We start from the raw sequence: 103,847 nt of genomic DNA on the forward strand, positions 1-103,847 counted from the left end.
ATTTGATTAATGTAAGCCCCTGTCCCAAGCTCATTAGCATTAAGGCGATATAAGACACGTATCCATAGCTCAAATAGTTGCATAGCATGAGCTCTATATAAAACCCCTGTCCATAGCTTAAACAGTTGCATAGCATAAGAACAATGTAAGACATGTATCCATAGCTTAAACAGTTGAATAGCATGAGAGCAATACATGTATACGACTCGTGTCCATAGCTCAAACAGTTACACAGCATGCGATTAATGCATTATAAGACGATTGTAACTAGCTCAAACTTACAAACGGCCGTTAATCACGGGCGCTACCTCTTTTTTGCGATGCCTTGATAAATGAGCAAATACTAATATCGGGCGCTAAGGACCGGATGTTTTGAAATTTCAAAATTTGAAATGGTGAGTAGGTTTTATATGGTGTTTTTTCACCATAATTCGCATTATTTGAAGAAAAAAAAATCGGGCAATATAGTGCGATTCAGCGACGGTTTATTAATCCACACATGTACAAAAACATATAATAACAGCCCATTTGAAAACGTGATGATCTTTATAAGTTGTGGCATGGTGATGTCTTTAAAATAAAATCGATGTATTTTGCCTGTGACGAGGAAATCAACAATTGCTTTGAACACGTATAAGCTTTTCCATGCACAGAAATATTGGCTTCTTGTCGATCTAATAGATAATTTTGACATTTTCCAAAAGAGATGGAACCAATGTCAAGGAGGTGGCGCTAATGACAGGAGGTGGCAAAAATGCCCATTTTCAGCTAGTTTAATTTTCCATGCCGACCATACACTTTTTGTGTCGTATTCCAGAGTGAGTGTTCGGTCATTTTTTTTTAATTCGGTCATTATGAAATATGATCAAAAATTAAAGTCTACATACTTATGAAGAGACATGTGTAGCAACGAGATTTGGAAGATTTCTGTTATTCAATATTATCCCTTTGCATGCTGGGAAATTTGTCGTCTGCTAAAATGTCGTCTGCTAAATTTAAAAAATTAGCACGTTCTCCGATTTTTTTTCAAAGAATACTATCAGAATAGCAAACAGTTTGGATCCTGATGAGACGCCACGTTCTGTGGCGTCTCATCTGGATCCAAACTGTTTGCACAGGCCTTCAAAATTCGGTTCCCGCACTGAAAGGGTTATACAAAACTGGAAAGAAGCTTGGTATAATAAACAAAAGGTAACGATTAAATCCGACGCTTTCCTAATTGTAACAGATGTCAGTAGGACAAAAAAACAGATGTTAGCCTATTTGAGATCCATTGACTTTTGCCTTTCAGTGAATTAAGCAATTGGAATAGGAGACAAAACTTATCGTTTCAAGCAGAAGTAATATCTTTTAATAACTTCGTGAATTTTGTTACTGTATTTACGCATTTTTGTACGAAAGTAGTTTGAGAATGTTGACAATTTAGTTATTGGATTTATTGAATATAACATACTTTGAATTTGTTTCGTGCGACGTGTTTTTTTTTGAGGTCATTGACTTTTTAATTGAATATGTTACTTATATATTTACATACTTACATCTTGTTCGTTTTAAAAAATGTTTATATGTTCTGTATAGATAAGGGTTTAAGTATTTACGTTGAAAACAAAAAAAAATTAAAAAGGAACAAGTGATAATTCATATATCGTGCATTGGAAAAAATACAAAATTACCTTTAAGATCTGCAAAAGCCAATATGTTTGTGCATGCAAGAACTAACTACCGGTAGTATGTGTTGAACGCAATCGTTTGATGTCGTTCGCGAATTAATCGGTTTGAACTTTGCTTGTCAAACAGGTAAAGGTCATCGACTTGCTTTCAAAAACTCCATCATGTCATACTTATAAATGTCCTCATGTTTCCAAATTGCTGTGCTTGTATGTCTATGTGCATTTGTGGATGAATGTATCTTCGCTGAATCGCACTCCATTGTCCGATTATTACAATATTGCGAAATATGTTGGAAAAATATATAAAATCTTCTGACCCGGAAGAATTATCCGTGAAATTTCAAATCATCCGGTCCTTAGCGCCAACTCAGAAGTAGAATTTGCTCATTAATTATGCATCGCAAAAAAGAGGTGGCGCACGTGATTTACGGTCAGTGGCTTTTCCGCTTTATTTGCTTCAGTATTTTAATGTACGTATATGTTTCGCCAAGATAGACTAAAACACGTGCGTTCGTTTCTCACACATGTAGTCATATACTTGGATTCTGTATGTCGGAAAAAAACAAGAAACATTTGCTTTCTTATATACCGTAAAATGCCTACAACATAGTACATACTCAGTAAGAATCTCGTGTTGAAAACAGATAGGTTGGCTAGTGGTTCAGGTTTTCGAGGTTTTTGAGACTGCTCAATTATTTTCGATTATCTCTGTCTTTGTTACGAAAAAATAACAAAATAAAGTGGCTGAAAGAGCAACATTACATCAGATATATTCCCTTGGTTTTAGTACATTATCCATTGTTATCAAAGAAATAAATGGTGTTTTTATGGTCACGAGCGAATTAAAATTAATAATTTACAGAAACCATGAAACTTAATTGCTATGTGATGCTTTTCCCACCATGTGTTTACAATATAAAATGGTTATTTCGCTGGAATAATAACTTCATGACGTCATTGCACAATACAAAATATTGATAATTTTCACTGTTATGTTTCATTTTTGAAACAGTGAATTGCCCTCTTATCCACGGGAATGCATTATATAAAGAATGACTATGTGAATAAACAAAATAAGGTGTATGTACAGTGCATGACAGCTTTATCCAAGCAAGGCTGATTGCTATGTTTATACAGGTCTGTACCACGCGGTTTATCTCGAAAATCAGGTATGATAATTCTGTAATAAGGATACACCCTCAATTCAAATAAATTTGAAAATGAAGGAAAAATTTACATTAAAACGAATCGCCAATGAAAAATGAAATCAAAATAAAAACTGTATGACAAATTTAAAGCGAGTATACACTATCTTATAACTCTTTTTTCAAAACAGATGATGTATCAAAAACTAAATAAAGGTTCAGAATAAGTAGTATCAAAGAAAAAAAGACATAATAGTTTTATTTTGTTGCAAATAATTATTTCTAAACAGAAGAAAACCTTATGTGCGTAAGACATGTACTCTGTTTGGAAATCCCCATTAGTTTGTGCAAATTTGTTCATACGACATATAATTAAAGACACATTATTGTTCCTAGAACAAATATGAGTAAACATGTTGTTATCGACAGTATCTTGCTCGTTATATATTTCACTGAGGTAAACACTATTTGATTTATGGTACCATATTAATTTTAACCCATTAACGCCTAGCGTCTAGAAAAAAAGGCCTTAGCAAACATCGTAGACCCAGATGAGACGCCGCATGATGCGGCGTCTCATCATGGTCTGCAATGTTTGATTAAAGGAATTTCTGTAATAGACATTTCTAATTTTAGAAATAAATTGATCCAATTTAGAAGGATGGGATAGTCCACTAGGCATAAATGGGTTAAGATTGTAAATGAATTTTATTTCTGCGGTCATTTTAACATATTGGTTTAAGATTGTGGGAATAAAAAAAAAGTAAATACAAACGCGTCGCTAATCTATTTCACTGGCGCTGTGTAGAGGTTAACCTAACCGATGAACCCCGCAGTTCAGATGTTTAAAAGTCAATCTAACCGATCATTTGATATGTATTCAATAAAAAGCTTATTAAAAGGATAATTATTATCAATTACCGCAAATTATCATATTTTGCCAACCAGAAATGAGATCCACGTATAGTCAGCATAATCGATGTATTTAGCATATTCATTATCCCAGCAGGTGCTTTTATAAATCGAATACAATTCGGACATATATAAAATGTAAACAGAATATCGATAACCTTTTGAGAATATTCTATTGATGTTAAATACATATAAGCGAAATGACATAATTAACCTCGATTTTTTATGATTGCCCACCGCACGATTGGTCGTGGATGTATTAATCGTTATGCTGCGATCCCACTTTCATCACGATTTGGCGCCATGACAGAAATCTTATTAACTTATCATGGCGATGGTATCAAAACGTATCGGGTATTATCAGGTCTTGAAAATTCAATTGTGTAAACGTGAAAATCGGAGAAACATCTGAAAGAATAAAAAAATAGGATTAATAGGATCAACTGCGATCAATTGTTTATGAGGGATCATCGTATTAAATCGTATTAAATCGCTGTGTGTCGTAACGAAAGGCCGCTACGATCTGTTGCGATCTTCAGAATAATGAAGCCGGTAGTTAATCGGACTGTATTTTTATATAACGAGCCCAGTTGGTGCTCCCGCTGTGACTAAAATCAATTAAATTATTAAAGATAGCCCAACCATTAACGTATCGTATCGTAACAAAACGAATTAATTATTGATAGACTTACAGTAAGCTATCAACTCGTACAAGAACTTATCCTATCGTACCGATCGTGTCGATTCGAGACTCAATTGGGGAATAATTCGAACAACTCGCGTTCAACGGTAAGTTTTAGAATCTTAACTGGATATCACACATTGTCCGATAATTATTTTCAAATCTACAAAATATTTTGATCGACAGAGAAGCAGCGTATCATAAGGTACGGACCCGCATGATATCGTATCTGAGCATGTCATCTGAATCCGCACGTTTCATTAAGTTTTATATCATGTCTTTGCTAGCAATTGATAAGATAGTTTTAAACATGTTCAAAAGTAACGATTGGTCTCCATTGTCATATACTCGATCGCTTGCAGATCCTCGGATCTTATCAGATCTTGTGGTCAGTAGAGGCAACCATGTCATTCGTGGACCATTGTTTACGATTCAAAACGTTCTAAGAATAACACGATTAACTGCGATCAACGGTCAATCGGTTTCATAAAATTAAATCGTTTCATATGCACAATTTATCGCAGATGATCGTTTCATATGATCAATGATAAATACGATAGGACGATTGGAAGATTAAAGATCTTGTAAAATTTGGAGGATCATCATAATAATCTTGCATACTATTAGACGGATTTCACAAATTACATTTTTTCACCAAGATAGTGTACATCGCGTGCAAAAGAAGTCAAATGCTGACATTGGGACATGTCTATATGGTATAATTAAAGCATGTGTTGTTTAAAGGTTTACTGATTCATTATATTACTTTAATACTTTATAGTTTTTATAAATGATTTTAACAATTCTAAAAAAAAAAATTAAAGGTGCCTTTTCACAGATTTTGGCATGTATTGAAATTTGTCATTAAATGCTTTATTTTGATAAATGTTACCATTGGATCTAAAAAGCTCCAGTGAAAAATGAAGAATAAAATTAAAAAAGAAAAAAAAGTAAACCTCAACAGTGCTTGAACCAGTGACCCCTCTAGACCTAGAGTCAAAAGCCTTACGCTTAGACCACTCGGCCATCCGTCCTCTTACTACGTTGGTTGTATTTTATACTTGATATAAGCAATTGTTTTAGCTTCACAAAATATAACGACAACAACAGAACTCTCCAAATCATTCAATCGTTTTGCGTTGCAACGCTTTATAATTTTCAGGTTTTTAAATCGTCAAAAGATGCATATACTGGCTATTTTAGAGCATGGTAAATGTTCCGTATTGCTGTTTCCTCACAAATATCATCACAAATATCATAACTAAAACGAAAATTTGCGAATTTGAAACATATTTTTTTTCAAATTTGTCAGTTAACCAAAACGCGAAAAAGCCCCTTTAATCTCGGCGTTAAAATGAATTCTCAAAAAGACATTTCATAATAATGTTGACCACAGTGGTTTCGCTATAGGTGCCATGTTTGTCCCGAAGCACTCGTCTTACCGGATTCACTGCTGCGGAACGATAAAGGAGTGGCGAATCTACATCCGGTCTTGGTATGGAACCATTCACTTCCAGGCTTGGCGAGAAAACACTTCTCTTGTCGGAAACATGCTCCTTCTCGGCGAGAATACGTTCTACTACAATTTCGGTATATGCGTAATTTTCACATTTCTAATTTAATCATGTGTGTAGCTAATACGCATTTTTTTCGTTATGATTGTTTTTGCATGTTTAGTATTTTGTTTTTTTACATTCAATTATTTCAACACCGTTAATATTTTGCATTACATGGGGTAGTAACGTTTGTTATTAGTATGGTATTTGGCATACACTTTTTGGTTTTATTTTACATACACAGTATTTCATTATCTTAGTGTTTAGCTCTCCTTTGGAAGAAGATGGCATATAGCAGCAACACTGTCCATCTATGTGTCCGTCAAAAAAATTCTGTCTCAGCCATAACTTTGCTTTATATTAATGGATTTTTAAAAACAATTGTAAACCACCGAAATACGCGGTGCCGTGTTGAACCTCTCTCCTCTCCCTGCATCAATGCCATACACAGAAGTCAAGTGTAAAATCTGGCAATAAAACAGCTTAAAGGGATCTTTTCACGCTTTGGTAAATTGACAAAATTGAAACAAGAAATATCTTTAAAAAAGATATACGGCGTCGATTGTGGTCGATGTTTATGAACGATCAAAAGTTATCTCTATGAGATAAAAAGTAGCGGATGCCTTTTTTCTGCGCAGTTGTTAGCTACATCATAAGCAAATCAATTACGGGGTGAAAAGCTGGCTTATTCAGCTTACGCCGAAAAATGGCAAGGTTTGTGTTAAAGAAATTATTGAGAGCTTTCATCCTTAATATTTACCAGAAAGTGCTTTAAAAATGTTATAAACGGGATTATCCGGAAATGAATATAAACTTTAAAAGTAGCAAGCATGCAGTAATAGATTCGGGTTGAAACGGATGTATTGGGGAATCGTTCGAGTCGGGATTTTACTACCTCTGCGGGAAAGACTTAACACTTAGGAAGGGGTTTATTCCGCCTGTCTGAAAACACGAAGGGGGTTTATTCCGCCTGTCTGAAAACTCGAAGGGGGTTTGTTCCGCCTATGCCGGTACACTTCTTTACTGTAAATCCGAAATATACTCCCGTAAGTTGGTGTTAACGCGTTTTTAATACAAAACACACTTCCGAATGTTCTATTTTGTGTTGACTCTTTTTCTCAATAAAAAGGGCGCAAAAATTATGCAGCATATAAAGCGTGGGTGTATTGAGCGCTGTAACAAGCACACAACTAGTCAGGGGATTGATGCATGTTCGGAGGGAATATTTCATCAAGTCTATAAATAGTCACTTATGCCGAAATTTATTTGATACAAAAGAAACAAGAAATATCTTTAAAAAAGATATACGGCGTCGATTGTGGTCGATGTTTATGAACGATCAAAAGTTATCTCTATGAGATAAAAAGTAGCGGATGCCTTTTTTCTGCGCAGTTGTTAGCTACATCATAAGCAAATCAATTACGGGGTGTTGCGCCAGATTTCGTGGCTTATTTTGCTTTATGTGATATTATTACTCAGATATCTATATTTACAGAATAGAAAAACACAAGAAACATGAAAATAAACGAGTGCATATAGGTCAGCCGGCAATACTCGAATCTTATTTAATTGCATAATTATAGTATAGCGAATTATTGTGGTCATGCTTAATAAACTGGTCTAAATGGATAAATATTTCTAATTAATTTTATCAAAATTGGTCCTTATCATGCAAATTTTGAAACCATATTAAAAATCGATGATTGACATACCACAATAATATCGCCGAATATCTTTATTTAGTATCTTTCTGATCAAAACAGACTTCAAGTGCACAAAGTTTACGAGACGGCGTTTATATAAAGATTTCTGCAACTGACCGCAAACTGACCTTGATACCTTGCGGATTGGAATGCAATGCATTACAGTCACTACGTTATTGTCAGTAAGACACAATGATCGCAACCCCTTTTGCGAACTCCGGTGATGAACTGTATATAAACTCTGACTTTCACAAAATGAACGCGTATTGACCCGAAACCTCGCGGGTTGAAATGCAATGCAAGTAAGTACTAAATATGACAACATAGCCTTTAGTTAAACGCTTTTGCGCTGGTAATTCTCTGAAAATAAAAGGTGAACGCACAAACTGTATTTATGTCGAAAATTGATTGTAAAACTGTTCTATCTATTGGGCCTTTTCATTAGAGATAAAATTGTTTCATGCAGTAAAACAGTGTTACAAAGACGCGGATATGTTTCCAATGTTCTGGTGTTATACTCAAATCAGCCAATGGAATAAATGAAGTGTATTCATTCGTACCTAGCCGCGGGAAATTTTATTTGAGTATTATTGGACACTTACAAAGGTCAAGTCAGGGTGAAAAGCTGGCTTATTCAGCTTACGCCGAAAAAGTTGTTTCAGATCCGTAAGTTTTCGTTTTAGTTATGATATTTGTGAGGAAACAGTAATACTGAACATTAACCATGCTCTAATATAGCCATTATATGCATCTTTTGACGATTTTAAAGCCTAAAAATTATAAAGCGTTGCAACGCGAAACGATTGAATAATTTGGAGAGTTCTGTTTTTGTCGTTAAATTTTGTGAAACTACGAAGATTGCTTATATAAGGTATAAAATACGTCACGAATGTGTACTCGGCGGAATAGCTCAGTAGGCTAAAGAGTTTTTACTTCAGGACTCTGGCAGGACTCCAGGGGTCACTGGTTCGAAACCTGCTCCGGGCAATGTTCCTTTCCTTTTTTTAATTTTTTTCTTGATTTTTTACTGGAGCTTTTATGATCCAATGTTTACATTTATCAATATATAGCATTTAATGAATAAGTTAAAAAAATGCCAAAATCTGTGAAAAGGCCCCTTTAAATATTCCTATCGTCTCAGACATAATTTACCATATGAGCCTTGTTCTGAGAAAACTGGGCTTAATGCATGTGCGTAAAGTGTCATCCCAGATTAACCTGTGCAGTCCACACAGGCGAATCAGGGACGACACTTTCCGCCTAAATTGGATTTTTGCTAAGAAGAGAATTCATTTAAACGAAAAATGTCATACAAGCGGAAAGTGTCGTCCCTGATTAGTCCGTGCGAACTGCACAGGCTAATCTGAGACGACACTTTATGCACATGCCTTATGCCCAGTTTTCTCAGAACACGACTCAATTGATTGATTGTGGATGGTTTAAGTTGGCACAAATGGCAACCATCGTACGACGAAGTGTCGCGATTTAACTTAAAGTGCAAGGTCATACACAGAAGGTTATATTTAGCCATGAAACAGCCTGAAAAATTACTTTCACAGCAATACATTTGTAGTTATTAAATAATTTTTATAAGAACTGTGTGCACATGTTAACCATCATAAATCGAACGACGTGACGGGTATAACACCCTTCTCCTCAAATCATATCTCAAGGTCACGCGTAAAGGTCAAATTGTCTCCAGAATAATTTGTATTAGTATATATTTATGTATTTGAAATTACTTGGCAGACATATACATCATCTCTACATGACGACGGGTCACGTGTTACACTACATCGAAGGCCGAAGTCATACTTAGGGGTCAAAGGTCGAGTTTGGAAACATTTGGATACAAAAATGGAATGTTGGGATTTCTGTGTTAAATTACCGCATATCTTGTTTATATACAATGTTGTATTGACATTCATATTATTTTATATCAATGCGATGTTTTTGGTATCTTTAGCATTTTGCATCGGTGATATGTGTAAGTGGTGTGCAACGTGTTGTGTTTTGACATGGTTTTATTTACACTTTTGTACTAGAATTTGGCGTGGGTAGTGTTTGTTAAGAGTTGTATTATGGCTTGCTTTGTATGTCACATGCTTTGTATTTCCACGTGTATTGTGTTTATATGAGCTGTATTATAAATCAGAAAATTGTGGTTTTGGAAATGTAGTATTTTCTTGTAAAAATAATAGTATTGACATGCATATTGCTTTGCATTATTCACGGTGATCGGGCGAATACCACAACTTTTCCGCTCACCGTCGAAATTTTATACTTCTGACAAGAGCACCGTATTCTTCTGTCAAAAACATGGCCGCAAACTTTTTGGCGAGTCCAGAAATGAAAGAAAAAAAACGAGAAAAGAAGGTAAGTTAATAATAAAACGATATTCCATCGAACGAAGTATATACTTAACATCTATAATTGCCGTTTACCGCATCAAAATTGAGTCGCTATTAACTTCAAAATAGTGAAAACAATTTGAGCATGTCGTGAAAGAAGTGACTTTCATGACGCGAAAAATCGTATTTTTTGCAGATTTTAAACATGTTAAATGAAAGATTTTTTTATTCAATAGTATTGTATGGTAGAAGATTCAATTTACAACACATTAATGCATGCTTTATTGAATATAACTGTGATTTTTACATTTACACGCGTTAGCAAGTATGCACCGCTCAACACTGACATTATAGAAATATGAACACCGCTCAACAATGTCCGTAAAAGCACCGCATCTTTATGATTTTTTGGCACCGCTTTATTCTGATATTTTTTTCTTTCAGAATGAAGAGACGTAAACAAGTGTACAAACGGTTTCAAAGCAATATTACAATATACTTTGAAAATATTTGGTTTTCAATTGTTTTTTTTTAATACTTGACGGAAATAACTATATATGATTCGCACCCTTTACATCTCGTTAAAACGGACCGCGCTGTAATGTCTTATCTATGGAGACATGCACTCACAGGCTTCTATAGACAGTCTCAAAAAAGTTTGTTTTTTTATAATTGTACCCCTTTTGTTTCTGATATAAGTAGTCGAGAGCATCTTTGGTATATATCTTTGGTTTTGGCCACATACACCAAATTCATATTTCAGTAAATTTAACCAATGCAACATCACTTTGTACACTCTATACATAACTAAATTTATTATTTCCTTCGGTTAGTTTTACACCAACATTTGCTTATACCTTTCCATAATCGTAGCTGGCGATCTTTTTACGGGTTATGAATCTGAAATCAATAAATAATAATTATCAATAATGATTGTATTTTAACAACACTATAGATAAATTGAAACATGAGACTTAAACATGTGCCCCCGCGTACTGAAAAGCAAGACAATCGATCCCGGTGAACGGTTTTTGGTGCAAGCATGCCATCATTTTCAAGATGAATTCTGGGATATGTAACTTTGATAAATGAAAGATTATCGTAAATAAATTCAGCTCACGATGGCTCGTTCTAGCTTAACATTTAAAACCATGTGCAGAAGTTAGCGGTGCCACGAATTTCAGTGACACGGAATATAAATACGGTGTTTATAATCAGTGTTGCGCGGTGCTTCGATATTTATGTAAGTGATGCATGTTTTCACCAAAAAATAAGGCCTTTAACAGATATTAAAGCAAACAGGCTCGTATGGCATGTTCTTTTTATATATACAATGATTTAAGTCTGTCACATCAGGTCTGACACATCGACAATCATCTGATTATTACATTTTTCTCACAAGTACGAATGGTGTCGAGCGCGACACGACTTTTGTAAACTCTATTTCAAACTCATGCTTAATATTTCATGACTGGTAAACTTTTAAATAGAGGACATCTTGGTTCAGAAATTCGATGGAGTGCTTAGCAAGTGGCAATAATTTTGCAGAGTCTTATAATAAAACATTTTGTCACCCACTTACCTGATATTGCTTCGTCCGCCATGATTCTTTTCGTCGGAAGGATACGGTGCTCTTGTCAAAAGTATAAAATGTTGACGGTGAGCGGAATAGTTGTGGTAATCGCCTTATCACCGTGTTATTGGCATGTGTAGTATTTTGACATCAGCGTTATTTTCAATGAGACATTTTATTTATTTTTGGAAAAGTGATTTTGTCATGCGTTGTAGTATGCATTCAGCATTCGCATTATTATCATTATTATAAATTATTTTGCTTTGGACAGTATTTTACATGCACAATGATTTAGTGATTTTGTATATAATATAGTGTATAAAAAATAATTTATATTGCAGACAGAATAGATGCGAGCGAGAGTTCAATCGTGAATGTCGCAAACCGTATTGCTGTTAAAGAAGGAGACTATATAGGATGGTACGCTACTTTTAGTTGTGTTGGATGCTTAACCCAGATAAATGAACTCGTTGACCGAGCGCCCTTTTGTTATACATCGATTATGGGGGATTTGAGGGATCATCGAGTTCATGATTCCTGTTTAATGATTCAAGTCATAGTATGAATACAACTTCAAGGTATCCGGGCAAATCCTTACCAAACCTTAAGCTAAACCGTTAAATTTGATTGTGGCGGGCGAAAGATTAACCACAATTGTACTTCCCTGTAAAAAAGCTCATACGTTTATTTGGAATAGAGACAAAGCTCAACCGTCTATATTTTGGAACCAGGACAAAAGATCAACATGACGAAAACTCATTCGTTAATTCTTTGCGTTTACAATAAGCGTCTGAGTTTTTGTCCAGTGTAGTACATTTATGTTAGATCTCGTTGTCCATTGTAGTACATTTATGTTAGATCTCGTTTGCCGCTTCCATCAAATTTAACGTGGGAAGTCTGGTTGGGCTTTGATCCTACATTCTGACTTCTAGGTACATGCCCAGCTACGAGATCATTCCATACGAGGATCAGGGGACCGGAAATGACGTAATTTGGTACCAGCCGCCCACAGCGCCGATTGTCGGGGACAACTTCGACTTTACGGTGGCTCTCACGTATTCTAACAGGGACTACGCAATCGGGGCGATTCTCGAAAAGAGTAGGAACTTGATCAAATGTTGTATAATATATAAATATTCATAAAAATAAATATTAATTGAAAATATTTTCATTTTTACTCGTCCGTAAAAATATAACACAGACAGTGCCTATAGTCTCTAACGTTGAATCGCAAATTATGCATCATTATTAAACTTTTAATACACTATTTCTTTTTCTAATATACATGTATATACATTCTCGGCGAAAACATTAACTCATTTGTGCCTAGTGGACTCTCCCATCCTTCTAAATTGGATCTATTTATTTCCAAAATTAGGGATGTCTAGTATATTTATTTTTATATTTAGAATATTTCTTACGGAAATTCCTTTAAGCAAACAGCGTAGACCCAGATGAGACGCCGCATCATCATGCGGCGTCTCATCTGGGTCTACGCTGTTTGCCAAGGCCTTTTTTCTAGACGCTAGGCAAAAATGGGTTAACAACAACAAAAGTGTGAATGGTTTCAGGCGTATCGCCCTACTTTACTAACGCCGTCACCACAGCGTCAATAAGCGTCGGTGCGGTCATTGGAACTACCGTGTACACAGTGTCGTACACCGATCACGACGTTCATGACATCAGCACTCTCTCCGTTACCATGGATACAAATGCTTTCTTCAACTTCGAAATACCAGGTTTGTAGTGTATACTTGTTAATAATCTCTAGCACTGTACAACTTCTAATATCGAATGGCAAGTTTGTACCATAAGACAATCTGCATAAGTCTATTGAACATACAAGTTTCAGCCAGATCGTTCTTTATTAACCGTCTTATAGCCATTACATGGAAGACACAATTATATTGTTAATTGAATACATGTTATTGACTATAATTGTTATTATTTATTAATCAATAATCACATATTTTAAACGGCGTTATTTTCCAGAGGTACCCCCGTATATCTCTATCGAAACTTAGCTGGAGTACTATATATATATTTCAGAATTTTTCAGAATTATTTATAATGCATTTATGAAGCTTTCTCTCATATCCGTTCAAGCGATCAAGGTTCGGTCCGCTCTCGAGGTCGGGAGCCAGACGCTGCGGTTCACGGTGACGGACAGATGCGGCGCTTCCGGTCAAATGGACGTAATCATCACTGTGGAGCCTCTGGTATACACTATGAACATAGTTATCAAGCACAAACATAAGTATACAACTTTAAGCTGCTTAATTATGGCGTTTGTTGTTAAATTAATGCTTTTACACAAAAGTATTGCATGCATTTAAATTATACAACAGATTACGTGTACAAATCGGACATGTTATTCGGTAAAACTCGCCCAGACATGTCATGATCATGCCAAAGGGAGATCAACTTGATTGTATATAGGTTCTAAACAATATTGGATCCGAAATTGTCGGTTTAATCTTTCCCATTCAAAAACCAAGGGAAAATAGCTTATGCAACCATCATTACACCACAACAGCCTTCGAGTAACAGTTCATGTTTTATGCTGTTTGCTGCACAAACGTATCTTAAGGTTGGACATGAAATCTTTGCAAATATAAAATATTTTTTAAAAAAGGTCGATCATTTCATTGGGGTTTTATAAGTGTCACAAACAGGACCAAACGCGAATATGAGAGGTAAAGGATTAAATTATAATATTCATAGGATTTAATGTGCATCTTCAGCCCGTAGCGATCACCAGTCTGCCTACAACGGAGAGTGTCGGCGAGGCGGCGTCGGTAGAGACGCTGGTCCACACCCTGACGTTCAATCGCGCCGGAACATACACCTGCACTTTAGACGCGTATTCACCAACAAGGCCAGAGGGGAACCCTTTTCTTGCGCGCGACACCGGAAGTGGAGGTCTGACAATGTATTTCATGACTACGTTTTAGATTAAAGACAAAAAAACAACAATATTATTGTAACTGAATAGTTGAAAGAAAACGATGTGAATGATCATCTGAGAATATGCATTCACTTTGAAGAAGACTCAGATCAAAGAATAGTCTTAAATTTGTAAAGTAAGAACTTAAATAGTGAGTCCAACATAGCGATTTCCACCTGTAACCACAACATTATTTATATAGAATAATGTATTTATGATAAAGGTAACCTTCTTTGTATATTAGGCGAAATATGAATGATTTTTATGGATGTAAGTGTTTGTATAAAAAATAATGTGACAATGTTTGTTGAATGCAGACCCTGGTTTGTTACTTTGAAGAGCGGTCGCAGTTCAAGAATGTTTAGTATTTTAGTGAACGTATTATATATGCCAAGCAAGACACAATGTCGTTATACGTTAGTATACGTACCCGATACATGAACAAATTGTATTGAGTTTGCAACATGTACATCACAACAGTAGTCTTTGATTGTTTCAATTAAAATTGGAAAAAAATAGTTTAAAACGCGCACAAGGTCACTCCGTATCATGTTTCTGGAATGTTAAAGATATCCACTGTTCAAGGCACTGGGTTACAATGTGGTAAATGACCATCCAAATTTGAAAACAAATGCATAAATTCAGTTTTAACAAGCGAATAACACTCCCGGGTATGAAACATGTAAATAATATTGGTTTATTAATGGATAATCAGCATTTTGAACACGGTACGTGTTGTAAAGTTTATAAGTCTCTAAGCCAAAGTGGTAGCGCAGAAACTTTTGCTTCCAGAGGTCCCGTACTGGACACACCCGGATGGCATTTTTTTTCCAAACATCGTTTGCTGCTGTCGTTAGAAACGACTTTTCAAAACATTAAAGATTTTTTAGAAAATATATTTGTTAACATTATTAATGCAAAAATCTGTAATCAAACCCCTTTGGTTGCTAAATGGGTTTATATAATTTAAGTTCTAAACGTTTATACGCAATTTTAAATATTCACATATGATGCCAGTTTCGCTCGTTTTCTTACAGATATCGGAATCTACCTCAAGGCAGCGGCAAACGTCAAATTCCTCGTGACAACTAGTTACAATGTGACGGTCACGTGCACTGAGGCGAGCACCGCACGTGACACGAGCTACCTCATCATAGAAATCGACCAGAATACGGCACCCGTATTCACCAATTTCCAGTGTAAGACGGATTAGAAGATTAAGTTAAACCTAAGTGAGTTTACGTCATTGCTTTAATTTCATTATTAAACACCACTGCGTCCGTTTTTTGGGAAGAACCCGTACTTAAAATACTAATGTATATAAAATTATCTATTCATTTATGCTTTATAGTAAATCAAAACAAACATACCTTACTTTTATTTGCAGCCTCTGTGACATTCAGTGCTAATACTGCATTAAATACCGCCGTGTACACCGCCACTATCACTAACAACCTACCGGTTGTAGTAGCCTTGACCTGTGACCCTTCTCCCTGCCCTTTCAACGTTGACAACAGTAAGTTGGATTGTGCTGTTTTCATGTCAATGCATTTATATGAAATGTTATCTTCTTACAGTTAATATTGTGTTATTATTGCATACATTTTTACGCTCATTTAAAAAGGGGACGTATTATAAAACCACCTTCGGCTTTAGTATTTGTTTTGTTGTTAGCGAGCTATTGCTTGCACACAATCGTATATTCGGAAACAAGATTGATTGTAAATTTGAATATTTAATCCCTTTTTAAATATTTGCAATGCAGTTTTAACTCCTCGTGTATTAAACTTCGTATAACTTTGATACAGTTAAGAAGACCGCTATTCAATGAATATTTATAGGTGGTAAGGTGACGGTTGCGGCCGATCTGCAGTCAAATGGGGTCTCGCTGTACACGTGGAGCCTAGAAGCAGACGACACATACAACACGGTGGTGTCGCAAAACATCTCAGTTATAATAACAGGTATGATTTTGTTACACTTTGTATATAGCCCTCTGTAGACATCAATTCTTCACGTGGTTGATTCATATGAGTAAAACATGTATAGGTCTCCCTCAAGGTCCTCCTTTCTTTTTGTGAAGTCGCTGGTACGATTTAAACTTTCATGGATGCGTTCTAAAGGTCTTTCTGAAAGGGAACAAATATTGGTTCTACCAACCATGTAAACAAAACGTAATTGTATTCCAATTTATTTTACACATTCTTTGATTGTGTTCACGTTTATATAGATATCAACGTGGCTCCAACAATAACCAATCTCAATGACGTCGCCACTGTCCTTGAAAACCAACCAATCGGAACGTCCGTATACCACGTGTCCTACTCTGACGTCAATGGGGACACGCCCACTTTCTCAGCCTCATTTACACCGGCTGCATGCGCATCCATGTACAATATTGGAACGTCCGGTAAAGAGTTGTTGAGTATTCGTTTCAATCGAATAAGCGAACAGCGATCGATGATTGGATTATTATTAGATGACACTACAGTAAATGTATGCTTTCAAAACAGTATATATTATTTTTAACTGTGTTGTTTATGCGGTTCACTGCACAAAGGTAATAGTACAAAGAGCTTCATGGAAAAGAAACACTTTGATGAAGTTTATCCACTTTCAAAAATGTAATGCTTACAACTGCATTGCTAACTACAAACAAATGAGCATGTTACTTCTGATATTCCCAATGCAATTGAAATGTACTTTTTATTGTATTTGTATTGTTATGGCTGTAATGACATTTTAGATGGAATCGTGTCAACGCGTGTTGCGTTAGATTTCGAATCAGATCCGTCCTGTTCAATGGTTGTTGACGTATTCGATGGTAGAGCGACGTCATCACCCGGAACGCTTACGATCAACGTTGCCGACGTGGACGAGACGCCTGTGTGGTTGCAGGCGGGATATACGTACAGCACTCCTGAAGTACCGGTAATTTTTTTTTTATGAAAACTTGTAAATGTTTGATGAAATCGACTTTTGTTAGCTCCGTAGGTTTAAACACGTTGTTCTGTTTTCCTAAGGTTTTTTGTCTAAAGTGTATTGATAAGACTTCGCAACCACGTGAATTGAAATATAAACTGTACATTTCTCGACTAAATTCTTCATTCACAAGTCAACCTTGTGCGAAAGCAGACTATGTAAAAAGAAGTCTACTTATATTAGATCATGTTAAATGAAAATGTACGAATTATGATAAATTTACCATCACAGAGCGGCACCGCACTGGCGGTAGCGGGAATTTCAGCCACAGACCCTGAAGGCGCCGCAATTTCTTACTCAATCGGCTGCGGCAGTGACTCCGGTTACCTGACCGTGGACCCTACTTCCGGTGCTGTAACCATGACAGCGGCCTTTGATCTTGAGGTGTCCGCAGTCAACACTCACACGCTCGCGTGCACGTTAACGGCAGCGGACGCTACCGGGCAATCTTCAGGCGTACCTTTTAACGTCATCATTACGGATGCGAATGATAAACTGCCTGTTTTTAATTCAGCGTCATATCCGTTGTATTTTACAGCAGGTAATTGATTTCCATCTGATTTTAGTAAATATTACTTTTTAAAGAATACAGACGATCCGATACTACCAAAAACGGTCTGTCGCAGGTTATCACATGTGTGTGTATGCTTAAAGATATTGAATGGAACGCATTTAGCTTCATTTTGCATGTATCTTCTGCTGGCATCTCGTACACAAATTGATAATCGTCCTTACAATCAATGCTTTTAGATAAGATCACCACTTTGACGTGTTTCTGCTATAAAAAAGGTCTGTATATAAAACATATGTACGTGTTTTCTTTAGGCACTTCCGGTACATCAGTACTAGGATGTGTGAGTGCCACCGACGCCGACAGGACTTCACCAAATAACGTCCTCAGTTACGCCATATCACCGACCACGCAGTTCAATACTGGCGGAGACGGCTGCATTTTTAACACGGTGACAACATTAAGTGACAATTTTGAGTCTTAAAGAAGGATGCTTTAGTTTGTTATCAGTCAATTAAAAAGTACGCGTGGCAAGTTAATTAAATAAAAATGATCAGTCGAAATGCGTTAATGGGAACAATACTAGCTGACGTTTTAAGATAAAGCATAATACATGAAGGGTTGTGCAGATCAAGATGAATACGAGATTTACATGATGCTGTTTCTTGTTCATCTTAGTTTGAAGAGGTTATCAATTCATGCTTTTATCTTTTAATTACATTTGATTGGAGGCAAATAAGTTTTAAGTTTAGGCAATTTTGCTGTTGTTTGCAGGCTGACCTGAGCGGTGCGGCAGTAGGCGCCACCTTCAGCCTTACAATGACTGCGACCGATGGCGGCACTCCCCCGCTCTCTGACACAGCCGTAGTCATGGTAATCGTGGTCTCCACCACCACCACTACGACTACAACTACGGCGGCGACAACGGCCGCAGCGGCATCAACCGGAAGTGAGGAGTCGACGGGTTTCCTGTCTAGCACGGAGAGCATCGTCTTTTTCGTGCTGGCGTGCGTGATATCTGCAATGCTTGCAGCCGTTCTCGGGTTTCTTGTTTGGAAGTTCTGCTGTCGGAATGCGTACACGTAAGAGTTTTCTTAAGTGCAATCGCATTGAACCTCGCTCTATCAAAATGGGGTTTAATGCGTGTGCGTAAGTTATCGTCCAAGATAAGCCTAAGCATTACGCACAGGCCAATCAGGGACGAAATGTTCTGCCTTTACTAGATATAAGATATAAACAATTTTATTTACCATAAAAAATCTATAAAAGCGGGAAGTGTCGTCCCTGATTAACCCGTGCGGACTGCACAGGCTAAACTGAGACGACACTTCACGCACATGCATTCAACCCATTTTACCGAACGAAGCGCAAATATAATATTTGCATTACCATTCTGTACCATACCCATGATTACACATATTCTAATATAAGGAATCTCTTAGACCTACTCGAGTTTGATTGATCTGATTGATTAGTTTTTTAACCCATTTATGCCTAGTGGACTCTCCCAGCCTTCTAAATTGGTTCAATTTATTTTCAAAATTAGGGATGTCTAGTATATTTATTTCTATATTTAGAACAATTCTTACAGAAATTCCTTTAAGCAAACAGCGGAGACCTAGATGAGACGCCGCATCATGCGGCGTCTCATCTGGGTTTACGCTGTTTGCAATGTCCTTTTTTCGGGACGCTAGGCATAAATGGGTTAATCACGGCATAGTTTGAATCCACTCCCTTCCAGGAACGGTGCAACAAAAGTGGCACCCAACCAAGGTACCAACCAATCCAACAAATATGAAGGTATATTTCATTCTTCATTTAGCTTAGAGCTTTCTCTATTTCTTTACATTTTGTTTACTATTATGTTTTGAAACTGGTTTTTGTTTTGAAGATATGCAAATACTTCGCATTTTAATTTAGCTTAGAGTTTCCTTTATTTCTTTAAATTTTGTTTACTTCTATGTTTTGAAACTAAACCATTTTATTTGCTTCAGATCTATAATACACATGTATATGCAATAGTGTAATTTTTTCCTTGTGTTTTTATTCCATATTAGCTAGTTATTTTAAATATTTTTTTAGATGTGTTCTTTCTAAATGTTTCATGTTAACAACCAGTGCTTTCTTTAGTTAATGTATCGTTTATTCATTGATATTTTACAAGCACACAACATCCCTTTCTAGTATGTCGGGTATATACACCGTGTAGGCCGATATTGAATGCTATGTTTAACATGGAAATCATGACTATTTCCTCGTCATCCAGTTATAATCCAAATCGATATTAAAATTAACATTAAAAACATTTCATACATGACTATACCACATGAGTTTATCTGTATATGAGTCGTGCTCTGTGGGATTAAATAGGTTTAATGCATGTGCGTAAAGTTTCGTTCCAAATTAGTCTGTGCAGTCCGCACAGGCTAATAAGGGACAACGCTTTCCGCTTGTATGATATTTTCTGTTTTAAGAAAGTCTCTTCTTAGCAAAAATCCAATTTAGGCGGACAGTTTTGTTTCTGATTAGCCTGTGCGGACTGCACAGGCTAATCTGTGACGACACTGTACGCACATTCATTACACTTTTCATAGACCACGGCCCCATATAAAGGCAAGTTAATATGGATGTCTGGGGTCCAAAAATTACAAATAGTGTATGTAAAAGACATTTTAGATGAATGAAGTTAATTAAGGACTCATGACAACCACTGATTGGATAGACCACCAAAAGTGGCTAGGCAATAATAATTATATTGAAAAATTTGATTGAGATACTCTGTAAAGTAAGGAACATACGACAATCGAAGCGGTGAAAATGCATAGTTAGCATTATGTAAGATTTATAACTGAGCGAATCGTAGTTTGACTTGTTGACAATACAACTTGGCCAATTCATAACCAGTAAGTCTTGGAAAGTTCAGAATAAAATAACATACGAAACGAGCGGACGATAACTGTCGTATTTCTTTGTTGCTCATTCGATTTGGCACAGATTTTAAAAAACTATCGTCGAATTAGGTGAAGATGGTAAAAATAATGTTGGACTGAAAATTAATGCGGTCGCCGACAGACTGAGCATTGGGGTATAATAAGTAGCAATCCAAATGTACACAATGCAAATGAGTCGATTTAATAAATCCCCGCCGAATGAAAAGGTGGGCGCCATTCCGTTCGAGCGTGCTTAAGTGCTTCTGTCCGTTCGTGCGTGCGACATGAAGTGCTCAAGTTCATTCGTGCATGCATGCTTAAGTGCTCCTGTTCGTTCGTGTGTGCATGCTTAAGTACTTCTGTCCGTTCGTGCGTACTTAAGTGCTCCTGTTCATTCGTGCGTGTATGCTTTAAGTTCTCCTGTTCGTTCGTGCGTGCATGCATAAGTGCTCCTGTTCGTTCGTGTGTGCATGCTTAAGTGCCCCTTTTCGTTCGTGTGTGCATTCATAAGTGCTCCTCTTCGTTCATGTTTGCATGCTTAAGTGCTCATCTTCGTTCGTGCGTGCATGCTTAAGTGCTCCTCTTCGTTAGTGTGTGCATGCTTAAGTGCTCCTCTTCGTTCGTGTGTGCATGCTTAAGTGCTCCTTTTCGTTCGCGCGTGCATTCTTAAGTGCTCCTGTTCGTTCGTACGTGCATGCTTAAGTGCTCCTGTTAATTAGTGTGTGCATGCTTTAGTGCTCCTGTTCGTACGTGCGCGCATGCTTTAGTGCTCCTGTTCATTCGTGCGCGCATGCTTAAGTGCTCCTGTTCGTTCGTGCGTGCGTGCTCCTTTCAGTCACACTCTTCAGTGCGCAACTCCTCCTGCATGTTGTGTCCGATTTTCGTCTCACTATTACAGAATTATTATCTGCATGTGTTTTCTAAGAAGTCATTGCCTTTTGTAAAAAAAAAATGCATGAAAACATATGCGCAACTCCTTTAGTTTGCTCCGATTTTGCCAAACTTTTCAATAATAAGTCTTTGACCTACTCCCCATATTGTCAAGGTGTCGCATTGCCTTATTGGGTTATTTATCAGGAGCTCGTGCCCTTTGTTTAAATTACATACAAAAGCTTCTGTATGCCACTTTTTATACGTTTTGCGTGAGATTCTCGACATATTTTTGATCTGCAATTTCTACATCACATACTGTCAATTTCTTTTTTTCACACTATATTCTTCCGCCAACAATGCAGCCGATGCGGAGGGTACACCCTCTGTGACAGCTTGCACCCCTGGCAAGCTTCTTATTTCTTTCAACGTACATATTCTGTTTCCGTTTTCACCGTTTCACCTTTTGTTTTTACTTTTCACGCGTTAGAAGCATACAAGCAAACCGAGCGATCACGTCACCCGCCGATGGTATTGAAGAGACAAGACTCCGCAGATTTAACCAAAGTTGTTGTTCAAGAGAGTCCACCCTCTGTTCGCATGCGTAGCGATCACTACGTCATGACACCTAGATGGCAAAAACTTTAACTATTAATTATAAATGACCTATATTTGTTGTCTGCATGGGCGATGTCCTTGCACCTTTTTGCACGTTGTTTCTAGATTGTATCTTAATTTAGTTTTTTTCCTTTAAGATATCAGCAAACTAACTTTTTGTAGTATTTTGATAATACTGCTTAGTATTTTTTTACTTTTATTAACTAACAGCATGTTTTTTTAACATTTAAACAAACTTTCCATGGTGTGTATTTCAATTATGTCTTATTTTGACAAGCCCCCCTACCCTAACACACACATCCCGTGTATTGTGTCACTGAGGACTGCTCCCATTGTGAAGCGGCCTAAAAATAATACACAAATGAAACAGTTGAATAAAGTCTCCTACAGGGAAAATATTCTATAAACTCGCCATTAAACATCTCTTTAATTTAAGTCGTACTTTTAAAAACGTTATATTGAATGAAAAATGTTTGGAAGTGTTGGCATATATTGCTGTTGACAGTCATTGTTCCATTTTATGGTCCACTTTATGTAGAGTATTCAAGGAAGCCATATCCGAAAGCCGAACCGGCTTTAAGACCTCCCCCCGAAATGTTGAAATTATACGAAATGCATGAAGCGAGTCTTCAAGTTCCTATACATCCGGGCGTTTCGCAATATTCCACGCGCCAAAACCCACTCGACAAGATAACCGATCGACCAGACTCCAGTGAAAGCGGCATAAGTGTTTCGTCTGCAACGACTAAGGAGAAATCCGAAAAAACGAACGAGAAATCCGCCCTGGGGTCCGTGCTGCGGACCGCGAGGTTGACCAACGGACTGGAATCGCCGCGGACACCCAGACACGTCTCTGTGCATGGTATCGAGTGACCAGACTGACGTGTATTGGACGCAGTTTTGTGTTGACAGTTCGTAGTGGAAATTATGTCTTATGTTTTATTATAAATTTTGTATTTCATTTACTAAGAATAATTCATACGTGTATTTAAGTTTTTAACTGTCTTGTTTTTATTTTCTATTTATCCAAGAACCTTTACGTAGACCTATTTCGACGTTGAGTTATTTTTCGAATACTTGTTTAAATTATTATTGTTCAGAATTGCTCTTCTAATTTAAAATTCGAAGCGCGGAACGACAATAAAAACACTGTCCACCTTGTTTCAAACATTGAATACTCGAGCTGCATCGCAAACAATATCCAGTTTTTAATGGCATTGCTCTGTGACAGTAACAGCACTTGTATGAATGTTTTAAATGTATAACGTTGCTTTACCAGATAGACTACCTCAGCTTGCTTTTCAGGTAAAACATACAAATGTACATACATGGCATTTGTCGTGTACGGGCTACGCCCATATTTCTTGCTGATTTTAAGATGTTAACAAAAAACAAACAATACATATTATATTTGTGATAGATGTTAGGCAAAACTTATTATAAATGAATGTTCAAGTAAAATTAGCTTTGCATTTCTTGGTCCAAAGCTCTGAACGATGTATTTGCTTACATCAATCTATCAAAGACCTATAGATCTTTGAATCTATTGACGAGTCTTTTTATTTCTATTTCTGTTCTGATGTGTTTGAACACAATCTGACATCCAATATGACAATAGTATGTGAATACACGTACAGATTAAATGTAACAAAACGTATTCTTTAATTTGTCAATACTCCCAACATCATAGCTGCATGGATCAGCAACTATGGATCTTACATTATATAGAGCTAGATATGACTGCATTTGTTACGGATTAAACCATTTTTAAGGAATATATCTCACCAATGGTAGTCTGTTCACAGCAACCATTTAAATTTGTACTTAAAATCATTTGCAAGATTGCAACAACAAGTGTTAAAATTAATTGATATTGGAATGCGATAATGATAATGTCAGAAAGGAATAAAATCAACAAATCTACTACAGTTTTATCGTTGTTTATCAAAAAAAGACAGAGGATCTACACAGTGGCGTTTTAAAGTACCGATCGTGTTGATACAAATGTAAATGTTATACAAAAAGACATATAAAATGTTAGACACATTCATTAAATGATCATGTTACTCGAAAAGACATATGAAATAAATAAATGCAAAGAAATATATTTCGGAAAATTGAGTGTTCTGAGTGGTCAATGTACATAGTGTAAGAACAAAATCAAATAAGTTGGGCCCCTGGTGTGAAAATGTCAGTAGTCAAAGGATGAGCAAACACTTAATAGAATTTCTTAATAACATTTCTTTTTTACCTCAGGTAAGTTTCAAAGTTTCCCTTGATGTATTTTCCTGGGGTTGCTTCTTTAATTTGGCATTGGATTCTGAATTGTAACCTTGGCATTGGACCTGATGATCTGGTTGTTGAGTGTAATACTAATCTGACATATCATACTTTATTAATTTATTTCAAGTTATACCAAAACCCATCAATGCTGAACAAATTTTTCCTCTAGACAAAGTGTTGATAATGGATTCTTAAATCTGACCTTTGATCTTTTATTGTGACCTTGACTCAGAACATACAACCTGATTCTCATGTGTGACAAGCGGTTTCACCATGCTGATTCCTTTCCAAAGTTATTTGAAAATCTCTCAATGCTTAACAAAGCTAAACAACAGACAAATTGTTCGGGACTGATTTTCTAAATCTGACTTTTGACCTTGTACTGTGACCTTTCACCTTGGACCTTGTTCTTGTGAGCAACACTGATACCTTTATTAGTTATTAGAAAATCATTCCATTCTGGGGAAAAAAGTTAAATTTATAGAAACACAAAAAGTCATAAGTTAAAAGATCAATGAAAAAATATTTTTGTAGAAATGTACATGTACCTTCGAATAATTTACTTGTGTCTGTCACTTTGAATAAGTCTTTCCAATTGATATCAGTCTTATAACCCTCAATATTTAAGATGAAATGAGATTATGCACTAACACGCATTTAGCAAATAATGGGTTTCCTTTAATGACTGCATAGACTTTACAAGATATGCCAGTGGTAATGTACCTAACACTACAACTATACCTGTCAGTAGAAGTTCAGATCATAAATAGAGATTTGACCGATGGTATGTAAAATCTATCTGTAATAATAGTTTTCTATTTATACTCATAGAAAATGATATATAATTAGTTGAGCATAAATATCAGATTTCAAACCATTTTCTTTATCTATAATCATCGATCAACAATTTAAGCAGTGAACACTATTGTATGGAATAGAATAACACTATTATATGGAATAGAATAAAATAAATGGCTAGTAAACATTTTTTTAAAGAAAACAAATGAGTCGCGTTCTGAGAAAACTGGGCATAATGCTTGTGCGTAAAGTGTTGTCCCAGATTAGCCTGTGCAGTCCGCACAGGCTAATCAGGGACAACACTTTCTGCCTTAACTGGATTTTCGTGTAGAAGATACTTCCTTTAAATGAAAAATACCATAAAAGCTGAAAGTGTCGTCCCTGATTAGCCTAGGCGGACTGCACAGGCTAATCTTGGATTACAATTTACGCACATGCATTAAGCCCAGTTTTCTCAGAACGTGACTCAAATGTGCATGTTTTATGTAGCTACACTAAAATCTAACACTCAGAAAAAAGTAAACAGTTTATCACACACACACACATTTTTGATCACACACAACTGACGGATTATAATTGTAAATACTTTAGTAACAGATTTGCACACATGCTCTTCAAACAAGACTAGTCACTGAGATAGCCACCAGAAAAATCTTACTTTTACAATTAAACAAAACCTAATACTACATGCATATTCAGCAAAAGGAAACAGACAACATGATTAACCTAGGACTGTATGCAGCTCTTATTACACACGGTCAATCTAGGGCAGTATAAATCGGTCAATCTATGACAGTATAAATCGGTCAATCTAGAAAGTATACATGGGTCAATCTATGACAGTATACATAATATTAACACGAGGTTAACTTAGGCCAGTATTTGTTGCTATTTCACAGAGTTTACCTAAGAGTGTATTTAGTGCTTTTGGACTGTATTCAGTGCTATTTGACTGTTTTCAGTACTATTGGACTGTTTTCAGTACTATTGGATTAACCTAGAAATGTATTCAGTGCGATTGGACTCTATTGAGTACTGTTAGATTGCATGCATTCAGTTCTATTAACACTTAGTAAACCCAGGACTGCATTTAGTACTATTGGGTTGACCTAGGACTGTATTCAAGTCTATTTGGTTGACCTAGGACTGTATTCAGTACTATTGGATTTACCAAGGACTGTATTCAATACCATTTGGTTGACCTATTACTGTATTCAGTACTATTGGGTTAACCTAGGATTGTATTCAGTACTATTGGGTTTACCTAGGATTGTATTCAGTACTATTGGGTTTACCTAGAACTGTATTCAGTACTATTTGGTTGACCTAGGACTGTTTTCAGTACTATTGGGTTTACCTAGGACTGTATTTAGTACTATTGGGTTGACCTAGGACTGTATTAAGTTCTATTTGGTTGACATAAGACTGTATGCAGTTCTATTTGGTTGACCTAGTACTGTATTCAGTACTATTTGGTTGACCTATGACTGTATTCAGAACTATTTTGCTGACCTAGGACTGTATTCAGGTCTATTTTGTTGACCTAGGACTGTATTCAGTGCTCTTTATTCAGTGTGAACCCAGGATTGTATTCAGTGCTATTGGGTTAACAAAGGACTGTATTAAGTGATTTTGGACTGTATTCAGTGCTACTGGTTAACATAGGACTGTATTCAGTGCTACTGGGCTAACCTTGGACTGTATTTAATAGTATTGGGTTAACATAGAACTGTATTCAGTACAATTGGGCTAACCTGGGACTGTATTTAGTGCTATTGGCTTGACCTGGGACTGTATTCAGTACTATTGGGTTGACCTTGGACTGTATTCGGTTCTGTTTTTTCAGAATGAATACTGGACTGTATTCAGTGCTGTTGGGTTAACACAGGACTGTATTCAGTGATTTTGTACTGTATTCAGTATAAATCAACGACTTAATCCAGTGCTACTATTTTACCTTAAGACTGTATTCAGTGCTCTTGGACTGTATTCCTTGCAACTGGGTTAACATTGGACTGTATGCAGTGCTATAGGCTTAACCTAGGTCTGTATTCAGTGCTATTTGATTAACCTAAGACTGTATTCAATTATATTTGGTTGACCTAGGACTGTATTCAGTCCTATTTGGTTGACATAGGACTGTATTCAGTACTATTTGGTTGACCTAGGACTGTATTCAGTACTATTGGGTTAACCTAGGACTGTATTCAGTGCTATTCACTTACCCATCTATAGTCTTAGGAAAACAGAATGGACTTAGATCCAATGTCAAGCATTTTATAAAAACATGGGACATAAACATGTGTAACAGCTCACAGTAAAGAAATGTCAGTTGAAACAGAAAGCATAATCATTTAACATTTAATCCTTATAAGCATTTTTCATTCTTAGTCTTAAGTGAAAAAGAAATTTGGTTAATTTGGATCCAGTTTGGAAATACCATGAAGCACATAACAATGTTTGCTTACTGTGACTTATAGAGTGAATGGACATTAGAGTTAACCAGTGGAAAAATCACAGTGCTGAACTGCATCCCTAATGACTTGACCATTATTCAGACTCACAAAAAGAAATAGACCACAGACTCAACCAATTGGGAAACACTGCAAAGCTAAACAAGGCAAACAACCAGTTGCCGAAAAAGTATCTGTCCACAAGAGTAAGCAGGACACCGTGACTGAGGTTGCTCCACGCGTTACCAAGGAGACCCAGTGAACCGCCCTCATTCTTGTCACCAAGGGAACGAATCACTGTGGCAATGTAGAGGATGCTGAAGGGAGAGATTAGCAGAAGAAGGAGCTTCTGGCCCCACTGGGATACTCTGAAAAAGTTAAAGAAATGAGCCTTGTGCACAAAGTGTTATCCCAGATTAGCCTGTGCAGTCCACACAGGCTTATTAGGGATGACAGTTTTCGCCAAGACTTGATTTTTGTTAAAAAGAGACTTCCGTTAAACGAACAAATACAATAAAAGTGGAAAGTGTCCTCCCTTAATATCCTGTGCGGACTGCACAGGCTAATCTGGGACAACACTTTATGCACATGCATTACACTCACGTCTCTCAAAGCTGGGCTCAAATAGATGTGGGGGGTTACTGCAGATACTAGTGAATAGTATTCTTGGACTTTAAAGGGGCCTTTTCATGTTTGGGTAAATTGACAAAATTGAAATAAGTTGTTTCAGAATCGCAAATTTTCGTTTTAGTTATGATATTTGTGAAGAAACAGTAATACTGAACATTTACCATGCACTGAAATAGCCAGTATATGCATCTTTTGACGATTTAAAAACCTGAAAATCATAAAGCGTTGCAACACAAAACAAATTAATTATTTGGTGAGTTCTGTTGTTGTCGTTATATTTGTTTTTTGAAACTACAAGGATTGTTTATATAAAGTATAAAATAAATCTCAAATTGTATGCCGAAGGATGGCCGAGTGGTCTAAGTGGTAGACTTTTTACTCCAGGAATCCAGGGGTCAGTGGTTCAAGCCCTGCTGAGGGTTACCTTTTTTTCTCTTTTTTATTTAAATTTATTCTTGATTTTTCACTGGAGCTTTTGATATTCAATGTTTACATTTATCATTATAAAGCATTAAATGACAAACTTCAAAACATGCCAAAATCTGTGAAAAGGCCCCTTTAATGAAAAATATAAATTATTTTAACTATTTAGCTGTGAAATGAAGTTTGACATTCTTACATAATTGTTTCAATAAGTTTCTACAGTTTAACTCTTTCTAAATGTAAATAAACAGTGGAAAAAGCTTTCAATTAAAGAAATGGATTTGGTAGATTAGAATTTATATGCCCGTGTGATCATAGAACTTAATATTTGTATAAAACCTAGACAAACAGTTCCTTTTCAAAAAAGGTTTTGGACCAAACACAGACAAAAACAAACAAGAACATGTTTGTAAACCATGAATGCCCTTCCCCAACTAAAATTAATTGTAAATGGTTTAAATACCCTACATGTAGACTTCATCATACGATCAAAATCATTATAAAGGTAAACAAGGATATCAGTAAAACTGATGGATGCTCCCCAATCATGCTTTGTCGATAAATGGATTAATTGTGAAGAAAAAAGTATGACCTTGAGAATATCTATTATTAGCATCGGTGACCTTGACCCCAGTGACCTCAAACCTCATCAAAAGAGGTCCATGCAAGGTACCTAAAAGCCAAATATGTAAGAGATCGTTTAAATATTGAAGGCGCTATGAGAAACTGTAAGAAAAGTGTGATGGAAAAAATCTATTATTAGCCTCAGTGACCTTTACCGCAGTGACCTAAATCCTCATCAAAAGGTAGATGTTCATGCAAGGTACCTTCATGCCAAACATGTAAGAGATCGGTAAAATATTGAAGGCACTATGAGAAACTGTAAAAAAAGTGCGGTGGAAAAAATCTATTATTAGCCTTGGTGACCTTGACCACAGTATCCCTCAAACCTCATCAAAAGGTAGAGGTCCACGCTAGGTACCTTCAAGCAAAATATGTAAGAAATCGGTAAAATATTGAAGGCGCTGTGAGAAACTGTAATAGAAAAGGGACGGAAAAAATCTATTATTAGCCTCACCTGACCTTGACCTCAAACTCATCAAATATATCATTGAGACCAATCTTCTGACCAAATTTCATGAAGATTGGACAATAAATTTGACCTCTAGAGTGTTTCATAGTAAAAACACTCTTTAAAGAGTGTTTTTACTATGAAATATGTATATCTTTATCCCTACTGGATATAACTCTAGAGTGTTAACAAGGTTTTACTAAAGCCATATATACATGTAGCCATATAAGGAAAAATGCCCCGCCCCCTGGTGGCCATGTTTATAAAGCAACCGAAACCATTTTCAAACTCATCCAAGATACATGTATCATTGAGACATATCTTCTGACAAAGTTTCATGAAGATCGGAAAATAAATGTGGCCTCTAGAGTGTTAACAAGGTTTTACTATAGCCGTATAAGGAAAAATGCCCCGCCCCCTGGCAGCCATGTTTTTCAACCAACCGGCATCATTTTTGAACTCGTCTAAGATATTATCGGGATGAATCTTCTGACCAAGTTTAATGAAGATCGGACAGTAAATGTGGCCTCTAAAGTGTTAACAAGATTTTACTATAGCGATGTAAGGAAAAATGACCCGCCCCTTGGAAGCCATGTTTTTTAAGCAAACATAATTATTTTCAAACTCATCCAAGATATCATTGAGACCAATCTTCTGCCCAAATTTCATGAAGATGGACAATAAATGTGGCCTCTAGAGTGTTAACAAGGTTTTACTATAGCCATATATAGCCATGTAAGGAAAAATGCCCCGCCCCCTGGTGGCCATGTTTTTAAAGCGACCAGAACCATTTTCGAACTCATTTGAGATATAATTGGGACAAATATTCTGACCAAGTTTCAGGATGATCAGAAAATAAATGTGACCTCTAGAGTGTTAACAAGGTTTTACTATAGCCATATAAGGAAAATAGCCCCGCCCCCGTGGTGGCCATGTTTTTCAACCAACCGGCCTTATTTTGAAATCCTCCAAGATATCATTGGGATGAATCTTCTAACCGAGTTTCATGAAGATCGGACTATAAATGTGGCCTCTAGAGTGTTAACAAGATTTTACTATAGCCATATATAGCCATATAAGGAAAAATGCCCCGCCCCTTGGCAGCCATGTTTTTCAAGCAAATGTAACCATTTTCAAAGTCATCCAAGATATCAATAAGACAAATCTTCTGACCAAATTTTATGAAGATTGAGCAATAAATGTGGCCTCTAGAGTGTTAACAAGGTTTTACAATAGCCATATAAGGAAAAATGCCACGCCCCCGCGGTGGCCATGTTTTTCAACCAACCGGCATCATTTTGAAATCCTCCAAGATATCATTGGGATGAATCTTCTAACCGAGTTTCATGAAGATCGGACTATAAATGTGGCCTCTAGAGTGTTAATAAGATTTTACTATAGCCATATATAGTCATATAAGGAAAAATGCCCCGCCCCTTGGCAGCCATGTTTTTCAAGCAAAGGTTACCATTTTTGAACTCATTCAAGATATCATTGGGACAAATCTTCTGAGCAAGTTTCATGAAGATCTGAAAATAAATGTGGCCTCTAGAGTGTTAACAAGGTTTTACTATAGCCATATAAGGAAATATAGAGAAAACTGCCCCGCCCCCTGGCGGCCATGTTTTTTCACCGATCTGGACCATTTTCGAACTCGTCCGAGATATCAATGAAACCAATGTTTTGACAAAGTTTCATGATGATTGGGCTAAAATTGTGTTTCGAATTCAGTTGAGGTATTAATGGGACAAATATTCTGACCAAGTTTCATGAAGATCAGACAATAAATGTGGCCTCTAGAGTGTTCACAAGGCAAAATGTTGACGCCCCACTACGGACAACGGACAAAAGGCGATCACAAAAGCTCACCATGAGCAAGTTGTGCTCAGGTGAGCTAAAAAGTGACGGAAAAAATATAATATTAGCCTCTGTGACCTTGACTGCAATGACCTCAAACCTCATGAAAAGGTAGAGGTCCATGGAAGGTACCTACATGCCAAATATGAAAGAGATCGGTGAAATATTGAAGGTGCTATGAGAAACTGTAACAAAAGTGTGAGAAACTGTAAGAAAAGTGTGAAGGAAAAAATATTTTATTAGACTCAATGACCTTGACTTTGACCCCAGTGACCTCAATCTTCATCAACAGGTAGAGTTCCATGCAAGGTACATACATGCTAAATATGTAAGAGATCGGTAAAATATTGAAGGCGCTCCTATGAAAAACTGTAACAAAAAAAGGTGACGGAAGTTAAGACAAACTGGCAACTATATGCTCCCCATATATATATATACTAGTATATATATATGGGGAGCATAAAAACCAGAGCTGTGGCGTAGTGGATATGGTGTTCCCCTTACAAGGTCACCTGTTTTGATTCCTAATGTAGGAGCGTTCTTTAAATCTCCCTCAAAGACACCCATTACTGGTTCTTCCTGGAAAAGGACTCAAGAGTGTTTTAATAATCCTTCTGCGTTTCGAGCATTTGATGATAAATAATTAGGTCTAAATTGGTAAAAAAAATAATTTATAGCTGCTAGTACCATAATATATCTCATAATTATGGAATTCAGTGTCCAATGTTCAGAAAAATTATCAAAACAGGAAGCCCCCTTATAAAGGGATGTTTTATGGATACATTGTACTAACAGTGGTCAAAATATATGTCCACCTATTTAATTTAAAATTACAAGCCACCTTTGACCTGCTGTCCTGAAAATCAAAGGCTTTTTTCCATACTGAACAATTAAAGTGATATTATGCGCATTTTTCACTGTCAAATTGAGCTGGAAAGAATTAACAGGTCAAAAGAGTTAGTTAAAATCAGGTATCTGACCAATTATCTGCAACTCATATTGTTACGTTCACATGATTGTACAGTCCTCTAAGCCGAGCGGAACTGTCTTTTTATTAGGATCAGAGTTAGTGTTCGTGTGTCATATGAACAAATCTGCACTAAAACTAAATTTAGATTCACATCGTACATCGAATCATTTCTGTTGTCAGTACGGTTGATATTGAAATGCATTCTTTTTCTCTTTCCGGGATATTGTTTTAGTATGTTGATGCTGCATTAACAAATATAAGTGTATATCAAGTAAAACCACCAAAATAAACAACAATTGTGATAGATTACTATAAACATAGCATATACTGTAAGTTACGCATAATATCACTTTAACCATCATACCAATCTGCATGATCGTAGGTCAAATGTTCTTAAGATTTTGTATGAATAACAAAATGGTCTACAGACTGACCAACCATCCAAAAAAAGCAACAGATAGGTGCAAAGCAAGGAGGGGGGGGGGGGGGGGGGTCAGAAAATTTTACCACGGTAACGTGCTTCAAGGCAACGTAGGAGCCTAAAACCATGGCAACTTATAAAGAAAATGTAAAGCAAATACAACTGTGTCCTTCTCATTCCTCCCTTTGATATTTACCTGGACTTGGATGGATGCACAAGGACTGAGACTGGTACGAATAAGACAGCGAGGAAGTATGCCAGGGAGATGTTCATAAGGGCAAGACCAAATAACATGAGGGACTGGAATATCAGAGTCAACGCCTTTAACAGCCTCCAGTCAAAATTCAGCCGCTTTTCTTCAGAGGTTCGCCTGCAGAGAACAATAAGCATTGGGCTATTGGTTCAAATATAAAAGCAAATGTGCAAAATTATTTTAAATAAAAATGAATGTGAACTTTTTAATATTTCGCACCTTAAAAAGGGGGATAGCTCCTATGTCTTCGTAGTCACATATGCTGTTAAGCTTCTTAGGTGTTAAAGGGATAAATGTCTAGAAATAAATGACCATGTGTGGAGCCTTCTCAGTAAGCTATGACTTACACACAGGTAGATTGAAAACCAAACATGTGTACATTTGAAAGTGCCTGAGTTGACATAAGATGGAATAATTAAAACTCACAAAAACACAAAGTGTTAATAAAAACAAAAAACAGTGTACCTTGCAATCATTTTAGGAAACATTAATGACGCAGTAAAGAGGGCAATAAAGCCATAAAAGATTCCGTCCTCTACGTTCATTTTGAATGGCACTGCCACACTGGACAGCAACTCTGGGCCTGTATAGCACAGCACTGACATGATCACACTGCTCAGCACCAATGGCAGAATGGATAACACACCCGATGGTTGGTCATCATGCTGTAAACAGAGTACTTAATGTGTAAAGCACATGAATTGGTCTTGAATCGCATTTATATGTTTTAATATATGTAAACAGACTTCTAACCATTTATAATACGTTTATTGGTCAAGCATGTTTGAAAATATGTATACAGACTTCTTACTGTATAAAATACATGAATGGGTCGAGCATTGTGAATGTTTTTTTAACAGTGTGTATACTGTCAGTTAAGGATGACAAGCGTGTATCTTAGATGCATTAAAAGGCCAGATACTTCCTTGTGTGGGTAATGACAGTTGGTGATATGTGAAAACAGCATGTCAATTTGTGTTGAATCCATGTTCACTGGGGCTCACGTCCATTTCATAAACTTATTTTCAGTTGACCCAATTATACAAATGAAGTATTAAACAAGAAATGTTTAACAGGTATCCTCTTACTGTTTAAGACTTTATAAATATTAATTTCTTCCCAAAAGCTAACAGGCCAATTTGAATGACTGTAGTTCAAAGCCTTCTCTAGGTATACTGCAGAAACAAAAATTTTGTTAAAAGCACCGGCGACATTGAAGTTTGACCTGCTGAATTCAAAGTTGTTCATGTTAAAACACCCTGTGACCTTGATCTTTTACCTGTCTCAAAGTTGCTAGGCATCTTCCTTTCCCTTCCAAGTTCTCAGCTAACAAATTTAGACTCGGCTTACAAATTATGACTCGGCTAACAAATTAGGACTCGGCTAACGAAATGAAGACTCAGATAAAAAATTTAGACTCAGCTTACCAATTTACACAATCACAGATTAAACTATAATCTAGATAACTAACTAGTAAAAGCTTAAATAATTCAGGCCCGGTGACCTTGACCTAGCTCCTCTTGATGTTTAAATAATTAGGAACCTTCCTTTCCACTCAAGAAACCATCATGCAAGTTTGGATGATTATTTGTAAAAGTGTTCTCCATATATCGCCCCGAAATTGATTTCATGTTAAATGACTGTGACCTTGACCTTTAATCTCTTGTCCTTATAATCCTCAAACCTCTTCCATTCCTTCCAAGCAACAAGCACACCAACTTGAATAATCATAGATCAAAAGAGAAAAAGATATCGTTCTATCGGTCTATGAAACAACTTACCATCATACTGACCGACCAACATAAAGGTGCAAGCATAAACTCTTTTCTTAAAATTGTGGGCCTATCCAGAAAGTACAAATAAAAAAATCAGTTTGTGGGAAGTTTACTCAAAACAAACTTATCTACATATGTACAATTTACCATATGTCTGTTCAGACACCTAACATGACGTAACATGCCTCACCATCAACCAGTTGTATATTTCTTTGTATTGTGTTATATGTGGAATGATGGGCATATTGCCTTTTTTTCTGAATAAAGCTGGGAGGGGGGTATCTATGTTGCAAGATATATTGTTACTTTTTTATACAAATAAAAACAATTGATTCACTGACATATTTTAAGATTTACATGTAGTTAGATTCAAAAGTTTAGGGCCACAAACTTTAAATTCATTGAAGACAAGTATAACAATAATAGAGCTGTCGTACATACATCATCAATATCAGTATCCTCTTCAACAACGTCATGGAGGGATTTTGTATCCAGTTTTTCCCCAGTTTTTTCCTGTGTTGCAGCCGTGGTCTCAGTGACGTTCTTATCACTGCCCGCCTTTCCCTGCCCCACAGCAATGTCGGTATCGGTGTCTGGCTTGCTTGCATCAGCACTTAGCTTCACCCACAATGCAATAGCTTTCATCAGGGTCAAGGTCAATGATCACATTAAAGAATTTGTAATATTAAGTATGTATCTGTCTCATTTTTTTGATATATCAATATTACTGATAGTATTGACAATTGTTTGTGCATTACCTTAAATTCAAGATTAAACATGCAAATTAGTTAAATTGATATACCCCACCAAAAATACATTTTGTGACATACGGACATCACCAATGCTATATCCCTTCGCCTTTGATGAGGTTTAAAAAAAACTGTAATAAAAACTTACACTTCCATTTTGAAATAAGCATAACTATAATACAAAATGTATCATTTCTGATAAAATGGCCACTTATTTTCTGAAAGGAATATTCTTACTGTATACAAATTATTCATGTAATTGTTTCAATACTGTACTATTTAAACATTTAATTATATAGGATTTACTTTAAATTTATTACTCTAAAGTTTTTGAATACTTTAAAATAATAGTTGTATATTGCATCCATATTTACAGGTCAAACTTATTTTAGATAAGAAATATTGCAAATAATTATTCGTTGTGTCAGTATTAACAAGGCAAAATGTTGACCTCACACCTATTTCGTAAAAGGATAATGAAAATAATTATTTTTTAAATTGTCTGTATTAACAGGACAAAATATTCAGCTCAAACTTATTTTGTGAAAGGATATTTTAAATAGACATGAGCAGACTTTTATATTTTCATATTTACAGGGAAAAAATTGCCCTTCTTTTAATTGCATGAAAGGATATTTTTATTAGACATGAGCAGCATATAATGGCAAATGGGATCATGTAGAGCCCAATGGACACATAGCGCTCTGTTCCTGGTAGCAGGTAGAAGAAGAACGACTGGTGGAACCGCTCCAGGAGGTTGTTCAGGCTGCGGAATATCCCTTCAACAACTCTGAAATGGAAAATAAAACACATATGTGCCACAGATAAATTGTTTTTATGAGGGTGAATACTCGAACATTTCCGAAATCAATGCCGCACAAAAATGGATGTGGTGTCCTCCTAGCAACTGGTCACAGGTTTAATCCCCATTGTGGAAGTGTTCTTTAGATCTCGCCCAAAGAATCCAAGTACAAGTTTTACCCAGGAAACAGACTCAAGAGCATTTCAATAAGCCTTCCGCTTTTGATGCAATAGAGATAAAGTAAATAGGTTTATACTAATTAAATAAAGAAATGCCAACCTGCCGACAGTGTCCAAGGAGAACCGTCCGGTCTTCTTCTTGCACACAGCTTCCAGTGTAACAGCCTCGATGTGGTAGCGATGGAAGAGGCCGTGGTTGCCAGAGGGGGAACCGGATGCCTGGGCCCACATCATCCTCACCATGGTGCCGGCAGACTGCAGGTAGCCTTGAGGGGTCTCTGCCTCCATGTCTGAGACATCCGCCTAACAGGAAACAAAATCTGGGGTGCAATATAAGAACCGCCACAGGGCAAGAAAATACCCTACCCCCCTTACACCCATCAACCAAACTCTTCATTAGTGTATAGATTTGTTAAAACAATGGGGCCATAGGTCCAAAGACACTAACCTGAAACCCAACGGAACTAGACAATTCTGAAAGGTGTGAGCTGATTCATGAAGATTGGACCAAAAAAGTGAAAGCCATATAAGGCAAACTGCCCCTCCCCCTGTTTTCCAACAACCCAGAAGAATTTTCTACCTCAACCAAGAAGTCATTACAACAAGTGTTCTGACTAAGCTTCATATAAATTGCACAAAAAATGTGATTTTAGAAAGTTACCAAGGTTTCACTACAGCCATAACAGGAAAACTGTCCCACTGTCTGGCAGCAATGTATTTCAACAAACCATAACCATTTTCTAACTCAGCTGAGCTATCATAAGATCAAATGTTCTGACCAAGTTTCATACAGATTGGAATATGAATGTGACATCTAGAGTGTTAACAAGGTTTTACTATCGCCAAAAAAGTAAAAATGCCCCCCCCAAACCGCCATGTTTTTCAACAGACTGGAACCATTTTCAAACTCATTCAAGATAACATTCAAACATATGGTCTGACTAAGTTTCAAGAAGGTTGGACAATAAATGTTTCTACTTGAGTGTTAACAAGGTTTTACTATAGACTGTATCGACAATGTTCTTGCGCCAGCGAACAGGTAAACATGAGAGACGCAACTCTCCAATACACTACATTACTAGTGGTTTACAACTGTTGAATGGGGTTAAGAAGTATTCTCAACAATTGGCCATGCTTATCAGCAACGGTAATAAATAATCACTTAACACCACATAATCACACATGCATGAAAAATTTACCATCTGCAGGTCAATAACTTGTTTATAGACTATAGTTTTATCCTAAGAATATAATTTAATAAACGTTAAAAGCCCTTTCTAAACATTTATTGATTCTTAGTTTTAATACTATCTTTTCTTGTAATTTACAAAATTTAATAATTGTTCTTGTTATTAACATAATCTTGTAATTTGCATAATTTAATAAATCCTAAGAATATAATTTTATCAATGTTAAAAGCATGGTTTAAGCATGTATTGATTCTCCATTTTAATAGTATCTTTTCTTGTAATTCACATTATCTTGTAAACTTAAATAATTTAATAAATGTTATTGTAATTTACATAATTTAATAACTGTTAAAAGCCTTCATCCTAAGAATATAATTTAATAACTGTTAAAAGCCCTGTTTAAGCATTGATTGATTCTTAGTTTTAATATTATCTTTTCTTGTAATTTTCATAGCATATATATGTTCTGAACATAATAACGGCAGTATGCTACATAGGTGTTTTTATGCATAAATTTGAACTTTAGATAAAGAAATAATTAATAACATGGAAACATTTTCATCAAATCCTGAAGCTTTGCAATTATAAAACAACAATAAAACACCATAAGTACAGAGGAATGTATACAAGTCAGTGATAAACTGATATGTACGCTGGCTGGGAAAATCTTTTGTTTACCTGTTTCAATTCACTGGCAGTATCTTGTCGATACAGTGTATAGCCATATAAGGAAAACTGCGCTGCCCCCTGGTGGCCATGTTTTTTAACCAACTGGAACCATTTTCCAACTAGTCCAAGATATCATTGAGACAATTGTTCTGACCAAGTTTCATTTAGTTTGGAAAATAAATGTGGCCTCTAAAGTGTTAACAAGGTGAATGATGACGACACACAACAGACAAAGCATGACCAACAAAAGTTGATCACAAAATCTCACCATAAGCACAATATGCTCAGGTGAGCTAATTAGTTTAAAAATGAAAGGGAGGAAATCAGCTGAAAGGAGAAATTATACCCCTGACCCCTGGTTTGCTTACAACTGAGTCCTGTTCTGGAAAAACTGGGCTTCTTGTATGTGTGAAAAGTGTCATCCCAGATAAGCCTGTGCAGTCTTCACAGGCTATTCTAGGACAACACTTTCCGCCTAGACTTGATTTTTTTTACAGTGGAAACCCTCTAAACCGGATCCTCTTCATACCGGAATCCTCTCTAAACCGGTCAAATTGTCCGGTCCCATTTTTTTCCCTATAATACCATGCGTAAAATATCTCCTGGAGACCGGAATCCCCTCAATTCCGAATACCGGTCATTCTTTAGATCAAAATTGGGTCATTCCATACGTAATTGTACCCCTCTAAACCCCTCAGGTCCGGTTTATCGCACCTCAGACCTAGTGTCAAAAAGTTGTGAATAGTGGATCAAAGATGCGTGAAATTAATAAAGGTGGTCGAAAATTTGTAAACTGTAATAATCGCAAACCAATTTAAAGATACTTATCCTGTGATGTATATATTGATCAAAGATATACTGATTATAATTACTGATAACAAACATAGAGTTCTTTAGTGTTTTGTTGTTGATGTAGGAAGACATGTTAAATTTAAATAATCTTAATGCTATTATATTTTGTGTAGTTTATTACAAATTCTAATTTAGTGTCATATAAAATGGTGATTTGCAGAGTTCTTGAAGCAGTTGCATTTAGATATTCATTTAAATTTTCAAATTGGTAATTAAGATAACTAAGACTAACAAGAGCACCGCCTTGCGGGTGCAGACCGCTCATCTATTTTCTTTTTAAAGGTGAAGGGACTATCATTTTCAATCACAAAGGAGGGAGGGGTGGATAGAAGAGGGGTGCATTGTGTGGGGGTGTGGACATTTATTACATTATCTTCCAAAAATGCGAAAAAAAGGAAAAAAAAATCGGGGAGGGGGGGGGGGGGGGGTGGGGGGGGTGGGTGGGGGGGGGGGGTGGGGATTCTTGGGTGCGATGGTTGGACGGTATTTCAAACATAAAATAATAAAAATAAATATTTGTGTTTTGTAACCGTTTCAAAAAACATAAATTGGGGGGGGGGGGGGGGGGGGTGAGGTGGGGGGGGGGTATAGTGTGAGGGTGTGGTGGTAATTTGTGATCTTAAAAAAAAAAAAAAAAAAAAATTTAGGGGGGGGGGGGGGGATTCGGGTGGGGGGTGGGGGGAGGGGGGGTGGGGGGAGGGGGGGTGGGGGGTTGTTTCTTGGGTGCAATGGTTTGGACGGTATTTCAAACATAAAATAATCAAAATAATAGTTTAGTTTTTTAACCGTAAAAAAAAAATGGGGGGGGGGGAGGGGGGGGCACGGGCGATGGTTTGGGTGGAGTCTATTATGGTATGTCAGGTAAGAGTAGTTTTGTCAAAGTATCAATCAAATCTAATCATAAACAAAGAAGTTATGGCAATTTTAGCAAAATTTAATAATTTGACCTTGAGAGTCAAGGTCATTCAAAGGTCAAGGTAAAATTCAACTTGCCAGGTACAGTAACCTCATGATAGCATGAAAGTATTTGAAGTTTGAAAGCAATAGCCTTGATACTTAAGAAGTAAAGTGGATCGAAACACAAAATTTAACCATATATTCAAAGTTACTAAGTCAAAAAAGGGCCATAATTCCGTAAAAATGACATCCAGAGTTATGCAACTTGTCCTTTTACTGTACCCTTATGATAGTTTGCGAGTGTTCCAAGTATGAAAGCAATATCTATAATACTTTAGGGGTAAAGTGGACCAAAACACAAAACTTAACCAAACTTTCAATTTTCTAAGTATAAAGGGCCCATAATTCCGTCCAAATGCCAGTCAGAGTTACATAACTTTGCCTGCACAGTCCCCTTACGATAGTTAATAATGGTTGCAAGTATGAAAGCAATAGCTTTGATACTGTAGGAATAAAGTGGACCTAAACACAAAACATAACCAAATTTTCAATTTTCTAAGTATAAAAAGGGCACATAATTCTGTCAAAATGCCAGTCAGAGTTACATTACTTTGCCTGCACAGGCCCATTATGATAGTTAGTAAGTGTTTCAAGTATGAAAGCAATAGCTTTGATACTTAAGGAATAAAATGGACCTAAACACAAAACTTAACCAAAATTTTCAATTTTTTAAGTATAAAAAGGGCACATAATTCTGTCAAAATGCATGCCAGAGTTATCTAACTTTGCCTGCCCAGTCCCCTCATGATAGTAAGTAAGTGTACCAAGTTTGAATGCAATAGCATTGATACTTTCTGAAAAAAGTGGACCTAAACGCAAAACTTAACCAAAATTGTCAATTTTCTAAGTATAAAAAGGGCACATAATTCAGTCAAAATGCACGCCAGAGTTATCTAACTTTGCCTGTCCAGTCCCCTCATGATAGTAAGTAAGTGTACCAAGTTTGAATGCAATAGCATTGATACTTTCTGAGAAAAGTGGACCTAAACGCAAAACTTAACCGGACGCCGACGCCGACGCCGACGCCAAGGTGATGACAATAGCTCATAATTTTTTTTCAAAAAATAGATGAGCTAAAAATGACCGAACCTCCTTCTAAGCGAAGGCGCGTGGAATTGTCTCTGGAAGACAAAATCAAATTGATAAAAGAGTCAGAGATGTTCCCTAAACTTACACTCAAGATTCTGTCAGAGAAATATAGGCAGGAAAGTCGACGATCGGGGATATCGTGCGAAAAAAAGTCTGCGTACATATCTCATTGGGAAAACAACTCTTCACCAAACAAAAGTCGGTTTAACAATGAAATGAAATTAAAAAACATCAATGAACTTGTATGGGACTGGTTCTGTATTGTAAGGGCTAAGTCATTGCCGATCTCTGGTCCGATCATACAGGAAAAGGCACGGAGCTTTGCTAAGGAACTAGGAATTAGTGACTTTAAAGCTTCTTATGGGTGGCTGTGTCGTTGGAAAATGTTTTTCAGTATAAAAAGGAACTAAATTCACCTAAAAAATGCATACATGTATAAAATTGTTTGTTTTTCATAGTGCACTGTTTGTTTTATGTTGTGAATGATATTGCTTTCGAATCAATAGATTAAGTGACATGTGTTGTTCTTATGTGATGCAGTTTCAATAAATGTATATATAAATAAACTATTAAATTTTGCTCAAAGTTTTTTTTTCCACATCAGCTATGTAATTGAGCTTCTGAAAGTAAACTAGACAATGTCCCCTCTAAACCGGAATCATCTCTAAACGGGAATTTCCTCTTGGTCCTGGGGATGTCCGGTTTAGAGGGGTTCCACTGTATAAGAAACTTTTTTTAACGAAAAATTCCATACATTGCTGATAAAGCCTGTGTTTACAACACAAGCTAATCTTGGATGACACTTTATGCACATGTATAAAGCCCAAATTTCACAAAACATGGCTGAATTAAGATTTAAGTTTTCATCATAAACATGACTTATATCCTAGAACCACCTTGTCAGCTATGTTCCATGACAAATTACTCAGGAGTCTGTGGATCACTAAGGAAGGAGAGTGCTTTGCTTACTCAGGAGTCTGCGGATCACTAAGGAAGAAGAGTGCTTTGCACATCTACACTTCATGGGGTTGACATATTTGACGTTGCAATTTAACAAATTGAGAAATGTGAAAGTTCAATCCAGTTTCATATTTACATAAATTCATATGTTCACTCAAGTTTATGTTTAATTGTTTTAAAACAAACAGAAATTACTGTAGCTTTGTTAGCATTTTTCACCATGTCAACTTTTCTAAATTGTTTATTCATTGAAAATCTGAATGATTTGCACAAAAAAAGTTGGTTTGGCTGCTAAGTTGTCTACAGAAAATGTTAAGAGACAATGCCACCACTAAACACCCACCCATTAAATACAACAGGGGCATTTAATTCTATAAATGTTTACATGTAAGCATTGACTACTTTTACTACAATTAATACAGTATTTTGCAGGATCGTACAGGAATTCAAAAATTGAATAATTAACAAGGGCTGTTTGTAAAACATGCATGCCCCCCATATGGGCTCTCCGTTGTAGTGAGAGCCATTGTGTGAATATGTTTTTTGTCACTGTGACCTTGACCTTTGACCTAGTGACCTGAAAATCAATAGGGGTCATCTGCCAGTCATGATCAATGTACCTATGAAGTTTCATGATCCTAGCCAAAATATTCTTGAGTTATCATCCGGACACCATTTTACTATTTCGGGTAACCGTGACCTTTGACCTAGTGACCTAAAAATCAATAGGGGTCATCTGCGAGTCATGATCATTCTACCTTTCAAGTTTCATGATCCTAGGAATAAGCGTTCTTCAGTTATCATCCGGAAACCATTTTACTAATTCGGGTCATCGTGACCTTGACCTTTGACCTAGTGACCTGAACATCAATAGGGGTCATCTGCGAGTCATGATCAATCTACCTATCAAGTTTCATGATCCTAGGCCTAAGCCTTCTTGAGTTATCATACGGAAACCATTTTACTATTTAGGGTCACTGTGACCTTGACCTTTGACCTAGTGACCTCAAAATCAATAGGGGTCATCTGCGAGTCCTGATCAATCTACCTATCAAGTTTCATGATCCTAGGCCTAAGCGTTCTTGAGTTATCATCCGGAAACCATTTTACTATTTAGGGTCACTGTGACCTTGACCTTTGACCTAGTGACCTGAAAATCAATAGGGGTCATCTGCGAGTCATGATCAATCTACCTATCAAGTTTCATGATCCTAGGCCTAAGCCTTCTTGAGTTATCATCCGGAAACCATTTTACTATTTCAGATCACCGTTACCTTGACCTTTGACCTAGTGACCTCAAAATCAATAGGGGTCATCTGCAAGACATGATCAATGTACCTATGAAGTTTCATGATCCTAGGCCCAAGCGTTCTTGAGTTATCGTCTGACAACCACCTGGTGGACGGACCGACCGACCGACAGACCGACATGAGCAAAGCAATATACCCCCTCTTCTTCGAAGGGGGGCATAAATATCACTAATGCAGACTTGTCAAGAGTTATATTGATACAGTGATTAAAATCTTGATCAATTTACCCTGCAAAATGCACTATATATGGAAAGTATTACAGTTTACCTTGTTGTGTAGTTTGACTTGCAGCCCATGCCGGTTACACAGCCTAACCACAAGGTTGACAAGGTCAAGGTTGGGCAGCTGGCCGTTCAGGCCCTCCATCTTGATGTTCATGAATTGGATATTACTGTCGGGTATCTCCAGATTCAGGGCCGCCTGTATCTGACCACTTCGAGCTGGCAACTCATCTGGCCTGATGTCTGTACATTCAACAAATGAACCTCAATCTGGGAAAATGGGGCTTAATGCATGACTGTACAAGTGTCGTATCTGATTAGCCTGTGCAGTCCGTAGAAGCTATCTTGAACAACACTTTCTGCCCAAAGAGGATTTTCGCCAAGAAGAGCTTTCCTTTATATGAAACCAATACTTTAAAGCTGAAAGTGTAGTCCCTGATGTGAAGACTGCACAGGCTAATCTGACAACATTTTTGGCACATGCATTAAGCCCCGTTTTGGAAAGCAATGCTAAAAAAGATGCATTGCAATAAATGGAGCCATGCTCTGTGAATAAGGTGTTTAATGCATGTGGGTAAAGTGATTGTCTCAGATTAGCCTGTGTAGTCCACACAGGCTAACTGGGGACGACACTTTCTGGTTTTATGATATTTTTAGTTTCAAGAAAGTCTCTTCTTAGCAATAATCAAGTTGAGGAAAAAAGTGTCGTCCTTGATAAGCCTGTGCGAGGCTAATCTGGGACGACAATTTACGCACATGCATTAAACCCCTTTATCACAGAGCACTGCCCAATGGGAAAACCTGTCATAATGTATCTACGTTAGGTCTCGTGCACTATCAGAGTGCATCTGTTTACAGAGACGTCCCAGAGCAGCAAAAATACATGGAAAAAGTCATGTTGGATTAGATTATAGCGATTACACAGGCTGATGAAGTTCATTGCATTTCCCAGATATACATTTAACATAAATTACTATACTCTTTTAGGTGAATTAACATTCAAAAACTCATATATAGCAAAACTTCATGTCTCTATAACAAAAACATATTGCACTTCTTTCTCTTGATTAAATTACTATTAATCAGTTTGTATCCCTCAGTGGTCTAGTATTGCCTATTTCTAAAGAGTCCCTTTTTATGCTCCCGGCAAATTTTTGTGGAGCATATAGTTGCCAGTTTGTCCTTACTTCCTTCCGTCACACTTTTGTTACAGTTCCTCATAGCCCCTTCAATATATGACAGATACCTTACATATTTGGCACGTAGGGTACCTTGCATGGACCTCTACCTTTTGATGAGGTTTGAGGTTACTGGGGCCAAGGTCAAGGTCACAGAGGCTAATAATAGATTTTCTCAATGTCACACTTTGGTTACAGTTTTTCATAGTGCCTTCAATATTTTACCGATCTCTTACATATTTGGCATGTAGGTACCTTGCATGGACCTCTACCTTTTGATGAGGTTTGAGGTCACTGGGGTCAAGGTCACTGAGGCTAATAATAGATTTTCTCAATGTCACACTTTGGTTACAGTTTCTCAAAGCGCCTTCAATATTTTACTGATCTCTAACATATTTAGCATGTAGGTACCTTGCATGGACCTCTACCTATTGATGAGGTTTGAGGTCACTGGGGTCAAGGTCAAGGTCACCAGTGATTTTTTTTTGCTTCTATTTGTTACAGCCTAGTGCCATTTGAATTGGGAAAATTAGCGTGATAAACCATGAAATTGGGAAAATAAGGGCTATAAACCATGAAATTGGGAAAATTAGCGAGATAAACCATGAAATTGTGAAAATTAGTGCGATAAACCATGAAATTGGGAAAAATAGCGCGATAAACCATGAAATTGGGAAAAATAGCACAATAAAACCATAAAATTGGGAAAAATTAAGCATTATAAATATGATTATAAGCAACAGAATTAAAACTGTTCTTAAGTGTATGTTCAGGGTTTTTTCTAGCCATTTTGGGAATAGGAGTCTGGCAAAATTGGGATTGTTTTAATTGATAAAAGTGGCAATTTTGGGGGGAATTATTGATCAACAAAAAGGACTAAATTAAAGTTATACATTTTGCAGGATGTTTAAATAAAAAGTTGAGATATAGAGTTAAGAAATCATAAGAGACTTCTTTCTTTAAAAAAAAAAAGTGTTTTTTTTTTGAAAATTGGTCTTTTTGGGGGAAATTTTGGTCAGCTTTGGGGGAAAAAACGTTGATTTTTGCAACTGGGAAGCAGCCAAAAATTGGCGGTAATTTTTAGCAAAAAAATCACTGGTCACTGTGGCATATAATAGATTTTCTCAAGGTCACACTTTGGTTACAGTTTCTCATAGTGAACATAAGGGGAGTACCTATAGTTTTCAACGATTCTTGTTTCTTCTGGTTTAAAAGTGATTTAGCAATCAAACCCATGCTTTTTGTGATTATTTCCAGTACGCTCTGTATGTCTGCAATATTTTTCTGCATTTACTTGGGGATTTTGTTCATTGATGATGATTGCTTGAGATGCATTTAATGCATTTATTTAAGTACGTGGCTTTTGTCGAATTTCACTTAAAAAATTCTGCTTTCTGAGGGTGCTTGCCTTTGGGCCAATTTTGGTATAACAAATGCTTTGAAAGATGCCAGTTTTATAATTAGACCCATGGGAAAAGGAATTAGTGTATTCCAACCACTTTATCTAAAATTTTATGGAATGCGTTGTCATGTGAAAGTTCCTGACAACTTAAAGATTTCAACTTTTAACCATACAATATTAAATTTCATACAGTGACTACATGACACATTTCCAGTATCCTCCTAGCAAACAATACACCATGAGGATTTTGATGTCCCATTGCAGGCGTCCAGTTGCATGGCTTTTTTCTTATCTTAAGCAGGGTCAAAATTAAGCCCCATTCTGCTAAGATAATTCTTTTAAAAAGATAACTTTGCCCTAAACTTTTAGTAACCATTAAAATTCCTTCCTTATTTTAAGTGTTGTTAATACATTTTACTGGTCAATTTTTTTCTCAAAATGGAACACAAATCACACAAAAAGCCCTGTGATTACACATACACTGTGAATGCACATGGTGGTAGCCATCCAGCCAAGCTTGCATGCCTAACTCCTCTCTGTCAGTTGCCAGGAATATGATGTCCTTGCTCCAATATGGCTGACCTAAAACAACAGCCACTGATACAGATAAGGGTACTCTACCACAAGGATAATTCCCCCCCCCCCCACCCTTCGACCAAAGACGCCATTTTTATCAAGAAGTATAAATAAAGAAGTATATTCCCCTAAAACTTTCATATAATGAGGTATTTACCCCTTACCTTCTTCTGACAACATGTATTTTCCCCCTAACCTTGGTAATCACATAATTATCAGCAAAATGACAATACAGTTGAAACTAAATACATCAATAGTCAAGGAAAATACAGAATTGTTTTAAGTATCGACTATTTTGTACTATCACATCTTTTGGATTTTGAAGAATTGTGTGCAACAAGTCTTTATATTTCTGCTACGGTGTCATGGAACATATTTTGCATGTTTTGTTGGTTTAATAGCAGTGAATACATCAAACATTCAAATCAATCTTTTTTTTTTCTTCTTATTTCATTCCTTCTACATAAAAGAATTAAGTGGTAGTAAATAGGCATGATTTATACACTATGTTGACCATTAGTGAATACAAATGCCGGCAGGTTTGGATATCTCTATAAGGTGTGAAAAGTCACAGTTGTTTCCAAACCAATCCATAATATTGCAAAAGATATTAATTGGTTTTTTAACCAATGGAATGAAACAATACATTAAATAAATAGCATCTCTGTTCCATTTGTTTTTCTTTGAATTACATCTTTTTTAAGTAAAATGAAAATCGGACTGGACAGGTAACCTTACACACAGTATCCTGTAACTTTGTTGTATCGGGTTTAACAAATTCAGCTATAATGTGTACAGGTAAAGCAAAAATACTGGCATCTTAGATTTCAGAAAAGCAATGCAACATTGATTCATACTATCCTCACTAATCTAATAATGATAAAATTCATCTACAACATCTACACTCTTCTTGAGGTATCTGGAAAAAAATCTGGGACGCAACTAAACTCACATGCATAAAGCCCCGTTATCCCAGAGCCTTAATCAAATGTATAATGAATACATACGGATGAAATATCGCACCAAGCCCAACATGACAATGAGTCCTCCATATGTCTGTGGCAGTTCTGAAGACTTGGAGCGCAGCGGCACTGACAACACCACCGCCTCAACCCTCGATGCTCTCCGGGCACGTAATATCCCATACACGTTCTGTCCTGGGACGAACTGAACAAGGAGATAATATCCCATACATATTCTTCCCATGGACTAACTTAACAAGGAGATAATATCCCATACACATTCTTCCCCTGGACTAAATTAACAAGGAGTTAATATTCCATATATAAGTCCTTGGAGAATGAGCAAGGGGTAATGGATAGTATAGTTCTGTTTGTACCTGTCCTTGGAGAATGAGCAAGGGGTAATGGATAGTATAGTTCTGATTGAACCTGTCCTTGGAGAATGAGCAAGGGGTAATGGATAGTATAGTTTTGTTTGTACCTGTCCTTGGAGAATGTGCAAGGGGTAATGGATAGTATAGTTCTGTTTGTACCTGTCCTTGGAGAATGAGCAAGGGGTAATGGATAGTATAGTTTTGTTTGTACCTGTCCTTGGAGAATGTGCAAGGGGTAATGGATAGTATAGTTCTGTTTGTACCTGTCCTTGGAGAATGTGTAAGGGGTAATGGATAGTATAGTTCTGTTTGTACCTGTCCTTGGAGAATGCGCAAGGGGTAATGGATAGTATAGTTCTGTTTGTACCTGTCCTTGGAGAATGTGCAGGGGGTAATGGATAGTATAGTTCTGATTGAACCTATCCTTGGAGAATGTGCAAGGGGTAATGGATAGTATAGTTCTGTTTGTACCTGTCCTTGGAGAATGAGCAAGGGGTAATGGATAGTATAATTTTGTTTGTACCTGTCCTTGGAGAATGTGTAAGGGGTAATGGATAGTATAGTTCTGTTTGTACCTGTCCTTGGAGAATGTGTAAGGGGTAATGGATAGTATAGTTCTGTTTGTACCTGTCCTTGGAGAATGTGCAAGGGGTAATGGATAGTATAGTTTTGTTTGTACCTGTCCTTGGAGAATGTGTAAGGGGTAATGGATAGTATAGTTCTGATTGTACCCGTCCTTGGAGAATGTGCAAGAGGTAATGGATAGTATAGTTTTGTTTGTACCTGTCCTTGGAGAATGTGCAAGGGGTAATGGATAGTATAGTTGTGTTTGTACCTGTCCTTGGAGAATGTGCAAGGGGTAATGGATAGTATAGTTCTGTTTGTACCTGTCCTTGGAGAATGTGTAAGGGGTAATGGATAGTATAGTTTTGTTTGTACCTGTCCTTGGAGAATGTGTAAGGGGTAATGGCTAGTATAGTTCTGTTTGTACCTGTCCTTGGAGAATGTGTAAGGGGTAATGGATAGTATAGTTCTGATTGTACCTGTCCTTGGAGAATGTGCAAGGGGTAATGGATAGTATAGTTCTGTTTGTACCTGTCCTTGGAGAATGTGTAAGGGGTAATGGATAGTATAGTTCTGATTGTACCCGTCCTTGGAGAATGTGCAAGGGGTAATGGATAGTATAGTTCTGTTTGTACCTGTCCTTGGAGAATGTGCAAGGGGTAATGGATAGTATAGTTTTGTTTGTACCTGTCCTTGGAGAATGTGTAAGGGGTAATGGATAGTATAGTTCTGATTGTACCTGTCCTTGGAGAATGTGCAAGGGGTAATGGATAGTATAGTTTTGTGTGTACCTGTCCTTGGAGAATGTGCATGGGGTAATGGATAGTATAGTTCTGATTGTACCTGTCCTTGGAGAATGTGTAAGGGGTAATGGATAGTATAGTTCTGTTTGTACCTGTCCTTGGAGAATGTGCAAGGGGTAATGGATAGTATAGTTCTGATTGTACCTGTCCTTGGAGAATGAGCAAGGGGTAATGGATAGTATAGTTTTGTTTGTACCTGTCCTTGGAGAATGTGTAAGGGGTAATGGATAGTATAGTTCTGATTGTACCTGTCCTTGGAGAATGTGCAAGGGGTAATGGATAGTATAGTTTTGTTTGTACCTGTCCTTGGAGAATGAGCAAGGGGTAATGGATAGTATAGTTTTGTTTGTACCCGTCCTTGGAGAATGAGCAAGGGGTAATGGATAGTATAGTTCTGTTTGTACCTGTCCTTGAAGAATGTGCAAGGGGTAATGGATAGTATAGTTTTGTTTGTACCTGTTCTTGGAGAATGTGTAAGGAGTAATGGATAGTATAGTTCTGTTTGTACCTGTCCTTGGAGAATGTGTAAGGGGTAATGGATAGTATAGTTTTGTTTGTACCTGTCCTTGGAGAATATGCAAGGGGTAATGGATAGTATAGTTCTGTTTGTATGTCTCCAGACCTGCCTCTCTCATTTTCTGGTACAGCCAGTCTCTTGGGACATTCCTGAAAAGTATGAGTGCTTAATGGTTTTGTTTATGTACCACATTTTCACGTTTAAGGGACTTCTTTTTTTAATCTAATTGACATCTTTTAAACATGGATCTGTATTACTTAGTATTATTCTTAAGTGTGTATTTAAGAGTGGGCTGAACTCTGCCAGAACAATGACATTTTGTTTAAATACCAAGTACATGTCTGAAAGTCATACCTATCTATTAAATAGGCAGCATTTCAGGACATGTATAGTACATAACATACTTCAACAACAAGAAAATAAAGTGACCAAGAGCAAACATATTACATATTTGTACCATTAATGTAAAATTGTACATACCTTTTATCCCTTTTTAATTCATCTTTAACCTCAGTGATATATGAACTAACATCAAAATCAAAGAAGAATCCACTCTCAACCACACCTACAATAGAAAACAGAAGACTATTACTAAAATATAAATAAGTGGTATACTTTCCAATATATACACTTTCTGATAAGAAATATAACTTAAGTAACACAAACATAAAGACAAATCATTTTTAAAAGTAACAAGTATACAATCACAAACTATTAGGGATTGGCACAATTCCTGAAATCATATTTGAATATTCATTTTTCTTATTCTAATATTTTAAAAAACTTGAAAAATAAAACAATAATTTCATCTGTCATTAATTGACCTTATCATATTATGGTATTCCTGTAAATGTATTCCTAAGATCCTTGTCATAAACTAACAAGAGCACCGCCTTGCGGGTGCAGACCGCTCATCTATTTTTCTTTTTATAGGTGAAGGGACCTATCTCAATTTCAATCACAAAGGAGGGAGGGGTGGAGTGGAGAGGGGTGTATAGTGTGGGGGTGTGGTCATTTATTACATTATCTTCCAAAAATGCAAAAAAAAAATGCAAACAAATATTTTTTTTATTTTTTTTTTGGAGGGGGGGGGGGTATTTTTGGATGGGATGGTTGGACGGTATTTAAAAAAAACAAAAAACAAACAAATATTTATATATATATTTTGGGGGTGGGGGGGGGTGGGGGGGTATAGTGTGAGAGTGTGGTGGTCATTTATTAGATGGTCTTTTTAAAAAAAATGAGGGGGGATTTGGGGGGTAGGAAATTTGGGTGGGGGGCGTTGGGGATGGTTTGGGTGGAGTTAATAATGGTATGTCAGGTAAGAGTTGTTTTGTCAAAGTATCAATCAAATCTAATCATAAACAAGGGCTGTTTGCAAAACATGCATGCCCCCCATATGGGCTGTCCGTTGTAGTGGCAGCCATTGTGTGAATATGATTTTTGTCACTGTGACCTTGACCCTTGACCTAGTGACCTGAAAATCAATAGGGGTCATCTGCGGGTCACGATCAATGTACCTATGAAGTGTCATGATCCTAGGAAAAAGCGTTCTTGAGTTATCATCCGAAAATCATTTTACTATTTCGGGTCACCGTGACCTTGACCTTTGACCTTGTGACCTCAAAATCAATAGGGGTCATCTGCAAGTCATGATCAATCTACCTATGAAGTTTCATGATCCTAGGCGTATGCGTTCTTGAGTTATCATCCGAAAACCATTTTACTATTTCGGGTAACCATGACCTTGACCTTTGACCTAGTGACCTAAAAATCAATAGAGGTCATCTGCGAGTCATGATCAATCTACCCATGAAGTTTCATGATCCTAGGCGTATGCGTTCTTGAGTTATCATCCGGAAACCATTTTACTATTTCGGGTCACTGTGACCGTGACCTTTGACCTAATGACCTCAAAATCAATAGGGGTCATCTGCAAGTCATGATCAATCTACCCATGAAGTTTCATGATCCTAGGCATATGCGTTCTTGAGTAATCATTCAAAAACCTTTTTACTATTTCAGGTCACCGTGACCTTGACCTTTGACCTAGTGACCTCAAAATCAATAGGGGTCATCTGCGAGTCATGATCAATGTACCTATCAAGTTTCATGATCCTAGGCCCAAGCGTTCTTGAGTTATCGTCTGACAACCACCTGGTGGACGGACCGACAGACCGACCGACCGACATGAGCAAAGCAATATACCCCCTCTTCTTCGAAGGGGGGCATAATAAAGAAGTTATGGCAATTTTCACAAAATTAAACAATTTGACCTTGAGAGTCAAGGTCATTCAAAGGTCAAGGTAAAATTCAACTTGCCAGGTACAGAACCCTCATGATAGCATGAAAGTATTTGAAGTTTGAAAGCAATAGCCTTGATACTTTAGAAGCAAAGTAGATCTAAGCACAAAATTTTACCATATATTCAAAGTTACTAAGTCTAAAAAGGGCCATAATTTCGGAAAAATGACAACCCGAGTTATACAACTTGTCTTTTACTGTCCCCTTATGATAGTTTGTGAGTGTTTCAAGTATGAAAGCAATATCTATAATACTTTAGGGGTAAAGTGGACCAAAACACAAAACTTAACAAAATTTTATATTTTTTAAGCATGAAGGGCCCATAATTCTGTCAAAATGCCAGTCAGAGTTGCATAACTTTGCCTGCACAGTCCCCTTATGATAGTTAGTAAGTGTTGCAAGTATGAAAGCAATAGCTTTGGTACCTAAGAATAAAGTGGACCTAAACAGAAAACTTAACCAAATTTTCAATTTTAAAAGTATACAAAGGGCAAATAATTCTGTCAAAATGCCAGTCAGAGTTACATAACTTTGCCTGCACAGTCCCTTATGATAGTTTAGTTAGTAAGTGTTGCAAGTATGAAAGCAATAGCTTTGATACTTAAGGAATAAAATGGACCTAAACACAAAACTAAACCAAAAATTTCAATTTTTAAGTGTAAAAAGGGCATATAATTCTGTCAAAATGCATGCCACGCCCAGAGTTATCTAACTTTGCCTGTCCAGTCCCCTCATGATAGTGAGTAAGTGTACCAAGTTTGAATGCAATAGCATTGATACTTTATGAGAAAAGTGGACCTAAACGCAAAACTTAACAGGACGCCGGCGCCAAGGTGATGACAATAGCTCATAATTTTTTTTTTTTTAAATAGGTGAGCTAAAAAGTGTGCCATACCCAAGCTTGTATAAAGGTGAAATTCAGAATTCTCATTCTAATATAAATGTTCATGTAGTTTGCTCTCTAAAAAAGGACTGGAAATATATTCTGACAGGTATTCATGTCAATACATTTATAGCATGTATTGCACGTCAAATGAAAACTTTTTACCGCTAAAAGCCTAAACACCTAAAGAACAAACCAATATCAAGAGTTCCACAGTCGGAGAGATATGCCCCCCCCCCCCCAAACTAGTGTTTTTCCCAGGCAGTTAAAGCGTGGCGCGGCGCCATGCCCTTTTTTGTAGCGCCACGCTGCCCTATTTACAAGCCATTTAGCGCCACGCTGCCCTTTCCAAAGGCCACCGCCCTGCCCTTTCATGAGCACCCGCTGTTTTCCGCCCTTATTGATAACGTCTTAATTGCCCCTTGACCAAACTTCTAAGCCGACAATTATCAGATTATGGCCCCAAAGCAGCGAAGAATCCGTGGTTGTGAATTAGTCATGCGTGAATAACCCCGTGCCAATATAAATCGATAATGTCAGAGGCTATGTTATACCAAGCGCACTTATCTGTCGTGTACTCCTCCACGATAGAGCGTGGACAGTTACTTCAGAAACTTTTGATGAAAAACTAGATGTGGAAATTGTGCATTTCATGCATATTTCAGTTATATCAAAACATATATTTTTACGCAAATTTACATTTTAAAACGCAAACAAATTAATTCTTTATTGTAATCATCTTTAAGATAATTAATTATTGAAATAATTACTAAGACGCACACTAACGAAACAAAATGTGAATCGCGTATACGGCGGACGTATTTTACAATTTTACTTTGCTATGCGCACCTGTCGCTTACATTATTTTTACAAGATGGCGGACATACAGAATTAAATTGTGACTCTGTAAAAATGGCAAATAGCGTCGTAAACGATGGAATTAACGACGGAGATCATAAATTTAGAAGGAATTAATGAAATGTCTGTGAAAACAACGATGCATAAAAATGTTTTAGATAGCAAAAACATATTTATTTGTAATCTACTCAGTGGATGTATGTCACGGAAACGAGTGTTTGCATATTGTAAGCGATCAGTTTACTCGCAATTTTAAACACCTGACAAGATTATCGTTAGAAAATGGGATAAGACAAACATGGTTTCATTTATATACTAGTGCATCTGTGTATAATCAGATTCATATGCATATATTGCTTTATTTTGTTTGTCGTGCTGTACAGTGTATTGAAATAGCATGGAACTCAAATGTACATTGCAAGGTAAATATATTAATAAATCAAAGTAAGTTAAATACATCAATTACCATTAAATGTGCTTGTATATATTTTGTTTTTTCCACAAATTCCTCTGATAAGATTACATGTTTCTCCCTAATTAGGTATTCACGGAACGTTTTTGCCTTATTTTGTCTAAACTGCGCGCTAAAATGCCCGTTTTGAAAGTAATGCGCCATGCCCTTGTGCCGTCCTGGGAAAAACCCTACAAACAGGGGTTTGAACTAGTGGCCCCAAGGGGTCATCTACTGTCCAAGACCAATGAGCATGTGAAGTATCAAGATGATCGGTCGATTCGTTGATGAGTTATTGATTGAAAACAATTTTCACCCTTATTGTGACAAACACTTAGACCTTTGACCTAGTGACCAAAATTTTGGTAGGGGTCATCTACTGTCCAAGGCCAATGCGCATGGGAAGAATCAAGCCAATCGATCAATTAGTTGATGAGTTATTGATCAGAAACCCTTTTCCCACTTATTGTGCCAGTGACCATGACCTTTGACCTAGTGACCCAAATTTCAATAGGGTTCATCTACTGTCCAAGCCGAAGGCCAATGCACATTAGAAGTATCAAGCCAATCGGTGAATCAGTTGACGTGTTTTTGATCTGAAACGAGTTCACAATTATTTTGTAACAGTGACCTTGACTTTTAACCCCAATTTCAAAGGGGTTATCTACTGTCCAAGGCAAATGCACATGGGAAGTATCAGGCCAATCTGTGAATCAGTTGACAAGTTATTGATTGGAAACGATTTCACACTTAGTGTGTAACAGTGACCCTGACCTTTGACCTAGCTAGTGACCTCAATTTCAATAGGGGTAATCTACTGTCCAAGGCCAATGCTTATGTGAAGTATTAAGCCAATCGGTCAATTACTTGACGAGTTAGAAATTAGTTGATTAGAAATGATTTTCACACTTAGTGTAATGGTGACCTTGACCTTTGACCTAGTGACCCAAATTTCACTAAGGGTCATCTACTGTCTAAGGCCAATGTACATGTGAATTATTAAGCCAATCCGTCAATTTCGTTGATCAGTTATTGATTGGAAACTATTTTCAAACTTAGTCTGATAGTGACTTTGACCTAGTGACCCAAATTTCAATAGGGGTCTTCTACTGTCAAACGCCAATGCACCTGTGATGTATCAAGCCATACGGTCAACTGGTTGACCAGTTATTGATCGGAAACTATTTTCACACTTGGTGTGATAGTGACCTTGACCTTTGACCTAGTGACCCCAATTTCAATAAGGGTCATATACCAGGGCCCTCAATCCATTTTAGGGGAAGCGGATCGTTTTCCTCATGAGGGGGAATTTGTGCGGCGTTTCGCTTTAAGGGGGATTTTTTTACTTACTCTCTCATTATTACATTGGTACATGTTTGCACTATATTCATTTTTTTTCCATAATTTAGTATGTTTGACAAGATTAAATTGAAATGGAATTGTGATATTATAATCATGAGACACATCTTTAAAAAAAAATAAATAAAAAATAAACAAAAAATCAGGGGGAATTTTTCCCCCAAAAGGGGAACAAAGTATACTTTTCAGGTGGGGGAATGCGGCCGATTTTTTATAGATTGAGGGCCCTGTCTACTGTCCAAGGCCAATGTGCATGTGAAGTATGAAGCCAATTGGTCAATTTGTTAACAAGATATTGATCAGAAACTATTTTCACACTTTGCGTGATAGTGACCTTGACCTAGTGACCCCAATTTCAATAGGGGTCATGTACTTCCAAGGCCAATGCCTATGTGAAGTATCAAGCCAATCAGTCAATTCATTGAAAAGTTGATGGGAAACAAACTGGTCTACCAACAGACAGACAGACCAACCGACATCCAGGAAAACAATATACCCCTTCCTCTTCGAAGAGAGGCATAAAAATGAAGATATACATTGTACTCCAAATCTATGTAACCTGCAATAATGCCAATACAGTTTCTTCTGCACAATTGACTGTTTTATATCATAACCCCCGGAAACCCGACATGCTATGAGAAGTTGGACATGCTAGGAGATGTAGCTGATATATTTCAAAGAATTTCGGTAGGGTAAGTAAATCAAGTTCTATAATTGTTTAAAGGCATTTTTGAAACAAAATATATTTTGGTGCATGCAAAAGAGGTATTACCATGTATGTTAGAAAAATCCTGGTTATTAATATTCAGGATTTATTGAAATATGGCTATTTAAAATCGATGATGCAGGGATTTGTCCCATATAAGCACTTTATTTACAAATTTCTTTCAAGGTATGCCAGTGAAAATGTTTTTTCACCGACAATTATATTAACCAATGTCCCCGAGTAACATATCTGCCAGGGTTTCTTAAAAAAGTTCGTATTGGTGGAAAATTTTTACTTTACATACAACGTGTTGATGAAAAAATGATATGACATGGTGCTGTACAAAGATGTCGAGATATGACATGTGTGAAGTTCATTTATAAACTTAAAAGCTCACTATTACAGCTGATTTATGCCCACTCTGACGCATTGTAGATCATTTTCATTGAACTTTGAGGTTTTATAATGATATCCGCTCTGAAAGTAAGTTAATTTCCAGCTAATTTGTATCTTTTTTTATTGTTTGAAAATCATTGTAAATGTAAAGCAATTGATTCATACAAGCATGCAGTCTGCACAAGCTAATCAGGGAATACATTTTACGCCTTAACTTGATTTTTGTTATTAAGAGACATTCTTTAAACAAAAAAAATCATAAAAGCGGAAAGTGTCGTCCTTGATTAGCCTATGCGGACACTTTAAGCATGTGCATTAAGCCCCCTTTTCACAGGACGAGGCTCATATTGTAACTGGGGAGTAAACGTTATGGTAATTCTCAATAAAGCCATGATGTTGATGGTATTAAAAACTGATCAAGAATTTAATACCCCATGACACATATAACCTGCTGTATGGTTATTATGAAAACACCATTGAAATAAGTGAGGACAGGTATTTATCAAAACATTTACTAATACATGATAGCAATCTGCTAAAAGCTAAAATGTGACAGTACAAAACGCAGAGTAGAATTATTATCTCTCAAAATTAAACATGTGCATTGAATGTTTGGATTGGAATATTTGGCCACTTTTCTAACATCCAAAAATGAATTCCCATCTCTACAAAATAAAATGTCAAACACACATACAAGATCACATTTTTGCTATAAAAATTCACTAGTGAATACTGGTAAAATATAAAGAATAAAAAAGCAGTAGAATAACAAAGTACCATATTTATGTGAAATAAACATAAACAAATTACCTGGCAGAAGAGCATTTTCTGAGAAATATGTTTTAGCATTGAATGGTTTGTATGCCAAAGCCATAAACCAAATGACCCCAACAACATAGCAAGCTCCAGACAGGATGTTGTTGTAACGAGATACTTTCTCAACTATCAACTGTCTTGATTTTGGATTTGAAAGAATGCCCATCTTCTCTGCAAGAGAAAAAAAAACAACAAAATGAGTAACATGTATCATCATGAATGGCTTGATGTAAAGCATCATTAAAAGTACAAGTGCCCAAGCATAAGCAAACCAGTGGGAAATGAGTTAATGACCACAACCAACAACAGGTCCTTTCCTGGAGTATCTACGGTACTGGTCAGCTGAATTGACCCATTTTCCCATTAAAAAAAGTAAACAGAATTACCAATTTGAAAAAAACAAAAAACTATTTGAATAAGAGATGTGTTTGTCAGAAACACAATGCCCCCTAATAAACCGCTTTTTTTTTAAACCTTTGACCTTGAAGGATGACCTTGACCTTTCACCACTCAAAATGTGCAGCTCCATGAGATACACATGCATACCAAATATGAAGTTGCTGTGTTCAATATTAAAAAAGTTATGAAAATTTATGTTTTTTTATATTTAGACCTTTGACCTTGAAGATTGACCTTGACCTTTAACCACTCAAAATGTGCAGCTCCAGGATAAGTAAGTAAGAGATTGATTGGAGAAACGAAAATTATTTGTTTTTAATTTTTGACCTTTGACCTTGAAGGATGACCTTGACCTTTCACCACTCAAAATGTGCTTAGCTACATTGAATAGAAATGTAGAAGAAGTTGGCTACTAAATACATGCAACATTTTATGCAAATAGAGCTACAGATAAGCTGCGTATTTGCGTAAATACGTAATTAAAAATAGGTGGATACACAATTTTTAAAAAATCTGTGCGTACCGGTACGCAAAACAAATCGCGGATACCAAATTTGAACCGCCTTCTATACGTAATGAAAAATCCCGTTTTGTTTTGGCCGTTTTGACTTAATCAACAAGGCCGTTTTGACTCGAGTCTTAATCAACAAGCGCTTGTTTTATCTGGTAACCAATAGTTTAGATGATAACACAAGCGAGTCAAACAAAATGCTATTAAGCAAATATCGTCTATTACTATTGACTGTACTTAATAGCGGCACACCAGACGAAAAAACTTTGCATATATCTATTTTATTGTGCCAATACGTCGTTCTGTATTATACTTTAAGTCAGTGTACCGGATTTCTTTTACATTTTATGGTGATGGACACTTTTTAACTACCGGAGACTTGATATAATGTACAAAGGCATGTTTTTATCGCGTACTTATATACCTCTGTGATTGTGAGGATTCGTTCATTCTGTGCGACAGCATCAGACACTACCAGAGGCCGCCAACCTCAAACTACCAAGGGCAGAACTACTAGATCTACACCTTGGGTACTCTGATAAGTCAACAGGGGAATCTTACAACCACAACAACAACAACAACAATGGCGTCTCGAGGCAGACGAAAAGTTCCGCAAAAAATACAAAACAAGAGGACCATTATGGCCCTGAATCGCTCACCTGACTAACCAAATACAATCCCAACCCAGATTTTATCAAGATAAACATTCTGACCAAATTTCATAAAGATTGGATGAAAACTGTGACCTCTACTGTCTACACAAACAAATTGTTGACGATTTTTCTATTATTTGACCTAGTGACCTAGTTTTTTACCTCAGATGACCCAAATACAATCCCAACCCAGATTTTATCAAGATAAACATTCTGAATAAATTTCATAAAGATTGGATGAAAACTGCGACCACTATTGTCTACACAAGGTTTTTCTACTATTTGACCTAGTTTTTTACCTAGTGACCTAGTTTTTGACCCCCAAATGACCCAAATACAATCCCAACCCAGATTTTATCAAGATAAACATTCTGACCAAATTTCATAAAGATTGGATGAAAACTGTGACCTGTACTGTCTATACAATGTTTTTCTACTATTTGACCTAGTTTTGACCTAGTGACCCAGTTTTTGACCCCATATGACCCAAATACAATCCCAACCCAGATTTCATCAAGATAAACATTCTGACCAAATTTCATAAAGATTGGATGAAAACTGTGACCTCTACTGTCTACACATGGTTTTTCTATTATTTGACCTAGTTTTTACCTAGTGACCAAGTTTTTGACCCAAGATGACCCAAATACAATCCCAACCCAGATTTCATCAAGATAAACATTCTGACCAATTTTCATAAAGGTTGGATAAAAACTGCTACCTCTTTTGTCTACACAAGGTTTTTCTATTATTTGACCTATTATGTGACCTAGTTTTTACCTAGTGACTTGTTTTTTGACCCCAGATGACCCAAATACAATCCCAACCCAGATTTTATCAAGATAAAAATTCTGACCAAATTTCATAAAGATTGGGTGAAAACTGTGACCTCTACTGTCTACACAAACAAATTGTTGACGGACACATGCACGCACGCACATACGCACGTACAGACGCCAGACATCACACGGTCACATAAGCTCACCATGTCACTTCTTGACAGGTGAGCTAAAAACATAAAGACTCCTTTGTTTTGGTAAATAAATCTAAATCTTATTGACAATTGCAAAGGGCATAATTAATGACATTATTAACTCCATGTTTTGTTCCGTGGACATCTGCGGTAGTATTTTAGATGAACTTGTTGATGAGGTGCACAGGGGGGCTGAAACGGTGTTGGGATAGTATAGTAAAGTGTGTTTAGACCGAAAATGCCAAAAAATATTTGTAAATATAATAATAGTAACAAGGGTTTCAACTAAAAAAAATTATTTTCTGACAGCCATCAATCAGATATGTTTAAGTTCTCCAAAATGAGATTTTCAGTGCCTTATGCTAAAAGTTGTTATTGTTTATTGATAGAGCTATGTCTTAGCAACGTCTAAATGCCAAAGGTTCATTTGTATTATTTTTTTGCAATACAACTGGACTCTGATTGATGGCTGTCACAAAATAAAACAAATGAGTTGAAACCCGTGTTACTATTATTATTTTTAATTTTGGTTTTGGGCATTTTCGGTCAAAATACACTATATTATACTATCCAAACACCGTTCCAGCCCCCTATGATGGGGTGTGTTGTGTTTCCAAAACGAAAGTACTGGCCCATATTGGAACAAAAACAAGTAGAAACACATTCGATGAGTGGGTTGAGAAATTCCATTGTTGAATCTGATAGCAGAAAGATGGAACAACCTATACTGCAATTGAATACATAACAGTGACTTTTAGATACAGTTTTGAGAAACTAAATTCATGTTTTATTGCAATTACCCAATTCACTTGTTTGTTTTGGTACAAATACCCAATTATTTTTTATATGAGCGGGTATCATACTTTTGGATACCCAATCACTTTTTCCATTACTCAATTCATTCTTATTTTGAAGGGTATTACCCACAGTGCTCCAGCTAGGCCTAAATCGAAGGGCGCCGCGCCCTGCCCTCCCAAACCTCAATCATAAACAGAAACTCCTAACTTTTAAGTTATATGGATGATGTTTTTAGCGCAGATGGCTTTGCTGTGATCACCATGCAACAACTATTTCTTACCATTTTGGAAATATGGTCTAAACAAATGATATTGGGACATTAAGAGTCAATTTACTTTAAATTGGTATAAAATATTATTGCTTGATTTATAACTTCTGAATAATTATTAACAACACTTAAGTTATATACAACACAATTTCTACAGAAAGTACTATACATAAATAAATATGTCAACCTTTATTTCCCTACTGCACAGCTCTATTTCCCAATATCTGAAAGTCAAACTGTCACTTGGGAACTTTGGAACTAAATTTTGGGAAAAAGCATACTTTTTGATATTGGGAATACCACCCAATAACGGCTATCAAATCAGCCAAAAAAACTTATACAGATTCCTGGATATTTTAAGAGGACAACCCCTTGCCAGTGTCAGGTAAAGTTTCTGAGCAAGTGAATCTTTCAAGCAGGTCGCCTGGCTGAAAAGTTTAAGACTAGAGCTTTGACAAAAACCTGACAGAAAAAACCCTGCTCCGCAGCCATGCAAATGAAAATGTTCAAGAAAATACAGTCAAACCTGATTTCAGCGGTCAGTCAAGGGAAATGATCAAAGTGACCGTTGTCCACAGGTGACCTTTGAATTCGGATCACAATTTTAAGAAGGTTGGTCAGTTGGTAGTATTACTACGTCGTTACCCCACCCAGTCGTTTACATACAGTGTAAAAAAAATGCTCATTGCATTAACAAAGCATAATAACAGCATTAACGTACGCGTGTACATTGAATAATAGAGAATAATATCTTTTAGATTGATTTAATTTCATATTGTTAAATTAAACAATGACTTTATCAACGCTGGTATAATTGTTTACTCATGCATCTCATTCATTCAGTAAATAAAGCTTGTCACGTTCCGTTGACGTCACGTCCGTAAAAGCGGATTCGGTGTCATAAACCGATAGTACGGTGTAATTATACCGTTCTAATTCAAAGAAATAGCGGTCATTTAATTTAGCGATAATTACTTTCAACAAGTCATAAACTCTGATATATTTTCTTTTGAAGATACCCCCACAATTACCCCCGGAAAAGAAACCTTCTCAACACCTTATTATTTGTTTACTCGCAGCGGGCCGCTTTAATAATATCATAGACAATTACCGCTTTCAGACACTTTAAACGCAAAATAGACGGACAAATAATGTGCTGTGTTTTCAATTTTCGCGACTCGAGACGACTGACGCGTGACCGTTGATTTCAGGTCAAACATGAATTTCGGAGTGGAATATAGTGGCCGTTGGCCGTTATGGTCAATTGGCCGTTAAATTCAAGTGTAATATAGAGTGTTTTTCGTCGGGGGGATTCCAGACTGACTGTTGTCTGCAGGTGACCGGTAAATTCAGGTGGCCATTAGGTCAGTTTCGACTGTATACCTCATACAAAGAAATGAGACTATGTGAAATTGTGTCTTGTTCATATACACTAAATGGTAGTTACATATTCAAAGTTTTGATTAAAACCCTTGGGAAATGTGAAAGTTGTTTGCTCTACAAACTTAGAATATTTTATCCTTCTGGCATAAAAAAAGGTATGTTCAAGGGCACATCTCCAGAACTCCAGATAAGGGTCGTATTTTCGTAATTCCGAATTATTTTCAAGTCCGTTACGTATTTATTTTAAAATCTTGTCGTACCATTAAGAATTACAAAATCAAGTTATGAATATTATTTTTACATCTGTTTGTATCGATTTTTATTGAGTTCTTTTCGCGTATTAAAGATCTTTGCGGTGCTTATATAGAATGGTTATCGGGTTTGTTTAACAAAGCGCAGTTTTTAAAAATAAAAGTGGCGTATACAGTCTATCTGTCAAAAAACATTGGCAGCGCCCAGAGTACGTCCTAGAAAACTGCAAAGCGTCAAAAAACACGCTTTTAACATATTGTACGCAAAGTGAGCCGAAGTTAAATGTTTAGAAAGACATTATAGAAAAGATCTTATAAGATGTTGTATGTTCAGTTGCCGACACAGTCGGAAAAGCTAAACAAAAACGCGACACGACGGGTCCAAACTAAAAAAAAAAAAAGAGTGGAAGGGACAAGTCCCGTGGCTAATCGTTGAAAAGATTGAAGGGGAGATCCGTTTTAAATGTGGAATATGTAAAAATTCATCTAAGGCATGCAATTTAAGCACAGTTTGGGCATATGAAGGTATTGGAAAAATAAAATTGTATAATACTGAAAAGACACTGTTGAACTCGTTTAAATAAAGATGGTAGTATGTTTATAAAGATTTTTTTTTCATGAAAATAACCATTATTATTTATTTTTAGGTCATTTAGAAAAAATAAGAATTATTTTCCAAAACTTAGTAGTAACGTTAAGAATAAAATTTCAGAGTCAAGAACTCTTTTTGAAAATCTGGTAGTAATTTAAGAATTTCACAAAACCTTATCTGGAGCTCTGCATCTCCCTGGAAAATTTGGATGACTGTGAATGAAAAAAGACATTTAAAAACCGGCAGTGAGATTCATCAACAGAACAACAGGCTGCATCACAATAGTGTTTGAATGCATGAAGATTCCTCCAATCCATGAAAGAAGAAAGGCACACAGGTTAAACTTCTATAAGGTGGTTGAGCCTTCTATAAGGTGGTTGAGAGACTTGTATTTAGTATCAGCCATGCCAAGCCAAGACTTCCTTTCTTTAGTCAATAAAACCAAACATTTTTTTCCAAGAACTTTCATTGATAATTAGGCAGATAATAGAGATACTCCATAAATAATGCCATTACAGTGTAAAACTTGTCAACACTAAAACTCATGCTTCCTAAAGAGAATAATAAAGTAGAATAAACTAAAACATAGTGTAGTACGTGCTCAGACAGTTGACAGCTTCGGGTCAACTGTTCTTATACAGTCCATTTCTCCAGTGCACCAACACTGAAACTGAAAGACTCTGCAAAATACCTATCCAGATCCACTAGAACCTTGTGTCTTGCACACCTACACTTCATGATTAAATAATTCAAGTTTCAACCTTAAATGCATACAAATGTCCAACCCAAAGAGCATAAAATTCAGACATGTGAGAATCAGTAGGCATGGAGAAAAGTAGCTAAAGAAACTTCAGCGTACAGTTTATATAGTATTGACCTACGTTAGCGTTACCGATCGCCGAAATCGCCATTGGCGATTACAATTCCTGGCTGGCGATTCAAAATAAGATTTTCATGTAATTGGCGATTGAGAAAAATAGACCCTATGCTTTAAAATTGCACACTCTAAATGCCTGTTTACAGGCCGTATAAATCGCCAGAAACATCGCTAAGATTACACAGATAACACCCTTACCAGAAAGGCCCAAGGGGATAATGACGACCGCCTAGGTCGATATTCCACATGGCTAATGTCTTAATTGGTCACACGTTACACTGCGACCAGCCTTTTAGAACATTTGGGTTTCTTGATGATTTACTTGATAACTGAATCACTGAAGCGTTCCGTGTAATGACCTATTCTATAGATGTTACGATTCAACGTTATCGAATCAACCAGTTCAGAATTGTCATTTAATCAGATGGGCGGAATTATGGCATTGACATTATATAGCCACTATAAACTAATTTCCCAAGAAACAAAGATTTTGATTGGCTAAAAAAGTAGATAAGAGTAACTTCCCTTTAGGGTTGCTATGCGACTTGAAAGACCGATTTAGAGAGCGGACAGAATAATGTAAACTCAGGAAATGACCAAATGTTAGGTTCGCGATAGGAGGACGTCTAAAATAGTGCAGACGTGAATGCAGAATCAAAAACGTCTACCTATCAAGTCTCACGGCTTCGCTGTGAGTCTCACTGTATTTGACATGCAATGACAGTCTCATGCCTACTAAGTAATTTCTCACGCATTTCTTCAATAACAAAAAAACAAAACAAAAAAAATAAAGTTTGGATTTCATAAAATGTCGTATAATTACTACCGAGACGGGCGGGCTGTTTTAGTGGTTTCAAACCTAAATACTACATACTGAAAACTGTTTAAAGGTGTTAATGTATAATTATCACTACGCCACCGAAATCTATGAAAACAAAAAAATCGGCTGCAAAACATCAGCAAGTGGCTCATCAGAAAAGAAAAATTGTCAAGCAAAAAAGGGCTATTTCAGACAAAATTAGTCTTAATTTTGCTCAGGAAATAGCCCCAAAACGCACCACAGACTATCTAGGATCCAAAAGTTTTCAGGGGGGGCATGCATCCGGACCCCCCTAGATTTGGCGACTAAGTTTTTTTCCTTAGCGCCAACCTAGGTATTAACAGACCTGTACGCTGAAGCGAACCCCGTATCGAAAGTCAACCAGAGTCGTAACATATTTATGTCACGCTATAAATCAAAGAAAGCTCATTTTCTTGGATACATTTCTACATATATTAGTGAATGAATATAAATTACTGCATCTGGGAATATTTCAAGGTTCAAATATTTCAAATGCATCTTACAATAGATGAAAATAACTCTCATCAGTCTGAAATTCACAATTTTGACGCCATTGTCGCTTTGTCACATGACAAGTTTTCATTTGGATACTTTCGGATCGACCTTGAAATTTTTTGCTGAAATTGTAAACATTACTTTCGTTTTCTGAAATCTATTATTTGTGATTAACAACTTACGCATGGTGGATTATAAGACTGATTTCAGTGTGAATCAGGTAGTTTTAAATAACATTTACTTTGAGTTTGTATTAACACTACAATTTGTTTACAAAACAACCCAGAATAATCTAAAATACTGGGAAATGTCATTCTGAATTTGAAAACACTTGAGCACATGGTATGTTACTAAAAATAGAAATAATGTCATATGACCGTGAAATCTCGGGAGATTTGCATTTCAAGAAAGTCTGTCACATCGCTGTTTTTCTCGATATGTAAGAGCAGAATAGATAAATTTTAAATGTTTAAGATAGTATTTTGTGAAAGAATATATCAGTTAAATGTGAAAAATGTTAATCTTTCCGATCAAGTGGTTGATTTGGGCCAATAACTGCAAATAAAAGCTGTTTTGGACCGGTCTTTGTTAACTGTCAACTTTTCGGGAATTTCTGGTTGACTTTCCTAATGCGATTGGTCCATAACCATAAAGTCGCGCCAGTCAAAAATCATAACAAGCGACATTTAAAGTTATGGTAGCCAGAACTAGGAGAATAGTGTATGTAATTCTAATTTTATGGTGATATTTTCATGTTTCAATTCAAAAGCTAGAGAACAAGATCCAATGGAGGAGTACGAACGTTAAGAAGTTAACGCTAATTTATTGATACATGAGATCGCTCTGCTAACCAATACAATAATGATTATTGCCAATATTGGGGAAATCAAACGTGTCCGAATCATGTGCATCCGAAACACTGAACTGCACATATAGCTGAACATTATTAAGCGAAAAGAATCCGACAACATGTCATTTGCTAGGTAAAACAAACAAATTACGTTCAAAATACATAACGTGGTTTATATTGTATGATAAACCGTAATTTGCATACACAAATTTAGTATTTCTTGTATCTTGTTCCCAACGAAGTTGTTTCCCTTAGCCAGGTATAGTGTAATTCACGGATCCATTCAAACACCCGGATGTTTAATTGGAAACGATACCATTTGTTCCTAAAGTAATGATATAAGCAGACTTCTCATAAGATAACTAGTTGCTGTTGAAGTTGTGTTTTTATTTTTTTTCACGAATTGCTGCAGAAATTTTAAAAAAATATTAAAATGAACCTCTGCGCAAATTTGGTTTTGTTGAAAATACTATCTGTTTACATTTACAAATCAAAGAGCTGAAGGCACTAAAGTTGTTCTCTATTGCATAATTTAATTAACAACTCAATTTTCAAAATTAATCGCAAGTTTGAAATCAACACAATCCATTTAAACTTATAAAGAGTGTGTCTTAACGCATGGGTCGCGATTTGTGTGCTCTTTTTATCATCCTATTTATTTTATAGAGATAACTTAGACAAAATAACAACAACATGGTCCTTTTTGACGTTCAGAAAGCATATAAAGTATGATGAAAATGGTACTGAGAACTGAATATAAAGACAATTTCCAAACACCATCATATTAAATGAATATTGTTTGAATATCGAATACCTATCATACTAAGAAAATAATTTCATGATGGAAATTCCCTGTACAAAACTTTTGATTTTTGACACCATATACAAATTCAAAATATGCAATAAGATAATGGATGAAAATAAAAAACAAATAAATCTGCGAGCAATACTTTTTACTCACGAATAAGATAGTCATAAAGTCATCCCTTTTGACACGAACCGTGTTGTTTATGCATTTCTAGTTACCCTAGCAGTTCACAAGTGTCAACAACTCTGACCTAAACATGGGTATAGAGCAACGATTAATGCGCTTTTTCGGCATAGCTGTTTTACCCAGCTTTTCACCTTAAATGACCTTTACATAACGCCAGCAGACACGCATGAATATATTCGACTATGTCATAGGCTGATTCGAGATTAAACCTCTGAACTTTGGCTACATCACTGATTCTGTGCTTAGTGCAAAGGATGTCTCACTATTCAGTGTAAGGAATTCCGGACTACTCTCTGTATGTTAAAACGACACAAACTGCGGCCCAGATACAATTACGCGTTAGAACCCATCTCGCAGAAATTCAGGGTCAGTACTCGTTCACTAAATCGTCCGGGGAATATATTATTAACTATCGATAAACACAGTTTTGCTGTCAAGATAAGAAAACAAACAAATAATATAGGGTCACGATAAGAGGGATATCGTTAAATTATTCACCCAAAAATGTTTGCTGTACTTGGCCAGCACGTCTGGAAATCTTTCTAAGCACCTGGATAGGCTGCCCTTGTTACAAGTTTGCTACTGTGAATTCAATTTTGTATAGAAAAGCATTGTGCTAAAATGTGCCATTAACAATTCACAATGAGATTTTTAATGGCCCACGTCATGCGAAAAAGGTTCTTATTCCATATGCGCCAATGATATGTATATCCCACTCAGCCTGCGCATCTCTCAATATGGTCAGGAGATACACAATGAGACCATATCGCATTAAGTGATTTTCTTAACAGCATCGCCTTCGGCAACACTGCGCAAATGCACATGTTGGGTTTAAGATACGCTGGCCAAAACGCATAAGACCCATGTTCGCATGACGCGGCTATGAACGTGTGATTTAAATGTGTCGAACGAAAACTGCGTGTAAATCAAATATTAACATACGATATATTTCGATACTAAAGAAATACACTCATAATAAGGCATGTGGGGACACATATGATGTGCACTACCGTAGTATAATTTTTATCTACTTACACTAATGTGTAGTACTCCCGTAGTATGCATTTATCTACTTACACTTATGTGTGGTTTGACAATGATAACACACATTCCATGCGGTGAATATGCGACAAACAAGTTAACAAACACAATAATTAAACTTTTGTTTTCAATTTTATTATTTAGAAACGATTGCAAACTTTATTTCAAAGTCAGCATTTGCGCCGACTACCTTTTTAAAAAATATTTATTGTTATATTTAGTTGTTTTTATATTCGGTTTTAGCGATTATAAAGCATTTTTGTTGTTGTCTATACTATACAAAAAGTAATTTGTGAACTCATGTTCATCGTTTTATTAATTGAGAACTGTGAAGGTAAATAGACTTAACTTTCTACTATTACTTTATTAGCACCCGTGAGTACAAAAGATCGCCGCTATCTGTTGAGAACAAAAGAATGTTTCCCAGACATATCAAATTTAACCCCACTGTAGTAGCATACACTATGAACGAGGTTACACAAAATCCAACTATACTTGTTTATCAGCATCTATTTCTAGCCTTAGATTATGAATGACACAAATACGATGCGACTATGACTTTTATTGAACAAGAATATACACTTCCGCGAGACGTACTATTCGCAAGCCTTTGTAAACTTCTATTAATTACAAACCAATGAAACTTTACATATCCAGAAGCCGGGGCCTTATGATTGCAATTATGTTAAAAATTGACTTTTAACCGAAGTCAGCAAAGGAAACGTAGCACCTAGTTGACCCTTTGTTTCTATGTGCGAATGCAGGTTAAAATTAAAAACCATTAGACCTATTTTCGCATGACGCGGCTATGAAAGTGTGATTTAAATGTTTGGAAAGAAAACTGCATCTTAATCAAATATTAACATACGATATATTTCGATGATGAAGAAATGAACCAATAATAAGCCGTGTGCGAACACATTATGCTGTTCACTCCCAAAGTATAATTTTTATCTACTTATACTTATGTATGGTTTCGCTATTATAACATACATTTCATGTGGTGAATATGCGACTAACAATTGAAAAAAAACACAATAGTTAAACCTTTGTTTTCAATTTAATTATTTAGAAACGTATATTTCAAACTTAATTTCAAAGTCAGCATTTACGCCGGCTAAGAGTAGTTAACAGCGAACTGGCTTGAAATTTTTGGTAGACATTAGTTATTCGCAAGCGAACAACTAAAAACATGAGCAAGTTATTTGATGATGTTAAAATGTAACATGACACACATGTATACGCAATGATTTATAAAGGAAAAATATTGCAGGGCAATCACTATTTTTGTTAATAATTTCCGATCTTTCGTTGATGATCGTCATTTAACCAAGCTTTGAGTTCTTTGTATATACTAGTGTAATAAAGCGGTAGATATTGTAAATAGCTTATTGGTAGACTTGCATCGAATTGAAAAAATAATAATGTATTAATAGATTCGTTGAAAATAGAAAAAAATATTAATTTTATCCAACATAGAATTATTAAGTAATTACCATTTATTGCATGAAACAAAAAATACTCGAATATAGTAACTAGGTTGTTGGAAAAACTCCTGGATTTGAAGACGACAATGTTATTTTGGAATTCGTTTCCATGGCAATAGATTATGTCGTGATCTATATATTTACCCCAATTGAGAAAGACGTTATCACAGAAATGTATATCGCTGCTCTCCGGTATAAAGGACATGCTAATAATAAAATGGCATTCTATCTTTATTTCATTTTTATTAGTCCCATATTTACATCCATCAATCCCGCTGAATGAACAGCAATTAATTAAAGCAAATGGCAAATCTAATTGTAGATTTCAACTCAGATAAAAAAATGCAGCATTATTTCTGTACGGATATGTGAATAATCCTAGATTAGAACAGATTCTGTTGTATTCGTGAAATGTAATAAACTCTGTATTGGTTGCCATTGCTGTTACACACACAATCTTCTTTTCAATTCCAGTGATTGCTTTGTCCGTAAAACACACTAATTTAACTTTTACATCTATCAATAAGTCGATTTTAAGTAAATCTGTTTAAAACAAGTTGTCATTGTAATGTATGTACATTCAATTTGTTTAGTTGTTTCAATGAGCTGTAAGCTGTTTTAAAATATCCTCATCATATTGATGGTGGCTAGGAAGCAACAGAGTGTATAATGCCCACAATCGTGCGACTTAGAAGCTATCAGAAGTTTGGAGTGAACAATCAAACCCGCGTAGATCTCTGGAGAGATGATCCCGCATATATCTACAAAGTCCTCCGCATGACCACAGTTATTCACGTACACTGTTAAATACAAGAACGAAACATTCCATTCGATACAGGGATGTCCTGCAAAGGTCGATAAGTTGGCACCCACCACTAAATGTATCAATCATGAAATTTCATACGCATTATTAGTATGAACATTTGTTTAATCAATCGAATATATTTAAAGCGGGACAAATGCCAAAATTGATCAAAAGCCATGCGAGAGAAAATACAGCATAATTCAAATCAAAATCGTAAACTTAAACGATGTATTAAAGTTTTAAGTTGCATTAAGTTGGGATCATCGATGCGACAATACACCACAATCTCGTTGACTATTTGTCAAATTTGTCAATATTATCTATGTTACACGCATTTTCTTATATTACTAAACTGCATTCTAAACAGTCCCTAAACAAATACTGTTAATATTTATCCCAATACAATATTCACCATTATTAAAAAAGCAACACACACAACCCACAGCATCAATAAAGTTCTCTTTAGTTCCCAGTCACTCAACAGCCTTTTCTCACAAAAGTCTTTGGTCCCAGCATCCAGCCTCCGACCAAAACGTACTACCAAGGACCTAGCCTGAAAGTCGTCCTCGCGCCAGGCACGACCAAGCCATAAAGTCGTCCTCGGGCCACTCACAACCAAGCCATCTAGTCGTCCTTGCGCCACGCACGACCAAGCCATCTAGTCGTCCTCGCACCACGCAGGACCAAGCCATCTAGTCGTCCTCGGGCCACGCACGACTAGCCATTTAGTTGTCCTCACCCCACGCACGCCAAGGCCATCTAGTCGTCCTCGCGCCACGCACGACCAGGAAGTTGGAGAACATCATATAACCTAAAAGTTATACGAAAATACACATATGCAGACACTTTAACACAAGAAATTTCACGGATGGCAAGAACAGGTAAATCTGTTGATGGTAAGGCACATAATTCCATGATTTGAAATACACTGTAATCCGCTAGAATATACACAAATGCAGATACTTTAAAACATTAGAAATCTCACAGATGGCAAGAACGGTAAGGCACATAATCCAGGATTTGGAAGTAATCAACAAGAAAATACACAAATGCAGACGCTTGAACATACACATTAATCCAGGATTGGTAAGCCGGGAACTCAAAACCAGAAAACTGATTAACACTGCAACTGAAATCAATTGAAGACTTTTCACAGATTTGAATAAACACTTATATCCCCAAACATCAACATGGTTTTTTCATAAATTTAAATCCTGTAGCAGAATTCATAACCTTAACACAGTAATCCACACATTCATCTTATTAGAAAAACCTTAATTTTGATGATGACACTTAATAAATCCAGAACTGGAAAACACAATGTTTAATTGCACAACACATAAATCTAGGAATGGCAACACAACACCCAAAACCAGGAATCTAATGAACACTGCAACTAAAATCCAGTTAACACTTTTCACACAATATGACCAATGAACAATTGTCTCAGAAGTTTATTCGAGCAACAGAATACATTTCTTCACACAGTAAAACAAAACATTCACCTAATTAGAACAAACTTGATTTTATTCATCACGTTTTTAATATATTCAGACATGTAAAAAAAACGAATTTCACAATACATGTATTTTCACAAATAAAGTCCACATTTTATCATTGTATTTCTGATGTTAACAATCCAAGCTCAACTTTAGAAATGGTTTCACAAATGTGCACTGACTCTTTATAGTGGCACTATTACTGGCTTAATTAGGTGTTTAAGTGAGTGTGACTTTAAAAAGATGTCTAGAACTAACAAAGCTATAAGCAGATGTTGATAGGGAAAAATATCCTTCCCTAGGACAAGAGTTCATTGATGAGATTTGGCTGAACAGCGTGGTCAAAGTATGAACATAAATTTGATTGCAGAGACAGTTGACATGAATTTTATGGTCATTTCTGTCAATCATAGTTAATTGATAAGATTTGGTTATTAACATGATCAAAGAACGAACATAAATTTGATTGCAGAGACAGTTGATATGGATCTAATGGTCATTACTGTTAAATTTCTGGAAATTTTCTGCATTCTGAGATAAACAGTTAAGGCATTAGTACTGACAGTGTGTTTATGATTCAAGCAGTATCGAAGAATGGTTGTTTTGCCAGGCAAGTTAAATAAACATTCTATTGTCTGAAATATGTTGCCATCAACATAAAGAGGTTCCAGTCTTCCATCATTTTGCTCTGAAAAAATCAGTCTGTCTTCTATTTCGAAGTCCCATTCTTAATGTAAAAGTTGATGGTGGTGTGATTTGTGTTGTTTCGACTAATCATTTCTGTGGAAACCAGTAAAAGAATAGTTTCATTTGAAGCACATTCTGTGAACTAAGATGCTTGACAAATTAAAATTATAACACGATCTTTAAAACATCGTTCATTAATAATCCAGGTAAAACCATGTGATCCTGTATAGGCAACACATTATACGGATATCTTCTAAACTATACATCAACTAAAGGATATTCAAACTAAGCCATGAATTGCAAACTGCAGGTGGTTCACTGGTAAAAAAATATCCCTGGATGGTTAAAGGCCTTCTTCCATCTAGTGGATGACAACCCATGTACGTCTGGGTCAATACATTACAACATAGGTCCATCCACAATCAAGTGAATGGCGCAACCCATGTCCGTCTGGGTAATTGCAACATTGTAACACCTCACGGAGAATGATTAACAAAAAGCGAGGACTTGAGCTGGTCATTAGCATTGACAGTTATGTCGTAATCATTCTTGGAAAAATGATATGCTAGATCGTAGTTCTAGTGCCGTCCCCTCTCCCACCCCTTTTGGAGATACTTCTTGACCATTATCCAAATTCATATCTCGCTTCCTCAGACAATCCACTTTACCAGTGTACCTGTGAAAGTCCGTCTTCACATTTCCCACTCATTATGCAACTGAAAACATCATGTTTTCAAAATAAGTAAAAGTGAATTCGAAGCATGAGAACTTCGTCTGATCACTACTGGAAAGATTAGTGTTTCGAGTGTACAGATTATCACATTTAAATAACAAACTCTGACCATGTTAAACGATATTTTAAACAAACACTGCAGACTTTAAGAGGCACATTTTCCAGTGCGGTTTCAGTGCTGTAACAATCCCATGTTGTTGGATCACATGGCATTCTGTTTAAATTGTAACAGTTTAAGTGATTATTTTCAATTTGATATTCAAGTTTTAAAATCATCTCATAATTTCCACAGGTCACATGCACCATCTATTTCTTCTATTCTTCTTGTATATTTACGCATAGTTTCAAACGCTGTTCAAAGATATTTACATCGATTCAGCTTAAACTTTCTATGGTTATTCCGATTTGAAGCCAGTCTGAACTTTTCCTCAGGTTCCACTAAACAGCTAGCAGCTGACCCTGTGCTTAATACATAACTTTGACCAACAGTTATTCCAAAAATTGGCAATTATCATGGCAATTATAACGGCAATTATCACGATGAAGCGCGGTACAATTTCCATAGTTCCAACCGCAATAAAACACTCCCCAGTTGACTGCTTCCAACAGCTCAATTTCATCCTGTTGTCTCTGATTGATGGTTGCTATTAATATATCCCACTGAAAACTACCTGTCCAAATCACAGTTGATTTTAATAATTCATTTCAATTTTAAAGTCCAACGTGAATCCAATAAGACTTTTCACCAGCACCACAACAATTGAAGAGTTTGAAGGCCCATTTCCGCAAAACTGCATCAAAAAAGAAATAATCGAAGTTTCACGTGTTAAAGTTTATACATTCGTTAAAATAAATTTTACAGAAATCCCCGAAGTTTCGCGTGTTACAGTCCAATCATCCGTAAAAATAAACTTCACAGAAATCCTCGAAGTTTCGCTTGTTAAAGTCCATACATCCGTAAAAATAAATTTAACAGAAATCGGTGAAGTGTCACGTGTTTAAGTCCATACATCTGTAAAAATAAATTTCACAGAAATCGTTGAAGTTTCGCGTGTAAAAGTCCGTACATCTGTAAAAATAAATTTCACAGAAATCGTTGAAGTGTCACGTGTTAAACTCCATACATATGTAAAAATAAATTTCACAGAAATCGTTGAAGTTTCGCGTGTTAAAGTCCATACATCTGTAAAAATAAATTTCACAAAAATCCCACCACTGTACACCAGTGTAACCGTTTTCTCCCCACGGTCAGTTGGCGCATGGCCCAAAACAACATGGATTAGTTTGGGCAATTTCTCACTCTTAACACTTTTATAAAAAAAAAATACACTAAGAAATAAACTCAGAAATACACTAGCATGATAAGAAAAAACACCTATAAAAGACTGCACTTTAAATATGCTAATTTCTGACATTTGCAATTTATATGCAAATTTCTCGAAATATGCAAATTTCTGGGAATTCTCAGAAGTGACCATGATTTATAGCAATTAGCAGTAGTAAGATTTTTTAGCTTTTTGCAGAAATAAGAGATATGTGAGTCACCCCTCACCGGAGAGATGGCCTACACCTGGTATTTATCAGAAGTGTGTGACCAGCAATAAGAGTACAGATTAGTATCCATTACTCCCAACTTGAACATAATTAAATGGCTAAAATAGGCTTACTAAAAAAATGCAACACCACACATTTGCCGATTACACTCTTACCGTCTTATGTCTTATCGAAGAACGTCTGTCAGCTGATCATCCTTGATTATCCTTGACAACGTCATACGTATCAGTGATTTCGACATTACATTTAGAAAAGACAAGGAAGCATATTCTGTTTTTGTTTTATAGTTACAAAATTCTTTTCAGCGACCGCACCAAATATCAGAACTTGAAAATATACAACAATAATTTATTTGGCTACAAGTCAAGGATACACAGGCAACAAACTTCGACCGCCGATAAATGGAATAAATAAAATATGTATGTTTTAAAAACGCTTTTTAAATCTCTCAACACTTTATGCTGCTCATTGGGTCATTGTCGACCTGAAATGGCCCACAAGTCATCCGGGGGTGACTAGAAGCCGATTCTTGTCACCCTAGGGTGACTTCAAGCCGATTCATGTCACCCTGGGGTGACTTTAAGCCGACCGGATGACTGAAATCGGCTTGAAGTCACCACAGGGTGACGGGTGACATGAATCGGCTTCTAGTCACCCCCGGGTGACTTCAAGCCATTTCAGATCGACAATGACCCAATGAGCCTTAATGCTTGTTGATGACGTAATTGACGATCAATTGAATCATACAAACCATCAACTATAAGATATTCTGACACAATAAATCGTTCGTAACGTTTACACTTATGACTGAGCCCACAAGTGTAACAGATTCAGAACAAATTTGTAACACTTTGATAAGGCGACAAGCCGTGATAAAACGGCGACATTCGTAATACGACCCGTGCAAACGATTTACATAATCGAACAGTAATTGCACCATGTAATTATCTGATTGGAACAAATAAAAATATTTCAGAATCATAGTTAACACTAGAAATGGCGCGGCAGAGGCCGACGCGTATCCCCACGCCGCATGTTTGACCCAGGGGCGCCCCAGGGTTGATAATGGGTCCATGCATAGTTGAGATTGACCGTATTGTTATAAGAGAAGCTCAGTATCAATAAGAAGTGAATCGGGGTGTATAAAGGAAAAAAAATATAGCAAAAGACAATTCTGGGTGGGTGTGGCCTATTATAGGCGGGGCGCCACAGGGTTGGTAAAGAGGTCATACATAGTTGAGATTGACCTTATTGTCATAAGAGATGTTCAGTATCAATTAGAAGTAAATCGGTGAAGAAATGAAGAAATTATAGTAAAAGGCAATTTTGGGTGGGCGTGGCTTATGTGGGCGGGGCGCCCCAGGGTTGGTAATGGCGCCATGCATAGTTGAGATTGACTGTATTGTCATAAAAGAGGTTCAGTATCAATTTGAAGTGAATCGGTGTAGAAATGAGTATATTATAGTAAAAGGCAATTTTGGGTGGGCGTGGCCTTTGTTGGCGGGGTGCCCCAGGGTTGGTAATGGGGCCATGCATAGATTAGATTAACTGTATTGTCATAAGAGAGGTTCAGTATCAATTTGAAGTGAATCGGTGTAGAAATGAAGAAATTATAGTTAAAGGCAATTTTGGGTGGGCGTGGCCCATGTGGGTGTGGCCTATTATGGGCGGGGCGCCCCAGGGTTGGTAATGGGGCCATGCATAGTTGACATTGACCGTATTGTCTTAAGAGAAGTTCAGTATCAATTAGAAGTGAATCGGTGTAGAAATGAAGAAATTATAGTAAAAGACAATTTTGGGTGGGTGTGGCCTATTATGGGTGGGGCGCCCCAGGGTTGGTAATGGGACCTTACATAGTTAAGATTGACTGTATTGTCATAAGAGATGTTCAGTATCAATTTGAAGTAAATCGGTGTAGAAATGAAGAAATTTTAGTAAAGGGCAATTTTGGGTTGGCGTGGCCTATGTGGGCGGGGCGCCCCAGGGATGGTTATGCGGCCATGAATAGTTGAGATTGACCTTTTTGTCATAAGAGAGGCTCAGTATCAATTTGAAGTAAATCGGTCCAGAAATGAAGAAGTTAATGTAAAATAACATAAAAAAATGAGTGAAAATCTCTGACCCTGTCCCGCCCCAACCCCCATAACTTTTTACCCAGGGGTCAGATCAAAATTCCGTCACTGTCACCGTCGCACCTATGCTCATAACTACCATGTATGTAAGTTTCAAGGTTCTAGTGCTAATAGTGTAGGAGGAGCAGGTGGCCAGGACTGTCGGACTGATGGACGGACGGACAGACGCACATCAATACAATATCCCCACTTTTTCTCCGAAAAACGTGGGGATAAAAAAGAAGTATACAACAGAACGATTTTTAAACCGATCTTATATATGATAAAAACGCCGTATCGTATCGTCAACACACCAAATATGTATTGGAAATTTATCAAACGCCGTGTGGAAGACAACTCGTCCGTATGTGACCATATCGAGCCACCAAATAATAAAGAGCAGTCGTTTCAACTTTCAAATTTTAAAGATAATTGACACGTCTTTATCTGTTACGAATATTGATGACAAAGACATCAAGTTGCAAACTTTTGAATCTTGAACTTTTAAAGACGATATAGAGGACGTATTTAATAATTGTATTATTACTAAAGCAATCGGCCAATACGAAATTAGTTATCAAATGTTGAAACAGTCATCAACTCAATTATTAAAAGCGCTTGGCACTTTATTTGCACATAATTTAATAGACTCGTGGTGACTAGCAAACGCCATTCCGCTGTTCAAAATGGGAATCAAAGACACTCATTTATATAACAGTCACGTCTCCTTAATTAGTTGTGTGGGAAAACTTATCGAACGAGTTATCATTAAATATGTGTATACTAACTTAAGCTATAAAAACTCATCTATACTTATAAGTCCGGCGTTTCTTGGGCATACCAATCGATTTACTGATATAACCAATCAACTATGTTAAGCATTTCAAGACACACAAAGCCATAGCAGTGTCCTTTGTGATCTGCCCACGGCAGTTGATCGAGTTCGGCATTTTTTGGACAAAATGGTATAACCGGGATAATCGATTTGCGGCCCCTAAATTATTAATCCGACAACACCAAAAGGGTGTTTGTTTGTTCCACTTTTTCAAACGACAAAACTGTCAAAGCTTGAGAACCCCAACGTCCTGTTTTATATCATCTGATTTCCTTTGTCTATCTAAACAAAATTGCTGATCGTTCGATAAATAATTTACGTTTGTTTTCTTACCACAGTTTCCTTCATGTTACGTAAAATGACGAGAGCTTGATTGAAATACGGACATCATGAAGATTAACAACTGGGACGAACATTGGCTTGTCACTTATAAACCTGACTTAACAAAACGTGGCTTGTTTACTACAGAACTAACCAAAGCCACCCTTACTTATTCATGGGAACACTTCATATTTTGTAATACACCACAAGCATCTAGGTATGGTATTAAAATAGGTATCCGGACGATCGCTCCTACGGACAATGGCTCCTACGCGAAATTTGGCAGGGCGGACAGTCGCTACTACGAGGTTTTGACAGGGCGAACAGTCGCTCCTACATTAATTTGCCAATCCGGACAATCGCTGCTACATTATGTTGACAACCCGGACAGTCGCTCCTACATTATTTTAACTCCACGGCAAAACGTAATTATGAACATTTTCATTCCTACGCAGAACTTCTTTGGCGGAAGCATAATTCCCCAACCAGGGGAATGTGATGCGTCTTAGTATAGAGGTGTACACACCGGTCTTACTGACCTGTGTACTAACGCGAAAGGAATTGTGGGTGGAATTTCTTTTACGAGTGAAAAGTGAAAGCGAAAGCAGGTTAGGTAAGTGTGCTTCTGATTATCGCTATCAGCCTTAATAAAGATTCAAAATCACATTTAAACATAATTGAATAACATTTCTTTACACAACAATCCGTTTTAAACACACAATAAAAATGATTTTCCTTTCATTATAAACATTTTGATTCCTACGCAGAACTATTTTGGCGGAAGCATAATTCCCCAAACCAGGGGAATGTGATGCGTCTTAGTAAAGAGGTGACAATAACGTAGTGACGTCACCATTAACGTATTGACGTCACCATGTATGTATAGAATGCACCGGTCTTACTACGTAGTGACGTCACCATCTATGTATAGAATGAAGAAACGCCGTATGTTAAAGGTTATGAGCAAATAAATTTACAGGCAAAATTGATTATTTTATTGCCATATGTTTGCTTGAATTTCATACACATTTTTAACTTTTACTATCGTTTTTTTACAAAACATTTGTCAAGAACTTTGCATGTACATTTTGTAAAAGGTAAAATATTAGAACATCGGCGAGTAGGAATACGTACTTAAGGTTGCCGGATATCAACTAGTTTATTCGACCTTGCTTATTTGGTCAATGTTTGCAATAGAGGCAGGATAAATGAAAATATCTTGATTGACACGCTTAATTATAGTTGCGTTTTCTACACCACGATGTTCATTTTTTTTATAAATATACCAAAACATAGCGATGGGCGTTTATATATATGTTTAGAAAAACTCTTACTCGCTACCAAATACATGCGTTCAACCACGAACCATGTTTCTACTAGTTAATTTTATAATTTTTATTTCATTCGCTTTCGAAATCATTGAATTTTTCGGAGCAAACGACAGCTTTAAATATTAATATTTATATTATGTTTTTGTGTGGGCTATTTGCTCACTCAGAACGCTCGCAGTGTGACAGCGCCTAACATGAACATAGCATAGTTTATTAGACCAGATATCATATTTTAAACTCTTAACTCTCTCTTCAGATGTTCAACTTGACTTTAGCAAAGATAAATAAAGATAAAGGATCGATTTAATATTGAAATTATTGTGCCGAGTTTGGTCTATTCATACAGTATTGATACAATACGGAATAGAAAAGTCGAACCGGAGTAGATTACTTAAAAACTTGTTTAACATCGGTAAATACTGATGGTGGGTATTTTGACAATATAAACATATGTTCAAAAAGCATTATGAATAAAAGTGAGGCATAAGTCTACGTTTAAAATTATGTAAAAAGCATTCCGCGGGGAAACGGCAGTTCTACATTAATAAATAATGTATACTACCGCATGGGTGGATTGTGTGCCTAATAGAGCATAACATAGATACAATTAACAAAACAACAATCAAATAATATATAATACAGGCATATGTTGTATGAGCGACCCCTTATTCGTATCGCCTATTTACTACCGCTTATGATAGACATGTATCGAAAAAGAAGCACACACACTCAATGTTCAATTGGTTGGAATCAGTAGCTCTTACAGCTGTTATTTCAGCCATTGTTTAATCTATGTTTATGAAATATATTTACAATCTTTCTAACACCTTGTTTGTTCGACAATTTTCTGTATACACAACGCTAACTTGATAGTATAATATCTTTTGTAGTTCGACTATGTTTCTAAATTAGTAGTTTCAAAACATATACCCTATGTTAATAGATGTCGATACTGACAAAACGAATACACTAAATTTTGTGTAATATATTCTTTTCACGCGCCACGTTATGACATTCATCATTCCATGCTCTTTCTACATATTTGCACGGATTTAGATGGTTTGGTTGTGATCAATTCTGAGGAAATAGTGAGGTAATCCTCGCCATTAAACCCCCACTGCTTTTCACTGACCGTCGGTGATCCAAGTTTTAATAAGTGTTCATGTATGTTTATAGTATGTTGCAAGTGAAAGTGTTAGCTAAAATAAGTATTTGTCTCTTGTAAAGTTTCCGGAGTTACTTGCTACTGAATCATATTTACAAACATTACTGTTACTTTTGCCAATCGAAAACAATCCGAAGTTAACCAATTGCTGTCTCTAGACTCATTAGCTTTTTATTTCGCATCTGCACACAGTTTTTTGCTGTGTTTATTAGTCATTCAAGTTTATACAGGTAGCTAAATGATTTGAGGATGGAGCATGAAACTGCTGTATTTGATAAAGAAACCTAAGCCGAAACAACAGTGTTACGCTGCATTATCAGTTTTCCAAGCAATAACAACGCATTTATTTGAGGACAACCGGAAGTCGCCCATGTGACACTTTTAAAAGTGAAATATACCTGCAAAACGCAATACATTTGTTATGTATTCTTTTACTAACGACAATAAGTTTTTGATCATAAAATAGTGTTTTCATTCGTATTTCGCACACATATATTTATGTGCGATGACTAATTATTCTTGCTATTAACCAGCTGGTTGTTTATGTTTTTGACAGTTTATGTGGTGGACGTTTTGCAAGGGTGCCACTGTAGATGGTCGCATATAAAATGAGGAATTGTACGTCTTTTAACATCTATTATAGAGCAACAGCATAGGGAGTATGTTTTGCCTTCTAGAGATGGTTAATGCACCGAGTATAGTGTCCGTTCTTTTGTTAGTCTGCGTCTCTGGTGCCGTCGGTCAGATGACGACAAGAACCGTGGTAACCAGGAAGTTCAGGTACGAGACGGCGTGCTGGGATCAGCTTTATGGATCACCAGTTTCCGGCTGGGATTATTACAAGGTAGGAGAACTTGTCGATGGTCACTTCGCTTTACTAGTAGATCTATGTGTCAGTGCAAGACGAAACAAAATGATCGTTTTGTCGTTTTAAGGAACTAAGTTTGCTAAAACCATACTCAAATGTATATATATATATATATATATATATATATATATATATATATATATATATATATATATATATATATATATATATATATATATATATATATATATATATATATATATATATATATACAAAAAAACACAAATAGGGCTTTCATGCACATAAATACTTTATATATTATATATATAATATTATATATATATATATATATATATATATATATATATATATATAAAGTATATTCATTTATTCTGAATGTCTCATTGTGTTTTTTTGCGGTCTGATGAGATTAAAATAATACCCATTTGTTCACTCCCTACGCTGGAATTGAACTTTTTATCTTCCAAACATTATATTAAAGGGGCCTTTTCACGCTTTGGTATATTGACAAAAATAAAAAAAATGTTTCAGAATCGCAATTATTTGTTGAAGTTATGATATTTGTAAGGAAACAGTAATACATAACATCGTGTGACGATTTAAATCCCTGAAAATTATAAAGATTTGTAAGACGAAACGATCAAATAATTTCTAGAAGTCTGGTGTCGTTATATTTTGTGATACTTCGGGGATTGCTTAATAAAGTCTAAAATACATCACTCATTGTATGAGCACGGATGGCCGAGTGGCCTTAGCGATTGACTTTTACTCCAGGGGTCAGTGGTTCGAGTCCGGTTGAGAGTTACTTTTTTTGCTTTCTTTAATTTTATTCTTGTTTTTTTTTTGTTTTACTGGAGCTTTTAAGATCCAATGTTTACAATTATCAATATAAAGCATTTAATGACACACTTCATTACATGCCAAAATCTGTGAAAAGGCCCCTTTAATTACAAACTGCGATATTTTCTCTCTTTCGTGTGCTTAAAATTAAATAAATTCCAGATAACAAGCAAAGAGAAATGCCAGATGAAATGCGTAGACGCTGGGCCCACGTGCGTGGCGTTCTTGTGGCGCCAGACGGCGTCCTGGTGTCGTCTGAACCAAGTTAAGTTCGCGAACAGAACGCTGGACTGCGCTAACTGGGACCACGTGGTGTACGCGGAGGAGACGGTAAATCGACGTCAATATTCACTAAGCCTGACATCATCGCCAGTCATCGAAACTATCCAAAATACCCCTAAACTGTTTAAAGGCGTCTGTGTACAATTTAAAAAAAACAACAAGACAATTACAGAAAACATAAGCAATACGTGTCATACTTTCTGCGAGAAATTATTTTCACGTAAGAACAATTACAATGCATAATATATATGATTTGAAAAATGCAAACAGCGGATATTATTGAAGATAATTTATTCTTATTTTTATATGAAATGAAAAAAGTTCAGATTTTCAAACCGAAGAGAATAATTGCATTTCAAAATGTTCTTATGAGCGTAGAATTGAAGAAGTGAAACGACTTTCTCATCATTAATAGCAATTTAAACAGCACGTTGTGAACAAATCATGAACAGTGGCGCCTGTAAATATTGTCATATATTTATAAAATTTGATACAGTTTTCCAAAATAGAGTCGAGTTCGGTTGTTAACAAACATACACAATCATAACAACGTAGAAATAATATAATTTCTTAAAGATAAAGAATTGGTAGGACTGTTCTACTAAAACCACTATGGTTATAATTATTAATAAGGAAGAGCATTAATAATTTCGCTAGAATGTTAATTTTTTTACTCCCATACCATCCTAAATTGAGAACATGTGTGTTTCAGACCGAAGACACGCTGCACTTTGCGAAACCTTTATTATTATGTAAGTAAAAGAGTTTTCGTATTTTTTTTAACAATCACATTTGGCCAAACTTTGTTCTTATTAGTGTGCAGGCATTGCAAGAGAGACCTTTGATTGAACGATGTCAGAAAAATCTGTAATTAAGAAATAAAGATACATTATTATATGATGTACGTGACAGTATACAACAGTTAGGAGTTAGAATTTTGAGACAATAAGAAATAGCTCTCTGCGATAATCGCTTTGTTAAAACTAAGACGTTAATGTGTATTCATTGTTTTGTGTACAAGCGGACGTCAGTATATGTATGACAATTTCTAAAATGCGTAGTACGTTAAATAGGCCAAACGACGGTGTGCTGACCTTATAATTCATGTATTTCTATGTTGAATAAATACTACATTTAAAATGTATTAATCCCATACAGTTATACGGTAACTTACAATATACGCTCCACAGACATTGTCTGCATCGGCGCCTGTACCAACGCGGTAACCAAGCCTGATGGGACGTCGTGGCGTCTGTGTGACGGTGGCGGGGCTGGGGTGTGTCACCCCAAAATGGGGCGCATCGAGGTCAACATCGGGGGTACATGGGGAACGGTGTGTGACGATAGCTGGGGCAACTACGACTATGGTAACGGATATGGGTATCAAATGACCCTTAATCTGGACGTAACTTGCAGAATGTTTGGTTACAGGTAATCGTCCGTGTCCGACGTTTGCGCACAGTATAACAATTTCTATGCCCCCGAAGGAGGGCATATATTGATCGGACTGTCCGGCCGTCTGTCCTTCTGTCCGTTCGTCCGTCCGTCCGTCCTTCCGTCACACTTTGCGTTTAGGTTTCGAAAATTGCTCATAACTGCTATGTCCCTTGACATATAACCTTAATATTTGGTATGCATGTGTATATGGACAAGGCCTTTCCATACGCACAAAATGTTTGACCCCTGTGACCTTCACGTTGAACTTAGGGTCCGCGTTAAGGTTTCGAAATCTGCGTTTAGATTTCGAAAATTGCTCATAAGTTCTATGTCCCTTGACATATAACCTTCATATTTGGTATGCATGTGTATATGGACAAGGCCTTTCCATACGCACACTAATTTTTACCCCTGTGACCTTCACGTTGAACTTAGGGTTCCGCGTTTAGGTTTCTAAATCAGCGTTTAGGTTTTTAAAAATGCTCATAACTTTTATGTCCATTGACATATATCCTTCATATTTGCTATGCATTTGTATATGGACAAGGCCTTTCCATACGCACAAAAAACTGTACCCCTGCGACCTTTACCTTGAACTTAGGGTCCGCGTTTACGTTTCGGATTATGCGATTAGGTTTCTAAAATTGCTCATAACTTCTATGTCCATTTACATATAACCTTGATATTTGGTATGCATGTGTATATGGACAAGGCCTTACATACGCACAAAATGTTTGACCCCTGTGACGTTGACGCTTAACTTATGGTCCTCGGTTAGGTTTTCAAATCTGCTTTTATTATCGAAAAATGTTCATAACCTCTATGTCCCTTGACATATAACCTTCATATTTGGTATGCATGTGTATATGGACAAGGCTTTTCCATACGCACACAAAATTGTACCCCTGCGATCTTTACCTTGAACTTGGGGTCCGCGTTAAGGTTTCAAAATCTGCGTTCGGGTTTTGAAAAATGCTCAAAACTTCTATGTCTCTTGAGATATAACCTCCATATTTGGTATGCATGTGTATATGGACAAGGCCTTTCCATACGCACACACATTTTGACCCCTGTGACTTTGACTTTGAACTTAGGGTCCGCGTTTAGGTTTCGAAATCTGCGTTTAGGTTTCGAAAAAAGCTCATAACTTCTATCAAGCATTTATAGGGGGCATAAGTCATCCTATGGTGACAGCTCTTGTTATTAAACTAATAAGCGTTTCCAGTAAAAATGAAGTTATGAAGCAAACAATAGAATAACTAAGGAAATTATAATGCATTTAAAGTCATTGATATATATGTCTTGTTTGATTGGTATACACTGCTCGTTGTTTTTATATTTTTTTATTATTAATACATTCAATATCAACACGAAAATGAAGACAATATATACCATTTAATTTGCAATTCTTATAGTCTTATATAAACATGTTTATCGACGTTTGTATTGACCTAACATTATCATAATTTCATAGCGGAAGTACCGGGGTGACCAGGGACATGGCATATTTCGGGATGGGCGCTGGTCCAATACTGATGGATGACGTCCTCTGCGCGGGCTCCGAGATTACATTGACCCAGTGTAGCTACACCAGTTTACACAACTGCGTTCACGCAGAGGATCAGGGTGTGGAATGCCTTTAATTGAAACATTTCCCCCCTCATGTTGGCAATTCTTTGTTATCGGACATGTTTAACCGAAGTTTGGTGTAAATGTTAAAGCATTCATGGTGTTGTTTTTTTGTTAGTTATTTCTTATTTTATTTGGTTTTAAACTTTTTTATTTTTTATTTTTCGTTTTTAAGCTCATATGAGCACGAAATTCTCGTGGGAAATTATTGTTGTCACTATACGTCCGGTGTTAATCGTCTTTTTCGTGCGTCGTGTGCCGTGCATAGCTCGTCGTCAACTTTACGCTCGAAACAAATCTAGATGCCTAACTTTTTTAGTCCAATCTTGATGCGTGTTGGCCAGACTAAAATCTTGGCAAAGGTCGAATCTAGATTATCAGGTCAAGTAATAGAACAACTTTTTACCACTCTAGAAGCCACAATTTTGACTCAATCGTGGTGCACCTTGGTCGGAATATTAAAAGTGGCAATCTTTAAGTATAGTTTTAATCAGGATCACGTGCGTCAAAATAACAAACAATTTATGATGTCAAGTCTTAGAAAAACTTAGTAACCACCTTAGAGCCCACATTTTTACCAAAAGTTTTGCGTAAATATGGACGAAACTTTGTCAGAATGTTGATTTTGACACGATTAAGGCCGATTTTGAATCTAGATCAGATGTGTCCAATGGAGAGGTCACCGGGTCAAATTAGTCCGTGTAACTACACTAGAAGCAGCCTTCAAGGCTCATTTTAATGACAATGGTGAAATGGTGATCTTGACAAATAAAATGACCATGGTTAAATCAGCGGTGATCAAAGACAAGATTATCATGTTATGATCAATTAACTCAGGTTAGTGATTGAGGGCAATACTGGCACTCTTGTATGTACTTTTAATTTATGATATACTAGTTTTGTGAGCAGGTAATATGTACGAAAAGTGATAATAATCTGCTGTAATTATGTCCAACGACGACAAGTAATTTACAAAGCTATATAAATTAATATTTTCTTTTTTGGTTCATAGACCAACATATATTCCAATCCGTCTCAAAACAGTTAGGTCCAAACTTTAAACGGTCACAAAACCATTTGGTTTCCCCTCAAGTTTGATCGAAACAATATTTTTTGCTAATGCGTGCCATCATGATTTGGTTAAAAAAATAAAAGACGCCCTTTATCCACACGTCATCTAATTGTATAAAGTTCAGCGTGCAAAACAACCCTTGCGGAAGAATGGCATAATTTCTAAAGGAGCATTATTTCTTGTGTGTGCACAAGAAATCATATTTTAATGCAACATTGTTATAATTGTGTTTGATTTAAACTCTACAAACTTTGTTTTAATACAGATATGTCCAATAAAATTGTTGATTACCATTTTAAATCAAATTTAAAGCGAGAATGCACGATTTTAATATGTGTTAATTTGTAATATATTGATAAAAATATGTTACATTAACACAAAATAGACAAGAAAAAGTATACATTGAAGACGAATTTCATTAAATGCAGTTAGTGTTCGTGTGTCGTATGAATAGATATCGTTGCAGGAAATTAAAATGATCCGTAAAACAAAATTTAGATTCACATCGTACATGTATGATATACATGCTGGCGAATTCGACTGTTCAGACATTTTCGATTCCAGAATTAAATATCTGGCTTATTTCGCATTTTTCGACACATGTTCTTCTTAACTTTTATTTCAATTTATAATAAAATTTATGTATAATAAGTTTTTTTTACACATTTAATATAAATTCATTAATATTTGACAAAATCGTGCATACTCGCTTTAATTATTCATTTAATGGGTGAATATTAAACGTTTTTATATAAAATATATAAATATAAATAATCTATAAAATATAAAATATAAAATATCTATTCATAACCTGGCCGGGGCACTGGAAATTTCAGAAATGCTTCAAGTGTTTCCCACCCAACTAGAGATGTACTGGTATGAAACCCAGGTAATTCTCGCGTGTATCGGTGCTATACACTGAGCACGTAAAAGAACCAAGGTATCTATTCGCAAAGAGCTAGGGTATCGCACCCGGATTCCTTGTATCCCAATACTGTCTCTTCTGCTTGCTGTCTCTTCAGCAAAAAACCAAAAGGACCCCATTGGAAATAAGTGCTTGCACTTTCATGGGTTATCCTTGACCGCAAGGTCAAAATAAATACAAACAAATACAAACATATGAATCGTGCTCTGTGAAAAGGGGGTTTAATGCATGTGCGTAAAGTGTCGTCCCAGATTAGCATGTGCAGTCTGCACAGCCTTATCAGGGACGACATTTTCCGCCTTAACTTGATTTTTAATAAAAATAGAGACTTTCTTGAAACGGAACATAAAAGCGGAAAGTCTCGTCCCTGATTAGCCTGTGCAGACTGATTATTATGTTTTGGTATCGCATATCCAGCCTCACGATATTCATTATGTTTTGGTATCGCATATCCAGCCTCACGATATTCATTATGTTTTGGTATCGCATATCCAGCCTATTCATATAAGGACAATTAAACCCTGATTTTCAACATACCACTTTCGAAGTTGACAGAAATATCATCAAATTAGATCAAATGTTCCTTGCAAGTTTTGATAAAGATTGAGCAAACGTGGCTTATGAAGAGTTCACACGGCTTCAATATATTGGCGTAAGGAAAACTTCCCCACTCTTTATGGCCACGTATGTCACCTTAGAGGAACCATTTACAAAAGTGACCGATGTGTCATTAAAACATATATTCGGAGCAAGTTTCGTGAAGATTGGAAAACAGTGACTTCTGAGATGTTCACAAGTTTTTACTTTCGCAAAGATAATGACCAGGTGGAGTCAGGAATTTACACCAAGAAATTTCTGAAACATTTATTTCAAAAGTAAATAGCAAGACTGCTTGAAAGTGCACGTGTCAGCTCATAATACATTATAAACTACAATCAAATGTAAGCTTAAATTGACACACACACACACGCACCCGCACACACACGCACACAAACACAATGGAGAATGAGAAAATATTCATATATACAGGCTGTCATCTACCGCGTACTCGGCCGCTTCGCGCACATGTGGCTTTGAAACATAGATACCAGGAAAAAATCTGTCATGCGAGTTATAGTGTAATGCTCTGATGAGTTATACTGTGAAGATAACCTTATGGCGGTTTTGCAATCGAGCTTATGTCAATTATGTTATGACCATCTATATAATAAACGAAACTACGAGTGGTTTATTCGCTAATCTGTAAACGACATTCGAAATTTGAAATAGAACTGCAATGCTGTTCTTGAAATTGAACAATACGATATTGACAACCCAATATCACGGCCGTTAATCACGCGCGCCACCTCTTTTTTGAGATGCATTAATCAATGAGCCAATGCTACTTCCGAGTTGGTGCCCGGATGTTTTGACATCGAACGTATAATTTTACAGGGTGATTTAGTTTTATGTTTCATGGTAATGTGTGGTAGGCACGTTCTTTAACTTGTTTAGGACAATGTCTTAGATGGCGTTTCAAGAATCCTTAGGCACTGGAGGCCTTTGCTGTGATATTGTCAATGTGCAGACTAAATTTCAGTTTCTCGTTGAGTTCAACTTCTAAGTAGGGGTAGTTTTAAACAATTTCAAGAGACTTTCCTTAAATTATATAGTCATATTTTAAGATGTTTGTCTTTGTACTTATATTCATAATTGCACATTTGTAAATGTTGAATTGCATCTGCCAGGTAGTACTCCTCCAATCGCCCAGGGTGTTTAAAACGTTCTGAAGCAAACTGTGATCATCTTGGGGTCTTATCGGTGTATATACGACACAGTCATCGGCAAATAGACGAATGGACGACGATATGTTGGTGGCAATGACGTTTATAAAGAGAAGTAATAATGTTGGTCTTAGAACGGTTCCCTGCGGTACACCTGAAGTTACCCGGGTTAGGTTAGAAGATTCGCCATCTATGACAACTTGTTGTAATCGGTCATTTAAAAAGTTACTCACCCAGGACAAGGTGTTGTTACGTATGCCGTAGAAAGACATTTTTCGGCTAGTTCGATGTCGAACGCTTAGGCAAAATCGACTATCGCCATATCCACCTGGAGACCTTGGTTCATATATCTGGAAATTTCGTCGGTTGTCAGTAGTTATTGCGACTCGCACGATCTTTGAGCACGGAACCCATGTTGATTTTCAAGAAGTATGTTATTACCATCTAGATGTTTCATTATTTGAGAGACTGCTATGTGTTCAAGCATTTTTGAGACAACTGCAGTCTGGCTAACAGGTCTGTAATTCGACGGTTTTGTTAGGTCGCCTTTCTTAAAGATTGGTAGTTTGGTACTATATTGGCCTGCTTCCAGTCTTTTAGTATATCATGAGTATCTAGTGATTGTTGGTATAGGTTCTGTAGGATTGGTGTTATCTCTTCCGACGTTTCTTTCAGCGCTATGACTGGCATTTTATCTGGACCACTTGCTTTTTTTCGTTCAGCCGTTTGATGCTGTTTGACATTCCTTGGGCTGTAACTTGGATAGCTGGCATGGTTGGGTGTGGTGAACAACCTTTCTTTGTTATCAAGGTCTTCTTTAGTGAATACAGAGCATAATTGTTCGTTGAGTATCTCGGCTTTTCTTTCGCGCTTTCACCAATACGTCCGTTGTTTTTTAAAGTGCCTATGCTCATAGTGGCCTGTTTCCTGGACTTAATGTACTTATAAGAGTTTTTACCAGCTCTGTCCTTTTCTGGGTCTATCAGTTTACTGATGTAATTATAGTAAGATGTGTCTAAATCGTTTCTAACAGTTTTTCTGTATTTAAGAAATGTTTCTTTGTCTTGGTCGCTTTTCAAACCCTGGTCCTATTGTACAGTTTATGTTTTTTATACGTATCATGCATTTTAATTTATGTGTCATCCATGGTATGTCTGGTTTACCTTTAGTACTTTTTTGGAATGTTTTTTTCCATGGAAGAATATGCATCTTTGAAGTAAGTCAAATTTTCTTCTACTTTTTTTGTTGAAGCCGATTGAAGATAAGTGGCACCAAAATCTAACATATCTTTCCGTATTTTAATCCAATCTGCTTCTTTGTAATTGAAGACGGTTCTTGGGGCTTTCTTGCTAATAATTTGTAGTAATTTTCTGGTAACAACTGATAGAATATCATGATCACTCAGTCCAAACGACGGGAGGGGGGGGGGCAGGTAATATGGATTGAATTAAGGTCGGATGACTTATTAATAATATGTTTAGTATCCTTCCTTGTCGGGTTGGTAGAGTGTTGATCTGCTTAAGTGAATTGTTAGAGCTTATCTGGATTAGTTTAGCACACTGAGCCTTGTCTCTTGCTCCAACGCAAGTACCACCTACCTCCCAAGAGAGTGTCATAACGCGCGGGTCGAGATGTGTGTGCACTTTTTATCATCCTACTTATTTTATAGAGATAACTTAGACAAAATAATAACAACATGGCCCTTTTTCGACGTTCTGAAAGCATAGAAAGTATACTGAAAATGGTAATGAGAAATGAATATAAAGACAATTTGCAAACACCATCATATTAAATGAATATTGTTTGAACATCGAATACCTATCATACTAAGAAAAATAATTTCATGATGGAAATTCCCTGAACAAAACTTTTGAGCACGGATGGCCGAGTGGTCTAAACGATAGACTTTTATTCCAGGGGTCAGTGGTTCTAGCCCAGTTTAGGGTAACTTTTTTGTTCTTTAATTTTATTCTTGTTTTGTGAATGGAGCTTTTAAGATTCAATGTTTACACTTATCAATATTAAGCATTTATTGACAAAGTGTGAAAAGGTCCCTTTTAGACGTTTACTAAAAAAAATGCCACAATAGCCCTCAGTAATGACACATAACAAATCTTTGAACAAAAATGGAATCGGATTTAATTCTCATAATGTTTGTACAATTATATACATTTTCACTCTAATGTTAGTTTATCTTTCTAAAATATTTTTGTATTTTTTTTAATCTTATAAGATCATTGTGAATATGCAACAAAACACACAAGTCCATTATGCTTTCTTCCCACTTTTAACAACTCATCATTTTCATAACTTTTCTTCTATTGTTCTTTTCTTTTCTCCTTTAAAAAAACACCTATCACAAACAACCAAAGAAAAACATATTAACCCAGTTTTTTTTTAATCTTAAGGAAACCAAAAAATTATATATATTAGCATATCTTGTATAACATGTCTGAACAGTATTGCTTTGTACAATCACTTTGTTGTAAGATCATATACATGTAAACATTGTATGTATTATATTGAATAAAAAAATAAAAATGCCACAAGGTAAAAATGTAGAACTCATTGGTTGTTTATTTGATTTAAAAGTGATTTTGTTTATTTGCCTTTTCGGCGAGGTAACTTTGAAGTTATTATCACTTTTATCTTTTCTTTTTTCAAATCATTAATAGAAAAGATCACTTACGCTTCATTTTGGAAAAACAGGGCTTAATGCATATGCATTAATTTTCATCAGAGATTAATTTACCAGAGATTCTCTTCAAACGAAAAACACTATTAAATCAGAAAGTGAAGTCCTTGATTAGCTTGTGTGCACCGCACAGGCTAATCAGTGTGCAAGGCTAATCTGGGACACCACTTATTTGACATGCATTAAGCGCCGTTTTCCCTGAACGCAGCCAATATATACAGATTTCAATGAAAAACTGGCCAAGCTGTTAAAGACTTTTGATTACATACACGCACTCAATGTCTGCAGTGTACCAGTGGTGATGTATAAACAGGCTAATCAGTGTGCACAGGCAGGTGCGGTGGTTATCGTTCTTATAGTAGTTAAGAGCAGACCGACTTGCAACGCGTAGTACTTACCTTAGTTGCTCGCAAGCTAACAACTAAAAGTGAATTTAGCACCCACGACTGCTCCATTGGTTGTTGTTGGTCCAGGTACTACTTAAAAGCACCATAGGTACGGAAAATACGCTTACAAGCATCCGGTAATACCCTATGGTACTTTTTTGTATATGTTCCGTACCCATGGTACTTATGAGTATACTAAAGAGTACCCTGGGTACTTTTAATTAGAAACTTAGCTGACAATGACAAAACGTGGGAAGCTCAATTGTCAGTTTCAGGTTCTTCTTTAAAGTAGCCCTGGTACTCTTAAGTATACTACAATGTTAAAAGTATACCGATTCATCTAAAGCATTTAATAGTATTTCAATCATAAAGTATTCATATAACCACTATAGATGTATACCCTTACCACTTCGTAACTACTGACAATCTAATTTAATGCAAATAAGTATGGTGGGAATACATGACAATAAAATAAAAGCCCTGCCATACGTAACAAATAAAGCATACTAACTTTTTAACAGTAATCCCACCCATATTTGGCTTCCAAATTACTTATACTGTATATGTTAGGCTACCTCTGTATAATATGATATTTTATATCCCTTCATCTTTACTTATATATGTTAGGCTACCTCTGTATTATATGATATTTGATATCTCCTTCATCTATTGATATCTAAATTACACATACAAGTACACTTATATAGCGCAAAAATTATTTGACAATATGCAATTACGCTGTACACAGTTCCATAATTAAACAAGCTTAATTGTCATACAATATGCGAAAAGAATGCGTTTTTAGTTGATTTCTAACTGAAATTTGCTATGGGTGCAGTTTATGTCTCTTGGAAAGGCATTCCGCTACTTGGGTCCAATTATCTGTACTGCTATTGATATTTCAGCTATCTTTGTTAACAGCTATTGTGATGTTGAAGTGATAATCACATCCATTGATCTTAGTCTGTATCGACCATCACCAGTTGTGAACAGCTCTCAAATGTAAATAGGAGCCGTTCCACATTTAGGTCTTTCTACCAGAGTACATTAGGGGTTGCTTGGCCACCGTGCACTTGTCAATTTCATAATATTATATCTTCGTGCGAATATCGGACTGCCTGGGTAAGCCTGACCTATTTTAGCTCAACATTTTTTTTTTCATCTGAAAAGTTACAAGGGCAGATCTATCGGAATATATTCACTTCGGCACCAGCTTACTTCGGCACCCTAAAAAGTGTCATTTCGGAACTCGGGTTGACCAGTTCATTGTCAGATTAGATTTTTTTTGTAAAATCAATGTGAGTAAAATTATATAATAGTTTACATTACGTGTTTCTACTATAATGATCAACGTAATTTTGCCGACATTTTTTGTATCTTTATTTTTCAAGACGATTTCGCTTGTGTGTGTGTGTATATTTTTACTTTAAAAATATGTTGCCAAATGTTAAATTTTGAACGGATTCTTTCTTTTTCCATTCGTAATTGAAGCTTCTGCTAGATTTCCAATATGAAAGTCATATTCATATTCATGTATAAGTAATTTGTGATTTGTTTTTATGCATCGAAAATGCTGTATGATTTGAAATTAAAAGTTTGAAATGTTTGTTGGTATGCAATTTACATTTGTATTCTTTTTGTTTCAAATTAATGTATAATATTTTAACACATACTGTGTAAAATGTTGAGTGTGTTTTGTTGCATTGTCTGTCTTTTTGAACTATAACTGCTTGCGGCATAATAGTCTCGCTTAGTTAAATAAAGGAACATTTTAGTATATCACTCTAACTAGAACAATAAAACAACAATTTCGACGTGTTTGCCTTATTTTTATGTTCCTAATTAATATATCAAGAATATATATTACCGGGTAATTACTTAGGTTAAACAAGAGATGTGTTTGTCAGAAACACAATGCCCTTTTTTTTTAATCAGAGTTTATTTACAGGTCCTACCGGCCTCTTCACGAGGCTTTGAGGTTCGACCTGACACAATGCCCCCTATTTCGCCTCTTGAAATAAAATTTAAATATATCATTTGACAGGTTGTGAAATATCTCCCTTTTAAAGCTTATTACTTCCCTTGGATTGTATTTTTTTACTTTTGACCTTGAAGAATGACCTTGACCTTTCAACACTCAATTGCGCAGCTTCGTGAGATACACATGCATGCCAAATATCAAGTTGCTATCTTCAATATTGCAACAGTTATGGCCAATGTTTAAATTTTCGGACGGACGGACAGGCTGACTGACTGACGGACAGTTCAACTACAATATGCCCACCCTACCGGGGGCATAAAACGAAGTTGGTTCGAAGCGTAAGGGTCGATGGCAATACAATACACGGTGTAATATTTTTTAATATATAATATATTAACAATACATTCATTTAAATCATTATTTATTAAAATCTAATGTAATTTTTCTAAACAATTACGATGAGGTTTTCAAAGGTTATATTTAACTGTTATTCATTCCATTTCCATTTTGCGATGAGATTACAATAACGTGTATGTTGAAATATTTTAATTTACCAATAAATGCATTTTATTTATTATAAACTAAGGTCTTAAAAAAACTTAGTGCAGAGCGTTCTAACTATTGCATGTTGCATGCTCTGGCTGAAATTTGTAAACGTAAAAAGAAAAAGTGTTTTGCTGTTTTGTTGATTTTCAGAAGGGCGTTTGATTCAGTCTGGAGGGTCGGCCTGTGGAGAAAAATATTAAGTAGCTTTTTTGGACGGGTAGCTTTATATTCTTAAAAACATGTACGACGGTATAAAAATCGTTCATTTTTGTAAACCATACATATTCAGAATATTTTACATGTGCAAAAGGTGTAATCCAAGGTGATAAACTTTCACCTGCCCTATTTTCTCTTAACTTAAATGATGTAGAAAATTGCTTACTTTCTAATAACAATGTAAGTGTTGATATATGTGATCAATTTTAGATATGTATCTTAGATTAGCTATGATTCTGTATGCTGACGATACTGTATTATTTGCCAACGAAGAAGATGAATTAAATTCAGAACTAGACACATTTTATCAATATTGTTGCAACTGGAAACTTGAGATAAATTTTGATAAAACTAAGATTATTGTTTGGGTGATAAATTTAAAAGAAATAGATTTTTCTCAGTCAATGGAAAGCAAATAGAAGTTGTTGACTCTTTTAAATATTTAGGAATAATTTTCACTTAAAATAGACAATTTGCTTCTGCAAAGAAACTCATGTGTGAGCAAGCTAAAAAGACAATGTTTAGTTTGAAGAAAACAATAAGAAATCTTTATTACTCTATTGATTGTCAGATAAAGGTCTGACGCTAATGTTGTACCTATTTTAACATATGGTTGTGAAGTGTGGGAAATTTTATGTGCACTTACTAGAAAAAGTCCATACTGATTATATGAAATACATATAAATGTTCAAAACTTCAACTCCGCATGTTATGTTATATGGCGATCTTGGTAGATTTCCAATAGTAACGGAGGTAAAAAAAACACGAGTAATTGGTTTCTGGTATAAAATTATTGTAAATCCTAACAAACTGTTGTATAAATTTATGCATTCTGATAATGTTAATAGAGACTCGGCATACAAGTGGTTAGATTTGTTAAATTAATCTGGATGAATGCGGTCTTATAGTTATATCTGGTTCAATCAAATGTTTGATGGTTCCAAGAGGTCCTGCTACGTCTTGTTGAAACAGTCTTTAAATACCAATATAGACAGGTCGTGGCACTCTCAAGTTTACAATTCTTCTAAGGCTTTACAGTACCGTATATATTTAAATGAAAACAAATATGAAACCTATCTAGATATCTTGCCTGGTTTCTATAGGCGACATTTTGTCAATTTTATAATGTGTAAAAATCTTTTGCCAAAGAAAAATTAAGATGGTCAAATATTTACCGCAATGAACGAAAATTTAAACTCGCAATTTAAACGAAATCGGTGACGAATACCATTACCTTTTCAAATGCACATCTGTTCATGAGCCACGAAACAAAAATCTTCTTAAGAAATATCGAAAGAACGTAAACTGTGTAAAATTTGACTTACCGGTGAATGAAAAAAATGAAACTGTTCTTTGCAATCTTGGAAAACTAATTACAATTATCTGAAACAGTTTCAAAAATAGCCACCTGGCAAACACCTTGATAAAAATTAAATCAACAAAAGTGCATAACATTATCTTTTATCACAATGTTTGTTGAACCTATTTATTTGTTCAGGTTGTCGCATATGTTTGCACTTTCTCAAACATGACGTTGCCCACAGCCTGGGCATTTATATGTAGATATATTTGTAAACTCATATAACATATGTATGTGCTGAGTACTAATAAACTGTATAAGTGCCGAAAAAATCCAAATTCAAGTGCCGAAATAACTACCGTGTACCGAAGTGACTGAAGTGACCAGGTGCCGAATTAACTGATATTCGATCTATCCATAGATACAATCGGGAAGACGCAGCGAGACCTCTCAATTAATTCTGAAATACACACAAAAATTACAATTTTCAAAGGATTAATATTTGTAATATTGCATTGCCCTGTTGTTCTCTAAAAGATGTGTTCAAATCATGCCCCAAATGGTAAAATCTGGTTATTCCATGAGGGGGTTCAAAATAAATATGTTTTCTCTGAAACCACAAGGAATATTGTTCCTCACTATATCCGAGAAATCCACGTTTGCGATTATTTGGTCCTTTTTTATTAATACGGGCAAAAGCCCGCTTTTTCGCGGGCTGTTGGACCATTCATACATATGGAAATTAAGACCATAAATTGCATAAGAATACCACATAGGGATGCGTCTCAAAAAAAATTGCTACGCGATATATATTTTCGCGATGCTATTTATGACCTTGATCAAATAAAAAACACTTTGACATATGCTAAATCACATGTAAATACATGCCTCAGGACAAATTATATCAATGACATCATAATTTGTGTAGCGAATCGCACTAAATATTCTCGCATTATTTGTTTGTCGTCGCAACCGTTCAAGAATTAAGTCATTACTCAATTATCTCCCCTGAATACTCACCTTCAGTGGGTATAAGCCGAAGACTGGTTCACTACATATAGTGACAGTCTTTACCAATACAATTCACGTGAACATAACCCCGTCTTTAATATATGCCGAATCTCAGATTTCTGTGGAATTTATTTGCTTTGATCTTTTCGATATCTTATTGTTATTATTATCCTGACAAAACACAAACGCTTGTAAAAAAACTATACATTATAGTTGGCATCTCTATTCTTCCAGTATTCTCGCGGTTATTCAATAACGAGACCCTACTGTTTATTTGTCAGAATTTGTGACGCATTTTTCATTCGCTCTCAGAAAGAAGTTTTACGTGTGATCATGAGCAATATTCTGGTAAGTTGTCGTTCTTATCCATCAAAAACACATGTTTTCACAAAATTTAAAGTTATTCCGATCTAACTTTTAGTCTTTAGCTTTATTTTTTAACGTTTTTTACACCTCGTCTGCCTCGCACTTTACCGATATCCCGAAAGGTACATATCACTATAATAAGTTTAGGCCTAACAACCACCAAATCCGATACCATTGGATTTTCGTACCACAATCTTACGTAAAAAATCTTTCAGATTCGAAATCAACGAAAAACAAGACATATGAATTGTCTGAATTATTGATCAAATTTTAAGATATTTGTTGATTTTCCGTTTTTAGAAGCTGTTCTGCCAAGGCAAGAGCTGGGCATCATACAAGCCATTCTATCCAGGAAAACTGAAGTTTTGGTTTACAGAAATCAACAAAGGAGGGTTTCCTGAACTATCAAAATTTCCAAGCTATATACACAGTTATTATTCGGGGTGATCTTTATTGGTTCTGTTGGTTTACTTGGATGGAACATGTGTGAACTTTTATAGAGCTTTTTAAAGTCATATCTGTCTATCTATAAACAAAAATCAGCTATGGTATAATAAGATCAGATGTGCAAACAATGTCAAAGAGTTGTTAAATTAACAATTTGAAGGCAATTATGCTGAAAAAGATGAAAGTTCCCATGCAAATTTAGTCTGTATATCGACAAGTGTCTGCCAATAAATGTAAAACTAGTAATACAAACTTACCACAAGTATGTAAAAGCACTAAGTACCTGTGTGATCATTTTTAGTAAGATAGTGTTATTCTAAACAGTAGCAAATAGCTTGTTTAGTAAATGCATAATGCAAGTAATATGATTGCCGTTCTATTGTTGTAATTAATAAATTGGTTGTTACTTGTTAAAGCGGGATTATGATTTTGTCAAATATTATGCTTTTATATAAAATGTGTAAAAAACTTATTATATATACATTTCAATATAAATTAAAATAAAAGTTAAGAAGAACATATGTCGAAAATGCGAAATAAGCCAGATATTTATTTCTGAAATTGAAAACAGCTTTACATCCGAATTCGCCAGCATGTTATACCATACATATACGATGTGAATCTAAATTTAGTTAACGGTTTTATTTGAATTCCTGCAACGATATCTATTCATACGACACCAAACACTAACTACCGATTCTAATACAAGACGAATGATTCGGTTATTGTAGGAAAATATGTACGTCATATCGGCTCGGGGTGCTAATTTGTCTTTGCTGCTTGTTATGAAATTCTGCTTTAATGTATATTTTTTCTTGCTTATTTGTGTGATTGTAACATATTTCATCAATATATTACAATTAAACACATATAAAAAATCGTATAATCTCGCTTTAATCCATGATAAATGTTTTATGGCTAGTACAAAACCAGCATTGTTAATTTTTAAAAGGGTAATAAAATAACACCACTTTGTAATTTCATATACGTAAATATTCTTGTACTGTATGTTGATGACAGCGTTTAGTATTACATATTTTGTACTATTATTTTATGTGCAAATAAATGATGTGAAGTGTTTTGTATCTTCACACAACACCACCATACCTTTTATATATGTACTGTGTTATGTGTTATTTGAATGTTTAAATAAAAATATGGATGATATAAACATGATGCATTCTAATATTTGCATTCAAATTGTAACAATAGAGCTAAGTGTGTGCAGTTTAGTACTGTGATTTAAGAATTGCTACAAAATGGCTAGTTTTTAAGTGGCGACAAAATTTAAACTATTCAACAATAGTTTGCGAAAGAAAATTAGAAACCTGCAAGATACCTGTATTATTGAATATTTTAATGGCGAACTAGTATGGGGTAATGCTGTTTACACATTAATTATACATTGATAATAAATAAGACGACAGTAAGCGTGTTAACGTTTCCCAACAGTAGAAATCATTCTTCTGACGAAGTCAGTGGTATACAGACGAAAGGTTCCAGGTATGGCTTCAATACGTAGTGTGTGTTATTTGACAGTCTAAAACTTATTGGAATAAAAAAAATCCTGTCAATTTGTCAATCAAAATTGATTGAAACATCACATGATTTTTGATTATGTTAAATCAGCTGAAAGGTATGCAACTGCTTTAGCAAGATGTCAAGTTTGAATTGATGACAATTGATTGATTGAAACAAACTGTTTCCTGGGTAGGACCAGTACTTAGTGGTCTATATGACGTACCAATCCTTCGAAAGTCCACCAAGACCTACCTAGGTAGAACGAGAAATGTACTTCGACGTACAATTTTCAACCGACCCTTAAGTTTTAGCCAATCAGAAGAAACCTTACATCTGTTGCTTTTAGAGATATTTGAATTGAACATTATTATTATTATTATTTATACCAAATTTGCGACTATCGACCGCTTACTCATAGATATTGTGCGTATTTATTAAACATTATTATTATTATAATTTATACCAAATTATGCGACTATCGACCGCTTACTCGTAGATATTGTGCGTATTTATTTAACATTATTATTATTAATTTATACCAAATTATGCGACTATCGACCGCTAACTCATAGATATTGTGCGTATTTATTGACCTGGCGTGGCGGAATTAACCTCTGACTTATGCAAGTTATGGTTGTCACAAAATACGGCCAACGGGGAGGTTATTATACATTATTTATCCCGTTAATGTTTGATAACTGTTTGTTACCGTTGGGAATTTCCTACACAGTAATGCGCTGGACGGTCGTGATACTCCGCCCCGCATGATCAATGAATACTCACAATATGCTGAATATTTAATTTTTAAAAGGTAACAATTGAATCTTCTTCAAATTTGTATATAATCTATTTCAATGCATTAAATACTTGAAACGTATATGTTGTTGTTTTTTTTGCCATTCTGATATTTTTATTCATTTTGTCCTCGATTAAAAAAAATATTTTAAACATTTATTATGAATAAATCTGAAGGAAAAGCGGCTCAATTGAAATGTGTTTAAATTGGCTGTTCAGAAAATGTGTACGTCGAAGTACAAACATGTATGTCGAAGTACAAATTGTACTTTGACGTACAATATATACTTCGAAGTGTATTTTATATGTGTATGTCGACGTACAATTGTTGTACTTCGACGTACATTTCTCTTTTTACCTTGTAGGTCTTCTTGACTTTCAAACCAAATGTTACGCCATAGTATGTTTTTAGGGTTATCTAAAGAATGCTCCCACTTGAGGGATCAATACAGGGACCTCCCAGTGACTAAGCCAGTTAGCAGACACCCAATCCACTATACCACAGCCCCAAACCAGCTTTAAATTCCTGTCGCTAGAAAACAATTTTTTTTATAAGATGCTAGATCTTTAAGCTAGGAACATGTAACTCGTTTTAAGATTGATTTTTTTGGATGCATTACTTAATTATTGCAACAATTAATGAATTAATATTTGAACACAATCATGTCCATATATTTATAAAAAATACATGGTTATCAAAAAAACTTTAAAGCTTTCGCCCGTAAATAAGTTAGCACCTATAATCATATTAATTGCAAACCGTATAAAACAAGGTGTGTTTGTGAAACACTATGCCCCCCCCCCTTATATATTCGACCTTTAACCTTGAATGATGACCTTGACCTTTCACCACTCAAAATGTGCAGCTCCATGAGATACACATGCATGCCAAATATGAAGTTGCTCTCTTCTATTGCAAAAGTAATGGCAAATGTTAAAGTTTGACGATTTTGCCCATATATTTGACCTTTGACCTTGAAGGATAACATCGACCTTGACCTTTGACCACTCAAAATTTGCAGCTCCATGAGATACACATGCATGACAAATAAGAAGTGGCTATCTTCAATATTGCAAAAGTTATGGCAAATGTTAAAGTCTGACGCAAACCAACAAACCAACCAGGGCAAAAACAATATGTCCACCAGTATATACTGAGGGACATAAAAATACCAATCGTCTTTTAAAAGCCTTTTTTCTCATACGAGTTGTTGTTGTTGGATCCTGGAAAATTGCGTTTATTATGCTGGTTGTCCGCAAAATAACACCGTCGAACGAAAATGGCCGCGATAGTCGGACGAGCGTCGCGAGAGGCTCTTTTGAAGGTTTCTGGCAACGTCCAACCCCAAAATGTATGTTCATTGGTGTATTTTTTTCCAAATTTCGTATTCCACTGCATTTAAAAATTAAGTGAATAGACAGCTCGGTTCATCTATGTGAAAATACCGCTCACTTTATGTAATATCTCTAAATAATCCTTCGAAGACCTTGAAATGTTCGATAATGACACACAGAAGATATTACCAATTTAAAAAGTGTAAATTTATTTTACCATACTTATGCATTTATATAATAATTGGTGTGTACCCAATAACTCGTTCAGCCTTGTGTATTTTATTCGTTTTAATATTTCTCGAATGTGATGTTATTTCGGATGGCATATGTATCCGAAAATTGTTATGTAAGACCAGGGAGTTCAATAAGGTTTGACAACCATGAAACAAATGACCCCCATGTTTGAAGTTCTCTGAGCTTAATGTAACTTTTTGGGGGTTTCATAATACTGAAATCTAGATATGTTGTTTTTTTGGATAGTTGTTGATTGCTCTACAAATGTTGC

At 36.0% G+C, this 103,847-nt stretch overlaps 3 protein-coding genes across 3 annotated transcripts; 2 read left to right on the forward strand and 1 right to left on the reverse strand.

The window, feature by feature from the left end:
• The first annotated feature begins 15,879 nt into the window (after positions 1 to 15,879).
• LOC127846116 (cadherin-3-like) lies at positions 15,880 to 27,222 on the forward strand. Its single transcript, XM_052377292.1, has 9 exons — positions 15,880 to 15,889; positions 15,927 to 16,055; positions 16,381 to 16,503; positions 16,770 to 16,949; positions 17,286 to 17,470; positions 17,753 to 17,977; positions 18,807 to 19,114; positions 19,774 to 19,832; positions 27,179 to 27,222. Exons 1-9 carry the CDS (start codon positions 15,880 to 15,882, stop codon positions 27,220 to 27,222), a joined length of 1,263 nt encoding a protein of 420 aa, XP_052233252.1.
• LOC127846117 (glycosylphosphatidylinositol anchor attachment 1 protein-like) lies at positions 24,375 to 67,711 on the reverse strand. Its single transcript, XM_052377293.1, has 13 exons — positions 67,608 to 67,711; positions 58,507 to 58,683; positions 51,220 to 51,304; positions 50,783 to 50,888; positions 48,527 to 48,686; positions 47,424 to 47,525; positions 44,410 to 44,606; positions 37,216 to 37,418; positions 36,744 to 36,924; positions 35,827 to 36,036; positions 34,076 to 34,275; positions 33,554 to 33,727; positions 24,375 to 28,352 (listed from the first exon to the last, which is right to left on the reverse strand). The coding sequence occupies exons 2-13, from the start codon at positions 58,676 to 58,678 to the stop codon at positions 28,082 to 28,084; spliced, it is 2,061 nt and encodes a 686-aa protein (XP_052233253.1). The 5' UTR covers positions 58,679 to 58,683; positions 67,608 to 67,711; the 3' UTR covers positions 24,375 to 28,081.
• A 12,337-nt stretch (positions 67,712 to 80,048) lies between these two features.
• On the forward strand, positions 80,049 to 87,079 carry LOC127844485 (deleted in malignant brain tumors 1 protein-like). The gene is made up of 6 exons (XM_052374753.1): positions 80,049 to 80,083; positions 82,686 to 82,810; positions 83,798 to 83,965; positions 84,630 to 84,669; positions 85,108 to 85,348; positions 86,829 to 87,079. The coding sequence occupies exons 2-6, from the start codon at positions 82,712 to 82,714 to the stop codon at positions 86,995 to 86,997; spliced, it is 717 nt and encodes a 238-aa protein (XP_052230713.1). The 5' UTR covers positions 80,049 to 80,083; positions 82,686 to 82,711; the 3' UTR covers positions 86,998 to 87,079.
• The last annotated feature ends 16,768 nt before the right edge of the window (positions 87,080 to 103,847 follow it).

This window comes from Dreissena polymorpha, chromosome 9 (genome assembly GCF_020536995.1).
Source record: "Dreissena polymorpha isolate Duluth1 chromosome 9, UMN_Dpol_1.0, whole genome shotgun sequence".
In the NCBI taxonomy this organism is placed as follows: domain Eukaryota; kingdom Metazoa; phylum Mollusca; class Bivalvia; order Myida; family Dreissenidae; genus Dreissena; species Dreissena polymorpha.

Bases quoted from the DNA above. Each gene is read 5' to 3' on its own strand.
- LOC127846116 (XM_052377292.1), top strand. The intron at 16,504-16,769 runs GTATGATTTTGT...ACGTTTATATAG, and splicing joins CATCTCAGTTATAATAACAG to ATATCAACGTGGCTCCAACA. The intron at 17,471-17,752 runs GTAATTTTTTTT...TTACCATCACAG, and splicing joins ACAGCACTCCTGAAGTACCG to AGCGGCACCGCACTGGCGGT.
- LOC127846117 (XM_052377293.1), bottom strand. From the start codon at position 58,678: ATGGGCATTCTTTCAAATCCAAAATCAAGACAGTTGATAGTTGAGAAA. The intron at 48,687-50,782 runs GTACAAACAAAA...CTCCTTGTTCAG, and splicing joins TGCATATTCTCCAAGGACAG to TTCGTCCCAGGACAGAACGT. The intron at 36,925-37,215 runs GTTGGCATTTCT...TTTCCATTTCAG, and splicing joins TCCTTGGACACTGTCGGCAG to AGTTGTTGAAGGGATATTCC.
- LOC127844485 (XM_052374753.1), top strand. From the start codon at position 82,712: ATGACGACAAGAACCGTGGTAACCAGGAAGTTCAGGTACGAGACGGCG. The intron at 84,670-85,107 runs GTAAGTAAAAGA...TACGCTCCACAG, and splicing joins TGCGAAACCTTTATTATTAT to ACATTGTCTGCATCGGCGCC. The intron at 85,349-86,828 runs GTAATCGTCCGT...ATAATTTCATAG, and splicing joins TGCAGAATGTTTGGTTACAG to CGGAAGTACCGGGGTGACCA.